This window comes from Chiloscyllium plagiosum, unplaced genomic scaffold (genome assembly GCF_037043375.1).
Source record: "Chiloscyllium plagiosum isolate Xiang-an unplaced genomic scaffold, Cpla_swu_hap1 HiC_scaffold_33, whole genome shotgun sequence".
NCBI lineage: Eukaryota > Metazoa > Chordata > Chondrichthyes > Orectolobiformes > Hemiscylliidae > Chiloscyllium > Chiloscyllium plagiosum.
The window spans coordinates 7,300,534-7,444,712 of NW_028270171.1; the positions used below are offsets into that span (position 1 = coordinate 7,300,534).

Genomic DNA, 144,179 nt, shown 5'->3' on the forward strand with positions numbered 1-144,179 from the left:
GTGCTACATCCTTGCTTCCACCACCTTACGTAAGCTGCATTCTTCCTTTTGACGAGAAGCTCCTCTGTTCTTGTCATTCAAGGCTCCTTAATCTTACCCCTTCTTGCCTGCCTCAGAGGAAGAATTTTGTGCATCACTCACAACAAATGCTCCTTAAATAGTCTCCATGTCTCTTGTGCCCTTTCTGTGGAACAATTGCTCCCAATCTGAACTTCCCAACTCCTGTCTCCTTTCCTTATGCTATCCAGTCTGGGAAGCTAGCAACCAAAGCAAAAATTCCCCAAAAGCATATTTTATTACAACAAATTTAAAGCTGCATTAACATCTGAAAAGATATTGCTTAAGCAGCAGTTTGGCAAAATATATCTGCAGTCATGCTTCACAACGTAAACAGCAGGGCTGAGTGGAGGTTCTGTTGCTCCCTTCTATCTGCAGAAATCTCCATTATAATCCACATCAATTAAGCAGGATAGCCAGAATCAAAACCAGTTCTGTAGCCTGCGTGCATACATGTGTTTTTCCTTCTGGTCTCACTGGATACACACAACCCTTTTTAAAAAAATTGTCGATGGGATGTGGGCATTGATGGTTGGGCCAGAATTTATTGCCCATTCTTAATGGCCCTTGAGGTGGTGGTGGTGAGCTGCCTTCTTTAACGACTGCAGTCCATCTGGTGCAGAGACACTCACGATGGGGAGGGAAATTCCAGGAGTTTGGCCCAGCAACAAAGGAATGGTATGTGGATTCAAAGGGAATTTGCAGGCACCAGTGCTCTCATGAATCTGCTGCTATTGACCTTCTAGGTAGTACAAGTTGTGGGTTTGGCAAGCACTGACAAAGGACTCTTAAGTTGTGGTTGTGCACACTGTAGATAGCCCATGTTGCTGCTCCCGAGAATCAGTGGTAAAAGCTGTGAATATCGAAGGTGGTGTCAATCAGGTAGGCTGGTTTGTGCTGGACTGTCAAGCTTCTTGGGTTTTATTACCCATTCATGGGATGAGGATGTCACTGGCTAGGCAGCATTTATTGCCCATCCCTAATTGCCCAGAGAGCGGTTAAGAGTCAACCACATTGCTGTGGGTCTGGAGTCACATGTAGGCCTGGCCAGGTAAGGATGGCAGATTCCTTCCCTAAAGGACATTAGTGAACCAGATGGGTTTTCCAGACAATTGACACTGGATTGATGGTAAACAGCTAATTCTTGATTCCAGACTCTTACTGAATTCAAATTCCACTACCTGCCATTGGACATAAGCCCCCAGAATATTCCTGGGTCTCTGGATTACAGTCCAGCGATAATATCACTCGGCATCACGTCCCCTTGTTGCCAGAGCTGCACTCATTCAGGAAGTAATGTGCACAGAAATGAAGATGGTTTGAGAAGATATGTAGCTCAGGTCGAGGTTCTGGAAGTAGGCTTGCTCGCTGAGCTGGAAGGTTCATTTCCAGACGTTTAGTCACCCTACTAGGTAACATCCTCAGGGGGCCTCCAGGTGAAGCACTGCTGATAATTCCTGCTTTCTATTTATATGTTCGGGTTTCTTTGGGTTGGTGATGACATTTCCTGTGGTGATGTCATTGCCTGTTCTTTTTCTCAGGGGGTGGTAGATGGGGTTTAACACATTATCAGCAGTGCTTCGCCAAGACACCCACTGAAAATGTTACCTAGTAAGGTGACGAAATGTCTGGAAATTAACCTTCCAGCTCAGTGAGCAAACCTATATCCAGAAATGAAGATATCTGGGTCCACCCCCTTGCCCGCTGTCTCTCTGGTAAGGTGCAATAATTTCATGGGATTTGGGCATTACTGGGTTGGCCAGCATTTATTGTCCATTCCTAGTTGCTCTTGAGAAGATGGCAGTGAGCTGCCTCCTTCAACATCTGCAGTCCATCTACCGTCAAGACAACAGAGTTTTCTTTAGGGATGGATTTTTGGTCCAGCAACAGTGAAGGAACAGAGATTAGTTAAAATTCACAATGGTGTGTGGCTTAGAGGGGAATTTGCAAGAAAACTAGAGATAATTAATAAATGCTGGCCCAGTCAGTGATGCCCATATCCCATCCACAAATAATTTTTAAAAATCTGCATGTAGCCAGTCAGACAAAGGTATAGTCATCATAGTCCCAGAGGAGCATAGTGACAGGTGAATGGAGTTGTCTAGCTCCAGTGTTCCCTCTGGACAGCACGGAGTGAACAGAGAACCAGCAGTTTCTCATTCTCCTTCATTGTCTGAGCCCCATTACATCTTTTGTTGGAGGACCAGAATCAGGTTCGCCTTTTTTCGCAGTCTCACTCCAACACCCAGGGGCAACCTTGGACCATACCACAAGACTGAAGAAAGGAAGGGGGAGAGAAAACAGGGGAGGAACGGGAGTGGGGATGGAGGGGAGGAGAGGGGGGAGGGGGATGTGGAGGGGGAACGTAGATTAGGAAATGTAGAGAGAGTCCACTCTGAATAAAGATGGATTTTCTTTTCATTTTTATTACTGAGTGACATAGTATTTCCCCTCAGAGAAATGAGTTTATTTCCTTTTCTGTTTTACTATGATCCAGTATGAATTTCAACATGAAATACAGACAATGTATATTACACATTATCGATTCTTTTAATACATACAGTTTACATATAGAAAAACACAACTCTGGCTCTGACCTCTGCTTGTAAAAGTCTCAGTAGACCAGAAACCAAGAAAACAAATAATCTTTGCACTGGTTGGACTTGAACCCAACACTGGGCACTTCTGAAGATCTAATCTTCCGATGACAGTTATTGCCCGGGGCCCAGATTGAAATTTCCAGCTTGGGGCACCCCAGCACATCACAGTCATTGAAGATAGCTGGGGCTGTCCTGTGTATTTAGTCTTGTAAAACGAAAATCACTTGAACAAGATCGGCACAAGCAACCAGCTTGCAAATCCTCTTGTCAACCATTCACCCAGTTACCGGTTCCTTCCCCACCCAAAGCCGCTAGTCTTCATCCAGCCGCCGCCTTTTAGCTTGCAGTGGGCTGCTGTCGAGACCATCAGCAGAACAAGCCGGCTCCCTTGTGTCAGTTTGGTCACAGTGTTTGATGCCCAGTTCCACCTCTTGCTCATCCACAGGGGACTGGGTGAAAGTTTTGCCGCTGAAGACATCCGCCAATCTCTCCTCAAAGAAAGAATGCAGCGTCTTCACAGACTCTGCCACTTCCTTGTCCTTCAAGAGAATGTGATTAGAAACAGTTTACATTAAAATCACTGCGACTGAACAATGAAAGAGGGCCAGATGAATATTAAAGAAAAAGTGCTTGACATCCCAGCAGAGGTGCTGACAACCGAAATGCATTCACAGAGTGAAAAAACACATCTTTAAATGTACTTGGTCATCTGTATGCTCCTCCTCCCCTGAATCTACTCCCACAAATTTGCCTGAAGAGGAGAGAATAATGCAGGAAACGGAAACGGAAAGTAGCCTTCAGAAACTGGGATTGGGGTCCTGAAAGCACATTTCTGACACAAAAAATGTAGAAGTGTTCTTTTGTTTACAAATGCCGCACTGCAATTCTACAGTGGTTGCCCATCGCAAATCTGGCACTTTGTGAAAACACAATGGACATGGCACGTCATAGTTTTAATAGATTGTTTTAAAGGAGTGGAGAGAGAGCTGGGAGCAGCAGAGGGTTTTAACCAGGGAAAAACTGTCACATTATGATGTTCATGAAAAGTATAAGCAAGTAAACTGGCAAAAAATAAAGCAACAGGGAATAACCAGCTATATTCTATTACCTGAACCAGTTTGCTGTATGTCTTAAACATTAATCGAACCTCCATCACAAATTCTTCAGGTCTGGAGTAATGGGGTGAGCTCATCTTCTCAAGTTTTCCTCTAATGGAAGACAGATTTACTTGCTGATTCTTCAACTGTAACAGATAGAAGAGTGAGGTCAGACTTGGGGAACGTACAGTGTAAAGGCTAGACTCACAGAAAGGACAGTGAAAGGTCGGGCTCGGAGAAAGGACAGTGCACTGAGCCCAGGGAGCATCAGTGGCCAGTTTCTCATTGGGATGTATCGCAGCAGAGTCACTCCTCCTCTCCCAGTGTACTGCAGTAAGGTTTACACAGGGTAGCGGTCAGTAGCAAAAACTTGACAAAGAGCAGGTGGGGATGTGAAGTAAGATCTGAGTGAATTTGCTGAAGGTTGGCTCATGTATGAAAAAGATGACTAAAATTGTGTGCAGACATAAAGAAAAGCAATTTCATTTACATAAAACACCTTTCAGAATATCAAGATGTCCCCAAAGTACCTTTTCGCTAATGATGCACTTCTAAGTTGCAGCCACTGTGATAACAGTTCTTTCAGTGCAAGGTCCCATAAAAAAGAGAAATATATTGCAGTGATACTGGATAAGGGGTGCACACAGCCACGGACATTAGGAGAATGTGCCTGACCTTCAAAGTAGCAACATGACTTCACTGTAACCCATCAGGACAGACCACATCTCAACTTAATGTCTCATTCTGAAAACAGAAACACCAATAGGGTAGCACTCCTCCGTGCTGACACTGGGACTGTGAGCCTGGAGCATCAAGTCAGGTCTCTGGAGCAGGGATTTAAACCACAGATTACAGGACTACTGACTGACACAGGATCTTTTATCTATTACAGATGACCTGGATATATATGATACCTTCATTTATAAACAAGTTGAATAAGAGAATGTCACAAAATGAAGACCTATTCTTCATATACGTACTTGCAAGAGACCAGTAGGATTCTGGACAGCATGACTCCTCTTATGAGAGAGAAGCAACAACAGCAAATGTTCACATTTCTGTAAAACAACAATGAGTCACACAAGGCTGGCAGCAGTCTTACACCTACACAATGTGTACAAACAATAAAACTAAAGAATTGCAAATGATGGAAAACAGAAACAAAAACAGACATTGCTGAGAAAACTCAGCAAGTCAGGCAGTACCACTGGAGAGAAACCTTAGTTGATGTTTCGGGACCAGTGACCCTATGTTCTGAAGGAGGATCACAAGACCCTAAATATTAACTCTGCTTTCCCTTCACATATGGTGCCAGCCTTTCTGAATTTTCCCAGTCATTTCTGTTTTTGTTTCTGTGTACAAAGAATAACTGGGAACTCTTTCTCACCGTGGTGGCTTTGCTTCTTGCATTTAAATGCTTTAAATTCCCAGGGTGTAACTTGGATAAGTACAAATCACATTGGGGTTGCAGTTGGAAAATTACCAAGCCATGTGCGCATCCGTTTTGTGCGATCTTTGACCAGTGAATGTTAGCAGCGCAGTCTCTACTGTCAGGTGTCAGCTTTACCTGGGTATGTGCACATCCCTTGCACTTTCCAGAAGGACCCTTTGCTTTTCTGGCATCCCTGATCCTCAACTAGGGTCCACCTGAGCAATGACTGGACCTATATATTTCACCCCGGTGAGCCCAGGGAGCATCAGTGGCCAGTTTCTCATTGGGATGTATCGCAGCAGAGTAAATCCTCCTCTCCCAGTGTACTGCAGTAAGGTTTACACAGGGTAGCGGTCAGTAGCAAAAAGCAAGGCTAATCCTCCCTGCTCTCGTCTGCGGCTACTCAGGGCTAATGGCTGTACCCTAACTGCTGCCTTTAGCTGAGAAGAGCTAAGTCAGCACCATAGTGACAACTCAGAATCATAAACGTCTGCGTGCATTGTAGCAACTCAAATTTAACTCTCATCTTAGAAAGTCACACAACACAACAGAAACCCTGTTCATACAGCCTCTGAACACCGACGCTCAGTTTTAGTACAAACCCTCTGATCGAGAGCACCAAGACACCCTGATGCAGAATCACTTTCAGCTTCCAATGCGGCGGCTGAACTTTCATTCTGGATTTCAGATGCTGCCAAATCTACACACAACGAACATGTCCATTCAACACTGCAGAAAGAGAGAGAGAGAGAAAGAAAACACAGGTCAATCACAATTGTTTATAACACGTAGGTAATACATGGCAATGCTCAAAATATATTTTAGAATAACAGGTGCATCGTAATGCACTGCATTGAGTAACACTTCTGAGAACTATAAAAAAGGTCTACAGGCAGTGATGAAGGTGCTTTTGCCAGGAGGTCTGCCATGCTATGCCACATTTGCCTGCCTTCTGCCATCCTTGCACATCTGCTGTCAGTCATCTGCAACCATTGCATGCCATCCACCATCCAGCTGCATCCATGTTGATGCCTCTTTCTGCTGCCTTCCACTTTGTGCACAGTTTTACAAGGACGATACCAATACTCTGAGGTTGCACCCAGCAGGAAAAACTGAACAGCAAATTGTGGAGAAACTCATTACCCAGACAGTGGTCAGAATGAGGAGCTCACTACCACAGAAAATAGATAGGAATAAAAACATTGATGCATTTAAGAGGGAGCTAGGCAAATGTGTTCGGAGGGAAGAAGCTTATGGGGCAAATAGGTTGAGATAAAAAGGGGAGGAAAAAGTAAGTTTGTGAGTACTATAGACACCAATTGGGACAATTTGTCTGTTTCAGAATTGTAAAATCCCACAGGACCATAGGGCTGCTCTCTCATTAGAGACAGCACGCGAGAGACAGAGAGATGACTGGTGATGGTTTAACCTGAGGGTCATCACGCTTCAGGTGAGAAAACAGGTTGAGAAAGTGGGCCCTTCATGGTGACCTCAGCCAGCATGTCAGTTGAACCTGTGCTGTTAGCATCACTCTGCAACGCCCAGCAAACCAACCTCTGTTCTGGATCTCTACGTGAAGCATCATTCTGCTGCTGTGATCGGAGTTGAGTTGAAACTGGCCTGTTCTAAGTCTGCAAAATCCAACCATAGCCCAAGGCTCATACAGCTTCCTTTGTTGCTTGGCCAAGGAACCTCATTAATAAAACAAGTGTGCCAGCTTCAGGTTGCAGCTCAGTAACACCGAGTACTGGATGACTGATTTGCCTCTGTACAAAGATCAACTGCAAGGTATGACTGCTACGCAGGACAATTCAACAGTCCACGAATGGGAATCGTTACAGTTGCAGAGATCAGCACTGCAACAGAGTGGATTCTCCAGGTCATGGTGTGTTCCAAGTTGGCAGGAGTTACAAGTTGGATCACTACAGGGAGAAAGAAAACCAGCCATAGCTTTCAGTCCAAAACTACTTCTCCAGGATTTTTCTGCAAAGTGCTCAAGTGCATCACTCCTTAGGATGACAACGGGCTAAAGAGAAAATGTGGCAGCCATGGAAGGTGACATTGTCTACACTGCTGCATCTAACTGGACTGACAAAGCAGCTTTCCAAATACAGTATGATTTTAACCTCACCCACATTGGCACTCACCTTGGCACACTGGACAAAGCAGGAACATGGCAATCAATGTGAAACACCTTCAGACAGCGACGACAACATGGTAGCTCGCCTCCTTTCCCACAAACGACACAGACGACCTCATCAGACTCTTCACCCTTCTCACTGACGCTGCACAGCGGGGATGCCTTGAGGTCTGGAATGCTCCCGGGTGACTTCTCACTGGGGGAAGGCGTGGGGCTGAGGGGGTGGTGCTGGTGGGAGCGCTTGGTTCCTACCTCTGTCCTCTCGCTGAACACAAATTCAATGTCTGTTTCTGATGCAGGAGAGGCTGAGTTCGGTGGGGTCAGTGTGCTCTCCAGAGTTGGTGTCTGCAGGTTAGAGACAGTTATTATTTCCTGTGCTGGGAGTTGTAGCTTAGAATAGGGAGGGAGTTGCTGAGAGGTGTTGGGCTTGGGGGTGGGTAATTTTAAAATTAGAGCAAAGACAAAGCGTTGTGAAGTCTGGATCACTCTCCCAAAAATCATGATGATTTTGGGTCGGAGGAGACTCAATTGGAAATTTCAAACCCAAGATAGAGATTTTTTTGTTAGACAAGAGTAATAACGGGAACAAAGCCAAGGTGGGTAAATGGACAATATCAGTCATAATCTAATCTAAAATGCAGATTTAACAGGATGTTCCTAATTATTAATCTTGCATGGAATCACAGAATTGCTAGAGCACAGAGGGAGGCCATTTCGCCCACTGTCTGCAGAGGCTTTCTGAAGAGAATACCCAGTACCATTCCATCTCACCTTTTCCCCAAAACCCGGTATATTCTTCTATTTCAGATAATAACCTAATTTCCTCTCAACTCAACCTGCTCCTGCTTCACTCTTAGACAGCTCATTCCAGAATCGAACCGCTCACTGCTAGGAAACGTTTCTTCTCATGTCACTATTGGTTCTTTTAACTTTTACTTTAAATCTGTGCTTTCTCATTTCTGACTTGTCCATTAATGGGAAAAGCTTTGTCCGATCTACTCTGCCAATACCCATGATTTTGAACAACTCTATCAATCCCCTTGGAAACTTCACATCAAGGAAAGCAGCCTCGAATACTCTAACTCATTCCTGAAAACATTATCATCAAATTTTTCCAAAGATTGCCTAGAACTGGATTCCACACTTCAGTCGAGACCAAACCAGTTGCCATTAGCCTTACTGTCTAGCAATTCCTTTTTCTGTTTCACTTCACATACTCTTCCCCTCAGGCATGACATGGTGGAGCACAGCATACAACTACTTCTGCTGATGGCACACAGCAAGGTAATACAGAAGTCAGCTCTTTCAGCCACACAGCACCACGAAGATACAAAACTGGAAGAAGTGGTTTATCCCACCAAAATATGTAAAGCATTGGGATTTATGTCCAAGAGCATTAGGCAGCTGTGAATTGGCTTAGATAGCGGAGTGTAGGCTGTGAACAGCAGGTGTTACTGCTGCATACCATTCTATCTTCCACTGGTATTCAGATGAGCACTTTGTAGTGGGTTAGCAATCAGAAATGAGAACCTACATGATTTTCCTCCTCGTTGGCCCAAATGATGGAGGTCAGTGCAGTACCCCGGCTAAGATACAAGTTGGCAACTGAAGTTGGCATCTTCCCAAGTTCATTACATATTATATTACAATCTCCGCTCTCTCCTTTCACAATAAAAGCAGGATATTCTGGAAACGTTCAGCAGGTTAGGCAGCGACAACAGCAGTACAGAAAGTAGGATAAGCTTCACATTTCAGGGTGCTTATTGCTAACTTCATCACCACTTTCGCAAAGTAACTAAACTTGGATAATAAATAATGGTGTGGCACCCACGCCACAAGAATGAATTCAAGAACTGAATGAATTCATCATCCACTGAGTAAAACATTCGATGCGTATTTTATTGAAGAGGAGAAAATCTCTTTTATAATCTCATTCACACACTTTAATTAGCAGAAATAATATGACATCCCAAAAGACTTAATTATACTCTCCAGGTTTCTTAAAAGTAGAATATCATAATTTGAGGATACTCTGTTTTGTAATGAGCAGAATTTATAATGAGTCTATTCACAATATGTTAATGAGTTACTTCTATTATTATTATAACTAAGAGAAACGAAACCGCTGTGCATATCCTTGGCATACTGGGAATACATGCTGCACAAGTACGCTTTAAGCCTCCAGTTTTCCACTCCCAGCAAGTGCCAAGGAACAGTGCAACAGCATCCCTCTTTAGGCTGCAAGGTCTATGAAGATTCAGTTTACACTTCTTAATTACAGGCTAGGTATTTTGTTCTTCACTGACCTGAATCAGCACCAGCAGGTTCAGATTTATGAATATGTCAACAGACTGTCTTCAATCAGATAACAGTTACTCTCCAAGGCCACCTCATGCATGGATTTATGAGAGTAAGGAACAGGGTCGCAGAGGTGAAGTATTCTTTGTGAATTTCAAGAGCGACAGCATTTGCTTTGCAACAAGAGACTTTGAAGTGATCTCAAAAATGGAAAGGAAGTGCTAGTTGATGCAAACAAACTGTTCGCTGTGGAGAAAGGTTCTCATAGAAGAGGCAATATCCACAGCTGAAAAAACACACACAGCACACAATCATAACAATTACAGACCACTCAGCCCATTAAATATGTGCTGGGTTCAAACTCTTCAAATCTATTCTGAAACAATTTCCTTTTATTGTTTTAAACCAAACCTTTTCAACAAAAGAACTGTCTGATACTGACATTTCTATTTGTGAACTTAAAATGAATTATCCACTAACTTGATTGAGTTAGTAAGTGGCAGAGTGATGACAGAATTGAATGCAGGAAGAAAATTGCTGAGATTTAATAGAGGTATTCAAAATAATTAAAGATTTTGACAACGTAGGCATAAGAAATCTGCTCCCACCGGTGGGAGTGTGAGTAACCAGATTCAAATCCAGTTGGCAAAACAGCATGAGGGGATACAAGGAGGCTTTTTAAAAAAATACTGCAAATTGTTGTATTCTGGAAAGCACTGCCTGAGGGAGCAGTGGAAGCAGTTTCAAAAGGCGTCTATAATCTGGAGTTTAGAAAAACAAGGTGATCGCTTTCAAATATACAAAATTTGTACAGGCTCAAAGGGGTGGATACAGAAAGGATACTTTCCCTGATTTTGGGGGGAGGCAGGATGGAGGAGACAGTCTCAGGATCAGGGCTGATCATTGTGGACTGAGATAAAGAGGAATTTGTTTGCCAAGAAGGTTGACAAATTTTTAAATCTCTCTATCCAAGATGACGGTGGAGCTCAGTGGATGAATTTGGTTAAGGCTGAGATCAATACATTTCTCCATTTTAAAAATACTTAGGCAATAGTGCAGGAAAGTGGTATCGAAATAAAACTTCAGCCAGAGTCGTTCAGCACGAAGATAGACCCTTTGGTCCAACTGGTCCGTGCCGAAGATAATCACAAACTAAACTAGTCCCAGCTGCCTGCTCCTGGCCCATATCCCTCCAAACTTTTCCTATTGGTGTACTTAATCAAGTATCTTTTAAATGCTGTCACTGTGCCCGCATTCATCACTTTCTCAGAATTTCGTTCTGCACACGAAGCAGCCTCTGCATTTCAAAAATTGCCTCTCATGTCTTTTTTAAATCTTTCTCCTCTCACCTTAAAAATATGCCCCCTACTCTTAAAATCACCCATCCGAGGGAAAAGGCACCTGCTATTAGCTCTCTCATGATTTGATCTCATTGAATAGCTGTGTGGGCTCAAAGGATTGAATGGCCTACTCCTATTTATGTTTGTATTAATGTAACCCATAATATTTTCAGATAAACACGTGGAATTCATTTATGGGAATGCAATTGTTGGATTACAAATTCTGCCAATTTTGAGTCAAAGAACAAGCCCATATATACCCTGAAGGATGGATTCAAAGGCAAACCATCTCCTTCGATGATGATCAGGCTGAATTCATCCTGGCCACTGCCAGGTAGCAATTTGAAGGTTGGAAGCTCTGTGTCAGTGGACAGATCAATCTGCAAGCGTTCTAACCGCACATATGGAACCTTCGCCCTCAGCTTGGATTCAACACTGGAGTTGGAACTATAATCAGAAAGAAAAGCATTCATCTTTATGCAATACCAGAAATCAAACAGTTAAAAAAGTCAGAAATTGAAGTTGCACTAGTTGAGGTGAAGTGAATGTACTGTAGCCAAATTTGCAGATGACACAAAAATATGGCAAGTTGTGAGAGGGATACAAACAGTTCACAGAGAGATATTAGGTCAAGTAAGTTGGCAAAAGTCGGGCAAATAAAGTATAATGTGGGAGAATGCAAAGCTGTTCATTTTTGAAGGGAGAACAAAATAACAGAATATATTTCAATGGAGACAAACTGCAGAAAGCTGCAACACAAAGGGACTTGGGGGGGGGGGGGGGGGGGGGGGGGGGCTTGCGTACAAAACACAAAGCTAGTACACAAGTGCAGCAGGTAATCATAGACTCCCTACAGTGTGGAAACAGGCCATTCAGCCCAACAAAACCACATCGACCAGGAAGGATAATGGAATGTTGGTCCTCATTTCAAGGGGGTGGAATGTAAGAGTAGGAAAGTCTTACTGCAACTGTACAAGGTACTGGTGAGACCACATCTGGAGTACTGTGAGCAATATTGGTCTATTTATTGAAGAGTCTATTTATTGAAGGAAAGATTACTTGATTGGAGGCAGTTCAGAGAAGATTCACCAAAATGATCCCTCGAATGAAGGGACTGTCTTATGAGCAAAACCTAAATAGTTTGGGACTCCACTCACTGGCTTTCAGAAGAATGAGAGGTGATGTTATTGAAACATACAGGATTCTTAAGTGCTCTACAGAGTAAATGCTGAGAGGATGTTTCCCCTCATGGAGGAGTCGAGGACCAGAGAGCATAGACTCAGAATAAAAGGGTGCTGTTCATTCACCCTGATTCTGGGGGATAATGAGTCTCAATGATACAGTTCTGCCCTCACCAAAGGGACTTATTGCAGTGGCCTGAGGTAATTTCCATTTTGATCTCACAGTCTCTAATTAATACTCCCACGTTAGATTTGACACATGAGAGTGTAGATCCTTCCAACCCAGAAAGTCTGACTGAAGCAATCAGACAGTTCCTCCTGTCAAATGGCTTTTCAGACTGATTGCATGATTTTAATGTCAGGTTGACTATGATCCCTAAGCAGTGACACAAACTTGAATACTTCTTCAACCTCTGATAGCGATCTGTAATGGTGAAAGCTGTGCAGTGCACTGTGAACCCAGTCTGAAGTGTTACTGCACATTGCTGTGAAATTGACCTTCAAACCAAGGAGCAGCATGAGTAGAGGGGCAGCATGTGGGCGGCACGGTGGCACAGTAGTTAGCACTGCTGCCTCACAGCGCCAGAGACCCGGGTTCATTTCCCGCCTCAGGCGACTGACTGTGTGGAGTTTGCACGTTCTCCCCGTGTCTGCGTGGGTTTCCTCCGGGTGCTCCAGTTCCTCCCACAGTCCAAAGATGTGCGGGTCAGGTGAATTGGCCATGCTAAATTGCCCGTAGTGTTAGGTAAGGGGTAAATGTAGGGGTATGCGTGGGTTGCGCTTCGGCGGGTCGGTGTGGACTTGTTGGGCCAAAGGGCCTGTTTCCACACTGTAAGTAATCTAATCTAATTTAAAGGAGTGAGAGGAGTGACACAGATTATTTTCCAGTGCCAGGAAAAGGTGCTTACTGGTCAGGAAAAGGGAATAATGCGGAAAGAGCAAGACATAGGTAGTTAGATACAGTACAATATGAAATTAACACCACACATAGCAGAAACTCCAAAGTTCAATTCCAGGGCTGGCGCTATGATAAATTAACAGGACTAATCTCCGGAAGCAACAAGGCTGTGCCAAGTGTATTTTCTTCAGATTTTGATGTATGCCTGCAGTCTGATCAAGAAAGCACATTATGCAAAGACCAGAGATGGCCAAGAGGACACTCAGCTGTGACAAAGACCCAACTAAAACTGAACCTGCACGTTCATGGCTGTGATGAAAGCTCAATTAATTCCAAACTTGCAGGTTCAAGGATAAAAAATAGCTGCTTGTCCCAAGTTTATCAGAAGATGAACAACAACTGTGGAAATCAAATCCTTGTGTGTGCAAAAAAAAAAGGGAAGCTTTTGCAGGGATTGACCAGTTGTGGGATGTGAGATGTGAGATGTGAGAGTGGAGATTGGAAGGAGATACAGGAAATGAAGAAAGTTAATTTCAGAGTTTCAGTCTCAAATTGGAATACTTTAAGTGCTCTTGAAAAATATAGTGTGTACTTCTATCCTTCCATTATTCTAGCCATATAAACTGGTTTATTAGGAAAACACACTGTGAAATACCAATTCTTACCTGTCACCGTTGCACTTCAAGGTACTTGGCAAAGGTACGCATCCAAACTCTGAACAGTTAAACACAAAATTAACTGGTCAAATAAATTGCACAAATAATAAATACAGAATGATTTTTGCATTACTGCTGAATATAACATGAAGTGGTATTCAGTAGCAATACTAAGTGCACTTAATTGTATCAAGCCAGAAAACACATTTTGAAAAGAGTTACTGGAATATTTAAGGGAGTAGTACAGGTCATTCTGTTATAACGTGACAATTGTGTTCCTTTGCAACCTCGTGATACAGAAAATCGCACTATAGAAAACTGCTATAGAAAATTGCACTATAGAAACTGCTCTATAGAAGATCATTGTAGATTATCCAAACAGGGTCCCTAATTCGTTAATCACTTTAGAACCAATTCGTGTTAACGAAATGCGTATTATGCCAGAACGACCTGTACCCGTAACGAGTTGGTGTGGAGATGACGGGTTTGCTCTTGTGCCTCTACGCAAGTTTGTATTTCCTAAACTTTGAAGATTAAGCATCCACAGAATCAGAGGATCGAAACAACAAAAACAGAGGCCATTCAGCCTGTCTTTATTGCACCAGCTGTCTGAAGGAGGAATTCATAGAATCCCTACAATGCAGATAGAGGCCAGTCACTCAAATCTGAAGAGTATCCCACTCAAACCCACCCTATCCTCGTAACCCTGCATTTACCATGACTAACCCAACTAACCTGCACATCTTTGGACTGTGGGAGGAAACTGGAGCACCCACCAGAAACTCACGCAGATACTGGGAGAACGTGCAAACTCCACATAGATAGTCAGCCAAGGCTGGAATTGAATCCAGGTCCCTGGCACTGTGAGGCAGCATTGCTAAACACTGTGCCATTGTGCCATCCCTTAGCGTCACTTAATTCACAAAGTGTTAATCCCCCTTCCTTTTCCCTAAAACCCTGCTCATTCTTCCTTTGCAGAGAATAGTCCCATTTCCCTCTTGAATGCTCCAGTTGAAACTATCTTTCTCACAGGCAGTGCATTCCAGACCCTAGCTATTCTATAGCTAAATGTTTCTCCTCTTGACACTATTGCTTTGTTGCAATCACCTTAAATTTGAGCCCTTTGCTCTCCTTCCAGCATGTGGAATAGTATTTCTTTACCTTTTGTTCAGATCCCTCATATGATTGTGAATACCTCCGTCAAATCACCTCTCAACCTCCTCCTAAATAAACAGTCCCAACTTCTCCAATTTATGTAACTGAATTTGCTCATCCAGAGAACCATTTGATTCAAGACTTCAAGAGATTAAGGAAGCACATAGTGTAGATAGAGAGAAACTACTGCCACTCAGTGGAATCAAAGACTAATTAGGAAACACTTGATTTTTATTTGCCAGCCAAAGTGTATATTGGGCAAAGGTAGGCTTATGGAGTTAGGTCACAGATTGACAGAACAGACACGAGGAGCTGAATAGCATCCTCCTCCTCTTATCTCACATTTCAGAATTGAAGTGAAGTGACAGCTTCAGAGGTGCTCCTGGTTTGCTGTACTCCGTTCCTGAAACTACTGAAATACAGCGCATTAATGAAGAATTTTAAAAAGCTTACATGGACCTCCTTCCAAAATCCCCAACAAGACGAACTTTCATTCATCAAATCTCGGGCAGAACTCTATCTCATCAGACTAGGATGTGATGCCTTCCTCTCAGGGATTTATTTTAAAGTGTGTTTTGGAGAAGGCCCAAGACACAGTGCACAAAATACCAACATTGAGAAGAACAGACAAAAGGTTACAGAAACAGATCTACAGTGATTTCGACAATGCCAAGCTTGGGTGCTGAATGCTTATTTTTGAGGAAGATATTGGGGGAGAATGAGGCGGCGAAGATGATCCACAGTTTGGGGTTACAAAGAAGTGGTGGATCGAGTAGGAAGTAGTGCAATGAGTCTTAAAAACATCAGAACTGATAAAGAACAAAAAAGGAGAAGGAAAAGAGGGAAGAAGTGACTAGAAAAGTTGATGAGGGTCGAGCTGTGGATGTGGTGTATATGGACTTCAGCAAGGCATTTGATAAGGTTCCCCATGGTAGGCTCATTCAGAAGGTCAGGAGGAATGGGATACAGGGGAACTTAGCTGTCTGGATACAGAATTGGCAGGCCAACAGAAGACAGCGAGTGGTAGTAGAAGGAAAATATTCTGCCTGGATGTCTGTGGTGAGTGGTGTCCCACAGGGCTCTGGCCTTGGGCCTCTACTGTTTGTAATTTTTATTAATGACTTGGATGAGGGGACTGAAGGATGGGTTAGCAAGTTTGCAGATGACACAAAGGTTGGAGGTGTCGTTGACAGTATAGAGGACTGTTGTAGGCTGCAGCAGGACATTGACAGGATGCAGAGATGGGCTGAGAGGTGGTAGATGGAGTTCAACCTGGATAAATGTGAGGTGATGCATTTTGGAAGGTCGAATTTGAAAGCTGAGTACAGGATTAAGGATAGGATTCTTGGCAGTGTGGAGGAACAGAGGGATCTTGGGGTGCAGGTACATAGATCCCTTAAAATGGCCACCCAAGTGGACTGGGTTGTTAAAAAAGCATATGGTGTTTTGGCTTTCATTAACAGGGGTATTGAGTTTAAGAGTCGTGAGATCTTGTTGCAGCTCTATAAAACTTTGGTTAGACCACACTTGGAATACTGCGTCCAGTTCTGGTCACCCTATTATAGGAAAGATGTGGATGCTTTAGAGAGGGTTCAGAGGTGGTTTACCAGGATGCTGCCTGGAATGGAGGGCTTATCTTATGAAGAGAGGTTGACTGAGCTCGGACATTTTTCACTGGAGAAGAGGAGGAGGAGAGGGGACCTAATTGAGGTGTACAAGATAATGAGAGGCATAGATAGAGTCGATAGCCAGAGACTATTTCCCAGGGCAGGAATGGCTAACACAAGGGGTCATAGTTTTAAGCTGGTTGGAGGAAAGTATAGAGGGGATGTCAGAGGCGGGTTCTTTACACAGAGAGTTATGAGAGCATGGAATGCGTTGCCAGCAGCAGTTGTGGATGCAAGGTCATTGGGGACATTTAAGAGACTACTGGACATGCATATGGTCACAGAAATTTGAGGGTGCATACATGAGGATCAGTGGTCGGCACAACATCGTGGGCTGAAGGCCCTGTTCTGTGCTGTACTGTTCTATGTTCTAAGTGGAAAGCCACCTCATGATTCAAATGAAGGGCAGAAAGGAGTCATAGAGATGTTCAGCATGGAAACAGACCCTTCAGTCCAATCTGTCCATCCATGCTGACCAGATATCGCAACCCAATCTAGTCCCACCTGCCAGCACCCGGCCCATATCCCTCCAAACCCTTCCTATTCATATACCCATCCAAATGCCGCTTAAATGTTGCAATTGTACCAGCCTCCACCACTTCCTCTGGCAGCTCATTCCATACATGTACCACCCTCTGCGTGAAAAAGTTGCCCCTTGTTCATTAGCTCATGAAATACAAGTGTTGTGCTATGAGGAGACAGCAAGTAAGAGTAAGATCAAATTAAGAGTAAGGTCAAAAGAGTACCATAAAATGATTACAATACAGAACATATCTGGCCCATCATATTTGTACTGGCCCTCTACACCAACAGACATTATTCCACGGAATTTAGAAGATTGAGAGGCAATCACATTGAAACAAGTAAAATTCTTGAAAGGCTCAATAGGATTGAGTGGAAGAGACTTTTTTTTTGGTGGAGTGTATAGCACCTGGGGTCCACAGTCTTAGGACAAGGGGTTACCCAATAAATGGAGGAGAAATTTCTTCATTCAGGAGAACTGTGAATCTTTGGAATTCTCTCCCAGAGAGCCATGGAGGGAGAGTTGTAGACCATGTTCTCAATAAGAATTGAGAAATATTTGGGCACAAAAAAAATCCAAGGATATGGGCTTGGAAGAGAAGTGGAAGATGATTAGCCACAGTTTGAATGAATGATAAAGCAGGCACTTGAAGGCACACATCTTAATCCTGCCTCTATTTCTTGTACTCCTTATGAAACACATAAGGGTCTGTATGATAGTATTTACTGTCCATTAGCTATAAAGCATTTGAGGTGCCCTGAAGGCAAGAATGGTGCTCTATAAATGTAAATTCTATGAAAATTAACAAGATTTGACACACACATCTTTCATCAGCTGAATGGTTGCATGATCTTGGATGCTTTTAGTCATGTTGTGCTCATTTCACAGAACATACACTTTAATTTCCTTGATTCTTTCACGAGTTGTGGACATCATTGGCAAGCCAGCAGTTGCTACCCTTCCTTAATGACCCTGAGCTTACTGACTTGCTTGGGCTACTTCAAAGGACAAGTCAAGAATCAACCACATTGCTGTGGGTCTTGAGTCATATATAGGCTGGGCTGATAAGGACAACAGATTTTCTTCCCTAACGGAACCAGATGGATTTTTTTTTTAATAACAATTGATGATTGTTCCAAAGCACCATCACTGAGACTACATTTTAATCCAAGATTTTATTAATTGAATTTAAATTCCACCAGATGATGGGATTTGCACCGATGTTTATCAATGCGTTATCTTGAGCCTCTGGATCACTAGTCTGACAACATTACCACTACATCACCACCTCTCGGAGTTCTTCACACTGAGGTCAATTACCTGAAGTTTCCTGAAGTTCTTCAATGCAATCTCTCTGCCCCTCGTGTTCCACACTGCTACTGGCATCTGACAGCTGTTAACAAGGAAGAAAATATAACGATAACATTTTCTCTACAGATATCTTCTGCCATCCTCTGAAGCATCACACTGTGATGCTGCTGCAAACAGTCATTTGCTAACTGATAGAATGCTGCTGCCTTGATTTGGAAGGAAGGTTTGAGGATGGGGAGGGGTGGTGTCTCATGCTGTCCACAAGGAGACTGAGGGAATGAACATGCACATCTGAAGAAGCATGCACAAATGTTTCAACTTCACACCACGACAGTACATTCTGACAAGATGCCTCTCAACAGAGATTGTGACAAAAAGTGCTAATGCTAGTTAGAGCGTGAGCTCCAAACAGCTGGTTCCCCTTCCAGTCATCACCACCAGTCAGGTGGGCCAGTAATGTTCTCCCAGATGGTAGGAACCACTGACTGTTAATTGGAATTCCAAACTGTGACAAGGAAACCTTATTTTACACCCTCCCAGGGGCAGGAAATCTTGCCTTCGACTACAAACATCCAGAAATCCTCTTTGCCCCAAACCTTGCTCTGAGCAGGAAAACAGAGCCCTCCATGATGAACAAGATTCCACCCTCATCTCCATCTCACAAGAGGTGAAAATCCCTCACACCTCTCCCCCCCACAGAAAGTCTCAAAACTCTTTTTACCCACCCCAAACCATGAGTAGAAAACAACTTGAGGTGAAAACCTCCCTGTTTCATCTTCCTTCTTTCCACCAACTGTTCCCTCATGTCTTCTCTAATGAGTGTAAATCATCTTCCTCAAGTTGAAAAGCTTCTTGTGTTTTGTCAATGAATGGCAAAGACCCTCATGCCCCACTCTATACTAAGTGAGTGGGAGACAACGCAGCCCCCTCAGTGGCCTGGACACCTTCTCCTAGAAAAAGGAGCCGCTGCCTTTAAACTTCTTTAAAATTCTTTAACTCATTAAGGAAAAATGGAAGAATTGTGGTTTGCTGGTGCAGTGATGCTGAAATACGTGTAGATGGCGCCATGATGCCCTTTCCACTCACAAAAATAAAAACATGGAGGGATGTGGTTGAATTGAAAATGGAATTAAGGGCCACTGGCTCCACAAAAGGAACAAAACATAAGGCCTGAACAACTTGCTTTCCGCTAACCTTGAAGGGAATACCCCTCCTTGGTTCTGGAAACCCACGAGGAGTGTGATACGCAGACTGCCCTTCAACAAATTCTTCTGCACCTGACTCAGGCCAGGACATGGCTCCATCGGAGGTCGGAATCAGAGAGTACATTAAGCTATCAGCTCTATCAACCTGTTGCGGCACCAGAGAGGGGCCTGGATAGGAATACTGCAACACAAGACAGCATCTGGTAATGAGATAAGCAAAAGGAAAGACACTACAGAAGAGGGATAACCTGAATTACACAGTGAATGCAGGAACAACCAAGATAAAATCATAACCAGACAATTCCATTACCCTTCCCAGAGATAACAAGAGTGACTGTACCCCTGTCGTTACCCGACTTCCCTCTGTTATGACTTCAATCATTGCTAATGCCATCTGACTTGGTTCCCATCACTACATACTACCTATTTTTTAATCTCTGAGATATGGACATTGCTGGCTGGACCAGCATTTATTGCCCATTGCTGAATGCCCTGGAGAAGGTGGTGGTGATCTGCCTTTTGGAACTGTTGCCGTGCTTCGGGTGTAGATGCTGTGCTTCGGGTGTAGATGATGTAATGCTTAAACTATGTCATGGTTTGATACAATTGGCTGGTTTGCTAGGCAATTCATAGGTCATTTAAGAGTCATTAGCAATTGCCTAGGTCTGGAGTCAGATGAAAGCGAAACCAGATAAGGATGAACGTCCACACAAACATATGAATTCGAAGCAGGAAGACATCACTCAATTGCTTGAGCTTGCTGTGCCATTCCACAAGATCATGCTTGACCTGATTATTCCACAATCCTGGTGATCCACAATAACCTTTCATCTTGTTGATCACCAGGAATCTACCTACCTCTGCCTTAAAAAGATTCAAAGGCTCTGCTATTGTTACCTTTTGAGAAACAGTATTCCAAAAACTGATCCTTGTGAACTTTTGCCTCATACCTCGATTAACTTGGAAACTTATTTTTAAACAGGGCAACAGATTTCCTTCCCTAAAGGACAATAAGTGAACCGATGGGCTTTTACGACAATTGATGACAGTGTAATGGTCAATATTAGACTACCTTTTAATTTCCAGATGCTCCTGGAGTTCAAATTTCACCATCCACCATGGCTACATTTGAAATCACACCCTGAGAGCCTTAGCCCATATTATTCTGGCAATATTACATGACAATAATGCATCCCCATTCAAACACTACCTGTATTTCCCAAATGGCATCAACAGGGTTTCTTCATCTAATGCTAATGAGCTCTGTTCTTCCCCAAACAACCTCGATGCCAGTTAGTTGGTACCTCAGATATCCAAAACCCATCCGAGAAACAAGTTGCTACCCTTTCCTGATGAAGGATCACTGGAATCAAAGCGTTAACTCTGCTTCTCTCTGTGGAAGCTGTCAGGCCTGCCGAGTTCCACCAGCCTTTTCTGTTTGTCCTACAAAGCTGAAACGGTTCATTTTCCAACTGAAAGATGACGAGCAGCTCTCCTAGCCCACCTGCCTGCCTTCTTGGTCAAACTTCAGAACAGCTGGGAAATGGAACTTTCCAAATCGTTTCATCCAAAACTATTCATAGAATCATAGATTCACACGTGTGAAAACAGGCCATTCGGACCATCGAGTCCACAACGACCCTTCGAATAGCCTCCCACCCAGATGTGCCCCCCTACCCTATCTCCATACCCCAGAACTTCCCATGGCTAATCCACCTAGCCTACAAAGCCCTGGACACTAAGGGTAATTGAGCATGGTCAACCCCATCTAACCTACAAATCTTTGGACTGTGGGAGGAAACCTACGCAGTCACGGAGAAAATGAGCAAACTTCACATAGATAGTTGCCCGAGGATGGAATTGAACCCTGGCGCTGAGGCATCAGTGCTAACTACTGTGCACCAAAGAAAATGGTATCCAAAGGAGCAAAGAAATGATTATATTTATCCCACAGGACTGACAACTGGCAAGATAAGGTACAAATAATAGACTTTTTCACAGTACAATATGATAAAGGTCAAGTAATCAAGATACTACTGCAAGCTGAGATTCAGCCAAGTTTATTAATCCCCTCTTTTTATAGTAAAAATGAAGAACGAGAATAATTTTATGTAATCCCTATCTTTGCTCTATTCTTTGATGCTTTTAACTTCTCTCCTTGTTTAACCCACACCCACTGGAGGTGGTTCAGTATTAGTATCAAGTGAGTATCATATGCTGTAGTTTTCTCTTGCCCCCGATGAGCCTTAAGTTGAGGAGGAATCAGACTGACCAAATGTGTGAATCTACAAACCCTACTAGAACATCTGGCCATGTCAGATGAAATGTGCCTTAGCCAACTTTGGCTCGGATAGACAGCTGAAGGTTGGAAATGACTGCATGATGTTGAAAGATGGGGGAGCACAGAGCATGTATATCACCTGCATGCCAACCCAACATTTCAACAAGTGACTGTGCACTGTGCGGCTAGGTTATTGGACAACAACCAAATGTACTAAATTGATGCGAGAATAAAGACTTTTACTGTCTGCTACAAAGTTGTGCCTCCAGACTGTGGGCAGGATGAAAATGCAATTATATATTACGTATAACTTAGAAAAACTCAGTCATTCCTTTTACGTAACCTTGGTTCCCAGATTCTACTTTTAAAGCAACACTGCTCACTAACAAAGGACATATCTCTTTCATACTAAAACCATAACGAGAACAGATATGGGAATTCCAGCTAAACAAGCTAGTGTCAGCACGTGCACCTATTTTTGTTTAAACTCTCACACTTTTGTTTCTAATTGACTCGGTAATTACCTGCTTCTGCATAAGATCGTGCGCATTGGCTGGACCGTCTCTGTGGGGCAGAATGACACAGGGATACGAGGTTGCCTGCTCCACCAACATCTTGAGTTGGTAAACCGGGCTGCTGCCAAAGTGAGGGTTTGATGTTGGAGACTGACGGCAATTCACACCAACCTGAGTCTAGAGAATAGAAAACCGAAGGTAAATGTTCAAATTGCAGATGGGACACAAGCTTAGTAAAGCTGTGAAATTTTAATTAGTTGGGGATGGATGAGGGCAGCAGGATGGAGCAGATGTGTATCTGGGAGAAAGTGAGGACTGCACATGCTGGAGATCAGAGTCGAAAGTATATTGCTGGAAAAGCACAGCAGGTCAGGCAGCATCCGAGGAGTAGGAGAATCGATGTATTGGGTATAAGCTCTTCATCAGGAATCGAGGGCCTTGATTCCTGATAAAGGGCTTATGTCTGAAACATCGATTCTCCTGCTCCTCGAATGCTGCCTGACCTGCTGTGCTTTGCCAGCAACACACTATCGACATAGATGTGTATCTGCACTGTTATGCCTCCTTCCTCACAACTAGTCTCACACATAACATCAGTCCATCCTGCCCCTTATGACATGAGCAATGGAAACCTGTGGCCAATTTTTAGAACACGGAGGGTGACAGGTCTCCCCAAGGTGGGGAATAAAATTCCATTGGGCTTTTTGAAAAAAAAACAAAAGATGAAACCTGGTCTGATTCTACAAAATGCTGTACTGTGCATGGCCTGAACATACCATGGACAGACGGAGGTGGGCAAACACATTAGAAATTGAACTATACAGTTCATGACCTGCTCAGCTGAGTCAGCAGCTAGGGTATGAGCCACAATGTGTTGAGAAAGAATGTCACACAGGGCAGCACTAGGTCTTTGATCTTTAAACAAAAGATCTTTTGTCAGCAGCCCTTTGGGATCATCTGGCTAGAACCGAACAATTGGAATGCACAGGATTGAAAATCAGTCCAATTCTGTGGTAACACATGTACAAGAGTCAAAAGGAGAGGTGGGGTAGAGTGGAGATGGTGCTTGTTGGCTCCCAAGGTCAGCAGCTGAATCATATAGTCAAAGAAGCTTGAAGTTTGATTCCTGCTTGCTGAGGAGTTGACAGATCTCAGCATGTGGCTGTGATGAATGAATAAATGGGACAGCCAGGCTCGATGTCAGCATGCTCCTGCTGTTGCATTATATTTTAGTGATCCATGCTGAAAGTTCATGATGCCATAGGGTAAAGTCTAGATCAGACATGATGGTATCAACCCAAGATTTAAAAGTCACGGGCCAATTTAAACACGGATAGTAAGGGCTGACAATAGACAATAGGTGCAGGAGTAGGCCATTCTGCCCTTCGAGCCTGCACCACCATTCAATATGATCATGGCTGATCATCCTTAATCAGTATCCTGTTCCTGCCTTATCTCCATAACCCTTGATTCCACTATCCTTGAGAGCTCTATCCAACTCTTTCTTAAATGAATTCAGAGACTGGGCCTCCAGTGCCCTCTGGGGCAGAGCATTCCACACACTCACCACTCTCTGGGTGAACAAGTTTCTCCTCATCTCTGTCCTAAATGGTCTACCCCATATTTTTAAGCTGTGTCCTCTGGTTTGGCATTCACCCATCAGCGGAAACATGTTTCCTGCCTCCAGAGTGTCCAATCCTTTAATAATCTTATATGTCTCAATCATATCCCCTCTCAGTCTTCTAAACTCAAGGGTATACAAGCCCAGTCGCTCCAGTCTTTCAGTGTAAGGTAACCCCGCCATTACAGGAATTGACCTCGTGAATCTACGCTGCACTCCCTCAATAGCCAGAATGTCTTTCCTCAAATTTGGAGACCAGAACTGCACACAGTACTCGAGGTGTGGTCTCACCAGGGCCCTGTACAGCTGCAGAAGAACCTCTTTGCTTCTATACTCAATCCCTCAAGCCTTCTTCACTACCTGTTGTACCTGCATGCTTACCTTCATTGACTGGTGTACAAGAACACCCAGATCTCTCTGTACTGCCCCTTTACCTAAATTGATTCCATTTAGGTAGTAATCTGCCTTCCTGTTCTTGCCACCAAAGTGGATAACCATACATTTATCCACATTAAACTGCATCTGCCATGCATCTGACCTCTCACCTAACCTGTCCAGGTCACCCTGTAATCTCCTAACATCCTCCTCACATTTCACCCTGCCACCCAGCTTTGTATCATCAGCAAATTTGCTAATGTTATTGCGAATGATTGTCTGAATTACTGGTGTATGGTCCTGAAGGAAGAGGATGAGTACACTCATTGCTGGCAGTGTGAATCATTAAACTGTCTAGCCTCAAATGTGAAGAACTAAGTACCCAAGAAAGGCAACTGCTGTCCCAAAATATGAAGCTGTGGCCTTTAGTACAGCAAGGCAAAAACTAGCAATAACTCACCCTGTTGTTAGAATACTGAATGGACTCTCAAACTCATAACATTCGCCTGTACCTGTGTTTTTGCTTTTGCCACTGTTTACCTATTATTTACTTATCTATGCTACTTAACTCTGTGATCTGCCTGTTTTGCTCGCAAGACAAAGCTTTTCACTGTGCCTCGGTACATGTGACAATAAATTCAATTCAATGCATTTTATCAGACACTGCAGTGGTTGCTCTCACAGGCCACTATTTCAGATTGCCTTGGTTTTGCTGGCCTGATGGGAGATATGCGCCATTGTGAGAATGCTGTATACTTGACTCTTACATCATCAATCTATGCACATACATAACTCGCATCTTTATTGCAATGTGTCTTACAATGGGGAGGATCAGAGGGTGAACCATCAGACTGTGAAATTATACAAATTCACAGCAACAGGAGCACAAAACTGCTGACACATTGCTCAACCAGCATGTCTGAAAGCTGCTGAAAATTTGCCATATTTGCCGCTTAAAGTAACATTTTTTCCCCTCATCTCCCCAAGGACATCAACTGCTCTCCAGTCCTACATGCAAGTAACAAACCTAAAACATGCTAACAGCAATCGTTCACACAAAGCATCAACTGATATGTCATCCTCATTTATGTCAATAAGCATCATCAACAACTGTTCAGAGGATATTCAAACTCAGTGGCCACTGTAGCCAAGTCTAAGTCTGCTTTCACCTGATAACACAAGATGCAGGTGCAAAACACATTCTAAGGCCAGCAAATTTGTATTCGTAAGAACTAAACCTGGGTTTGTAGGACTTGGTTAAACAGCTGTGAAGTTGCATTGTATCACTCTCTCAGAAATTTATAATTTACGCTTTGGGAAAGAGATTTGAGAAATTTGTCAAGTGCATTGTGCAGACCAGCAGCAGGCAATTCACACACAGCAAAATGAATGACCAATTCATTCATTTGGTCTGTGTTTGTGGGAGGAGCTAACACTTCTGAATCACAAGGATAATTAACTCCTCTTGAAAAGTGTCCCCCTAAATCATAAATGTACATCTGAGCAGATAGAAGTCCTCGTTAACATTGGACGGATGTAGGGTGCATTGACAAAGTGCTCCTTCAGTACCACCCCAGAATGTCTGCCTGAGTTACGTACAGGTCCGAGTGCTAGCCTTGAACCCATAACTTTTGGAAGAAGGGCAAAGAAGGTGGCATAATTACTGCAGAATGAAGGGTGTGAAGAGGAGGAAAAGATTTATCCTACGTCAAAAATTACAATTCCCTCTAATGCTGGTTTCTGAGTTTGATGTCAACTGTGATCAAAATCAGAACTCCTCCTAGTGACAACAGCAGGTATATTACAACTTCTTTGTTTTTATTTCCCAATGAGTCTCATTGCCAAAATTTCTAACCAGAGTTTCACGTTCAAAGCAGCTGAAATAAGATGTACACAAGGTTACCAATCAACAGGAAATCAAGACAAAAAGCAGAAACAATGATGCTCACTATTAATTTAATAACTAAGTGGGCTTTAATGTATCAACTACATTTTAATTTTTGTTTCTCCAAACTTGCCTTCTGACCGGAGAGAGATTCCTGAGGTATCTAACCAAAAGGTGAGGTTTATTACTGTCGAGGGATCCATTATTAAGCAGTGGATGTGATGGAGAGAAATTTGAGGTGATTAATTAAGAGACACACCATCAGAGCATATTGGTCAAGTGTAATGTTTCAGATAGAAAGTATCATCAAGACATTAAGTTAACCTAAAACTCAATAAATATTGCCGAGAAGGAAAACTCGTTGCCAAAGCTTATCATCTTGCAGTCATTAGAATACAGGAATATCAAATTTCATGTGAACACTACAACTTATCCTACAGGGGGATAACAATTACAGAATGGTAAATACAAAATTACAAAAGTCAACTCTGACTGTTACTTTCTCCATGGCAATACCTTGGCCAAAGTATAATAGGGTAGTATTGATTTCTGAAGAAGGGCCTGTGCCCGAAACGTCGAATCTCCTGTTCCCTGGATGCTGCCTGACCTGCTGTGCTGTTCCAGCAATAAAGTTTCAACTTTGATCTCCAGCATCTGCAGACCTCACTTTCTCCTAGTATTGATTTAACAATTCTGAGTGTGATGAGGGGGCTTAGCCATGATCAAACTGATTGGGAGAGCAGGCTCATAGGGCCTAATGGCCTGCTTCTGGTCCTAGTTTCCATGTGCTTATAGCCAAAACCAACAACCAATAAAAGATCACCAATTAAGCTCATAATTTGACTTATCTTCATTTGATGGAAGTGATACACAGAGACCCATTCCCTGCAAACAAAAACATATTCAAGCCTCATACCTTTTTTAGTTACTCAGGAGCTTAGGGAACCTACTGTATAAATTATTTTGATCATTGAAACTTGCATTTGTCCTCATGAGTACAAGACAAAAGGCTTCATCAGTCTGCCTCTCTTTCCAACAATATTAAGGTTCCATACTACCAAGCAACTGGTAATTTTAATTAATTTAACAACTCCAATCAACATATTTACTTGATAAACTTACACTTTGACTGACAGGACTGCTGGGGTGAACTTGCTGGGGTGCAGCATTTGAGAGAAATCGACGATTAAAAGTAGTGTTTGATTTGAGAGCTTGCTGCACTGGAGGAGAAGGACGGCTGACCGGTACGTTCAGTTGTGCGATGGATGTAGACACTTGCTGCACCGGTGGGGACTGTCTGCTACCAGGCATGCTGGCTCCAAAGGGCAGTGGCTGCCGCTGCATAGGTGAAGGTAGTCTGCTGATGGCAGTAGGTTGCTGGACAGGTAATTGTGGGTACAGAGTGGCAGATTGCTGCCCACTGTTCAGTGGCTTGGCAGCTCCCTGAGTATGTCCTTGAGGCTGGTGGACCTACATTGAAAGAATAAAACTTGCAGAAATGAAAAAGAAAACAAAACTGTGTATCCTAGAAATTATAGGCAATGCTGGCAAGAGGATTAAACAAAAACCATCAGAAATAAACCGTGAGCAAACCAAATGACACACATTCTCTCAATTCTGGAATTAGGAGTATGGGATTTCTATTATTGGAAAGCCTAGACACAATAGGTTATATCCTTAAAGAGATGAGACACAGTTGCTCATAATCATTAATTAATTCTAACAGAATAAATAAAGAGAAGCCAGTCCAGTTCCATCAGAAGGGTTGGTAAACAGAGGACACTGACATTAATAAATTGACAAAAGTACCTGAGGCAACATGAGGAAATCTGGTAGGCTGAACTGATTCCTTCTGAATTACATAATTAAATGGTTCAAAACATTGCTGGCTTTTTGGTGAGATTAACAGAAGAATGAAAAACCACAAAGGCTCACTCTGAAGATATACAGGGGAGTTGTTGTGGTGGTGATTGTGCTGGGGAGGGACGGAAACATATAACACAGGCTCAAGCGTAGGCCATTCGGCCCTTTGAGCCTGCACTACCACACGACCATGGCTGATCATGCAATCTCAGTATCCTACTCCTGCTTTCTCTCCATACCCCTTGATCCCTTTAGTCGCTAGGGTGGGTTCAGCTCAGAAAATAATTTCTAAATCATTAACTTACTTGTACTCCATTCATCTGTGGCAGTAATAGCATTTGAGCCATGAGCTGTTGCTGCTGCTGTTGCATTTGCACAATGTTCCCTTGTCGCACCAACTGTACTTGCATCTGCTGCAGGTATCTCCCATTTGGGTTTGGCACTGCGGCTGTTGGCCTTACCAGCTGCACAGCTTGCTGCATCCGTGTCTGTCCACTTACTGGGGGCCAGGATGGAGCTGAATGAGACTGCCGTATGAGAACCTGCTGCGTGCTATGTTGCGCAGGAGACTGGCGAGGAGGTTGGAGTTGATGGTAACTGGGTGGTGGTGGTCGATGGGAGGGCTGCATAGGCATGTGATTTCGCCAAGTGGTGCCTTGGGTCATAGTCATTCGATTATGCTGGGAGACGGTGGGATGCTGGGATACGGTGGGGTGCTGGGAGACGGGTGAGTGCTGGGAGACGGTGGGATGCTGGGAGGCGAGTGAGTGCTGGGAGACGGTGGGATGCTGGGAGACGGTGGGGTGCTGGGAGACGGTGGGGTGCTGGGAGACGGTGGGGTGCTGGGAGACGGTGGGGTGCTGGGAGACGGTGGGGTGCTGGGAGACGGGTGAGTGCTGGGAGACGGTGGGATGCTGGGAGACGGTGGGATGCTGGGAGGTGAGTGAGTGCTGGGAGATGGTGGGGTGCTGGGAGACGGTGGGGTGCTGGGAGACGGTGGGGTGCTGGGAGACGGTGGCGTGCTGGGAGACGAGTGAGTGCTGGGAGACGGTGGGATGCTGGGAGGTGAGTGAGTGCTGGGAGACGGTGGGGTGCTGGGAGACGGTGGTGTGCTGGGAGACGGTGGGATGCTGGGAGACGGTGGGGTGCTGGGAGACGAGTGAGTGCTGGGAGACGGTGGGGTGCTGGGAGGCGGCGTGGTGCTGGGAGGCGGCGTGGTGCTGGGAGACGGCGGGATGCTGGGAGACGGCGGGATGCTGGGAGACGGTGGGATGCTGGGAGACGGTGGGATGCTGGGAGACAGGCTGAGGGCAGTGGCCAGATGTTGAAGGATGCTGAACTGGAAGATGTGCCGATAGTGTTGGAGGAATTTCAATCACAACATTACCTGTAGAGAAACAAACTACTGATGAAAATGTTCATGATTATTAAGGGAACAGAAAGCACTGCAGATGCTGCAAGTCACACTCGATAAAATGTTGCGCTGGAAAAGCACAGCAGGTCAGACAGCATTGGAGGAGCAGGAAAGTCAATGTTTCTGAAAACCCTTCATCAGGTCAACATTCCTGCTTATCCGATGCTGACTGACCTGCTGTGCTTTACCAGCTCCACATTTTACCAACCATGATTATCAAGGGATTATTTTTGCAATGTCACAGTTACAAAAGTTACAGCTATCACAAGTTGTGTTAATGTAAGGTAAAACATTACAAGCACTTCACATGAACATTATTAGACAGTGATCCAAACAAGGACCATCGAGACAGGCAGCTCTTAGGAAGCACCTTAAAGAGTGCATAGAGGTAAAAAAAATCCTTAGTTAAGAGAATTCCAGAGCTTAGTGCCTATGTAGTTGAAGTAAAGAGGCATAGAAGTAAACTGTGGAGTGATTAAAATCAGGGATGCCCAATAAGTTCTTGGAAGATTCAAATTTAGAGGTGGTCACACAGATGTTTAGGAGGGGCTGGCATTTGTGATAAAGGCATGAAGACATTTGAAAACAAGGATGAAAATTTTAGCATACAGCCTGACAACCCATTTGAAGTTAATGTTAGTCAGCAAGCATAGGCTGATGAGAGAATGGGGCTTGGCAAAATTTAGGATTCAGATGACCCCAAGGATTTAGCACATGGGAGATGGATGCTAGTCAAAACCACTTGTGAAATCTGAATAAGTATTCAATGTTTGAATAGCTGCTTACCAAAGTTGGCTGCATTCTTAGTCCAGAACGCAGAGTCCCAGAGAAATGTAATGATGTCATTTTTCAACTCCTCTGTGTTCACTTTGGATTGTAACCCTCTTTGCAACTGAAAGAAGATCTGTAAAAGCAAAAGTAAAAAAAAATCTGTTGACTAAATAGGTTTCATATGTAGCAATCATTCAGAGCTTGGAGGTTAATCAAAAGTATGCTACTGATGCACAGAAAGATGACAGCTTCACCTTATACAATAGGCTGTGATATTTCTCAATCCATTGCTGCGCTAACATACACAGGAACACAACATACATGCAACAAAACAAACAATCAACAGACCAACTTCTTCCAGTTGTCTCAAAGTTGAAAGCAGTGGTGGGACAGTTTCTGCACTGTTGACAGCCAGTTGCAATGGCTGTAGGACTTTAATGAGCCACCCCTTACACTGCAATCTTGTTGTCAAGTCCTGGGTATCAGGAACATGGCCCACATCCTTAAATAAAAGCAAAATACTGTGGATGCTGAAGATCTGAAATAAAAATAATGTGCTGGAGTGACTCCGCGAGTCTACAGAGAAACAGAATTAATGTTAGCAAGTTTTGATCATCCAGAATTAATGTTTCAAATCCAATGTCTCATCTTCAGAATATCAAAGACGACTCAAATTGGACTCAATATGTTGACTCTGTTTCTCTGTCCACAGATGCTGCCAGATCTGCAGACTTTCTCCAGCAGTTTGTTTATTTTCTGAATCAACAAATCAGATTTACTAAGTTACAGAACTTAAGCAAGGTGAATACATGCTCAAGAACACATGCTTGTGCACAATGGCAGCAGTTAGGTTTCCTCAATTATTATTTTTATTTAATCTTTCATGTGACTTGAAAAGGATGTTAGTCAACTGGTTGTTTTTTACAACAATTGATGTTAGTTTAATGGATACCATTACTATTATTTTCAGTTTTGATTTATTAATTGAATTTAAATTCCACAAGCTGCCCTGGTGGGATTTAAATCCACATCCATGGGCTGGACCTCTGGATTACTAGTCCACTGACATTACCACAACACCCTCATCTACATTCAGCTCTTGACAGCAATCAGTCTCTTTAGCAGTGTTTCTCCAAATGGCATGATCTAATCAGTGTAGCATTTCAATCCTTGAGACGTCACATATGCAATGACAATGTCTATTTAGGACAGACATGTCCACAACGTCTGAAAAAGCGGTTTGCCCTCCCACACACATCTAATCCCTGAAGCGGTAATTAGGGCAGATAAGATAGTGGCTAAGCAGTAAGTGCAGGTTAATCATTTTTACATACCAGTTTCTTGCACAGCAACAGGGCTGTGCTGTTATCGGTGCTGATAGCCCAGGAAGCAAACTTTAAGACGTGATCCATTTGCCAGTACAGTTTGGACATGGACAAGTGTTGCTGACCCAGCTGTAGCTGCCTTTCTTCTGTCAACTTCTATCAGAGTGCAAAGCACAAGTTAGAAGTTTGTAAATACATCCACCACGAGTCCACAAAGAGTACAGCCAAAAGATTTGACCCCTGCTGATGCTAACCTGAAACAAGTTACTCTCTTTCCCAGTGGGGAAGCATCTTAGATAATGAAAATTATCACATGTACACCAAGGAAAGAATTAATGGCATAAACTTGGGTCTTGTAGCTTGGAGAGCTTGTAGACCTACGGAAGGCTACAACATTTAGCCCATTGTGAGCATCAGGTCTTCAGAAAACTCACACTGGACATTTTAAGATGACAAGCAGAATAAGACACACAAAATTCCAACTACTTTTTAAACAAGAGTGAACTTTTAGTTTTCCCCACAGCTTTAACATGGAAGGTACCCCTACTTTGAAAGTTCCAATTCCCATCATGGTTCAGTTCCCAACTTCCAATACCCATCACATCAGTGCCTAAAGCCCTTTCTTATTTATTAGGCCAGGCCAGAGGGAGTTACCCCTCTAGGATAATTGAGGTCAACTTGGGCTCTTTTCTGTGAGAGCCACTGGCAAGCATTCAGGAATGGGGAATTTTCCTGACAAGTTGGCATTAAGATCTAATGCAGTGCTCCAACAACAGCTTAGCTACATTGAGCTATATCAGCATGGGCTGGCATTCATTTCTGTACTTAAATAGAAGCTGCCACGCAATGAGCTTTTCTGACTTCAGCCCCTGTAGATGTAATGTTTGGAAGCAGCAGCATATACCACGATTGCTGCATTGTGTATGGTATAATATCCAGTGTAAGCACTATGGTTACCTCCAATCTCTGGATAAGCGTCTTGCCCCGTTTGTTAAGCTCTCGCATTATTTGAAGGATGGCCATCTTGATCTCAACCTGGACCTTCTTTTGCATGTCCTGGACATCTCTCAACCTGACAGAGGAAATCAAAACCACTGATTCAAACATAATTAAAATACCTAATAAATGTAACGTCATCCCAGAGTTCATTTCGGGAATACAAAAATCTAACTTTATACAGCATGATGGAAGGTCAGGGCAGGGGGGGCAAGAAAGATTGAGCAAAAGCAAATAAGCAAGTGAGACGGGACAGCATATCACTGATTCATCCTGATGTGCACAGATGAACTGTTTGGCAGAGACTCTCCAGTAGGAAATCAGGATTGGGAATCTCACTCTTTTTCATCCTGGCTCATGCAATTTGAATGACTGCCGTTCACAGCTGACATCAGCTAACATCTGAGATGGCAGCTGTAAATAAACTTCTGTGGTGCGCAAGTTATGAGGACCATTGCTCCTGCTTTCAGTGGTGGTGTTTAATGTTGATACTTCCCTTTTAAAGCAGGAGAACAAAGATGTGCAGTCTAGTTCCGACAACACGGTAAAAGAATTCTCAACAGGAGGCATACCTTGTGCGAACCTGCTTGGTGGTAACTTGCAGCTGAGTTTTCTTCTCTGTCAACCTCTTCACTAGGTTTTCCAACGTCAGTTTCTGATTCTTAATGGCTTCCTCGAGAAACTGGTACCTGTGACATAAATTTGATGTTAATTACAAATGCTCGCTGGAAGTAAGCAAATACCATTCTCCCTTCACATATTTTATAACTGTTCACATCACAGGTAAACTGTACGTTTATTGGTTGGTGATAGCAACTAATTTGACAATTGTAGGCTGTTTTCAGACTGAAGGTAAATAGAGAAAATATTTACAGGCTACAAAGTAAAAGACCAGGAGAAAAACTCAAATTAGGAACTAAAGTAAATAAGATAAAAGAGCAGGCCTGGCGATGTGTTGTAACTGCATGATGTGGAGGCTGGTGGACCCCATTGTGGTTGACAGTGACCACATCTGTAGCAAGTATTGGTTGTTTGAGGAACTCCAGCTCAGAGCTGATGAGCATCAGGGAGGGGAAGAGTTTCCGGAGGCAGTCTTAGATTAACTACCTTGAATGTAGTCAGTGGTCAGGGACAGAAGAATGTGACCACCACTGAGGTACGTAAAAGGATCCAGGAGGTAGTGGAGGCACAGCAGAAATTCATCCCAAGGAAGAAGAAACATATTAACGGGAGGACAAGGCAACCGTGGGTGACAAGGGAAGTCAGGGTGGCATAAAAGCAAAAGAAAAAGCATATGATGTGCTAAAGATTCTAGCAAAGCCAAAGGATTGTGAAGCCTTTAAAAACCAGCAAAGGACAACTACAAATTAAATAGGGTGGGGAGGCGGAGGGGGAGTGGGGAAGGATTCAGTATGAAAGAAAGCTAGGTAGTAACATGAGAAGATTGTAAGAGTTTCACCAGATATATAAAAGGTAAGAGAGGGGCAAGAATGGACATTGTACCACTAGAAAATCAGGTTGGAGAAATATTAATGGGGAACAAAGAAATGGCGGAGGAAGTGATTAGGTACTTTGCATCAATGGAAGTCACCAGTAGTCTACCAGAACTTCAAGAGAGTCAATGGGTAGGGGTGATTATCGTGGCCAACATTGAGGAGAAAATGCTGAAGGTCTGAAAGTGAATAGTTCACCCAGACTGGATGGACTACACCCCAGAAGGAGACAGTGGAACAGATTACAAAGTTATCTGTGGTGATCTGAAGTCAGGGAGGGTGCCAGAGGACTGAAAAATGGCTAATGTAACACCTCTGTGTAAGAAGGGAGAGAGGCAAAAGACAGGAAACTATAGGTCGGTTAGCCTGACCTCAGTTGTTGGTAAGAATTTAGAGTCCATGTTAAAATTGAGCTGAGTCAACACAGCTTCAACAGCCAAAGGTAATAGCAGACCAATTTGCTAGAATTCTTTGAAGCAAATTTGACAAAGGAGACCCAGTGGACATAATCTATTTGGATTTCCAAAAGACCTTTGACAAGAACCACACAAGAGGTTACTAAATAAGAGCCCCTGGAGATAAGGGCAAGGAACTGACATAGATAGAAGACTGGGAGAAAGCCAGAGTAAAGGGGTCTTTTTCAGGATGGCAGCCAGTGACTAGTGGAGATCCACAGGGGTCTGTGTTGGGACCACAAGTATTCATGTTATCCATTATCATTTTGAGGGTATCGTTGCTAGATTTGCAGATGATACAAAGTTAGACAGAAGGGCAGGCAGTGTTGAGGAAGCAGGAAGGCTACAGAAGGACTTGGTCAGGCTCGAAGAGCAGGCAAAGAAGTGCCAGATGGCATACATGGTGGGAAAATGTGAGGTTATGCACTTTGGAATGAAGAATAGAGGTATGAACTATTTTCCAAATGGGGAAAGGCTGCAGGGATCTGAAGCACAAAGGGACTTGGAAGTCCTAGTTCAGAATTCTCTTAAGGTTAACATGCAGGTTCACTTGGCAGGTAGGAAGACAAATGCAATCATTTCAAGAGGGCTAGAATACAAGAGCAGAGGGTGTGTAAAGCAGAAGTTAGACTATATTTGGAATACTGTGAGCAGTTTTGGGCCCTGTAACTAAAGAAGGCTGTGCTGGCATTGGACAGGTTCGATAGGTGGTTTACAAGAATGATCACGGGGATGAAGGGCTTGTCATATGAGGAGCAATTGACGACTATGGGTCTGGAGTTGAACTCAAGGGAGTTTAGTAGGATGAGGGGGTATCTCACTGAAACTTACAGAATACTGAGAGGCCTGGATAGAGTAGATGTGGAGATTATATTTCCACTAATAGGAGAGTCTAGGACATAAGGGCACAGCCTCTGAGTGATGGAACAACCCTTCAGGGCTGAGGGAAGAAAGAATTTCTTCAGCCAGAGGGAGGTGAATCTGTGGAACTCTGCTGCAGAAGACTGTGGAGGTAAAGTCATTGAGTACATTTAAGACAAAGATAGATGGGTTTTTTAATTAGTGAGGAGATCAAGGATTAGAGGGAGAAGGCAGGACGATGGGGTAGAAAAACATATCAGCCATGATCAAATAGTAGAGCAGACTCGATGGGTCAAATGGTTTATATCTTATGGCCTTATGGAAATTATGTTGATTTCTTTTCTGGTCAAAGCTCAGTCAATGAGTTTTGTATCACTGCTGTGTGGACCTTTGCCACTGAATGTCATTTCACAGATGCTTAGCTCTTGACACACTTTGTGTTAGGGGTCAAATTAGGAATATAACTTTTTTCTGATGAATGAGGAAAGAAATAAAAGAAAGGAAACAAGAGAAAACAGACGCATATTGCATAATTCACAACCTCAGGACATTCAGAGTGATGTATGGCCAATGATGCATCTTTGAGTTTGTAATATAGGGAAGCAGGGCAGTCAATTTACACACAGCTTGCTTCCCACAAACAGAACTGATAATAGCCAGATAACCTGTTTTAGTACAGCTTGTTAAGGACATGATCTATATTGGCACTTGGGTAAATTCTGTTCTTCTTCAAAATAGAGACAAGGGATCTTTAGGCTGAAACAGTGTCAGGACCTCATCCAAAAGAGAGCTAGTGAGACAGTACAGCATTCTCTCAGTACTACACAGAAGCATCAGCTCAGATTTTGTTGGCTGGTGTGGGCCTCTGAATCCTCTGTCGAGAGCCATGGCTGCTACAAACAGGGCCACAGTTGTTACACCTTCCTGTCTGGATGTTCAAAACCACAGAGTAGATTATTTGACAACACGATATGTAACTTGCACAGATTCTCAAAGTTCCTCTTTTTTTTATAATTCCATCATAGAATGTGGACATTTTCGGCAAGACCCCCAATTTGATGCCCTACACTAATTCACCATGAACTGAAGAAAGGAAGCAATCACATTGCTCTGGGTCTGGTGTCGCATGTAGACCAGACTGACAGGGATAAGCGATTTACTTTCCTAAAGTGCTTTAGTGAACCAGATGAAATAAAAATAAGTGCTGGCAAACACAGCAGATTTGGTAGTATCTGGGGAGAGGGCAACAGAATTAATGTTTCAAGCAGGATATGAAATGGATTTGTCCATCAAGTAAGTAATATCGTTTAGTTAATTTTTTTCCTCACAGGAAGAGGGGCTTGCATTTACGTCGCTCTTTGACTCAAAGTGTTTTATTACCATAGCAGCACTTTTTTGAAGTGCAATGTGGCATGGTGGCTCATAGGGCAGCACGGTGGCTCAGTGGTCACAGCACCAGGGTCCCAGGTTCAATCCAGCCTCGGGGGACTGTCTGTTTGGAGTTTTCCCATTCTCCCCATTCTGTGTGGGTTTGCTCCAGTTTCCTACCACAGTCCAAAGATGTGCAAGTTAGGTGAATTGGCCATGCTAAATTGCCCATAGTGTTTGGTGCATTAGTCAGAGGGAAATGGGTCTAGGTGGGTTACTCTTCGGAGGGTCGGTGAGGGCTGGTTGAGCCAAAGGGCCTGTTTCCACACTGTAGGGAATCAAATCTAATCTAATGTAGGAAATGCTGCAGCTCAAGTGCACACAGCAAATTCTTACCTACAGCAATACAATAATGACCAGATAAAAGGTTTGAGTGATGTTGGCTGAGGGATAAATATTGGCCATCACACCAGGGAGACATCTGTTGCTCTTTTTTGAAATAGTGTCATGGGATTTTTGATGGAACTCAGTATCATGTCTCATCTGAAGGACTGCACCTCTGACAATTCAGCCTCCTTCAGTACTGTAGCACAGCATCAGTGCAGATTCTAAAGCACAAAGCCTGGAAGCCTGAGCCTCTGAAGTATAAGTGGTACCAGTTGGCTATGGGTGACACTGCAGACTGTGGAAGACATGCTGCTTTTCTCTTGAAGAGGCATAATATGAACCTTCCCTAGAAATTAACTTAATCAATTGGAGCAAGATGGGTAACCATCTGGACACGGCCTAATTTCAACTATGTTTAGATTAGATTACTTACAGTGTGGAAACAGGCCCTTAGGCCCAACAAGTCCACACCGCCCCGCCGAAGCGCAAACCACCCATACCCCTACATTTACCCCTTACCCAACACTACGGGCAATTTAGCATGGCCAATTCACCTGACCTGCACATCTTTGGGCTGTGGGAGGAAACCGGAGCACCCGGAGGAAACCCACGCAGACACGGGGAGAACGTGCAAACTCCACACAGTCAGTCGCCTGAGGCGGGAATTGAACCCGGGTCTCTGGCGCTGTGAGGCAGCAGTGCTAACCACTGTGCCACCGTGCCGCCCATGTTTTAATCACAAGTACAGGTGCACAATCCTTTATCAGAAATGCTCAGGACCAGTTGGTTTTTGGAATTTGGAATTTTTAGTATTTCGAAATAAGTGACAGTTTGATGGTGAAACTTAAAAAAAAAACTTACCAAACAGCAGACTCACTGTGAGTACAATGGGCCCTGAGAGAGACTGGAGGCCTTCCAGTGCTGGGCCACACCCTTGGAGTAACATGCGAAGTTGTGTTAACTTTTTGCACACCAAACAACCTCGATAATGAGAAAAACATTCAAGAAAAACCTTCAGATTTCAGATAAAGGGGTGTCGATCTATATTAAGAACAATGATCACGAAATCTGCAACACAGCCTTTACCCACAAAGAGAAGGTAGATCCACAGAGCAAGAGGTGAAAGAATAGACGCAAACTGAAGAGAGTCCCCATACCTGTGATCTTTGTGTGTGAGCAGCTGACAGTCCCGACAGGTTAGAGTGTCACATGTCTCACAGAACAGCTTCAGGGTCTCCTGTCTGTGAATGGAGCAGAAGATCGGTCGCTCGCAGTTTGACCTGCCATCAACTAGATTGATGAAATCAAGAGACAATCAGAGCAGAAGGAAACATTGGTGATTGTTGAGTTCTATAAATAATTGCAAGTTCTTTCCTTGACTAAGCAGTTGCAATATTTAAAATCACTAATGGTGCAATACCCCATCACTTTTACCCACATGCAACAAGCAACTTTAATCAATTGGCTGGCTAGTTAACCCATAAATCAGTCATCAAACCAAAACACAATTATTTGAGATACGGAGAACACAAGTTTGGACTGAAATAGGTTTATGGTCACGTACTCACATGAGTACAGTGAAAAGTTTACAAATCGTCGCTTATGGAGCCATCTTAGGTACAAAGGTATCCAAGTACAGAAACTTAGGTACAAAGCAGAAAAATAAGGAAAACAAAGTTAAAAAGTTGAACATTCCAGTCCTTTTTACTAAAAATCAGAAGAACAAAGAAGAAAAGCTTTAGATACTAATAGAAATTGCCATAGTATTTTTGGACATGAGAGAAAAAAATGATATGAAGCAATGCCACCACTTGACCATGCTTGGAGAGATGGGACATGCTTAACTAAGAAACTGATTCAATATCAATTAGATGGCCCTCAGTATGCTACATACAGGTATTTCCTCTCAGCCAATTACCCCAGAATTTTGATAACCTTGTGGATGCCAAGTGACAGAAGATATGCGGTAATGACTCCTCCTTTTAAACATTTTGCTATCGTTTACCGTCTCAGCACTTAGTCATAGAGTCGTACAGCACAGAAACAGATCCTTCAGTCCAACCTGTTCCCCTTTGCTCAAGGGATTTAAGCAGGACACAGAAGCCTTCCCTGTGAAACACTACAACTGTAAAGATATCAGATATAGAAACAAAAAGCACACCTTTACTAGGGCACTTAACCATCAAGCACTGTATATTATCTTAAGCATATCTTTCTCTGAACTCTTTCTGATTACTGACAAATGCAACTGCTCTCATCACAGGACACGTGATTGTTGGCGATCAGTCAGAAATATGAGACAGCATAGTCCAACAGATGAGATAATAACATCCCAAACTGGTTATAAATTATAATCAGATTGGACACAAACCATCAACCAGATGGTTTCAAAATGATCTTGTGATAAAATCCAATTTTTATATCCGTATGTGCTGCCAACCTAGCAGGCTGCCAAGATAGTAACATTTAAGTACAAGGTGTTCCAATGCTTGATTTTCTTTTGTCTGCAGTAACAAGAGTGGGACTCTGTTGGAAAGTGTTGATAGACTAGCCTGATTAGTTCAGAGGTCAGTGAACAGCATTTCAACTGTCAGAATAAGTGGTAGTCGAAGAAAGGAAGTCACAGGCTTCATGTTAGTTGAAGGCTGTTCAAGTACAAGTCTCAGGCCTTAGGGTACTTGTCAATCAGATACTTAGAAGCAGAAGAAAGTCTATAATGAATACATTCTGCTATTACAATCTCCAAGCAGTGTGGGTTCAGAAAAAGACCTGCCATGTTGTAAAGGCAACAGAAGGGCAATGGCTCTGAAGAAAGCCCACAAGCAGTATTTGCTTGGTGCAATGAAAAATATTGGAATTTGGAGAAATCCAGGGAAAATTCCAGTTTATTGACAAGTAAAGAGCTGGTAAATGACTTTAAACTGTATCCATTAGTAATAGGAGTAAGCTGTGAGAATCTAGTCAAATGCAGCCCCAAACCAATAGATTGATCTAGCAGTCATTGAGACGTCAGTGACAGAGATGGCTTTTCAGCGAGTTTCAAAGCTAAATCATCAAAAGCAAAGAATTGGAATCTCATGCAAAGGAGACAAAGTTTAGTGAGATTGCGACAGCGTCACTAATATCAGGTGGACTTCACTGACAAATCCATGGGCTTGGCCTTGACTATATCTGTTATTTGATGTGTTCTGTGGAGTCTGTGATCATAGTTTGTCTGTTGATTCATAATTACTGTGCATTAATTATGGCTGTGAGATTGTAAGTTCGATATTTACCATAAATTGCTTTAGTTCTCTAATTCTGCATCAAAGTTTTTTCAAAACAGTGGAATTTTGATAGTACAGGAGTTGAGATAGATGTGCTGTATCAGCTCTACAGCAGACGAGAATGCACTCTGCATCTTTATTGTTCAGTATTTAAAAGCAGAAGTAAATTTGCAGTTCAGATGACAAAGTCAAAACAAGTCCCACTGAATCATTGTGGGGTCAAGGTAGTGAAAGAAGGCACAGTTTGATAGATAACTGGGCACTACCCAGAATAAAGAGGGTCATGTCAATGCTCATCTTATTCTTATTAACAATTAAGTGAATTTTAAAGATAACGTAAAGTACCAACTCAAAGGTGTTACGACACGGGGTAAACCTTCCTGCTTAATTTAAACCAGCAACACAGAAAAGATTTATACTGTGCAGTAATCTGTGAAAATCTGAGAGGCCAAGAACTATTTAAAGTAAAAATTAACAACTTTATTTCTTAAAGTATAACAGAGAATAATTAACTAACAACTATTTACAACTCCTTCCTCTAACTTATCTTTTATTTTCCCTTCTATAATACTAGTCTGATAAAAATCCAGATTAAGATTTAAAATAACAAAACTTCTCTCAAAACAGGCAGATTTCAGTTCCTCTCTATATTCCTGTCTTTTAGAGTCATAGAGTCATAGAGATGTACAGCATGGAAATAGACCCTTCAGTCCATGCCGACCAGATATCCCAATCCAATCTAGTCCCACCTGCCAGCACCCGGCCCAAATCCCTCCAAACCCTTCCTATTCATATACCCATCCAATGCCTCTTAAATGTTGCAACTGTACCAGCCTCCACCACATCCTCTGGCAGCTCATTCCATACACATACCACCCTCTGCGCGAAAAAGTTGCCCCTTACGTCTCTTTTATATCTTTCCCCTCTCACCCTAAACCTACGCCCTCTAGTTCTGGACTCCCCGACCCCAAGGAAAAGACTTCGTCTATTTATCCTATCCATGCCCCTCATAATTTTGTAAACCTCTATAAGGTCACCCCTCAATCTCCGACCCTCCAGGGAAAACAGCCCCAGCCTGTTCAGCCTCTCATTATAGCTCAAATCCTCCAACCCTGGCAACATCCTTGTAAATCTTTTCTGAACCCTTTCAAGTTTCACAACATCTTTCCGATAGGAAGGAGACCAGAATTGCACACAATATTCCACAAGTGGCCTCACCAATGTCCTGTACAGCCGCAACATGACCTCCCAACTCCTGTACTCCATACTCTAACCAATAAAGGAAAACATACCAAATGCCTTCTTCACTATCCTATCTACCTGCGACTCCACTTTCAAGGAGCTATGAACCTGCACTCCAAGGTCTCTTTTCTTCTTCTTGGGGATTCTGCTTCACAGGTTACTGATCGATAAAGGTACCTTTATGAGAGCTATTTTTCAGGCAGTCTTTACATGCTGGTGGCTTGGCAGTTCTTTTCCCAACTGTTCAATTTTGCCAGGCTTTATACCCCCAAAGCATCGGATTGTGTCACTGGCTTTTAAGATTGTCAATATACTCAATTCAAACTTGATTGGAACTTGGTATTTTTTGGGGGTATAATTTAAACTGATTGGCAAAATTTGAATTTGTTTTTATCTCATACCACCTTAGCCAGTGTTATCTGTTCTGAAGCAAATGTTACATTGTAAATTCTCCAGCACTTGGTATGCTGGTCAAGTCCTTCACTCTCTTAAAGGTACAGTACACTTCTATACCTTCATAACAAATGTCTCAACGGTTTCAAAAGGCAAGCAAGACAAAAGCCTGCCAAGTGAAACAAAAAGCTTTCTTGACAAGCTCAACTTTACATCACTAAAGGTTTTCATCCTAGCTTCTTGGGGACACAGTAAAATCTAAATGTTTGAGTACTTCCCCAAGTCTACACAGTAATGAGGACCATTCGCTGGTTGAGTACACAGGTGCCTGATTCGACAGACCGATCAATGGTTCATACCACCCAGCCTCTGAGGCTCAAACTAGCAATTTGAAACAAGAGGAAATCAAGGAAGTCACAAAAGAAACTAGAACACGACACCACTGTGCATGTTTGCCCAAAGGAACTAATGTCTGCATAAGGCCACTGATTTTTTTCCCATTCATGGGAGGTGAACTTCACCAGTCAGACTGATATTTGTTGCCCATCCCTAACTGCCATTGAACTGAGCGGTTTGTTAATCCATTTCAGACAACAGTTAAGAATCAAAATAATAAAAGAAATAGGAACGGAAGTATGCCGTTCAAGCATTCAAGCCTGCCCTGCCAGCTACACTGGTCTACTCATTTTTCTATGAAGCTATTCTATCACAGAATGTGGCCAGCAATTGCCCACCCGCACTGTCCTTGGGAAGATGGCAAATGAGTGATTGCTTTGAAACTGCAGTTCACATGGAGTAGATAGGTCCTCTATTTTTTGTCATTTTTACATAAATGATTTGGATGCGAGCATAAGAGATACAGTTAGTAAGTTTGCAGATGACACCAAAATTGGAGGTGTAGTGCACAGCGAAGAGTGTTACCTCAGATTACAACAGGATCTTGACCAGATGGGCCAATGGGCTGAGAAGTGGCAGATGGAGTTTAATTCAGATAAATGCGAGGTGCTGCATTTTGGAAAAGCAAATCTTAGCAGGACATATATACTTAATGGTAAGGTTCGAGGCAGTGTTTCTGAACAAAGAGACCTTGGAGTGCAGGTTCGTAGCTCCTTGAAAGTGGAGTCGCAGATAGATAGGATAGTGAAGAAGGTGTTTGTTATGCTTTCTTTTATTGGTCAGAGTACAGGAGTTGGGAGGTCATGTTGCGGCTGTACAGGACATTGGTTAGGCCACTGTTGGAATATTGCGTGCAATTCTGGTCTTGTGAAACTTGAAAGGGTTCAGAAAAGATTTACAAGGATGTTGCCAGGGTTGGAGAATTTGAGCTACAGGGAGAGGCTGAACAGGCTGGGGCTATTTTCACTGATGCATTGGAGGCTGAGGGGTGACCTTATAGAGATTTACAAAATTATGAGTGGCATGGATAGGGTAAATAGGCAAAGTCTTTTCCCTGGGGTCGGGGAGTCCAGAACTAGAGGGCATAGGTTTAGGGTGAGAGGGGAAAGATATAAAAGAGACCTAAGGGGCAACGTTTTCACGCAGAGGGTGGTACGGGTATGGAATGAGCTGCCAGAAGAAGTGGTGGAGGCTGGTACAATCGCAACATTTAAGAGGCATTTGGATGAGTGTATAAATAGGAAGGGTTTGGAGGGATATGGGCCGGGTGCTGGCAGGTGGGACTAGATTGGGTTGGGATATCTGGTCGGCATGGACGGGTTGGACCGAAGGGTCTGTTTCCATGCTGTACATCTCTATGACTCTCTGACTCTATGTAAACAACGGTACTGTTTGGAAGGGAGTGCTAGCATTCAGTGACCAGTGACAGTGAAGAAATAACTAAATAGTTCTAAGTCAGAATGGTGTGCGATTTGGAGGGGACCTTGCAGGTAGTGGCAAGCCCATGAGTCTGTTAAAACAGAATAAAACATAGAATCTTTTAGGTATTGGAACAGGCCATTTGGCCCATCGTGTCCACACCAACCTTCTGAAGAGTATCCCACCTAGACCTATCCCTCTAATCCTGCAGTTCCCATGGCTAATCCACCTTTGGGTAATTTAGCATGGCCAATCCAACTAACCTCACATCTTTGAACCACAGGAGGAAACCAGAACTCCCTGAAGAAACTCATGCTGACACAGGGACAGTGTGTAAACTCCACACAGCCAGTCACCCGTGGGTGGAATCGAACTCAGGTCCCTCTGATGCTGTGATACAGCAGTGTTAACCACTGAGCCATGGTGCCACCCCAAGTGAGTCAACATTCCACCCACAGTGTTCCATTTACCTTTTCGGTTACAGGAATAACAGGGTTGGAAGATGTTGTTGAAGAAACTTTGGTGAGTCACTAAAGTGCACCTTGCCAATGATACATTCTGCTACCACTGTATTGGTGTTGGAAAGAGAGAACGAAGCCGGTGGATGGAGTGGCAATCAAGCAGGCTGTTTTATCCTGAATGGCATGAAGCTTCTTGACACATACAGGACAAGATACAAACACTCCATCTGGTCTCAAAGTAGTTCATGCATTAATTTGGCAAAAATTTAGAACTGGTTATTCTTGAAATACATGTTGGGAACATTCTCTGCCCTTAGCAAATTGTGTTCCTTTGGATATGACCCAACTTGTGATTCACATATTCTCTGATGCAATCACTTCCCTCCTCCCTTCAAAGGATTCAACATTTGGCATCAAACAATCACTACTCCTTTTGTCTGGTTTAAGATACAGCAGAAATTTGATGTGCTTATTACCTAATAAGCTAGTTTCAGATTTATTAAATGAAATAGGAAAAATAATCTTGGAATCAGAGAGCTGTACAGCACGGAAACAGACTCTTCGGCCCAACTTGCCCATGTCGACCAGATAGCCTGAACTGATCTACTCCCATTTGTCAGCATTTGGCCCATATCCCTTCCTATTCTTGTACACATCCAGATGCCTTTTAAATTGTACTTCTTCTGGCAGGTCATTCCATACACCCACCATCATTAGTGTGAAAAAATTGCCCCTCAGATCCCTTTTAAATCTCTCCTTTCTCATTTAAACCTGTTAAACCCCTCTAGTTTGGGACACAACTATACTGGGAAAAAACCTTGGCAGTTTACCCTATACATACCCCTCATGATTTTATAAATCTCTATAAGGTTACCCCTCAACCTTCAACATTCTAGGGAGAAAAGGCCAAGCCCATTCAGCCTCCCTATCAGTCAAACCTTCCAATACTGTCGTCAATCTTGTAAATCTTTTCTGAACCCTTTCATGTTTAAGAAAATCTTTTCTACCACAGGGAGTTCAGACTGTAGTCTCACCAAAGTCTTGTACAGCGGCAATACAACTCCCCAATTCCAATACTCGACACACTAACCAATAAAGGCAAGGGTACCAAGTGTTTTCTTCATCACTTTCAAGGGACAATGCACCTGCACCTATTGGTCTCTTTATTAAGCAACACTTCACAGGGCCCTACCATTAATTATCGAAGTTCTGCCCTGATTTGCCTTACTAATATACAACACCTCCCATTTATCTAAATTAAACTACATCTGTCACTCCTCATCCTGTTGGCCCATCTGATCAAGGTCCAGTTGTACTCTGAGGTAACCTCCTTCACTATCCACTACACCACCAATTTTGGTGTTATCTACAAGCTTACGAAATACACCTCTTATATTCAAATCATAATCATTGTATAAATGATGAAAAGCAATGGAACCATCACTGATCCTTGCAGTACACCACTGATCACAGGCCTCCAGTCTGAAAAGCAACCCTCCATCACCACCCGCTGTCTCCTACCTTCAAGCCAATTTTGCCCATTTACCTGAATGTATTTGTGGGTTTTTCTATCTTCCTGAAACTGTCATCCCCGGTTCCTGTAAATTGCTCACCAACTCTCACTGTTGTCTAACTGATCCATGCAATCTAGTAGGATTTGCATCCAAACACACTCAGTGGTTAGCACTGCTGATCCGCTGGTACCTGGGCTCAATTCCACCTTCGGTGGACAGTCTGCGTGCGTCTCCTCTGGGTGCTCCGGTTTCCTCCCGAAGTCCAAAGAGGTACAGGTTAGGTGGACATGCTAAATTGCCCAAGATATCTAGGGATATGGAGTGTAGGTGGGTTAGCTACAAGAAATACAGAATTTCAGGGATAGGGTTAGGGGATCTGAGTTGGAGGGTCTCTCCCTATAGGTCAGTGTAGACTTGATGGGCTAAGTGGCCTGCTTCCACACTGTAGGGATTCTATGATAATCTCCATGAACATTGAAATCCTCCCTGATCTCCCAGGAAAAGCACACTCTACTAAAAGCCTACTATCCCCTTAAAATAAATCTACAGACCCAGAATATACTCCAAAAACAATAAACTGCACACATTATCAAAAACCCAGTGTTAACAGTCTTACTGCTCAAAAATACTACTCTAAGATAACTTAATACCTATCTTTTATATTAAAAATGTATTCAAGAGGTAGATATCAGTAAATAATAAAAATAAACCCTCACTCTACTATCATAGATTTACAAAACAAAATGATAAGTTTCATAAGTGTTAAAAACAAACACTTTGCTGATCAAGCTCTTAAAACATCATTGGTCACTCCTAGCTACAGTATGTAGTTCTGATAAGCATGGCTCCCACAATCAGCTGTGAAACTGCACTGTTTGCTTTTCTCTGACCAATCTCTGGGCTCCCTTTCACAACTTCAGGATGGCCCACAGTGTTAATATGACTAATGACATTATTTTAAAGTGTAGTCGAAGCTGTGATATAAAAAATGTGGCAGGTAACTGGTGCACAGTAAGCTCTTATAGACAACAATGTGATAATGATTGGACTATACATTCATTTTAAAACTTCTCTGCTTTTCGTCCCAACAGTGTTATGGGATCTTTTACATCTATCTAATGGGGATGGATGAGGATTCAGTTTAACATAACATTCAAAAGATGGTAACACCAGCAATGCAACATACCTATCAGCATTACACAGCTTAGATTTGTACTCAAATTTCTGGAATGGGCTTTAAATGAGTATTTTAAAACAAAGGCAACTGATATACAGGGTATACACAAGCTAAAGTAACTCTTCTCAATGGTTGATACCTCACATCCAAGTTGCAAGCAGTGCAATCCTTGATAATAAATAACCCAACATTAAAGCAAATCAAGCAGTTCCATATTGAGTATCGCTGAAAAATAGACATGTTTTGTTAAAGCTTTCATTTTGTAAACATCAGGACAAGTTACAAGAAATACCAAATGTGTACAGTACGAATGAAGAATCTTGACTGGGGGTTAGCTAGCAGGCTCAGGCAGGTAAAGCCGTTGCCATGAAGAATGCACCAATTAATGATGACCGACAACCTTTGTTTAAATGTTAAACCAGGTAGATTCACAGGTTGGGAAAAAGCACAACCCTGAAAAATGAAGCACAAAATGAGTGCCCTGTACTTTGTTGAAATAGACACAGTGTGTATACTTTTCCTATCTGCAACTAGCCATGTTTTTTCTTCCTCATCTGCAAGGAACAGGTAATACGATTACACAGCATGGTGTGATGTAGTTCAGAACACTTTCTCCCCAGGTACAATCCATGGTTCGTACATATTCAAGAATTCCACGATTCAATGCTTTCCACACGTGAAATAACTAGTTTCTACATTTCGTAGGTACATAGCTAGTCTTAATTGTCAACTTTCTAACAGCACTGAAAGAAGATGGTGCACCAGGTAGCACAGTTCATCTTCTGCAACAGTGATAAAATTCGCATTGAAATATTTTTAACATTTATTTTCAAAGGTAGGCATTATTAACAAGACTAGGATTCACAGCCCTTGAAGCGGTGGTGATGAGCCACCTTCTTAGAACCACTGCAAACCAGACGGTGAAAACACTTTCATGATGCCAGTTTATTCTAGAATATTAGCCCAGATACAATGAAGAAATGGTTAATACAGTACAACCTTGATTATCCGAACATCAATTATTCAAACAAAACCTCAAGGTCCTGTAAAAATTGCATTAGGCAACTCAGTATTCAGTTATCAGATAAACAGAATTATGGTGTGCATTGCCGGAAAATCAAGAAATGTTCGACCAACTGCATTCAAGTTACTGCTTGTTTATGATAGATCACTTGTTGGTTAAACAGCATTATGGCATGCATTGCTGGATAACCAGCACTGATAAATTACCACCTATTTACAATCAGATCGATTATCCGAATGACCAATTATCCGAACAAAACACTCCCCGCCCATCTTGTTCAAATAATCAAGGTTCTACTGTACATGCCTAAATAAGGATGGTTTCTGACTTGGAGGTGGTGTGCCAATGCATCTGTTATCTTTGCACACTAGGCACTGAAGTGAACATTTGGGAGGACTGTTGGTGATGTCTTGGTGAGTCGCCACAGTTTATCCATATTACACGACTAAAAAAATGGACATCACTGGGATTTGTACTTTAGGACTGATGGTCTTGAATAGCCAATTTTACTTCAGTATTTTAAACTTTTGATGAAGCATTTCATGAACAACTGAAGAATTCTGAGATGCAGAGTGATCTAGGTGCTCTACTGTCTGAATCAAAAAAGATTAGTTTGCAAGTATAGCAAGCAATTAAAGCAGCTAATAGAAAGTTACACTTTATCATGAATTGAACACAAAAGTAGGGATGTTATACTTTGGTTAAACAGAGCACTAGTGAGATTACATCTCAAATACCGTGTGCTTTTTTTAAGGGAGAATACACATTTATTTGAGGTGGTTCAGTAGAGCTGCACTAGATTACGAACAAAGATTGGACATGCTGGGCTTGCTCTCACTAGTGTTTAGAACAGCAAGGAGTGGTTTGATTGAAGTTTTGATGATTGTTGAAAATCTTTATCTGGAAATCAGTGCAGACACGACATCTGCCCTTTGTACCCTCAAACCAAAGAAAGTAGATATCACCTCAGATTCTTGGTCTCAATCACTAACATTATCCTTTTTGGAAAGTGGATGAATAGGATTGGAGTTAGCTGTGAAGACCTGCACAACTGGATAAACTGCCAAGATTCTCAGTCCATGCTCACATCTAAAAAAAAGATAAGGTCCACAAAGGCTGCAAGTCAAAATCTTCAAAAGGGCATTAAAACTTTTGACCAATAACTCCAAACACTGGCTTATGTCTCACACTCCTGTAAAGATATACCTGTGCAAGCATGCACATACGTATGAACAAAATTTTTAGAAGTCTGTACCTGTGAGCCCTGGATTCTTCTTGCTCATAGTGTGGTCCTTTGTGAATTTCACTCTCTGGTGAGCCTCAACACAGGCATCGCAGAGCCATTCAGCACACTCGACACAAAAGCTAGAGGACACAGCATTATCTTCACAGCTGGTACATACCTTGGGTAAAAAGGGGAATCAACAAGGGAAACGTCAGTTCACATTGAGACAACTTATCCTACTGGCAAACTTCCTTAATCTTACTAAAGAACATGCTTTTTGCAAAGAGGGCTTTCAATGTTCAGCATTGTGATATGCTTAGAAGACTTAATGTTGTAACAAATGCTGTAACTATTACATGATTTAGCATCTCCATGGTTATTTTAATGAAAAGAACCACCTCAACACAAGCAGAACATTTGTTACAAAGATACCATCTACCTAATATTTCTTGGAGGATTTCAGTTCTGAATCAAGTAAAAATTGATTCAATAGCTGGAGTGGTTTCTTTAAAAGATGCCATTGAAAATTCACTGTGGGTACTGAAGATTGCAGACAATCCCCAATTTATAAACACCAATTTACGAGAAAGACCCCATATTATTCATTTTAAAGAACCAACATACAAACATTTTCTCATCCCTAGGACAACTAATTTATGTTGTACTGTATTGTGCGTTGTTCCAATTCACGTACGGATGGACATATACAGCTTCTTAAGATGGAACCTACTTGTAATCCAGGGATTGCCATATTTTTAAAATGGCTTTATAGAAATCACATGACTGGTTAGAATTGCTTGCTTTACTATAGCCAGTGCTGGGGCGGGTTTTGAACAGTGACTGGCTTGGAGACGTTCTTGTTTTTATCAGTTGGAAGACAGCCTAAGACCAAGCTGCCCAGCTGATCTCTATCATTTCTGAAAATAAAACCCTCTTGCTGATCTCAAGGTGAAAACTATTTACATTTTCAAAAGATGATTGAAGGAATCTCTCTAGGTTATATTTCCTGAGCAAGCTACATGTGCAAGATTTCAGAAACAACTGTGGGCGATTGGTGAGTTCATCACAAGTGTCAGAACACACTGTCAGGGCTTCCAAAATCATTAATCACCAATCCCTTTAGGGCCAGCAAGCTGATGTTTGGGCCAGCAATTCAAGTGGTAACAGTTATGTGGCCCTTTTATATTATGACTGGCCAACTGCCCAATTCTGGAGGCATGAATTCTGTCCGGAAAAGCCCAACAGGAAGGTTGGGTGCTTGATAAACTTTAGATTAAACAGCTTCCTCCTCCACCTGCTGCTCTCACAGGATTCTGATCCCCCTACCACACAGATATCCTGCTCAATCCCACAGGACCAAAGCCCCTCAGTGGACTACCCCATCCCGTCACAAATCTCCAGCTATGTCAACTTGCCAGCACCAAAACAGTGCCACATGGGAGAAAGTTTAGGAAGCACAGTTTATACATTTTGCTGTCACCTTCAAGAATAAACCATCTGCCATTTTGTTTTAAAACAGAAAGTCAAGCTAATTCATTTTCAGAGATTATTGTCTGTGTTTCCAAAGAATGTCTGCGTGCACATTTTCTTTGAGGTCAGTTACTGCAATCTACATTTACACTTCTATATTACTGACCTATGTGTGAAGCAATTATTGCATCTTCATCCAATAAGTTTCAATAATAAACCAATTACTTATTGTAGTTAAGAAACTTGCTTGATGCAATCGCCTAATTTTAGAACCTGATATAGGTAAGGTATTTCATTGGTCATCTTGGTATTATAAAAAAGTATTTTTGTTCAGTTTTGTAACCAACAGTACACTGGGACTAGAACAACAGTGCATTCCTCCTGACTCAGGTGTAACACACTGCAGATGATGAATGCTTTCTGCAGTGTTCTGATGAAGCTCAACCTCAGCTCAAGGAATAGTGCCTCATCATTTAATAACGTACTTTACAGCTTTTGAACAAACGATATGATGAAAGGTATGAGATTGCATACACACTTATTTCCCAGAATGTGGATCTTAAACAAGTGCGCATATGAGTTTTGTCTATTTAATGGGAAGGGTTTAATTAACTAGGTCAGTCTTTTCAGAACTATGACTTTAAATCAGTATGTATCAGACAGCAGGTGACCAAAAGTCTCTTGCGGGGTTTTTGAATTTTTGTTTATATTTTGCGGTTTAATGACAAGAGGAGGAAATGATATGAAGCCATTAACTTGGCAGAAGTTAGATTGTTTTTTAAGATTACATTACAGTGTGGAAACAGGCCCTTCGGCCCAACAAGTCCACACCGACCCGCCGAAGTGCAACCCACCCATACCCCTACATTTACCCCTTACCTAACACTACGGGCAACTTAGCATGGCCAATTCACCTAACCTGCACATCTTTGGATTGTGGGAGGAAACCAGAGCACCCGGAGGAAACCCACGCAGACACGGGGAGAATGTGCAAACTCCACACAGACAGTCGCCTGAGGCAGGAATTGAACCCGGGTCTCAGGCGCTGTGAGGCAGCAGTGCTAACCACTGTGCCACCCACTAGTTAGGAGTAATTTTTTTTAATAATTTGTTAAAAACTAAATTTAGTTTAAAAGGAGACCTTGTTAAGAATAGCTTCCCCGAGAAAAAATTGTTCAGACTAGGTAAAGGAACAAATTGCGTCAGGGTAAAGGTTTCAGTTTGTGAAAGCTTTGAGACCAGGATTGCTCAGTTGGAACACTGCAGATTATTAAAGGACCAAGAAATCTGAGCTCTCAACTAATATTAGGCATGGGAGAAGGCCTCTCAGGATTGAATTGAGATGCAGTCAAATCAAAAATATGGATTTGATAAAACAAAAGTAAAACTATCTGGATTTTGATTAACTTTTTTTTCTTTATTCATGCATGGAATGAGGGCATACTGTGATGTTTGGAAGTAAATGGGATTTTCTTTTGCCAGGTGTTCAAAACCTTTCAAAGTGAGATACATTTAGATAGTGGAGGGTTCTGGTTATGCAGTGTATCAACCAATGGATACCTGAGTAGGCAGATTACAAGGTAACGCGCTGGATTTTCTTCCATTAATTCCTTCTTTGCTATTGCTTTGTCTTATCATTAAGAGATTGGGACCCAAACTGTGATGCATGTTGATGGATGAGTTGTTGTTATTCTGAACAAATGGCAGCATTCTTCTCACTGTTGTTAAACAGTCCCCACCATACTTAGTAAAAGCTGAACTAACACAGCCAGATCAACTAGACAATGGTGGTCTTTTGATAGATGAGATCGTGCAGGCATGCAAACTGCTCAATGTACTCCAGAGACCACCTCCAATAGATATGAGCAGTGAACAGTTTAGCTAAACGAGAGTTTCATTTTGACAACATTCAAAGACAGGCTGGGCTTCTTGAATGCAGAATTGAAGGGATCAAGAGTGTTTGCAAATCAGGTGCAGAGTGGGAAAGGCACTGCAGTGATCCATGAGTTGTAATTCATGCATATCCATCATGGTTAATTTAGCATTGGCACAGAGGAGCCAAGGTTGGAGTTTTCTAACTTGACAGCATTTAACACTTGTATTGGAGAATAGTTACTATTGAAGTGTAGTCACGAGTCGAATGCATTCAACTTGACAGTCAGTTTCAGCACAGTGATTTGCTGTGAGAACAATGTGAACACCAGTTGGAGTGATATTGGTTTTTGAAAAAATGTGCAAGGATCAGTGGTGGGTCCACTGTTATCTGTCATTATGTAAACAATTTGGATGAGAATATAAGGTGTGGTTAGTAAGTTTATGGATGATACCAAAATTGGTGGTACAGTGGACAGTGAAGGATGTTATCTCAGTACAATGGATCTGGACCAACGAATGGGCTGAGGAATGGCAGATGGAGTTTAATTCAAATAAATGAGAGGTGTTGCATTTTGCTTGGACAAACCAGGGCAGGACTTTTCACAGTTAATGGTAGGGCCCTTAAATGGTAGTGGTCAAACTGAGAGACCTAGGTGTGCAAGTTCATAGTGCCTTGAAAGTGGTATCACAAGTAGACAAGGGTGGTCAAGTCAGCATTTGGCATGCTTGCTTGCGTCGATCAGTTCATGGAGTACAGGAGTTGGGATGTCAGGCTGTGACTTAACAGGACATTGGTGAGGCCACATTTGGAGTACTGCATACAGTTCTGGTCATCCTGCTATAGGAAGGCTGTAATTAAACTGGAAAGGATACAAAAGAGATTTACAAGAATGCTACGGCAACTGGAAGGTTGAGCTTTAAGAGGAGGCTAGATAGGTTGGGGCTTTTTTTCCCTGGAACATAGGAGGTTGAAGGGTGACCTTTTAGAGGCTTTTTTTAAATAGAATTAAAAATCACACAACACCAGGTTATAGTCCAATAGGTTTAATTGGAAGCACTAGCTTTCGGAGTGCCGCTCCTTCATCATGTGGCCCTTCGTCAGGAATCCAGACAGTAGCCCTTTGCCCCAACAAATCCACACCGACCCTCTGAAGAGTATCCCACCCAGACCCGTTCCCATACATTTAACATCTGATTAATGCACCAAACCTGCACATCCCTGAACACTATGGACAATGTTGTTGTGGTTCTGTTCGCCGAGCTGGAAATTTTTGTTGCAAACGTTTCATCCCCTGTCTCGGTGACATCCTCAGTGCTTGGGAGCCTCCTGTGAAGCGCTTCTGTGGTGTTTCCTCCGGCATTTATAGTGGCCTGTCCCTGCCACTTCCGGTTGTCAGTTTCAGCTGTCCGCTGTAGTGGCCGGTATATTGGGTCCAGGTCGATGTGTTTGTTGATGGAATTTGTGGATGAGTGCTATGCTTCTAGGAATTCCCTGGCTGTTCTTTGTTTGGCTTGCCCTATAATGGTAGTGTTGTCCCAGTCAAATTCATGTTGCTTGTCGTCTGCGTGTGTGGCTACTAAGGATAGCTGGTCATGGCGTTTCGTGGCTAGTTGATGTTCATGGATGCGGATCGTTAGCTGTCTTCGTGTTTGTCCTATATAGTGTTTTGTGCAGTCCTTGCATGGGATTTTGTACACTACATTAGTTTTGCTCATGCTGGGTATCGGGTCCTTCGTTCTGGTGAGTTGTTGTCTGAGGGTGGCTGTTGGTTTGTGTGCTGTTATAAGTCCTAGTGGTCGCAGTAATCTGGCTGTCAGTTCTGAAATGCTCCTGATGTATGGGACCATATAGACAAACAGGAAGACAGCTTACGATCCGCATCCATGAACATCAACTAGCCACGAAACACCACGACCAGCTATCCTTAGTAGCCACACACGCAGACAACAAGCAATATGAATTTGACTGGGACAACACTACCATTATAGGGCAAGCCAAACAAAGAACAGCCAGGGAATTCCTAGAAGCATGGCACTCATCCACTAATTCCATATACCGGCCACTACAGTGGACAGCTGAAACTGACAACCGGAAGCGGCAGGGACAGGCCACTCTCAATGCCAGAGGAAACACCACAGAAGCACTTCACAGGAGGCTCCCAAGCACTGAGGATGTCACCGAGACAGGGGACGAAACGTTTGCAACAAAAATTTCCAGCTCGGCGAACAGAACCACAACAACGAGCACCCGAGCTACAAATCTTCACCCAAACTTTGAACTATGGACAATTTAGCGCAGCCAAATCACCTAACCTGCACATCTTTGGATTGTGGGAAAAAACCAAAGCACGGTGGCACAGTGATTAGCACTGCTGCCTCACAGCGCCAGAGACCTGGGTTCAATTCCTGCCTCAGGCGACTGACTGTGTGGAGTTTGCACGTTCTCCCCGTGTCTGGGTGGATTTCCTCCGGGTGCTCCGGTTTCCTCCCACACTCCAAAAGATGTGCAGGTCAGGTGAATTGGCTGTGCTAAATTGCCCGTAGTGTTAGGTAAGGGGTAAATGTAGGGGTATGGGTGGGTTGCGCTTTGGCGGGTCGGTGTGGACTTGTTGGGCCGAAGGGCCTGTTTCCACACTGTAAGTAATCTAATCTAATCTAATCACCCAGAAGAAACCCATGCAGACACGAGGAGAATGTGCACCACACGCTGGAATTGAACTGGGATCCCTGTGAGGCAGCAGTGCTAACCACTGAGGGGCATAGATAGGGTGAACAGCCAAGGTCTTTTCTCCAGGATAGGGGAGGCCAAAACTAGAGGGCACAGGTTTAAGATAAGAGGGGAAAGATTTAAAATGGACCTGAGGGGCAATTTTTCATACTGAGGGTGGTTCGTACATGAAACGCACTGCCGGATAAGTGTTAGAGGTGGGTACAACCACAGCATTTTTTAAAAATTTGGATAGGTACATGGATAGGAAAAGCTTAGAGGAATATAGGTCAAACACAGGCAAATGAGACTAGTTTAGTTTAGGAAGCCTGGTCAGCATGGACAAGTTGGATCAAAGGGCTTATTTCCATACTCTTATCACTTTTGCGTTTGGGAAATTGGGAGTAATTTCACACCTCTTTGTCAGGAGTGTATCAGGAGATCTTTTACAGCCACCTGAGCTAGCAAGCTGGATCACACTTAATGTATCATGCAAAAGAGAGTACTTCCAACAGCGCAGCACTCTCTCGATACTGCACCACACTGTTAGCACAGACCTTTGTGCTCAAGTCCCAAAGTGAACTTCAAATGGTAACCATAAACGGCAATAAAATCAGACACCTAGAAAACAATACCCTCACTGTTGAAATGATGAAAGTCTAGAAGCATGTCCCATTTTGACCACATATGTCAACACCTGGATCAGTGTCAGGATATGAAAAAAAAAAATCCTATACTAGACTGGAAACTCTTAGGACAAGGATAGCCAGCTTTCCATCAAGTATGTCCACATGAACCAGTTGCAACACATTGCTTGCTTCTGCTAGAACAGAAGAACCTGAAGGCATGGGTAGAGGGGCACGCATCAAAATTAGAGTTGGAGTAGAATATGCATAAAGATCAGTGAAAAATAAAATGTTCCAGATATGGTAGATCTAATGGAAGAGCCTAACTGTAAAAAGAAGTCCTAATCATTAGGTAATTTTTTCACATGACCAGCCAGTTACTGTGTCACAGGGAGCTTTCCCCATTAAGTTGAATTTACTCAAACTCCACATGTCATTGGTTTTAAATGACATGGGAAGAGGCACGTAGCTCTTTGATTCAGTACTGAATCAGGTCTGTAATGGCTCTTGTGGCACAATGGTAGCATCCCTACCTCTGAAACAGGAGGCCCAGGTTCAAACCCCATGCTCCAGAGATATGTAATAATATCCTTGAATAGATCAATTAGAAAGTATCTGGAAACAGGTCCATCACAACCTTCAAAAAATTTTCAGTGAATTTGACTGTTCCCATCATCAATACTTAATTAAACATTGTTGCTCTGGGGTTTACCAAACTAAGCAGCACTTTGGATTTCCATAGCGCCCTTCTCAAACTCCGTTGAGTTATTTTTTATATTTATTCACGAGATGTGGCCTCCCAGGCTAGTTTACTGCCCACCCCCAATTGCCCAGTGGGCAACTAAGATTTAACTACATTGGTCTGAAGTCATGTAAGCCAAGGTAAGGGTGGTGGATTTTCTTTGCTAAAATTAGATAGATTTTTACAATCAACATGGCTGCCATCAGTCTTACTTTCAATTTTGATTTTTTAATTTAAATTTCACCATATGCCATACAAGGATTCAAACCCATGTCCCCACAATGTTAGTTATAAGTCCTGTGACAGTACCAGTGCACCAATGCTTTCCCTCAACCTGCCTGGTGCACACAAACCATATCTCCAGAGTGTTAGCCTGACCATTCTAGATTGGTACTCCAATGAAATTATTACTACAACTGTGCTTCCTCAAAGAGGTTCCAAAGTGTTTTAAGGACAATCAAGGATTTTGAAGGCACAGACATTGTTGCAACAGAGGAGCCCATCTCTGCAGTTCATGGGCTCTTGCTGTGCAATGAGATATGGTCAGATCACTTGTTTTTCTCCTTTAAATAGTCCTCAGTTTAGTATCTCACCCAAGAAACAGCATAAAATATATTTTTTAAAACACGCATTAGTGGAATAGCAAGATCTAACTATGAAGTTTGCATTAAATGTAGTGGAACCTTTAGGTGATGAGGGTAGATAATCAGCTGATCACTATGCTTCACAGTCGTCTCAGTTGCTGAATTATTGAACTGGGTTCAAATAAATTTGAAAAAACAGATCCTATTACAACACTGACAAATCTGTTCTTATTCTATTCATATCAGTGCTGCAACAGCCTTGTTTACAGACAAGTCTTTCTCAACCAAAAGACAGCAGTACAATTTGTGACACACCCACCTGGTTATAGGTTGGCATGACCATTATTTTGTGTGCCAATGCAGATTAATGGCAAAAAGCCAGGGAACAAATCATTTCCTACTTTTTGATGTGGTTTAACTGGATTGTTTTGACTCTACTTTTTACGCTGAAGGGAAACGTGAAATTATAGATTCCCTGTTGTGCAGATAGAGGCTATTTGGCCCATTCAGTCTGCATCAGCAGTCTGAAAAGCATCCCACCTAGACAAACCCACATTTATCATGGCTAGTCTAACTTCCCTACACATCCTTGGACACTACGCGCAATTGAGCATAGCCAATCTACCTAACTGCACATCTTTGGACTACGGGAGGAAACCACAGCACCCAGAGGAAACTTGAGCAGACACAGGGAGAATGTGTAAATTCCACACAGGCAGTCACCAGAGACTGGAATTGAACTAGGGTCCCTGCTAACCACTGTGCTGCAAGTTAAAGCTTAAGCATGTGTTTAGTGCCAAGTGTCACAAAGAGGGTTCATTTCCTTGTTTGAAAATTCTTGAAGTTAGTAGCAGGAATTTGGGTGATTTCCTAATCAGTTTGGGCCATCTATGTACTAGTGAGCCGCTGGAGAGGCCAAAAACATTTGAAACATTCAACTGGTGTACAGCCTCTCTTTAAAGTCAAGTTGTATTGACTTTACCAGAGGAGCTACAGTTCACTTCAAGCAGCACTCTGGTCAGAAGACAAGCAGCAAGTGCATTGGGAATTTACAGCACTTAAATAAATACTAAGATGAACAATGAAACCCCCAGCTCAGAATTCATAATCCCAATCGGCCCACAACTATAGTACTCAATTCAGCTTGTCTGGCTTGGCTACAACTTCAGTGATCTGCCTGACATTGCAGGTTGTGCAGTTTATCTCTTGCCTCACCCAATACTCAAACATGACAGCAATTAAGGGGTCTTAGCTCAATCCACAGGCCTGGAGTCAGCACTTCCAAAATGGAAAATAACCCCTAACTTACTCAGATGTATTCTGAAAAATAAAAGTCTCGAAAATCAGAGCAAAGAAGGAAACCACTTAAACCATCACCCAGGTGATGTACAAACTTTGATATATTTTGCCCTGTTACATGGGCATTTCAAAAAGAACAACACACAGACGTTTCAAATGGAGTTTTATTAAAGATAATCTTAATCTCCTGAGTTCACCATCAGTTGGGCAGCATCTGCAGAATAGTTACATTTGTTTTTATGTTTGACAAACAGTTGAGGTTAAGATATAAATACTTATTCCTAAATTTTAAGAAAACAACCAATAAAAAATATTTTAAATCGAACTTGACCTAAACAAAGTCACATTCCTGAACTGTCTACCAAAGAGTTTGCTGCTTAAGGTCAATGTTAAGCATCAGTTTCAGATCTGATTAAGGTAATCAATTTGTATTAAATACCATTTAAAAAAAAAGCCAAAACTTGCATTTACATAGCACGTTTAACAAAGTATTTCACAGGAAGTTTGCGAAGCCACCTCAGAAGCAGTTGACCTGTACGTACAAGTGCATACAGGGAAAGGAGCTCAAATTCGATGTTCTGCAATCTGACGACATGGACACACAGAATGCACACCATTTTTTGACCTAGTGTCACTTTCACATGCTCTGCATACTCCAGTCGAGAGTGTGGTGCTGGAAAAGCACAGCAGCTCAGGCAGCAGAGGAGCAGGAGAATCGATGTTTCAGGCAAAAGCCCTTAATCATTCTCCAGCTCCTCGGATGCTGCCTTGCCTGCTGTGCTTTTCCAGCACCACATCTCTCAACTCTGATCTCCAGCATCTGCAGTCCTCACTTTCACTTCTGGATACTCCAGTGCTGATCTCCAATTGCTCTTGCCCGGTCCTGATCTGTCATCAATAGAATAAATCTCCCTTAGAGTGGCTCATGATAAATTGTATTTTTTAAAACTCATCTTCACTTTTTTTTGCCTTTGGCCCTGATGGTCTTTCCTTTTTTGGTTAGTTCCTATTTCTTTTCCTTTGGTTGTATTTTCTCTTCTCTTCATTTTTCTCATGCACTTGGATTCATTTGCATGTATTTTGGCAGGAATGGGGGGGGGGGGGGGGGGAAGTTATAAAAAAAGAGTATACTGGGCACCAGTAGCATTTGCTTGGGCGGAAACAGACCTGATATTCCTTCAATTCATCCAGCTGTCACCTGAAGTTTCCGCATCACAAATAAAAGGGGTTTTCCCCTAAAATGGGGAAGCAACTGATCATATGTCAAAAGCAGCTCAAATTGAATCGGATTTCTGAAATGCAGAAGTAGGATTATTACTTCTTTAGTTAGACTAAAGGACAGTAAATAACAGGGGCTCCCCCAAAATAATGGGGAAATTCTTTTGGAGGTCCTTGGCCTGCAATTTAAAGGCAATGCACAACAAGCTTACAAGTGGGATTTTGAAATGCGACAGTATCAAGACTGGAGTCAGGTAGATACACCATAGTAACTAAAAGGATATGGGGGAGCAATTGTAGTGAGCTGATGGGGAAGAAATAAAACAGAAGCACTGAAATAAATCAGGGATGTATATTTTTGGAGAAGGCAAGGAAGAAAAAGGGTCTCCTACTTATGGGAAACATATGCATGGAGAAAACAAAATTGTGGTGCTGCTATAAAACAACTGTCACTAGGTAAAAGCAATGCAGCCACAGGATGACCAGTGACAGCCAAGCTGTCCAATCTACTTTCCAAATGTTCACACTTTACATTTCAAAACTGCAAGTGCAGGTTATGCCATAAACAGGACCAAGAGACATTACACATTCAGAATAAACTGACATAGGGATGACATTTGAGAAGAGTATTAGAACTTAAAAGTCAATTGACAAAACAATTGAAGAAAGATAGCTTGAGTGTTAATGATTTATTCAAATAGGTGCAACCAGCTTTGGCACGTGCAGACTTTTACTAAATTGAAGGTCTTTCTGTGTAGGACTTACAAGGTTAATGTGAAGCTAGTCATTAGGTTTCTAAAAAGTACAGATCTTTGAAAAGATTCCCACAACTGTAAAAGTGATCTCAAATCATTTTCAGCTCATTGGCCATACAGTCATGGGAGAGGAGATCGAGTGAAATAAAAGCCATATTACGGCAGGGAGATACTTTTCAGAGAAGGGTTGCTGAAACTGCCCAGAGAATAGCAAGTGTAGAAGGAAATAAATAATGCTTCCGTGTTGTATTGTTTTATTTGGTGAACTCAGTTTATTTAAAATGTTTAACTGAAACCACTCACTGCAATGAATTATTTGGCATTATAAAAGAGAGCTTTCATAATGCATGCTGAATTTAAAATTGGGACTCAGGCTTATGACGTTTTTAAATGTACTAGACTAGGTATCAAGCTGGCAAGGTCTGGAATAATTTGATATAAATAATACTACTCAGAGGATGTTAACCCCATCTTAATTATGTTCACCTTTCTATCACGAAGAAGCAACAATTGCAAAGTCTGATCAGTCAACTGGATTTTTTTGTGCACTCATTAAATTGGATGCCAGCTTTGAGGTGTTAGGAGTTATATGCTATAAATGAAACATCCTGAAATTGAGAATGTTAATGGCAAGCAAAACTAAAATAAAACCCAGTTTTAAATTCTTATCAGTAGGTGACCAAAAGAATATTGAGACAGTTTGTTTTTAAGTGATGTTTCACATAGAAATAGTATAAAATTAAGTAAAACAGGAAATGTTATTTAACTCAAGAAGCTAAGAAAGTAAGTTAAAGTACTCTAGCTGTTAAAACACTGACTCTTTGTGGGGGCACTGCATGGTGAATTCTATTTGCCAAATATTGTGAAAGATTCTATACAAGGAGCTAACTGAAGATAATATACCCATTGAATGCATGTAGATAATCAGTCATTTAGGGATAATGTTACTCTTTGAAAAGTGCTGGCTTGAAACAAATGAAGAAAAAAAAATCTCTAAAATGAAATGGATGGATGTATTAATCAATTGTTTCACAAAAAATGGTTTGTTCAAGGAAATTGTTAGGGCTTTTAGCGGAGGGCAATCTCGCAATGATATGCTTTGTATAGACTATGGGGAAGTGCTTTTAAAATTGGATTACAAGTCTAGTGGTGCAAATTAACTGTTTCACTTAAAGAGGAAGGGACTCCATTACTTGTATTCTGGTATGTTTAATCAAATATGGATGGTGAGCCTTGAGTGGGGCTTCACTTGAGAACATATAAAACACTTGTGCTTGTAATGGCTCACTCTGCAAGAAATTGTAAGACTGAGTAAAGGTGAGCGTTCAAGAATGGAACAACTGATGTCAGATTAAACAGTCTGCAATTCCTGATTTTCTCTCTTTTCTTGAATAGCAGTTCTATAATTATTCACTTCCTCTCCATTTGGACTGTTCTAAAATCCATTGACGTTTAGAAAATCATAACCAGTGCTTTCAATATCTCCCATAACCGCCATGGCCAGGTAAAACCAGCCAAGTCAAGTTTGCTTTCTGTACTGTCAATGAATCAGTTGCAGGGACACATCAGGGCATAAAGCTGAAGGATTGGAAAGAAATTTTAGAATCTACCACTTGTGTTTTCTTCCACAGGATGCTTATTTAGCTCAATTTCAGTTTGCATCAGAAATAATAGCAACCATCCTACTTAGATAACATCAGCCAAAAAGCTGTGTAAGAACAAACTGCGCATTACAGGCTAACAGAAACTGCCTTTGGAAGTTTTCATAAAGTCGTACACTCTACCTGACTAACTTTCCTGTTCGAGCTGCTGTCCAATTCGCCAGTGTCCCTCAAAAAGTAATTCTCAATGATGTCCTTTATGTAACATTGCTGCCTGCATACTGGACAGCAAATGAGCCCTGAGAAAGAAAGACACATAATTCAGCAATTTTAAAAACAGGATTGCAAAATACAATAATTTAAAAACAAACTTTTTCCTAATCATTTCCGGTCAGCATCACAAGGACATGTGCTATGGTCAAAGAAACAGACAGTTCAAATGAGACATTACACAGATCTATCAACGGTTTCAATATGCTTTCAATATAAGTGAGTTCAGTTTAAAACTTTCACAGCAGTTAACTTGTCAAAGAGTCAAACTATTGATACAAAACCTCAGTCTCAAACATTTTTGACCTGTTCATGAAAAGTCTTCATGGCCTCTAAAAATGGTAGCATTTTTGGATAGAATTAATACATCTTAATAAATACTTTCCACACAGATTCCCAAATGCATATCCAGAAATAAACCATAATAAAGTCTCCAAGAATAACATCAGAAAAGTTAAAATTAGAGTAAGCAGACTTCAATTTTTTTTGTCTGTGTCTTAAAATGGAATTATGCAATTACTGAGTAACTTTGTGTTAGCAAAGATTTCAGCTTATTCACAGATGAGACTTTGGCACACCCATCCTACAAATGCTCCCCGCTGCCCCAAACTCTTCATGTATCAGTATCTGGCATGAGCGAGATGACAAAGATTTCCATTGCAGGTGATCAAAGAGGTTTCTTTGTTGGGAGTTTCTGTGATCTCTCAAGATCAGGAATACCTTGGGGATTACATGTAGAAATCTGCATTTATATCGTCCATGACATGGGCTATTGGTGTACCAAAGAAGATCTCAGATTAATGCATTTCTATTCCAAATATTGGATATCTATAGGAACCTAGGACTTAGGAGTAGTAAAAGCCTTTTGGCCCTTCAAATCTGTTCCATTATTCAAAAAGTCACAGCTGATCTGATTATGATACCAGCTGCTTTTTCCTGTCTGCACACCATAATGTTCAACTCTCTTCTCTTTCAAAAATCTAATTCAATTTAACCTTGAACAAAATTAAAGATTAACCTTCACTAACTTCATTGGAACAGAATATTACACTTTAACAACCCTCAGGGGAAAAAAACCTGTCAGAGATGTACAGCACAGAAACAGACCATTTGGTCCAACTTGTTCATGCTGACCAGATATCCGAACTTTAATAGAGTTCCATTTGCCAGCACTTGGCCCATATCCCTCTAAACCCTTCCTATTCATGTACCCATCCAGATGCCTTTTAAATGTTGTAATTGTATCAGCCTCCACCACTTCCTCTGGCAGTTTATTCCATGCACGCATCACTTTCTGTGTGAAAAAGTTACCCCTAGATCTCTTTTATATCTTTCCCCTCTCACCCTGAACCTATGTCCTCTAGTTCTGGACTCTTGAAAGGGAGATCTCATTATTTTTTAAAACTTTGTCTTAGTTTTAATCTTCCTTGACAAAAGGAAACATCTTCTTGATCTCATCTGGTACATGAGAGAATGTTTCAATAAGATCACCTCTTAATCTTATTGAATTGGCTACTGGAGGAAACAACCACACTCTTTGATGAAGAGCACATGAAAAGAAGCAGCGTGGAGGCCAATTAAAAATACCAAAAACTCTCAATTTCAGGTAGCAGCTCCAACACCTCTTGCTTCACCAGAATATTAATACATCCCTTTAATGCTGAAAGTGAGTTGTCAATTTAATCAACTTGATGAATCATCAGGTTTGCTGACATTGGTCTCCCATTTATACCATGAAATACAAAAATCCTATACCCTCACAACTTCAGGATGGGACAATGGATTTCCTATTCAGTCCTCAACACATATTCTGATGGTGGTTGTTGTTGACGTCAATGATGAAGCATCAAAGTTCCAAGATTCTGTCTATGAAGCTGGAGTCCCTGAAAATCTTAATGTGGATGCATATGTTGTCAAGGTTGAAGCTTTCGATGGAGATTCAGGTTTGGCATTCTAAATCTGGCATTCTAGTTTTAATCCTTTTCTTGTTTAGCTGGAGGGCAAATAAATCAAAATGAAAATAACAAATCGTTTTAGGGCAATATGGGAAAGTAAACGGTAATAAGTATTAAACAGTAACTATATAGGGATTATGGTCTTTTTTCAATTTCATGGACTATCATTTATGTTTGATTACTTTGATTAAATTACTTGTTATTCTAATAGGGGAGATAGTGATGTAATGATAACGTCATTGGACCAGTGATCTGGAACCCCTGGCTGATGTTCTAGGAACATGGGTTTGAAGCCCACCAGAAGGAAAATGCCGTTTTTGAATTCAATAAAAATCTGAAATTAGCGAAGGCCATCAACCACTGTCAATTGCTGTAAAAACCTATCTGGATAAACTATGTTGTTTAGGGAAGGAAATCTGTCATTCTTACTGATCTTCCAGTGATTCCAGACCCACAACACTGGTCAATTTGTTAAATGTACTATGTGCAATAAGGGTTGATCAATAAAAGAAGTTATCATATTCCTGCTGGATCCTAGGGCTGCTTACTCAGAAGAGAGAGACAACTGGTAGTGATTTAACCTGAGGGTCACCATGCCTTGGACAGTGGAAGAGGTCAAGAAGGAGAGTCTTTCATAGTAACCTCAGCCAGTGTAGGAATTGGACGCATGCTAGTAGCGTCACTCTGCATTGCAACCCAGCTTTCCGGCCAACTGAGCTAACCAATCCCCAAAGTAAAGTCACCACAGTCGTACTGGACTACAGAGCTGCTCTCTTGTTAGAGAGGGATGACTGGTGGTCATTTACCCAGAGGGTCATATCATCTTAGGTGAGAGGAAAGGTTGAGAAAGAGGGTCCTTCATGGTAACCTCAGCCATTGCAGGAATTGAACCCATGACTGTCCTCCAAGGCAAATTTCAGGATATGCAACAATGCAGAGCCACCAAGCAGATGCTGATAGCCAAGTTTGGTACCAAGAGGAGGATGTTGAAACTTTATTACTGGAACAGCACAGCAGGTCAGGCAGCATCCAGGGAACAGGAGATTCGACGTTTCGGGCACAGGCCCTTCCTCAGGAATGAGCAGAGTGTGTTCAGCAGGAGAAGATAAAAGGTAGGGAGGAGGGACTTGGATGTATTTCCAACGCCCCTCCTCCAAGTCCCTCCTCCCTACCTTTTATCTTCTCCTGCTGAACACTCTCTGCTCATTCCTGAAGAAGGGCCTGTGCCCGAAACGTCGAATCTCCTGTTCCCTGGATGCTGCCTGACCTGCTGTGCTGTTCCAGCAATAAAGTTTCAACTTTGATCTCCAGCATCTGCAGACCTCACTTTCTCCACCAAGAGGAGGATCTCAACTGGGATCTTGGGTTCATGTCACACTACAGGTGACCCCAATACAAATACACTCATATACACACACACACACGCACACATACACGGACCTTCTCTCATACACACACGCACACCGTCTCATAGGTATAAGCTCTGTCACACTCGCGCACACGCACACACACTCTCTTCCTCACTCACACACACACACACACACACACACACACACACACACACAAATCTGTGGGGCGAATTTACATTTGCAGATTTGTATTTGCACATACATTCTATTTTGTTCAAAAAGCACACAATCTGTATACAGTCCATGTGACATTTTATAAATTGCTACTTTGGAAATAGAACCAGTCTGACTCAAGGTTGGGATACAGACAGACTCTAACCTAATCTTTAATGCATTGTCTGAGCTGAGATGTCACCTCTCTCATTTTTTATACTGATAAAACTTTAAGTTGTCTTGGGACTGTGACTTGAAAGAAATTCTGGGATTTACAAATGAATCAATCGAATCCTGCCTTCCGATTCTAAGTGATTAAAGACTTAACAGCAATCTAGGTTTGTTCAATACATCACATCAGTTGTATGATACTTTGATCTTTTACTATAAATCCTGCGTCTTATGATCCTGCCCAACTAACTACATGATGAAGGAGCAGCACTCCGAAAGCTTGTACTTTCAAATAAACCTGTTCGACTATAACATGGTGTTGTATGAGTTTTAACCTTTGAATGCATTTTCAACCAAAACAAACAGGAGAGACATGTTTACTTTGCAAATTGGGTTCTGATACAAGCTGGAGATAAAAAATTCTGACAGTCTCAAACCCAACCCCAATCAGTTTTTCTCAGGAGGCATACTGGTCACAAACACTTTAAGCAGGTATCATGACTTGATTTTAAAGAATTTTACTTGTAACCCTTAAAGGCTGGGTTTCCAGTGACTTAGGAATCAGAAGGCACCACAAGGTGCATCCATGAGGTAACTGTATTATGAACCAGAAGCAACAGGAATTTTCCCCTTGCTCCCAAATTTAACTTCACAGGCTCAATTATCAGATTTTTGATCTTTGAGTTCTCTGCTCCGCAATGATATCTCTGCTTTTAGCTGGGGTTACCATCTGTCCACCATTAAGTTTGCTCTCTTTACAGCCCAAATAATTGAAGTGGAATTTACGGGCATATGGGAGGCATTTGGTGAAGAAAAGCAGGATTCCCACTGCCTGATGCCTGCCTGATTAAAAGGCTTGACTTGTTGTAAGAACATAAGAACATGAGAAATGAGAATAGAAGTCAATCATTTGTCCCTATGGCCCAGCTCTGCTGTTCATTGTGATCATGGCTGACTTCCATTTTCCTGCCTGTTGCCTAAATCCTTTGATTCCCTGAAAAATCAAAATCTATCTATTCCAGTCTTAAATAGGTTTAAAAATGGGGCATCCATAATTCGCTGGGGTAGATAATATAAAGAATTAAAATTCCGGGAGAAGACATTTTTCCTGTTCAATTTTGAATGATAGACCCCTTATCCTCAGGTCCTGCCCCATGTTTCTCCATTCATCAGGCAGGGGTAGCAATCTGTCAGTGTTTGTCATGTCAGGCCCCTTTTTTATGGAATCATCTCTCATAACTGAAGAAGGAGTGATATAAAAGAGACCTAAGGGGCAACTGTTTCACGCAGAGGATGGTACGTGTATGGAATGAGCTGCAAGAGAATGTGGTGGAGGCTGGTACAATCGCAACATTTAAGAGGCATTTGGATGGGCATATGAATAGCAAGGGTTTGGAGGGATATGGGCTGGGTGCTGGCAGGTGGGACTAGATTGGGTTGAGATATCTGGTCGGCATGGACAGGTTGGACCGAAGGGTCTGTGTCCATGCTGTACATCTCTATGACTCTAAGTAAATCTTATGATTGAGTGTGTCCTGTGTACTGCGCAATTCTCTCAAAAGTGAATAAACTATCTTGCACGGATAAATTTGTGCAATTCACTGAAAGCCATCCAAGCTAGCTCCAGAGGCATTAGTTGCAGTCCATTCCAAATGCTCCTTCCTACAAGAAAAATCTCCCTTCTGGTGGATTTCACTTCAAGGTGGGATATTACCCCATTTGCGGTGCAGTGGCTTTGACAGAGCTCTCTCCACTGAAGTTTGATTTTGGGTAATCCAAGATGGAAGACGGGAAAAAATTGTGGCTGTCAGAGCTGCTTCTTTTTTGAGGTACCTTCAGTGTTGGACCAGATTTCCTCAAATTCTCGGAGCAATAATTACTGTTTTGTAAAATGTTGCATTGTTTTGAAAATTTGGGGAAATAAACATTGAAACAACAGCACTTTAAAAAGGAGGAAGAGTGACAGTATGGGCGGTGATGCAAAAGGAAAAAGAAATCTACACTGCTGTCTGGTTTCAAGTACCTATGGACATCTAAGAAAAATAAACAAACAGCGAAAAATCACAGCTGACCTTGGAGAAACCTGTGTGTGGGAGCTCACAGCAAGGGAGCAGCTAAGGGTTCAAGTCTATCCTTACTGTTTTACTTTTGTAAATCTACAATAGTGAATAGAGTGGATTTTTTGTTCAATTAAATGTTGTTAATGCGCTTTCACGTGAAGCGATGGAGGCTGGTACAACTACAATTACCACATTTAAAAGGCATCTGAATGGGTTTTTGAATAAGAAAGGTTTAGATCGATTTGGGTCAAATGGGACTAGATTTATTTAGGATATCTGGTCAGCACAGACAAGTTGGACCGAAGTGTCTATTTCTGTGCTGCGTATTTCTATAATCTATTTGCCATACAATATTCCATTACGTCCACACTTCTGGCAGAAATCATCTTATGAAGTGGTAATTTAAGTCCTCTGCTCAATGGTAATACCAGACAGCATCACTTTTACATCTCCAAGCTCCAGTCAAAACTGTAGAGCAATTCCAATGATCCAACAAATTCCAATTCTGTTTCCAATATTAAATAACAACATTTGCACAACTACAATATGACATCAAATGAAGCCTGGAATTATGTTTGTATGTTCTAGTTCAATTATCCATGCCCTATAACAATTCTTCACTTGAAGGTCACTTTTTGTCTTTATGTGCTTTGCAAATGCCACAGAACATCAGCATTAGATTAGATTCCCTACAGTATGGAAACAGGCCCTTCGGCCCAACATGTCCACACCAGCCCTCTGAAGAGTAACCCACCCAGACCCATTCCCCTACAATTACCCCTGACTAACACTACGGCCAATTTAGCATGGCCAGTTCACCTGACCTGTACGTCTTTGGATTGTGGGAGGAAACTAGAGCACCGGGAGGAAACCCACGCAGACACAGGGAGAATGTACAAACTCCACACAGACAGTGGCCAGAGGCTGGAATTGAACCCAATACCCTGACACTGTGAGGCAGCAGTGCTAGCCACTGAGCCACCTTTAACTTTTTAGTAACAACTAACATCAAAACATTTAAACTTGAGTCTGAAACATTTACCAAGTGGTTTGGGACATTTTACCACATTAAAGATGCTACAGAAATCTCAAAACCCAAAACATTTCTATCATTACTGCAACTTGCAAATCAGATTGAGCCAGCACTGTGGACTAAAGATGACAGAGACTCTTTCAGGCTTGATTTCAAAAAGGATAATGGCCAGAACTGATGTAAACCTGTACTACACGGATCTTCCAACGGACAACAGGAAATCCTAGATGTTCAAGTTTACTGCAGTATTCTCCAAGTACAACTTTTCTTTAAGTTGCAGGAAAGACATGCTGGTTAGTAAGGGTACCAGCTGGCACTTGTTATTTTATTCAAATTAGCTTCACTGCAGTCTGCTTCGCTTCTCCCTACCATGTCATAGAGCGATCAAAGGTTGCCTCAAATCGGATAACACCGATTAAATTCTGCAACATGCACCAAACATTTCAGTCAAGAGACCAGGATAAATGGAAAACAGAAAACAGCTTAAACTGAACCAACACATCTGTTGGCTAATTCTAATATAGACACTGTGCAATTCAAACTTTGCAAAAATAAATGCACTTCTGTGGAGCACTGCATTTCCTAAAACAGTCCACCCACTCTGTACACAACTCCATGTACTCAATACTCAAGCTAAGTGATTATAGAGAATCTAAAATGAATGAGCAGTTAATATAACTGGACAGCAAATGCAATGTCAATTTTCTTCCAAAGAATATTAAAAATGCAGTTAATTCCAAGAAAGAGTACAAGAGTTCCAATGCATACACTAATGCTCACTGTGCTACTGCTATCTGAAACATGGAACGCACAAAAAATGATGGGGAGCAGAGTGTCATTGTTTTATCCAGCAACAGCTGGTGATTTGTCCATTCTTTAAACCACAAAAGGATATTTACACTGAAGTAAAGAAACTTAAAAGCTTTTCCATGTTATATATGTGCACACTATCACTGAATTCAAATGTCTCATGTTCAGCGTTAGGGCAAGGGAATGGCAGTGACTTGAAAAAGATATATTTCAGATTGTAGAAAGTAGCAGATAACGGTGTAGCAACAAGTCCCATATTTATTGTTGTGAGGTAGTTTTTGCTTGTCAACCATACCACTTACCTTGGAAGATCCATAGTCAATAAGTATGCTCAAATAAGTTTTAAAATGCTCTTTTTCTGACAAGTTGGCCAATGTAACAGCAAGTGTAGCACTTGCTGTATGTGCCTTCTAGAGTGGAGCAAAGTCCTACAAGTAGCAACACAACAATGCTAGCTGTTGGCTGAGGAGATAAATATTGGCCAGAACTTAGAGGGAAGTTCACTGCTCTCTGAAATATCACTCAAGGGTCTTTTTATTTCCATTTAACTAGGACAGATGGAATCTTGGTTTACCATTTTATCTAAACAACAAGAGCACTACCTCAATGGGATAACATGCTCAGGTATCTAGAGTAGTCTATAACAATCTAGTTCAAACTTTTAGGACTCAATAATATAAATACGCATCACAGAAATGCAAACAGCTTAAACAGAGTGCCTCTAGATGACAGGGATTAAAAGATAAATGCATTTAAATACTAAACGTTTTTCCATATACTGTATAGTGTTTATTAATGCTTTTAAATCAGTGTGGCTATCAAATGTTCCTATGCAGAAGACACTAACTAAACTGATAAAGGTCAAGTACCCACCCAATTTTTTTTTAAATTAGAAATTTCAGTTATTCCATGCTGGAAATATAGAATAATAGATACACAAGCACAGAAACAAAATTGCAAGTTTTCAAAATATCACTGGCAATGAGTATTGCCCCGAGATACAAAACTAACTAAACCAACCCAGATTCCCCACACATTTCCATTTGAAAAAAATGCTGTTTAAAACCCTCATCAAAGCTAACGCTCCATGCTCATGTGTTCTGATTGAATAGGGCTCCTATCTGGTCTAAGGGATTTCCTTGTGTATATTTAAGGCCGAGATAGATTCTTGATCATGAGGGGATTCAAGGGTTACAAGTAAAGGGCAGGCAAGTGGATGTGAGAAATGTCAGATCAGCCACGATCCTGAATGGCTGCACAGGCTTGAGGAGCCCAATCCCGTTCCTATTTCTTGTGGACTTCTATAAATAGTTCACATAATTCATATCCAATACATTTTTCAACAGAACTGGAGTTAAAAGGCAAAGATATACTCACTGATATCAATCAGAATAATTAACAGATGTGCTAATATACCAATACAGTCTGAACATAGAAGCTGCTAAATCTTAGTTAATGAAAACTAGTTGGGTTTTCATGTTATTGCTGATGACCAGAAATATTATTCCTGTTACTGTGCCTGCTTTCAGCATCTTTGGCTGTTTTCTTGATGAATCTGCCTTGATCATAAAGTAGGAACTGGGGTTGTCCACTCATGACCATAGTATTCAGCTCTAATCACAGCTCCTCAATGAAACAATCTGTACAGGGATGCAGCAAGACCACTCAATGTTAAGACATGATTTTTCTTTTAATTCACTTGTGGGTCCTGGGCTAGTCCATAGCTGGCCTTTAGGTGATGTTGGTGAACTGCTTTCTCAAACATCAACTGTCCATGTGGTGTGGGTATATTCACAGTGCTAGGAGGGAGAGAGTTCCAGGATTTTGTCCCAGTGACACAGAAGGAACATTGGAATATTTATAAGCCAAGATGGAGAGTGGCTTGGAGGGCATCTTGCAGGGGGTGGTGTTTCTATGTATCTGCTGCCATTGTCCTTCTAAACGGAAGTATTTGTGGGTTCAAGCCCATGAATAGTAAGTAACCTTCATAACCATTTCATCTTACGATATCAGCTCTTGCCTTTCGACTTCCCAAATCCTACCCTTTAATTAAAAGGCACAAGTCATGAAAGTGATGGAATATCCCCCACATGAACAAACGCAGCTCTACCAAAACTGAAGAAACTCAACACCATTAGAACCAATGAATTCACTTAATTTAATGTAATCAACTCATCAAAACATTCTCGACATACACCAGGGTATCATACCTGCACTACGTATCATTTATAGACGCATCATCAACTTGCCAAGGCTTCTTAGACAACACCCCTTGAACCTGTGCTCTCGTGCTTAGACGAGGGTGGTCAGCAAGAGCATGGGAGCCCAATTATTTCAGACTCACACAGCTTCCTGACCTGGAAATATAACACTGCTCCTACATTACTGCGGAGTCAAAATTTTGCTACACACTCTGCAACAGCACTTTCACTATTAAGATTGCAGCAATTCAGGAAAGCAGCTAATTAATGAATGCAATGAGGACTAGGCTCTTCACCACAGTTATGAAATCCCTCTTCACAACCAACCCCAATCAGGATGGTCTGAGGTCTTCCCACTTCAGCCTTGAAAGAGAAGCCTGAACAGTGCCCAGGCTGCCACCATCCTCCTTTGCCTGGTTCCTTCTCATTTTGAAGCTTCTCCTTTAACTTGTATCACTTTGCTGACTTATATAAAGGATGTGGCTACAGGTACCCACATGGATCCCAGTTATGCCTGTTGCTTTGCAGTGGAACATTCCTACTTTGTCTGTAATTCTCTCTGTTACATCACTGATAGTGTTGCTTTCAACTCTTGTTTAGTAAGCTTCATATTGACAGGTAGGAGAGATCACATTCAGAGTGACAGACAGCTTGAGTGAGTGTACAGTCAGAGGCAGCACGGGGAAAAGGCACTTTATGCTTGCTTTTGTTTTTAAGCTGATAGTTCGTAAGGATTTTTTTTATAAACAGGATAAATTGAAGCCCAGGATCACGGGCCCAGTACAAAAGAATGATATTGCAGGTATTCATTAGTTTGAGATAGCTACTAATTCAACTATTATAGGTTACTTTCAGATTTAGAATTAACAGGCTACCAACTAAAAGAACAGTATGAAATTTTTAAGAAGCAAATTAAGAACTAAACAAATAAAATAGATATGCTGGCCCAGGTGGTGTGTTGTAATGACATAATATGGAAGCTGTTGGACCCTATTGTGGTTCATAATGAACACATCTGTAGCATATGTCAGCTCCTTGAAGAACTCCAGCTCAGAGGTGATGAGCTAGAGGCAGAGCTTTGAATACTATGAGACACAGTGTGGAGGGAGAGGAGTTTCCTGGACACTGTTTCAGGAGGCAGTCACAGCCCTTAGATTAATGACCTCGAATTCAGTCAGTAGTCAGGGAGAGGAGGGTGGGATTACCAGTGAGGTAGATAGAGGGATCCTATAGGTAGTCCTGAAGGAGTCCCAGTCCCTGAGCATGTATAACAGGTTTGAGGTTATTTCACCCTGTGTGGATGAAAGCGGGGACTGTATGGAGGATTAACAAATTAACCATAGTACTGTGGTACAGGAAACCATTCAAGAGATGGAACAAACTAAAATATGTATCTGTAACCCGGGATAGTTAAAAGTTAAAAATCGTAACGCCAGGTTATAGTCCAACAGGTTTATTTGGAAGTATCAACCCATTCTAAAAGATGAAAGATTTTACAGTAATCTAGGCTGTTCAATATATCATTTCAATTGAATGACACTGTAACCTTTCGCTTTAAATTCTGTGTCTTATAATCCTGCGCCACAGCTACCTGAAGATGGAACAGCTCTCCGAAAGCTAGTGCAGGTACACAATCCTTTATCAGAAACCTTTGGGCCAGCTAGACTTTGGAATTTTCAAATTTGGGAATAAGTGACAGTTTAACGGTGAAATAAAAGAAACTTACCAAACCGCAGACACACCTATGACTACCACGAGCCCAGAGACAGAACTGACGCCTGCCAGTGGTGGCAGGCCACCAGGTCACGAGTGACATGGGTTGACTGTGGAGTTGGATTAACTGTTTGCATACCAAACAACATTACAGAGAAAAAAATCTTCATGAAGAAACCTCTGATTTCGGATAAAAGATTGTGTACCTGTATGTCCAAATAAATCTGTTGGACTATAACCTGGAATTGTGTGACTGTTAATTTTGTCCACCCCAGTCCAACACAGATAGTATAGTCAGGAAAATAGCAACTATTCTCTTTAGCCAGGATTGAGGGTCCCGAAGGCTGTGTTGCCTGCCTGGTGCCCTGATTCAGGGTCTTTCACCTAGGCTGCAGACAAACTTGGACCTATTCATCATCAATGTCTCCTCTACTACCATTAGCACACCCTTTGCCTTTTGCCCTGGGCACCCTCATCATCTGTCCCACTTGCACCACTCAATATGCACCAATTTTGTCAATAGCATAGAAACCATTTTTCCAGCCCCCTTCTGTTCTGAATGAGATTCATATTGGGCTCAAACTGTTAACTGTTTCTCTTTCCAAATATGCTGCCAAACTTGCTGAGTTTCTCCAGTATTTTGTATTTATTTCAAACCACAAGGATGCACAGTACTTTGTTTTTAACATTCACCCACTGAATGTTTGATAGCCCTGATGGTGCATACAATTGTCTCCATTGGCAGTAGCCCTGTAAAATATTTTAAAAATCACAATAACCGGGCATAAATCAGAGTGCAGTTTTTCCCCAGCTCATACATACATGAAAATGCAACTTTACAGTTTGGAGACTAATGTGATTTGTAAGCTAGAACCGCACTGCCGAGGAGGTTAGATCACATTGGAATAAAAGCTGCCTTGATAGGCCAACTGATGCCAGAAATCCAGAGGAGTACAGAAGGAATTGCATTTAGCTCAAAATAAGGAGCCGACTGGGAATGCAGCTTTATACGGAGCTCTGCTACATTCTGTATTATGTTAATTCACACAGCTGCAATTCAATTACCTAACATATGCTGTCTCAACTGATCAACCGCTAAAATCAACAGGATGATCTGTGTCAATTAGTTACATGAGTTGGAAATAAATCTCATGCGTCAATGCACCAGATAAAGCTAACAGTATGAGCTACGTGTTTTCACAGGTCTTCAAGGTTTAAGGTTCTGACATCCAAGCAAATGAACACAGCAGGAATTAAACTCTGCATTTCTTCTGTTCTTTCTTGACATTGAAAAGTGTTCACTATTAAATAGAATCAACGTGGAAGGATATCACGTTCAGGAAGAAATGAACAGAAATTTGAAAATCAGCAGATTATTCTACCCCTCTTCTCTGTATTTGGACAGGAACAGTTTGTAACCAAACGTAGCAAGACTTCTTTGTTTACACAAAAAGCTTTTAGGTTGACTTCAGCTGGAATGAAAACAGGAACAGCTTTGTTTTTAATTTCTTAAGTAGGAAAAGAAAGGTTCCAACTCCTGACCAATATCATCCACTGGAACCTGTGGGAAACGCTGGGTGAGCATTGGCATCCCATCAGCATCGACGGCTGGTCAGCCCATCAATCAATGTGAATAGAAGCGACTTTGGCAAGCCACTTAATCTGTGGGTCTTGTGCAAGCAGAAAACCCTCTGGTTTAGGAGAGGAGGAAGAGATGGAAAACTGGCAGGGTTTGGGGTGTTAATACAAGCACTAACATATCAAAGTCAGGCAATGGGATAATCCTTAAAACTGTACAAATGGACAAGTCTAAAACTGGAAAGCTAGCTACACATTGCTATTAATTGCTTCGAAAAGGCACACAGGCAATGGTAATTAAAACCAAGGTTATTGCATCTGCCTAACTGCACACTTCATTACACGTACACACCTGCTACCTGTGATTAGAAAATTCAATGCAGGAAGAGGGAAGAGAAAAGTGGTTCAAAGACATTTCTGGGTTAATGAACATTATATTCTTTTACCACAGAATGCAATACATGAATATTTAGAACACTTTGTATGTAACATAGTAACATGCACATAAATAATTTGCAGAATGAGGGAATTATCTTATTAGGAAAAGTTGGAAGCTGTGCAGTTTGTATTCATTGGCATTTAGAAGAACAAGGAGCAATCTTATTGAAACATACAAGATCATGAAGGGACTCGACAGTGTGAATGCTGAAAGGACATTACCTTTCACGGGAGAAATCTGAACTAAGGGACACAGTTTAAACAAAAATGGGATTTTCAATTCAAGAACGTCATGAGGATTTCTTTTCCTGATGGTCTCTTTCCTGAGTGTGGTGGAGTCAGTGTCACTGATTACTTTAAGGCAGATAGATTGACTTCTTGTTGGTCAAGAATAAGAGTATCAGACATAGAAACAAAGTGGAATGAGGCCACAATGAGATCAGACATTATCGAATAAAGCAGGCTCAAAGGGGGCCAAGTGGCCTACCCCTGTTCCAGATTCCTATTTTCCCCGAATGCTCGACAATGTGGTAGCCAGTAGACACATCTGAATAAAACAAATTGGAGGAGCAAATCAATGCTCGCTTAAAAAGGCAGGTTTTAGGAAAGATTTTGATGAAGGAAGGCGATCTGCAGAGGCAACGCTGTTTAGTTAAAGTTCCAGATCACGGAACTTAAGTTAAAGGCAAGGACACTGACGAGGCACAAGGTGGAAGAGCTGTTGTCCAAAAGGCCAGAGTCAGGAACAATGGGGTTAAGGAGAGGTGGAGGACAGAGACAGGGACAGATTTAAATCCAGGAAAAGGATATAAACTGCAAATAATAAAACATGAAGTACTGGAAATACTCAGCAAGTCCAGCAGCATGTGTAAACCGAGAAAGAATTAACGGTTGAAGTCGAATATGACTCTTCAGATTTCTGGGATCATACTTGTGCTGTTAAACCCGGCTCTCTCTCCTCAGATGCTGTCAAACCTGTTTTTTTTAAACAACTGCAAATATCGAGGGGAACGATGCAAACCAACAGTCCAGTGGTGTATGGAGTAGTCTACAGATATTATATGGCCACAGTTTGAATGACCTGAACCTAGTGGAGCACGGAAGAGTGACTCAGTATCAGAACAGTTCAGCGTGAAGAGATGACTAAGTGGATGGTGCACACAGATAACCAATGACAGTGAGCAGTCACGTTGCACAACCTTTTTCAGCAATATTGAACAAATAATAGTATACCACATAACATCCCATAAACAGGAATTTTATAAACTGAGAAAGCTTCCGGAATGCTGTCAAGTATACAATAGCGAGGTCACCAAGGCTCAGACATATGCTTTAAAAACTGATTTTATTTTATATACACACGTGCATCAATATGCTATGCTAGGTCCAGAGTTTAAAATAATTCAACTTTAATCAATTATATTAAAAGAGCTCATAAAACCTCTGGCACACATGATATTGTGGTCCCAGCGTGCTGAGCCAAAATATCTCAGTTGGGAGAGCATTAAATTGAAGATCTGCAGATCCTTGGTTCAATTCTGCATTTTGTAGGGTTCCTGTGGCATAATAGTAGTCTCTCTACTCTTGGACTAGGAGGCCTGGGTTCAATTCTCACCTGTCATGGAGATCTGACATGACTTCCAAACAGGTTAAAACCCTACACTAAGGCCACACAGCTGTCATCAAAGCAGTTGATAGAAATGCTTGTGTCTAGACTCTGTGCAGTAGCAACAAACTCAAACTCTACGTTGCTGTGCAAGACACTTTTTTCACACTAAGAATCAGTGCTATCTTTGCAATAGCTCGGGTGTGTTTAAGCATTCAACTGTTTCAGTAACAATTGTAAATAATGCCTATTACAACAACCAGCAGCCACAATCCTCTGGCACTAAGGCAAATGCTTATATCCTTCCAAAGACATACAAGGAGTGGACAGCATCCAGCGACAAAAGGCAGGCTGCAGAAACAGAACCACATAATGGTCAAGTTGCCAAATATTTTATTACGGTATCTTAAAAAGTCGTACTGTCATGCATGCTTGGATAGGAAAACTTTTAAACAAATAAAACAGCATCAAACCAGTGACCAAGATAAGAAAATCAACATTTTAAAAGTCTGAGATAAGCATGCCCAACTCCAAACCAGCAATTTAACCTAATTTAACATTGTAAATTTCTGAACACTTGGCAACATTTTTGACACATCCTGACTCTAATTCTACATCATCTCCTTTGTCTGCTTTCACCTCCTATCTACCCTGGCCCACAAAGTCCCAAGTTCTAATTTTGCTGGCATAAAGTACCGTAGTGCTACTGGACCATATGGCTGCTCTCTCATTGGAGAGTGACAACTAGTAGTGGGTTAACCCAAGAATCACTATGCCTCATGCAAAGGAAGAGGTCAAGGAGAGTCCTTCAAGGTAACCTCAGCTGGTGTGGGAACTGAACTCACTGTTGTTGGTGTATTCTGAATGGCAAACCAGCGAACGGAGATAACTGTGCTGCTTCTCCTCCTCCTCCTCCTTCCCCCCACCCCCCGCCACACCCAGTTATAGCATACGCATGGCTCAATTTCCAAATAAATTGAAATGCCTGTCCTAGGCTTCAAATCTTGTCAGTTTTACCCTGAATTATCTTGGCTACATCCTGCAATCTGTCCTTCTCTTCAGATCTCCAAGTCACCTTTGGTGCGACAATTGAATTAATTATTGGTACATTGACTCCAACTCTATTTCCTGCTCGAGAACACGCGGAACACTTTTCACTGCATCTCAGTATAGGTGACACCAATAAATCAAGTTAAATCTTAAATCAAGTTAAATCATCGCTCTGAGCCCATTTCCAGCTTGAAATTCTACTTAAATGAATCTGACAAATTCTCCTATCTTAGCTCACCATCCATCCTTCCTTTGTTGCGTTTCTGATCCTTGGGATGTTTTCGACATTAAACGGATTGCGTAAAAGCAAATAATAGACAAGTCCACCCCATCTGGGAGATGCTTACAGCATTTATCAATGATGAGCAAAACAATGACAGTCGCTCCAAGAAATAAATCTCAAAGAACTTTTGTCTGGAATGGTTCTGTCACAAATCAATTATTCCAAGATCAATGCAATAAAACTGTACAAGACAGGGTCTTTTCCCTGGGGTAGGGGAGTCCAGAACTAAAAGGCATAAGTTTAGGGTGAGAGGGGAAAGATTTAAAAGGGACCTAAAGAGCAACTTTTTCCACAGAGGATGGTGCATGTATGGAATGAGCTGCCAGATGGTCTGGTGGAGGTTGGTACAATTACAACATTTAAAAGGCATCAGGGTACATGAATAGGTAGAGTTTAAAGGGATATGGGCCAAGTGCTGGCAAATCGGACTAGATTAATTTAGGCTATCTGGTCAGCATGGACGAGTTGGACTGAATGGTCTGTTTCCGTGCTGTACACCTCTACAACTCTATGACTACTACAACAATGCCTCGCAGGAGGAGATGCATCCTAACAATGCTGGGAACTAAGTATTCCCTCTGATGAGGAAAAGAAGTTAAATGGAGATCTTGTAGGGTTTTTTTTCCAGACTTCTCAGCAGCTTGGACTAAAAGAATTACAGGTGCATATCACAGAATTGTTAACGTTCTGATTGAGATTACAAATTTAGTCTGTGGCTCAGGAAACAAGACCCTAATGTTTCTGGAATTGTAGCATTATCCCTAAATTGCTTTAATCTATAAATATTTGTAACATGCTCTATGCTCATTCTCTTCTCATATCCTCCAGCTATATATAAATACATCCTGCAATATTGTCATTAGAGAATTCTTCGTTCTTCATTACCCACATCATTCACCTTATTAATTATTGGGCTCCACGTGCATCTTTTACAACCCTGCACATCTGAAGAACTGTATTTTTCAAACTTAAAGAACAAATGTACCAAGAAATGTACATTTTCTAATGAGGAAAATAATTTTGAGAGTCCACTGATGTTTCTTTTTTAAAAAATAGTGATTATGACTACAGTTATGAAGTTATACTAATTATAAAGTAACTAATCAATATCACACAAGCAGAGCAAGAGGTCCACCTGTCATCATGTCTAAGAATGAAAAACAAAATAGCAAAGAGTTTGATTTCTGTTTCAATCTAACAAGTCCAATAGCCATAAGGTGCCTTCAGTTGCGCCTCTAGCAAATATCTTTCATTTAATGACCCCTCTTTTCTTGTATCAGCGAGATAGTTTGACAGCTCTTCCCACATGCAAATACCCTCACAGCCTTACATAGCTCCTTGGTTGTGTTAAATGTGACAGTCTCTTTTTCTGATCATTTATGCAAATTGAATCAAGAGTCCCAAGATGGGTTCTCGAGGATTGTTACTTAGTATATGACCCCATTACAGGATTATTTAGCTTACTTTTTTTATATCAACCTGTTTATATATGTTAACATACACGTACATACGTAGGTGAGGCTTGTCAATGACTTGGCAAAGATTAATGGGCTTGCAACTGTCTAAGCTTATCTTGTGACTTTTGATTTTAGAAAATAAACATGTTGACTCGTTTCAAGTCCAGTGTTTTCATCAGTTCTACATAAATATCATATGTACCTGAGGAATTTTATTTCAGTCTATCTTGGATCTAAATCAAATACATTAAAAATCATTAAATATACTTGTAGTGCCTGCCATGACAAAGTAGCATGTTGCTAATATATTCTTTGGTAAATACACCTAGGGAGTAATCATGTTAGTGTACTGACCATGTTCAGTAAAACTGCACTTTCAACTCTGGTTACATTTTTATGGAATTGATTTTTTCCCTCCAATAATCCTATCACAACTTTGGAAATCTGAAAGTGGTTTTACATTTAACTAGATATGCAACTACATTTACATGAAGTGCACCTATCCAGGAACATGCGTAGTAACTTTAGAAGATGCCTTGCACTACCAGGAAGTTAACCTAAGAAATAATACGATGCTCATAACCTCCTCGAGCCCAATCTGCTGTTCATATTGACCTTCTATTTCAACTTCACTTTCCTGCCAGATCCATACATCTGTTCACTCCCTTAAAAGAGTTCAAAAGAAATCAAACTTGAACAAACTCATTGATTCAGCTTTCATAGCCCCCTGGGGTAAAGAGAACCAAAAATTGACAACTCTGAGTAAAGAAACGTCTCCTTTTAGTCCCAAATGGCCAATACCCAATTCTGAAACTATGACCCCCTTAAGTTCTTGACTTTGCAACCAGGAGAAGCATCCAGCTGATCTTGAATAGTATACATTTTAATGAGATCACCTTCCTTTCTTCCAACCTCCAGATGGACAGGCCCATTTTACCCACTCAATCTCTTTTCTTCAGGCAACCCTCCCATCTTTGTAATTAATGTAGTGAATTTTCACTGCATTCCATTGAAGACAAGTCTGCACAGCCTGAAATAAGATGAAACTTTATTGCTGGAACAGCACAGCAGGTCAGGCAGCATCCAGGGAACAGGAGATTCGACGTTTCGGGCACAGGCCCTTCTTCAGGAATGAGCAGAGAGTGTTCAGCAGGAGAAGATAAAAGGTAGGGAGGAGGGACTTGGAGGAGGGGAGTTGGAAATGTGATAGGTGGAAAGAGGTCAAGGTGAGGGTGATAGGTCGGAGTAGGGTGGAGGCGGAGAGGTCAAGAAGAAGACTTGGGGAGACAGGCCGCCTACTTGCGGAGCGATTCAGGGAGCACCTCTGGGCCACCCGGACGAACCAACCCAACCAACCTGTGGCACAGCATTTCAACTCCCCCTCCCACTCCACCGAGGATATGCAGGTCATTGGACTCATCCACCGCCAAACCACAACAACCCGACGGTCGGAGGAGGAGCGTCTTATCTTCCGACTGGGAACCCTCCAACCGCAGGGGATGAACTTGGACTTCACCAGTTTCTTCATCCCCCCCTCCCCCCACCTTGTCTCAGCCGGATCCTTCCAGCCCGGCACCGCCTTCCTGACCTGCAGTCTTCTTCTTGACCTCTCCGCCTCCACCCTACTCCGACCTATCACCCTCACCTTGACCTCTTTCCACCTATCACATTTCCAACTCCCCTCCTCCAAGTCCCTCCTCCCTACCTTTTATCTTCTCCTGCTGAACACTCTCTGCTCATTCCTGAAGAAGGGCCTGTGCCCGAAACGTCGAATCTCCTGTTCCCTGGATGCTGCCTGACCTGCTGTGCTGTTCCAGCAATAAAGTTTCAACTTTGATCTCCAGCATCTGCAGACCTCACTTTCTCCCTGAAATAAGATGACCAAAACTGCAAGCAGTCCTACATGGATGTATTCACCAAAACCCCACATAATTTCAATATGCCTTCCTTACTCCTTAATGAAAGCAAATAGGAAGAGTAGGCAATGTGGGCCCTTGAGCTTGCCATTCAATAGGTTCGTGGTTGATCTGGTATTTTTCACATTAATTTTCCTGCATTTTCCCTCATAACCCTCGATTCTCCTCATGATCAAGAATCTCAGCCTTACACACACACACACACACACACACACACACACACACACACACACACACACACTCTGGCCCAACAGCTCTGTGGCAAAGACTTCCAAAGACTCAAATCTCAAGAAATTCCTCCTGATCTCAGTCTTAACTTGGTACCTTTTTATTCTGAGGGTATGCCCTCTGGTCCTAGATTGCCCCATAAGGGGAAAGGGCTCATGCCCGAAACGTCGATTCTCCTGCTCCTTGGATGCTGCCTGACCTGCTGCACTTTTCCAGCAACACATTTTCAGCTCTGATCTCCAGTATCTGCAGTCCTCACTTTCTCCCATAAGGGGAAACACCATTTCAGCATTTAGCCCATCAAGCTATTTAAGAACCCCATATGTTTCACTGAGATCACCTTTCAATCTTCTACATTCCAGTCAATGGAGTCCCAACCTGTTTAGCTTTTACTCAAAACAATCCATCCATATCAGGGATCATCCTAGTGAATCTTCTAGGAACCGTCTCTGATAAAATTATATCTTTCCTTAAATAAGGGGACCAAAACTGCTTACGGTACTCCAGATATGGCCTCACCCACACTTTTTTTTCCAATCATATCAAAACTATCCTACTCTTAAACGCCAATCCCCTTGGAAACAAAGAGCCAACATTCCATTAGACTTTTTGTTCATCTACTGCACGTGTGTTAGTTTTGTGTTTAATGTACAAGTAACCCCCCCAACTCTCTTTTTGTTGCAGCTTTGCTGTTTTCCTCCATTTAAATAATATTGTTTTGTTCCCTTCAAAAATTAATAACTTTGTATTTTCCAATATTATGCTCCAATTGCCAATTTACTTAACCTATCAATACCTCTCTGAGCTATCTGCATCACCCTCGCAATCTGCCTTTCCATTTAATTTTGTATTGTCTGCAATTTTGACAATACATTTGCTTGCTTCCTCCACTGATTACAGGTTTTCAACATGAAAAAGAACACTTTAACCCCCTGGCTGTTTTCTGTTCATTAGCCAATTCTCTGTCCACAGCAATATAGTAACTCCAACAGCTCTTACAACTTCGCCTTTTGAGAGGTAACTTGTCAACTGCCTTTGGAAATCCAAACAGCACAGCAACCGGTTCCCCTCCATTAACTCTAGTTTAGACTTCTTCAAAAACCCTAACAAATTATTCAATCACAATTTACCTTTCATGAAACCATACTGACATTGATTAATTTGATCATGATTTTCCAAATGTGCTGTTACTTCTTATAATTGATTCTAAGAGCTTTCCAACAGTAAGCCTACAGTTTCATGCTTTTTGCCTCCCTTCCTTTATGAATACAGGTGCCATGTTGGCAATTTTTCAATCCTTCTCTTACACAACACTCTGTAATAAAGCCCAAGGGTTTCTACTGAAGACTGCTTTTGTAGGTAGTCACACAATAGATTATGTCCACTACCATATAGATTGCTTGAGCTCGTCCCACCATACAGAATGTGTATGATTTACATGTGCCTCACCCATTCTCAATGAAGCCTCATTGTTGAAAGCTACAACTGAAGAATTAACACTTCATCAATGCGCAAAAAAAAATACTTGGTTCAGATCAATTTTACAAGCAGCTAACCTCAGATATGCAGAACACAGAACTGGTAACTAAATATTGCTTAAACATAGGGAAATCCAAAACTATACAACATTTCCAACATCTCGTAGTTACTTTTAACTTGAATACCAAATACAATATCCATGCTAAACTGACATCTCTGCCAAATGAATAGAAAGCAATTTTCCCAAATAGATAACAAGCTCAAGACCATAAATGAAAGCTCTCCACTTTCTTGCCACTGGAGAGCTGACCATAATTTTTCATTTCTCTCAGAGTTAAAATGGCTCTGCTGCTATTCACTGTATTAGTTCTGTCTCAAGTGCGGCTGCAGAAATCACAATGTGACTAAAATGCTCACCATGAAATTTAAGAATAACAAGGATGAGGAATCCACCATTGAAAAAATGTAATTAATACAAATCAATGCAGTTGATGGGAAAATGAGATAAGCATGAAGTATTAAAAGGATATTTGAATGGCATTAGTTATAAGTGTTGTCATTGGAGAGATGGCCTCAGTGCTATAAACTCTAATGTTTCTCTTCAGCAGACTACAAATGCAGCCAATAGTTTTTGAATACTCCAATCTATCGTGCTCAGGGGCACAGTTATCTCACTTGGCCGGATGGCTGGTTTGCAATGCAGAGTAACAGACAGTGTGAATTCAAATCCTGAACCAGAAGTTACCATGATGGACTCTCCTTCCCAACCTCTCCGCTCACCTGAGAGGTGACACTCAGGTTAAACCACCACCAGCTGTCTCTCTCGAACAAGAGAGCAGGCCCGCAATCAGTAGAACTATGACGACTTTGCTAATGAGTTCTGCCAAAAAATGGATCAAGTTAGCGACAAGTGAAGAATTAACACTCATCAAGGCACAAAAAAAAATTGGTTCAGATCAATTTTATAAGCAGTTAACTTTGGATATTGAGAACAGAGAACTGGGAATTGTAAATATTACACCCTGATTAAGAAGGGGAAAGTTTAAAACTGGCAACTACAGACCAGTCAATCTAACAGTACCAGTTAAACATAAAATGAATTGGCATTCAGAAAAGTATGGGCTAATAAATTAAAACCAGCACGGATTTGTTAAATGCAAATTGCTGACTGAGTTATTTATTGAAGTAATCAAGTGAATTTGAGGATACTGTGGTTCCCATTGTGTGTATAAATTATCAAAATACATTGAATAAAATACAACATTAGAACAGAATTAAGGGGCAGTTGAAATACGAACTTAAACGACAGATGTGCCAACACCTTTATTTTCAATAAAAGTACACAACGTAGACAAGAATGAATTGGTTGTTTCTGAAAAACATTTTTGTAGGTACAGAGGAATTTCTATTATCCAAACAAAGGCAGGGAATGCATTCTTTGATAGTCAAATGTTCAGATAACACAGTTTAGGAGAAAGTGAGGACTGCAGATGCTGGAGATCAGAGTAGAGAGTGTGGCACTGGAAAAGCACAGCAGGTCAGGCAGCATTAGAGCAGCAGGAGACTTAACGCTTTGGGCATAAGCCCTTCATCAGGAATGAGGCTTGCGGGCCGGGTGGCCGAGAAATAAATGGGAGTGGGGATGGGATAGCTGAAAATGCGATAGGTAGATGAAGGTGGGTAAGAAGGTTGGACAGGAGGGTGGAGTGGATAGATTGGAAGGCAATGGACAGATCAAGAGGATGGTATCAAGTTGGAGACTTGGGACTGGGATAAGGTAGGGGGAGGGGAAATGAGGAAACTGGTGAAATCCACATTGATCCCGTGTGGTTGCAAGGTCCCAAGGCGGAATATGAGGTGTTCTTCCCACAGGTGTCAGGTGGTAAAGTTTTGGCGATGGAGGAAGCCCAGGACCTGCATGTCCTTGGCAGAGTGGGAGGGGGAGTTGAAGTGTTCAGCCACAGGGCGGTGCGGGTGTCCCAGAGATGTTCTCTGAAACAATCCGCAAGTTGGCGTCCTGTTTCCTTGACATAGTTGGGACCACATTGGGTGCAATGGATACAGTAGATGACATTGGTGGAGGTACAGGTAAATTTCTGTCTGATGTGGAAGGACCCTTGGAACCTTGAATGGAGAGGTGTGGGTGCAGGTTTTGCACTTCCTGCGGTGGCAGGGGAAGGTGTTGAGAGTGGGGTGTGGGATGTTGGGGAGGGGGCGGCATGGATCTGACGAAGGAGTCACGAAGGGAATGGTCTCTCCAGAATGCTGATAGGGGTGGGGAGGGAAATACATCTCTGGTGGTGGGGTTCATTTGTAGGTGGCAGAGGATGATGTGATATGTGCAAAAGTTGGTGGGGTGGAAGGTGAGGACCGGGGGGTTCTGTCCTTGCTGCATTGGGAGGGGTGGGGTTCAAGGGCGATCTTGGAAGAAGAAAGCCACCTGGGATTTTCTAAGGTGGAATTGGTCATCCTGGGAACAGATGCGGTGGAGGCAAAGGAATTAGGAATAAGGGATGGTATTTTTACAGGAGGTAGGGTGGGAGGAGGTGTAGTCTAGGTAGCTGTGGGAGTCAGTGGCTTGTAGTAGATATCCATGGTTAGTCAGTTGCCAGAGATGGAGATGGAGATGTCCAGAAAGGGGAGGCAAGCATCTGAGATGATCCAGATGAATTTGAGGTCAGGGTAAAAGGTGTTGGTGAAGTTGATGAACTGCTCAACCTCCTCATAGGGCATACAAAGTAGTGCCAATGCAGTCATCAATGTAACGGAGGAATAGATGGGGGGGTGCTGGTGTAGCTGCAGAAGATGGAGTGTTCCACGTACCCGACAAAGAGGCAGGCAGAGCTGGGTCCCATGTGGATACCCATGGCTACCCGCTTTCCTGTCCTCACCCTTAACAACTTCTCCTCCCACTTCCTCCAAATCAAACAGGGCACCTGCACACGGACAACACAACAAGGACAGAGCCCCCCCCCCCCCCCCCCCCCCCCCTCACCTTTCACCCCTAAAATCTCTGTATACATTGCATCATCCTCCATCACTTCCACCTCCTATAAATGGACCCCAACATCAGAGACATATTTCCTTCCCCACTGCTATCAGCGTTCTTGAGATTATTTGCTCTGCGACTCCCTCCTCAGATCCACCACCTTTCACCCCCCACACTCCTAACACCTTCCCCTGCCACGCAAGAAGTGCAAAACCTGTGCCCACACCTCCCCCTTAAAATCTATCCAAGGTCCTAAAGGATTCTTCCACAGCCAATAGAAATTTACCTATACCTCTACCAATGTCACCTACTGTATCCGTCGCACCCGATGTTGTCTCCTCTACATCAAGGAGACAGGACGCCAACTTGTGGATCGTTTCAGAAAACATCTCTGGGACACCAGCACCAATCAACCCCTCCGTCCCATTGCTGAACACTTCAACTCCCCTCCCACTCCACCAGGAGGGCGGGTCCTGGGCGGCCTCCATCGCCAAACTCTTACCACTCGACGCCTGGAGGAAGAACGCCTCATCTTCCGCCTTGGGACCCTGCAACCACACAGGATCAATGTGGATTTTACCAGTTTCCTCATTTCCCCTTCCCACATTACCCCAGTCCCAAGTTTCCAATTCAGCACCGCCCTCTTGACCTGTCCATCACCTTTCCCATCTATCCACTCCACCCTCCTCTCCAACCTATCATCTTCTCCCCCACCTTCATCTACCTATCACATTCTCAGCTCCCTACTCCCCAACCCCACTCCTTCCCATTTATCCCTCAGCCCACTGGCCCACAAGCCTCATTCCTGAAGAAGGGCTTATGCCCAAAACGTCGATTCTCCTGCTTCTCGGATGCTGCCTGACTAGAATAACACAGCCTAGCCAAATCTCAGGATGTTGCGATCTTGTTTGAATAATCCGAAATTCTGATAATCGAGGTTCCTCTTATAGCTCTGCAAGTAGTCACACTGTAGATTCTGCCCACTACCAGATAGATTGCTTGAGCTCCTCTACCATAAGAGAAGGTTCATGATTTTCATGTGCTCCACTCATACCCAAGGAAGCCTCATTGCTGAGAGCAGTACAACTTAAACACAGGGATATCCAAGACTATATAGCACTTCCAATAGCTAGTCATTACTGTTAACTTTTGGAGAGCAGCTTCTATTTGTTTATCCCAGAGTACTAAGTTCACTGTCCTTTCGGTGTAGAGGGCATAATTTCAAAGCTCATGAAAAAAAGGAAGTGAGCAGCAGAATTCAGGAAGGCAGGTTGTTAAAAGTGAGCAGACATATGCAGATAAAATTTAATCCCGAGAAGTATGGAAGTGACACATTTAGTTGGGAAAGAGCATAGACATTACAGAAAACATTGTACAATTTTAAAGCATACACAGAAACAAGGAAGCCAGGGAGAATAAGCACACAAATGTTTGAAGGAAGGTATTATGAGAATGTTGCAAAACATTCTTTTATTAATATAGGAATAACAAGAAAAGTTATGTTAAACTTTAATAAAACACAGACATGGCCTCAGATGGAGCATTGTTTCCAAATCTGGACATCACACTTTAGGAAGGATGTCAAAGCCTTAAGAGGATGAGAATAAATTTGCAACAGTACTGGAGCTGAAGGGTTTTAAAATTGTAGAGAGACGGGAGAATTTGGAGTTGTTCTCTGTATAAGAGGAGAAGAGGTGGGACAGGAGATTTGACGGAGGTATTCAAATCATCTTTTGATTGACTTAATTAAAATTTGGAATTAAGAGCCTAAGGGTGGCCATGAAACCATTGTCAATGGTCGGGAAAACCCATCTGGTTCACTCATGTTCTTTGGGAAAGGAAATTGCCACCCTTACCTGGTCTGGCCTACACATGACTTCAGACTGACAACAAAGTGGCTGCCTCTTAATTGCCCTCTTGGCAACCAGGGATAGCCTAGCCAGCAATGCTCACACCCCATGAATCATTTTCTTTAAATTAAAGAGAAAGTAGGAGAATGGCAGAAGATATAGAAAAATAGAAATTAGGAACAGTAGGCCATGCAGACCTGCTCCACTTTCAATATGATCATGGCTGATCTTAACTCTGACATATCCCTGCTTTCTCTACATTCACCTTAATGCCATTAACATCTAAAACCTTACCAATCTTGTTCTTGAATATACTCAGTGAACAGCTTCCACTGTCTTCTCTGGCTATGAATTCCACAGTTGACCACACAATGAAAATTGTTTTCTAACCTCAGTCCTAAATGTCCTACCCTGTATCCTGAGACTGAACATCCTGGGTTAGACCCCAAATCAAAGGGAATGCCTCCCTGTCTCACATACAACAAATCAATGTAGACATGTTAGAATTTTAGTTGTTTCAATCAGATCCCATCCCATTCTTCCAAACTAGTGCTGATGCCCAGTTGAAGCAATCTCTCTTCATACAACAGTTATGCCAATCCTGGTATCCTCCTACTGAACTTGCATTGTACTCTATAGTGAGTATATTGGCTCTTAGGGAGGGAAACCAAAACTACAAACGATACTCCAGGTGTGATTTCACCAAGGCCCTCTATAAATATAATAAGACAACCCTAATCCTGATCTCAAATCCACTTGCAATGAAAACCAACATATAATTTGGCTTCTTAATTGCTTGCTGCTTCTGCCTGTTAACCTTCATTGACTGGTGTACAAGGATGCCCAGATTCTTTTGTACATCCACAATTCCCAATATGTCACCATTTAGATAATATTGTATAGTACCTGCTTTTCAGAAAGTATAATTTCATATTTATTCACATTGCACTGCATCTGCCATATATTTATCCACATTATCAACTTGTGTAGATCTCCCTGAAGCTTCCTTTCATCCTTCGCTCAACTTCACTTAGTTTTGTATTGGAATATAGATTTAAAACACTGTAAAAGAATTAAAATGAGACTTTAAAAAACATAACAAACTATGATTTAGAATTCATTACCTTATGAGATGGTGAGGCAGACTCAGCGGCAACATTCAAGAGAAATTCATAAACACATCCAGGAAGAAAAGTTAGTTATCAGACTACTGGAACAAGAAGGCCAGCGGGATTAATCAGACATTTAGAGTATTTTGGGCCCCATATCTCAGGAAGATGTACTGGCCCTGGAGTGGGTCCAGAGGTGGTTCACGAGAATGATCCCAAGAATTAAAGGCTTAACAGATGAGGAATGTTGGCAGCTTTGGGTCGAAACTCAATGGAATTTAGAAGGATTGCGGGGGGCGGGGGATATCAAATAGAAATTTAAGGAATATTGAATGGCCTAGGCAGTGTGGATGTTGGGAAAGTATTGGTAGGAGAGAAGAGGGCACAGCCTTAGGAGTAAAGGGAAGACCTTTTAGAACGGAGATAAGGAGAAGCTTCTTCAGCCAGAGGGTGTGGAATCTATGGAATTCACTGCCACAGAAGTCTGTAGAGGCCAAGCCATTGAATATATTTAAGATGGAGATAGATAAGCTCTTGATTGTCAAGGGGATCAAGGGTATGGGGAGAAGGTGGGAGAATGGGGTTGAGAACCTTATCAGCCACGATTGAATGGTGGAGCAGACTCGATGGGCCGAATGGCCTAATTTCTGCTCTTATGCTTTATGCATAGCTGTACAGAAAGAGGCACGATTGGCCAAATAACCCTCTTCTGCATTTATTCTATAAGGTTTTGAATCAGCAATAAACATCTACTGCATAAAAAAATGTACCAGAGATCAAATAAAGCGTTTAATTTACTGTTCCATTCCACGTTATTCAGTAGCTCTTAGTACTAACCAACAAGTCTGCCAGTGTATTTGTTCTAAACCCTTGCCTTGACCTTTGCATCCTGCATCAATGTTCTAGTGATGTGCACTCAGTCTTCAGCCAATTTATAAGTAAATAATTCCACAAATGTTTCAGAACAATCTCGCATGTGCTTTAAGATGCTAGGATCCTCTAAATGTGTTCTCTACAGCAGGTTATTCAAATTATTTCCAATGAGCCATGTTTGTTCCCTGCACATAGACAATTCAGCACAATAAACTCACTCCTGCAAAGTATTTATTATTTACTGGTTTGTCTGTTTAAATTGAGAGTGCCTGGAGGTTTCAGAAGTATTGCTGCTTCAACCTTGTAGAGGTCTATAAAATCATGAGGGACATGGATAGGGTAAATAGACATGGTCTTTTCCCTGGGGTGGGGGAGTCCAGAACCAGAGGGCATAAGTTTAGAGTGAGAGGGGAAAGATATAAGAGAGACCAAAGTAGCAACAATTTCACTCGGGGGTGGTGCGTGTGTGAAATGGGCTGCCAGAGGAAGTGGAGGAGATTGGTACAATTGCAACATTTATAAAAGGTATCTGGATGGGTATATGAATTGGAAGGTTTGGGAGGGATATGGGTCGAGTGCTGGCAAGTAGGACTAGATTGGGTTGGGATATCTGGTCAGTATGGACGAGTTGGACTGAAGGGTCTGTTTTCGTGCTGTACATCTCTATGACTATGACTATGACTATTCAAGAATAAATGCAAAATCTCCCAACAGCGAGATCAGACAGTCAAAGTGCTGATAAATTAATGGGAATGTGAAATTAAGCATGAAATTAGGTACCCAAAGGATCTCTGTTCAAATCCAACAGGGGAAAGTTTGGATATTTGCATCCATCGTGGGACTGTAAGCCAACTCTCCACTCATTTTTAAACAGCTATTTATGCACTACTATAACTAACAGGCATTGCCTTTTTCACCAAATATTATCCTTCCTGAAATCACCAATTACTTGTCATAGTGCCAATTGCACCCTCAGTTTTTGATTCAAAAATGCCATTAGCTCTATTGTCATTATCACAGAGCCATACTGCACAGAAGAGGCCTTCAGCCTATCATGTCTATGCCAACCTAACCACACTAATCCTACTTTCTTGGCCCATAGCTTAGAATGTTATGATATTTCAAGTGCTCATCCACCTGCTTTTTAAAATGTTATGAGGCTTCCCATCTCTACAACCCACAGCTACACTCCAGATCCCCACCACTTTCTAAGATATGTTTTTCCCCTCAAATCCCCTCTTAACCTCCTATCCTCCAATTTAAAATCATAATAACCTTTCAACTAAGGCAAACAGCTGCGTTATGTCAATACCCCTCAACCTTACACACTCATGCAGGTCACCTCACAGTCTTCATTGCTCTAAAGAAAGCAACCTGAGCCTATGCAGCCCCTTTTCATAATTAAAATGCTCCAATTCACACATCCTGATGAATCTTGTCCACACCCCTTTCAGGGCAATCACATCCTATTGTGTGACAGTACGCTAATTCATTACAAGCTCAATATTGGCATCATCAGACACAGAGGAGAAAGTGAGGGCTGGAGATCAGAGCTGAAAATGTGTGCTGGAAAAGCGCACCAGGTCAGGCAGCATCCAAGGAACAGGAGAATCGACGTTTCGGGCATAAGCCCTGAAGAAGGGCTTATGCCCGAAACGTCGATTCTCCTGTTCCTTGGATGCCGCCTGACCTGCTGCGCTTTTCCAGCAACACATTTTCAGCCATCAAACACCAACTATTACAAACGGCTAAACAGCACAATGATTAATTACAAATTTTGTTTTATAAACAACTTATATTTCAATCTACAAAGATTCACCATTTAAATGTCGCACAACCAAAAATCACCACTACGGTGTTAGATTTCACCATTACCCGAGTAGACACTTTGTTCTCTCAGAACCAGTCTAGAATTACTCTCAGTTCCTGATGGTTCATTTTTTCACTCTCTTATGCCAGAACTCGCTTTTACTGTAAGGGCTACATGTGGTTTTCTTCCCTCTAGCTGCAACTTGGTTCATCCTTTAAATCCTTGCAAGTTCAAGCTTTTTAATCAGAGCACAAGCATCCACCTCTATTCTGTATGGTGAATAATTGCATTTTCTGTCACCTGCACATTGAGTGTACTACAGACAATGGAGAGGCAGTGATTTTAGAAGAAGCCTGCAACTCAATCTCAAAATGGCTTTCTCTGCACACTTCCCATAGCAATGTGGAACCTTGTATCCAACAGAAACACTGATTCGCTATCTGTGATCCCTCCTTTCATTCTGGAAATAAATGAGTTCGCAGCACTATCATTTATAACTCAATCTTATAACTTGGGAGACATACGGTCTATTTATGTTACAGTTTTAAAAGCCACAACACCAGGTTATAGTGCAACAGGTTTATTGAAGTATTAGCTTCCAAATAAACCTATTGGATTATAACCTGGTGTTGCGTAATTTTTTAAACTTTGTCAACCCCAGTCTAACACCGGCACTTCCACATCAATGTTACAGTACACTCAGATACTGCTGCTATTGATTCCAAGCATAAAATTCTTGTACCTTCTCAGTAAAATAATCTAAATGTTCGCTGGATCTATAAACAACCAAACCACCTCGGGTTTACCATCAGGCAGACTCATAACACATCACATGACCCACTCCCTTCACTTACACTAAATTTAACAGTACAGTCCCAAAATCTTATAAACCTCAACTGTAACAGTAGATATTGAGCCTGGCCTTCACAACTTAACTGATAAATGAACTGAATAATTAAAAGGAAAACTTCAGCCAAGGACAAAGGGGTAAGAACTGCTACGACTTGCAATTGTGTGTAAATGTACCCCACACAATGCTATAATGCAAAAATCTCGCCCACCTCTTAATTTGCTTCAAGTCCAAAAACGAAAGGTCATAAACACATTCTAATTCATCACAACACTGGACATGCTTGTTAACCAAGGTATAAAGATATGAACTCTTGGACCTGATTCCCAAACGGTGTGGAATTGGTTACTTCTCATGAAAGTAGCAGAAGGGGGTGATACAACCTCTGTTTCTGAAACAGACAGCTGCGAGAACCAAAATCCACAGAGTTGCTGATTCTGTCTGCTGTTGGAAATTCAATGTGGGTCAATACCAAGGTTCCCTGAGGCTGCAATACTCCCAACAAAAGACCAGGCTGCCAGCATTCACTATCTAGGGATATGAATAAAACATTCGCTACTAGGCCAAATATGTGGAACGCAACTGCACAACAGTTCAGATGAAAAGAATAAAACTGGTTTAAAAAGGAAATGTTGGATATTGTTAAATTCAAGCACGTGGCAGGAGTTAAAAAGATGAATCTCATCCACTACTGTCAGCTTAACAATCATAAGCATCAGTTCTTCAAGACCATAGTTCTGGTTTAATTTGTTCTTGTGCAAGCAAAATTGGTTGCCTTGGTTACAGGACACACACTGAAGATTAAAATGCCATTTTTGAGCAACTTAATGCATCATTGATGCGAGAAGGCACGCTGAAGATTTGAAGAAGCTTTGAACCTTTTTCCAGCAGATGGTTTTCAAATTTTCTCAACACCTTTAATCTCATTAGGAAATTTCTAAACATTGAAGTACATCAGTTTCAATTGAAAAAAAAAACAAAATGAAAAATCAAAATGCAGGTGCCAATTCTGAGTTTTTCTTGTGAGAGGGTTGGGGGGAAAGAGAGCAGTACTTCATTTCCTATAAGCCCAAGACAAAAATAATAAAACATGCCATCACTAATACACAAAGTCACCAAGGTTTAAAGAGGAGTTAGAAAGGTGGCAGGAGAGAAAAACAAATCCATTCTAAAATTCTTAGAGCCCAAGTTGTGAGAGTGGGACCTGAGCCCACACAGTTTAGCTATTGTGTTGCTGCCCCAGCAGTAGCAAAATTGGAGAATTCTTCAGTTCTATTTAAATTTTTTTTCTATTAGGCACAAATCTTAGAGATCTAGTGAAACGGTGTGGGGCAAGAAAGAAATAATGTGCGAGACAAAGAGTGGAAACCTTCTAAGTTCTGCTATTACAAATCCATTATTTTTCCTCACGGCTAAGCAAACCCATGGAATACGGTTTAATTGTGTATATCTAGTACCACTGACTTTTCAAGCTGAATAATGCACAGAGAACCTTTCATCTCCTAATATATGAACTTATTATTTAAGTGTGAATTAAACAAGAAATTAAAGTTTGGTTTCACTGCCTTTGGACGAAAAGGGCAATTTCAGTGTAGCCAGATCAGTTATTCCATAGGAGTTCCCTGGATTGGTCTTATTCTGTGACATTTCAGATCAGTATTTGTCCTTTTTAAAAGATCACCAGCCAATGAAGGTCTCAGGTATTAAAATAAAAATACAGAAGTTGAACACTGATAGTTCCATGATGATAATGGTAAGTGTAGACTATGTCCTGGATTCGAAGATTAAGGCAAGGGGACTAGGAAGAAATTTTAGTTATAAGATTTCAACAATTGTATTCACAAATCACAAGCAGGAGAGGCTTTTACCAACCAGTAGTAGGTAAAAGACTCTCAACCCTGCACACCATTTCACGAGAGGAGGTTGATCTTTGATCTCAATTTTGTTCCTGTCTGATCCCTATATCCCTTAATTCCCTTAAACTTCAAAAAACTATTGTTTTTAGCCTTGAATAAAAAAGCAACTGGGTTATTGGTACACCCATTTTCTCTGTTAACTAGTTCATTTAATAGCCTAGGGTGTAGCCCATCAGGTCCAGAGAACTTAGTCCTTTAGTCCCATCACGTTGTCTAGTACTTTCACTCTAGTGATAGATATTCTATTTATTTACTCCACGCCTTTTGATTCTATTATTTAATATTTTTGAAATGTTATTAATGTTTTCGACTGAGAAAATAAATAAATGCAAAATATTATTCAACTCCTCTGCTATTCCCTGGTTCCCCATTATTTCTCCAGCCTCACTTTCTAAGGAGCCTATTTTCACTTTGACACTTCTCTTCCTTTTTAAATATTTAAAGAAACTCTTGCTTTCTTGTCTTGATATTACTTGCTGGATTACCCTCGAAGTTTTTTGTAAAAATCTCTTGTTTTTTTAAACTTTCCCAATCCTCCAGCTTATCAGTAATCCTTACCACATGGTATTAAATTGAAAGAAAAAAACTTCATGCAATCCTTAACTTCTTTGATTAACAATAGTTGGTTTATCCCCTTTCTAGAATTATTCTTCTTCACTGGGATACATATTTGCTCAGAATCATGAGCTATTTTCTTAAATGTCTGCTATTGTTCATCAACCTTTTGTCCTGGTAGATTCCTTTCCCAGTCCACTCCATCTAATTCTGCCCTCATTCTTTTGTAATCCCCAAAAGTTTAGTAGAGTTGCTTCGGATACTCACCTCTCACTCTCAAACAGAATATTAAATTGTGTCACAATATCATCCCTGTTTTCTCAGTGATCTTTTACTCAAATTATTTATTAAACCTACCTCATTATGTATTGCCAGACCCAAAATATCCCTGGATGGACCAATAGCATATTGCCCTGGAAATCTGTCCCAAATACACTATGAATTCTCTCTCAGAGCTAGCTCTGCCAACTTGATTTTCCAATCTAGAAGATTAAAGACACCCATGATTAATGTCACGTCTTTTTTACATTCCCTCATTATCTAATTTATTCTGTCCTTCAGTACAGCTACTGTTCAGGGCATGTAAACTACTTCCACCAATGTAGTCTTCCCTTCATTATTTCTTACTCCACCCATATGGATTTTACATTTGCTGATTCAAGATATTTCTTGCTATCATAAACCAAAGACCAAACACAATCAAAGTCCTTATGAAGCTTAATTTATTGACAAAATTAATAAAGGGGAAAGAAAATCTATGCTCCCAACACTTGGTACTCTAAGACAGACCTTTTCAGGTAGATGAATTATTCCATAATAACCAATAATGCCAGACTGGCCCTTCTGTAATTGACCTTGCGTTGTCAAACTCTTTTCAGAAAAAAATTACAGCACTGTGAAATACAAAGTTCCCAGTTCATATACTCCTGAGCACCAGGTCCAAGATTAAAATAAGCTGGCTATTACCTATTATAACAACTTGTACAACACCGCAACTTCAACAAAGCAGTTCTCAGTCAGATATTATACCAGCTTGTCCTTGTTAGTAAGAGCCAGGCATTACATTCACGTTTGCAAGTTCTCTGGGAACAGCCATCTGTAGATGATAAATCCAGTCCAAAGGATACTGGCAAACCACTCAAATGCATCCAAGTCTCCCAATTACATTACGATCTTGTAAATCTATTAGATGTAACAACAACTCAATATACCATATCGAGCAATGGGAATTGAACTATATAGCACAACATCGTGGGCCGAAGGGCCTGTTCTGTGCTGTATTGTTCTATGTTCTATAGATAGCGATTTTGACCAAAGGTTTGTAAAAGCAACAAAGTAAAAACTGAGATAGTGGCACATTCAAAATTTAAGAAGTTACACCACACATACTATACCCCACCCACACTGTTAGCAATATGCAATAGTGGACATGTTCATATTCTGTATGCCGTATGTAACCAGTGCAGAAAATAACCAATTGGTCAAAACTGCAGTATGTGGGGGTCACAATCACTACACCCACAATCATTTCTACATTGATTTAATGTATGCTTTGTAACAGCTTCAATCTTAATATGCATTTTAAACTAAGTTAATTCGAAGACAAACATTCTTGAAGGCCACAGTTTTATCCTTGGGAAATTTAGGAGTGTATATTAATTATACCATTTAGATTAAACTATGAATATCAGATGCAAATTACACATAATTGCACAAGCAAATGAGGTTAAAATTATATTTTCTGCTTTGCTCTACAAAACTTGAAACATTAGTTATGCTAATTAGATTTATTTACATATGTTCCATACTCAGCTTTAGTTATTCAGGGTGTTTTATTCTAATTAACCTCAGTTGAATCCCCAGTATCGTATCAAACATGAGTGTTTCAATATAATTTGTCATAATGTGGTCATTTCATTATAAAAAGGGTGGAAAATGTCTCTTAAAAGTATGAAGATTCATCTTACTTTAAGCAAGGACGAGGCAGGTGGGGAGCTCAAATACACTCTAAAACTTAGATTACATTAGCAAGTTAGTCTAATTAGCAGAGCCACTCCTAACTGCAGAATTGCTTTGCTTTCTGAAAAGCTAGAAATTAATTTATACATTGTATGGCAAGCTATATTCTAATTAGTCCAATTTATTTATGCAAATGAGATTCAATCATAAGTCATGAGTAAATACTAATAGCATTGTAGTTTAGGTTTCAAAAGACCTGTGCTCAGATTTTTTTTGGAAGAAAACGGTTAAACTAATTATAAAGACACCCAACTGGGCTGTACCTTCATAACCTCAACACTTAAGCCACTCACAATTGTTTTACAAGAAAGTACACAACAATAGAAGCGTCAAACATCGTGTGAGACAATACTTGTGTATATACAATAACACCCAGTCCGGATAATTTCACAGTGATCAGGACCAGGAGTCCTGACTGTTCCTCCTCGGCTACAACTTAAAAGAGACCCATAGGATAACTGTAGTATGCAAAGTGAATCAGGTAATTTAACCACTGACAGAGGCTAGAAGTCCCCAAATTGTACTGACATCTTCCACTTGGTGTTTCTATTTCTCTTTCAAATCAAACAGTTTGAATCTTTTAGTTGGATTGTAAGTAAACAAAAAATAAATACCTCAAGACTGAAACAGTGTAAAAAGCCAGAGTAAAAAATAATGTTGACAAATAGACTGAAGTGAGTCCCTGAACTAGTGCAGTAATCCAAAACTCAGGATTTGATGATCCAGTGACTCAAGTCAGAACAAAACAACTGTGATTTAAATTCAAGAAATTAAATAAATCTGTAATTAAAAGTAATCTCCACAACAGTGATTACAAAATTACCATCCTCATAAAACCCTGATTCACCAATATAGTGAGGCCCCTTTCAGTCATGGCTGACCATGGGTTGCATCCTTGTTGTTCTACCTTGCGGCTTCCCTGAAGCAATGCCGCTCTTGACTGTACAGACCAATGTTGGAGTGACAGTCCCGGTCGCAGAGATCACATCTGTATGTGGTTGTTGATTTGCTGCATTCCTTCCTTTGTGCCCGCTTGTCTGCTGCAATGCTCATCAGCTTCTTTTCCCGTTTTAAGGTGTTGGTTCAGGGTGTTTATCCATCTCGGGCGAGGAGCTGCAAGCCTTTCCCAGGGTTCCGTAACGATATCAAGCGACTTCATGTCCCTCATGCAGATGTCCTTGTAGCGCAGCTGGGGATACCCAGTGGGTCTCTTCCTGGGTGCAAGCTCTCCATAAATTATATCCTTTGGAATACAGCTATCCTCCAAGCAGTGGGTGTGGCCCAGCCAGCGCAGTCTCCGCTGCCTGAGCAGAGTGTACATGCTGGGAATGCCAGCTCGAGATAGTGTCATTGGACACTATCTTGCCAGGATGTGCCTAGGATACAGCGGATACTCATGTGGATGGTGTACAGTCTTCGCTCCTGTCTGGTAGATGTAGTCCATGTTTCACTGCCGTACAGCAGTGTGCTAATGATGCAGGCGTTGTAGACTGACATTTTTGTCTTCACTGTCAGATTGGGATTTGTTCACACTCAAATCGTGAGGCGAGCAAGAGTTGAGGCTGCTTTTCTGATCCTCTTGTAGATCTCTGTGTCCAAGGAGAGGTTGTCAGTAATGGTAGAGCCAAGGTACATGAACTGATGGACAACACGGAGTCTGTAGTCATCGATGGTGCCCTGTCCCAGGACGCTGGGCTCCTTCATACTGATAGCCCCAAATCCTTGTAAGCGAGACAGAGGCAGTCTATCAGTAACTGGAACTCCTGCTGGGTGTGTGTTGCAACTGCAACTTCATCGGCAAACAGCATGCCCCTGATAAATACCGCGCGTACTTTTGGCTTGGCTCTGAGGCGGGGCAGGTTGAAGAGCCTGCTGTCTGATCTAGTGCGTAGGTAAATCCCCTCCATTGCGGTGCCAAAGGCATGTTTCAGGAGGACAGCAAAAAATATCCCGAAGAGTGTGGGAGCGAGGATGCAGCCTTGTTTGACGCTGCTGTGGATGTCGAAGGGCTCAGAAGAGCTGCCGTTGAACTGCACTGTCCCCTTCATGTTCCTGTGGAAGGATTTCATCATGCTCAGCAGTTTTGGTGGTCAGCTGATCTTCAGGAGAACCTTAAAAAGGCAGTTTTTGCTGACCAGGTCACATATAACTGAAATCCTTTAGGGAACAAAATGTGCTCCTCCCCTTCCCCCCCCAAATGCATTCAACAACATTCCCAATAGAGTGTCCCATCTCTATTTCCCAATTTATACTGAGTTTGCTGATCTCACTTAGCACCCATTTGCAAGTGAGAACTAATTCAATGTACTCTCACACCTCCAACAGTTTCTGCAAAGCAGACATGCTTGGACATGGGACGAAGACAGGATAAGACTCAACTTTAGTCAAGGACTCCTCAATCAGACTTTCATGTGAAGGAGGGAAATTTGGGTTAGACACTGGAGGGCAGCTGAAGGAAACAATAGGATAAAACTGGAAGAAAGAATAAGCTGTGAAATTCCAAACTAAATGCTTAGAAACTACCTAAAACAAAGGATGCCTTCCCATTATTCTTTTTCTGTCAGATTTTCATTATATGGAGAGGTTTCGGGAATACTTTCAATTGCATTTATTCAAAATGCAAATTTATTCATTACAGAGTTTGATTGCAATTTTTCATATGCAAATACCTAGGGCAAAAAAGCAAATCACAACAACTTGTTTTGAAACAGGATTTGAATAATATTAAAATGGTCATTTGGTGATACAGCATTTAATATTGCCAAGTGAGTTGTTGCTAAAGCTTTTCACATTGCAGTCAGCAGGACAAATGCAAGAATACCAAATTTCATACAACTAAAGTAATCCTAAAGGAGAAGGCATTCTTCAGTTGGCAAGTCAAAACCAAATGGCTGAAATGGTGCCACAGAGAAAGCAACAGGACACTGCAGGTTCCTCACATTTGAGGGTAATTCCAAAAATAAATTAAAAATCACACGACACCAGGTCATAGTCCAACAGGTTTATATGGAACTACAAGCTATTGTAACGTTGCTCCTTCATCAGGTAGGATCATAGGACACAAAATTTACAGCAAAAGATCATAGTGTCATACACTATTGCAATATATTGAATAAACCTAGATTGCTGTTAATTCTTTCATCTTTTAAAATGGTTTGCAGGTTTCCATTCATTAATATGTAATTCCTGGAACTTCTTTCAAGTCACATTACCGAGATAACTTAAGGTTTTGTACAAAAAAAAAGTGACATCTCAGCTCAGATAATGCATTAAAGTTGTGAGGTCAGAATATTTATTTCAATCTTGAGTCAAACTGGTTCTACTTCCAAGGTAGGAATTTATAAAACGTCCCATGGATTATCAAAAATATTGACTGCCAACAGATTTGTGCACTTTTTCAGCAAAATAGAATGTATCAGCAAGTACAATTCTGCAAGGTGAATTTACATTTGCAGAATTGTATTTGCCGAGAGAACCAGTCTGACTCAAGATTGGAATAAATACTCTGACCTCACAACTTTAATGTATTGCCTGAGCTGAGATGTCACTTTTTTTGCATAAAACCTCAAGTTATCTCGGGAATGTGACTTGAAAGAAATTCAGGGATTTACAAATTAATGAGTCAAAACCTGCAACCCACTCTAAAAGATGAAAGACTTAACAGCAATCTAGATTTGTTCAATATATCGCATCAGCGTATGACACTATGATCTTTTACTATAAATTCGGAGTCCTATGTCCTATTCCACTAGTTACCTGATGAAGAAGCAGTACTCAGAAAGCTGGTACTTCCATTGGGCTATAACCTAGTGTTGTGTGTCCAACACAAGTACCTCCACACCAAAAAAACAAGGCAAGGCTGGAACATTTTCTATTTGTAGAGAACAGATTCCTGCATATGAAAATTACATGAATATGAACCACAGTACAAACCTGACTGAATCTTAAATTGGTTATTGGTAGCTATTAGCATTCGATTGTTCAGCAGAAGCTGCCCAATTGCAAAAATCACATTTAATGGATTCCTAGAGATGTACAGCATGGAAACAGACTCTTCAGTCCAACTCATCCATGCTAACCAGATATCCCAACCTAATCTAGTCCAATTTGCCACCACTTGGCCTATATCTCTCCAAACCCTTCCTAATCATACACCCATCCAGATGTCTCTTAAATGCTGTAATTGTAACAACCTCCACTAACTCCTCTTGCTGCTTATTCCATACACTCACCTAACTCTGCATGAAAATGTTGCCCCTTAGGTCCCTTTTAAATTTTTCCCTTCTCACCCTAAGCCTATGCCATCTAGTTCTGGACTCCCCACCCCAGGAAAAAGACTTTTGTCTTTTTACCCTATCCATGACCCTCATATTTTACCTCTACAAGGTTCCCCCTCAGTCTCCTGACACTCCAGGGAAAACAGCCCAAGCCTACTCAGCCTCTCCCTATAGCTCAAATTCTCCAACCCTGGCAACGTGCTTTTAAATCTCTTCTGAAACCTTTCAAGTTTCACAACATCCTTCCGATAGAAGGGAGACCAGAATTGCAAGCAATATTCCAAAAGTAGTCTCATCAATGTCCTGTACAGCTGCAACATGACTTCCCAACTCCTGTACTCAATGCTCTGTCCAATAAAGGAAAGCATACCAAATGTCTTCTTCACTATCCTATCTACCTGACATGCCACTTTCAAGGAGCTATGAACTGGCACTTCAAGGTCTCTTTGTTCAGCAACACCCCCCCAAAGACCTTACCATTAAGTGTACAAGTTCTGCCCTGATTTGCCTTTCCAAAATGCAGCACCTCGCATTTATCAGAATTAAACTCCATCTGTCACTCCTCAGCCCACTGGCCTATCTGATCAAGATCCTGTAGTAATCTGAGATAACCTACTTCGCTGTCCATTACACCTCCAATTTTGGTGTCATCTGCAAACTTACTGACTATACCTCCTGTGTTCACATCCAAATCATTTATTTGAATGATGAAAAGCAGTGAACACAGCACTGATCCTTGTGGCACTCCACTGGTCACAGGCTTCCAGTCTGAAAAGCAACCAATCACCCTCTTCTAGCTTGGAGCCAGTTCTGTATCCAAATGGCTAGTTCTCCCTGTATTCCATGAGATCTAACCTTACTAGCCAGTCTACCATGAGGAACCTTGTCAAACGCCATACCGAAGTCCATATAGATCATGTCCACTGCTCTGCCCTCATCAATCCTCTTTGCTACTTTTTCAAAAAACTCAATCAAATTATGAGACATGATTTCCCAGCACAAAGCCACATTGACTATCCCTGAGTCCTTGCCTTTCCAAATACATTTAAATCCTGCTCCTCAGGATTCCCTTCAACTACTTGCCCACCACGGATGTCGGGCTCACCAGTCTATAGTTCCCTGGCTTGTCCTGACCACTTTTCTTAAATAGTAGCACACCGTTAGCCAACCTCCAGTCTTCTGGTACCTGTGACTATCAATAATACAAATATCTCAACAAGGGGCCCAGCAATCAATTCCTTAGCTTTCCACAGAGTTCTACAGTACATCTGATCAGGTCCTGGGGATTTGTCCACCTTTATGCATTTCAAGACATCCAGCACCACCTCCTCGAGTAGTATGGACATTTTTCAAGATATCAGCATCTATTTTCCTACATTCTTTATCTTCCATGTTCTTCTTCACAGTAAACACTGATGCAAAATACTCGTTTAGTATCTCCCCCCATCTCCTTTGGAGGAGCTGTCTTGCTGATCTTTGAGGGGCCATATTCCCTCCCTAGTTACCCTTTTGTCCTTACTGTATTTATAAAATGCCTTTGGATTCTCCTTAACATTATTTGCCAAAGCTATCTTATGCCCTTTTGATTTCCCTCTTAAGCACATGCCTCCTGCCTTTATACTCTTCTCAGAATCCAAAAGCATGGAGAGAGGACCTATGGCCCAAACTGATTCAGAATGTCCATCCAATTTAACTCCATTTCCCAGCACTATGTCCATATTCTTCTAAACCTTTCCGATCAATGTAAGAGTAAACATTTTGTTTTGGGTCCTCCAAGCTTAGGCTGGTTGTGTATTATGCATGCTCTGTCCACCACAAACTACAAGAATACACAGAAACAAAAACAAATTACTGGAAAAGCTTGACAGGTCTGGTAACATCCGTGAAGAGATATCAGAGTTACGTTTCAGGTCCGTTGTGAGGCAGTGTTTCCAGATCCGAAACGTTAACTCTGATCTCTCTTTGCAGCTACTACCAGAACTGTTGAGCTTTACCAACAATTTTGGATTTCCAAAATCTGCAGTTCTTTTAATGTAAAAATATGCAGTTTTGAATTGATCAGCCAATGGCCTATGAAACTATTATCACACTGGAACAATGCAAAACAGCATTCTGCCTACTAAAATAGAGGATCGTTCTCCAAATGGGTTTCATGTAAGATCTCATCCCTTATTAAAGTACACCGTCATGGTTAAATGCCAATGGACCATTTTGTTTGCTGTAAAAAAACCCACATGAATTCTGAAACCGCCATAAATTCCTCAGTGCTTTTAAACATCAGAATTAATACCATCTTCTTCAAGACCCAACAGAGGGAGATAAATTTCTCTCAGCATTGTGCTGAATGTATAATTTTACAACAAGGGCTTTGTGCCAAGTAACATTACTGAAAGACATGGAAATATGATGTACTGGTGGCAGCCATAGACTTATACAGCATGGAAACAGACCCTTCCGCCAACTCTTCTGCCACAGCCAGATATCCTAAACTGATCCAGTCCCATTTGCCAGCATTTGGCCCATATCCCTCTAAACCCTTCCTAATCACATAAACATTTAAAAGGCATCTGGATGGGTAAGTGTACCAGCCTCCACCATTTCCTCTGGCAACTCATTCCATCCATGAACCACCCTCTGCATGAAAAAGGGTGCCCCTCAGGTTTCTTAAATCTTTCCCTCCCACCTTAAAACAACGGATATTATAAAACTGGAGAGGGCTCAGAAATTATTTACCAGGATGTTGCCAGGAATAGAGAGTTTGAGTCATTAAAATAGGCTGAGACTTTTTTCACTGGTGCATTGGAAGTTGAGAGTGATCTTGTAGAGGTTTACAAAATAAAAGAGGCCATAGATAAGATGAATAACAAACATCTTTTCCGTGGGGTGGGGAAGTTCAAAACTAAGGGAAATATTTTTATAGTGAGAGGAGAAAGCTTTTTTATAAGGAAGCATTGGATGCAGGTATGGTTAAAACATGAATAGGAACGTTTTGGAGTGATACGGGCCAAACATAGGCAAGTGGGACTAGTTTAGTTTGGGAACATGGTCGGCGTGGACTAGTTGGACTGAAGGGTGCGTTTCCATGGTGTATGACCATGCCGTCTTGTTATAGACCTTAAGTTATCTTAGGACTGTGACTTGTAAACCCCAGGATTTCTTTTATGTTAATCAATCGAAACCTGCATCCCCATTCTAAGTGATTAAAGACTTAACAGCAATCTCGGTTTGTTCAATACATCAAATCAGTTATACAACACTATGACCTTTTACTATAAATTCTGTGTCCTATGATCCTGCCCCATTAGCTACCTGACGAAGGAGAAACGCTCCCAAAGCTTGTACAGTACTTCCAAATAAACCTGTTAGACTATAACCTGGTTTTGTGAGATACTGGCATCTCCATTTCAGAATGTCTTTCACCTCTGGTTGTTTTGGCCATTATCTTGCGCCTTCTGCTTATTGACCCATATGTCAACAGAAACAGTTTCTCCTTATTTACCTAATCAAAATCCTTCCTAATTTTGAACACCTCTATCAACAACCAGCACTCCTTAACCTACTCTGCTCTGAAAGCCACCTTCTCCAGTCTCTCTACATAATCTGGCCTGGCATTCTATTGATTCCTCCACACTGCTTCTAAAGCTATGACATCTGTCTTGATGTGCAGAATTAACAATACTCCTGCTAAAGTGTAAGTATAGTTTTTAAAAGATTTCACATAACTTGTTTTGTACGTATAAAAATATTAACTGTCATTAAGGAAACTGAGTCATTAGCACTAAAGTAAATTTTTGATAACATATTTAAATAAGCTATTACCACTAACTACGGACCTTTAACTATTTTCTACAACCTTTACCACACTGCATTTGATTCTGCGATCTCTAATCTCGCTCACTCTTTAATCTACCCTTTTTTCTCCTACCCACATTTTTCCACAGAAAAAAAACAATTGCTTTTCCATCTTTCTCTCTCCAGTCATGAAGAGCTTCAGACTTAAAATGTGCACTCTTTCTCTCCACAAATGCTGTCAGACCAAAGTTTCTGATGTTATTTATTTTAAACTTACCTGCCTGTTCCTAAACAGGGTAATCAATCAAAGGGGTCACTACTTCAGCAATAAAAGGTAATAAGGTAAATATCAAAGTTTGTGAGAAGATTTGTAGCCGAGAACAGCCAGGTAATTCCTAGAGGCATGGCATTCATCCACAGATTCAATCAATAAGCACATCGACCTGGACCCAATATACCGGCCACTGCAGTGGACAGCTGGAACTGACAACCGGAAGCGGCAGATACAAATCACTATAAGTGCCAGAGGAAACAGCACAGAAGCGCTTCACAGGTGGCTCCCAAGCACTGAGGATGTCACCTAGACAGGGGACGAAGCGTCTGCAACACAAATTCCCAGCTCACCGAACAGAACCACAACAAGGTAAACATCACTTACAGACTCTGTTATAATGACTAAGGTGTATTAAATAACTATCACAAATAAAACCCTTAATCATTGTCTTGCACAGAACTTGCATTTATATTGCATTTTTAACACTTGAAAGCATTTCAAGGTATTTCACATGAGCTAGTGGCCAACTTGTACTCACGCGCACACACGGAACAGAGTTCAAGCTTAGTGTTCCATAATCTAATTGGTGACAGATGTTTATGACATTTAGTGCCTTCTGACCAAGCGTCATTTTCACATGTCTGGATATTCCAGAACTGATCTCCCATTCCCTGATTTCATGTCAGATTGTGTACATATTCCAATCAGCAAAATTGCAACCTTGCAGCAGCAATTATTCTTAAGTTGGGGAGAGATACTTCAAGGCTAGAATGTCCAAGACTGCTAAACCAGCTATCAGGTACCACACAGATACAGAGATTGTGTGTTTATACCCAGTAACGTCTCCAGATTAAAATTAACTCTGGCATTACTTTGCATGTTATCCTTGAATCTCCAAGAGCAGCATTAGTTGCTCTCAGCTGCCTGTGTCCCAAGTTCTGGAATTCCATTATGCTCCTCCTTATGACACTTAAAACTTATCCCAATCCAAAAATTTGTTTAGCTGTCCTCTCAGATGGTTTTGTCTCAATTTATTTTGAAATAAATTCCTATGTACTGCCTTGAACATATCACTATTTTAATGCATACTGTTCTGCAATAATATTAGACTGCATTCAATGGTCAAATGTGTTGGCTTATTTAATATTACACTACCAATACACTGCACAAAGAATTCTACTTAAGCCAGTAAATTTCTTGCTTCGATAGTGAAACGGTTATTAGCATCTGACTATCAATAAGTCGACCTGCAACATACTCAAGTTCTCACAACTCACTTCCATTTTATGACAAATGACGGATAATTCTCAAACCTGATCAACCAGAGGTATGACCTGGCAGCACAGATGCAAAACCATAAGTTTTCTCCAACTTCCAGAGCAGCATACACAAAGCATCACTGCTTTCTATATTACACTAAATCAAATCACAACCAGCAAAAGATAAATAGTACGTGCTCAGATTCATTCAGGAATGTGAATACAGCAATTTAATATCCATTCAGCAAATATGAAATTCAACAATTTGGTCTAAGTGCTGCTAGGTCATTCCTCACAGCTGTAGTCTGCAGCTCACTTACTCTATACTGGTGCTTTTTAACTGGGTGCAGCCAACTGCATTTCACACCCCTCTATAATTATCACACTCAATCACCCCCTCAAAGCAATCCTTCCCGACGACATTAGTAACTGCTTCTCTTTGCAAGTGCTGTTGTCCAGTCTGCAATGATTTACTTCATTTCCATCTCCAAAAACCCATACCCCAGATTCAATCATCAAATCACTACATCCACTCTTTGCTCCCACAGCTTACACTCAGTATCACCTGTCCATTCCTCCTAACCGATATCCCTCCTGGACTACCAGCTCACTTTCCACCAAATATCTTACCCAATATCACTGCCCCATCACTCAGGACCTCAATCTTGCAGCCCCAATTTTCTACTTCTCCCCCCGAAATATCCGAACTCAACCCGCCCCCCCCAACAAATCCCATCTCACACCCCCAGCCATTAGGCTTTCCACTGCCTTTTCGTACCTTCTCGCCTCATCATACGTTATCTGCAGGTCCCTGTCCACCTCCTCAAGCCCGACTTCTCTCCTGCCCCTTCTCCTCCCTGCACTCTTAACCTTCACCAGCTCCTTGTCCCTGCACCACATCGTCAACCATTTCCCCTCCCCTCCCCTCCTCCTGTCCCCTCCCCTCCCCTCCTCCTGTCCCCTCCCCTCCCCTCCTCCTGTCCCCTCCCCTCCCCTCCTCCTGTCCTCTCCCCTCCCCTCCCCTCCTCCTGTCCTCTCCCCTCCCCTCCCCTCCTCCTGTCCCGTCCCCTCCCCTCCCCTCCTCCTGTCCCGTCCCCTCCCCTCCCCTCCTCCTGTCCCGTCCCCTCCCCTCCCCTCCTCCTGTCCCGTCCCCTCCCCTCCCCTCCTCCTGTCCCGTCCCGTCCCCTCCTCCTGTCCCCTCCTGTCCCCTCCCCTCCCCCAGTCCCCTCCCCTCCCCTCCCCCTGTCCCCTCCCCTCCCCTCCTCCTGTCCCCTCCCCTCCCCTCCTCCTGTCCCCTCCTCCTGTCCCCTCCCGTCTCCCTCCCCTCCCCTCCCCTCCCCTCCTCCCGTCCCCTCCCCTCCCCTCCTCCCGTCCCCTCCCCTCCCCTCCTCCCGTCCCCTCCCCTCCCCTCCCCTCCTCCCGTCCCCTCCCCTCCCCTCCTCCTGTCCCCTCCCCTCCCCTCCTCCTGTCCCCTCCCCTCCCCTCCTCCTGTCCCCTCCCCTCCCCTCCTCCTGTCCCCTCCCCTCCCCTCCTCCTGTCCCCTCCCCTCCCCTCCTCCTGTCCCCTCCCCTCCTCCTGTCCCCTCCCCTCCCCTCCTCCTGTCCCCTCCCCTCCCCCCCTCCTGTCCCCTCCCCTCCTCCCGTCCCCTCCCCTCCCCTCCTCCCGTCCCCTCCCCTCCCCTCCTCCCGTCCCCTCCCCTCCCCTCCTCCCGTCCCCTCCCCTCCCCTCCTCCCGTCCCCTCCCCTCCCCTCCTCCTGTCCCCTCCCCTCCCCTCCCCTCCTCCTGTCCCCTCCCCTCCCCTCCCCTCCTCCTGTCCCCTCCCCTCCCCTCCTCCTGTCCCCTCCCCTCCCCTCCTCCTGTCCCCTCCCCTCCCCTCCTCCTGTCCCCTCCCCTCCCCTCCTCCTGTCCCCTCCCCTCCCCTCCTCCTGTCCCCTCCCCTCCCCTCCTCCTGTCCCCTCCCCTCCCCTCCCCCTGTCCCCTCCCCTCCCCCTGTCCCCTCCCCTCCCCTCCCCTCCTCCTGTCCCCTCCCATCCCCTCCCCTCCTCCTGTCCCCTCCCATCCCCTCCCCTCCTCCTGTCCCCTCCCCTCCCCTCCCCTCCTCCTGTCCCCTCCCCTCCCCTCCTCCTGTCCCCTCCCCTCCCCTCCTCCTGTCCCCTCCCCTCCCCTCCTCCTGTCCCCTCCCCTCCCCTCCTCCTGTCCCCTCCCCTCCCCTCCTCCTGTCCCCTCCCCTCCCCTCCTCCTGTCCCCTCCCCTCCCCTCCTCCTGTCCCCTCCCCTCCCCTCCTCCTGTCCCCTCCCCTCCCCTCCTCCTGTCCCCTCCCCTCCCCTCCTCCTGTCCCCTCCCCTCCCCTCCTCCTGTCCCCTCCCCTCCCCTCCTCCTGTCCCCTCCCCTCCCCTCCTCCTGTCCCCTCCCCTCCCCTCCTCCTGTCCCCTCCCCTCCCCTCCTCCTGTCCCCTCCCCTCCCCTCCTCCTGTCCCCTCCCCTCCCCTCCTCCTGTCCCCTCCCCTCCCCCTGTCCCCTCCCCTCCCCTCCTCTCCCCCTGTCCCCTCCCCTCCCCCTGTCCCCTCCCCTCCCCTCCTCTCCCCCTGTCCCCTCCCCTCCCCTCCTCCTGTCCTCTCCCCTCCCCCCCCTCCCCTCCCCTCCTCCTGTCCCCTCCCCTCCTCCTGTCCCCTCCCCTCCTCCTGTCCCCTCCCCTCCCCTCCTCCTGTCCTCTCCCCTCCCCTCCTCCTGTCCTCTCCCCTCCTCCTGTCCCCTCCCCTCCCCTCCTCCTGTCCTGTCCTGTCCTCTCCCCTCCCCTCCTCCTGTCCTCTCCCCTCCCCTCCCCTCCTCCTGTCCTGTCCTCTCCCCTCCCCTCCCCTCCTCCTGTCCTGTCCTCTCCCCTCCCCTCCCCTCCTCCTGTCCTGTCCTCTCCCCTCCCCTCCTCCTGTCCTGTCCTCTCCCCTCCCCTCCCCTCCTCCTGTCCTGTCCTCTCCCCTCCCCTCCCCTCCTCCTGTCCTGTCCTCTCCCCTCCCCTCCCCTCCTCCTGTCCTGTCCTCTCCCCTCCCCTCCCCTCCTCCTGTCCTGTCCTCTCCCCTCCCCTCCTCCTGTCCTGTCCTCTCCCCTCCCCTCCTCCTGTCCTGTCCTGTCCTCTCCCCTCCCCTCCTCCTGTCCTGTCCTCTCCCCTCCCCTCCCCTCCTCCTGTCCTGTCCTCTCCCCTCCCCTCCCCTCCTCCTGTCCTGTCCTCTCCCCTCCCCTCCTCCTGTCCTGTCCTCTCCCCTCCCCTCCCCTCCTCCTGTCCTGTCCTCTCCCCTCCCCTCCCCTCCTCCTGTCCTGTCCTCTCCCCTCCCCTCCTCCTGTCCTGTCCTCTCCCCTCCCCTCCCCTCCTCCTGTCCTGTCCTCTCCCCTCCCCTCCCCTCCTCCTGTCCTGTCCTCTCCCCTCCCCTCCCCTCCTCCTGTCCTGTCCTCTCCTCTCCCCTCCCCTCCCCCTGTCCTGTCCTGTCCTCTCCCCTCCCCTCCTCCTGTCCTGTCCTCTCCCCTCCCCTCCCCTCCTCCTGTCCTGTCCTCTCCCCTCCCCTCCCCTCCTCCTGTCCTGTCCTCTCCCCTCCCCTCCCCTCCTCCTGTCCTGTCCTCTCCCCTCCCCTCCCCTCCTCCTGTCCTGTCCTGTCCTCTCCCCTCCCCTCCTCCTGTCCTGTCCTCTCCCCTCCCCTCCCCTCCTCCTGTCCTGTCCTCTCCCCTCCCCTCCCCTCCTCCTGTCCTGTCCTCTCCCCTCCCCTCCCCTCCTCCTGTCCTGTCCTCTCCCCTCCCCTCCTCCTGTCCTGTCCTCTCCCCTCCCCTCCTCCTGTCCTGTCCTCTCCCCTCCCCTCCTCCTGTCCTGTCCTCTCCCCTCCCCTCCTCCTGTCCTGTCCTCTCCCCTCCCCTCCCCTCCTCCTGTCCTGTCCTCTCCCCTCCCCTCCCCTCCTCCTGTCCTGTCCTCTCCCCTCCCCTCCTCCTGTCCTGTCCTCTCCCCTCCCCTCCCCTCCTCCTGTCCTGTCCTCTCCCCTCCCCTCCTCCTGTCCTGTCCTCTCCCCTCCCCTCCCCCTGTCCTGTCCTCTCCCCTCCCCTCCCCTCCTCCTGTCCTGTCCTCTCCCCTCCCCTCCCCTCCTCCTGTCCTGTCCTCTCCCCTCCCCTCCCCTCCCCCTGTCCTGTCCTCTCCCCTCCCCTCCCCCTGTCCTGTCCTCTCCCCTCCCCTCCTCCTGTCCTGTCCTCTCCCCTCCCCTCCTCCTGTCCTGTCCTCTCCCCTCCCCTCCCCTCCTCCTGTCCTGTCCTCTCCCCTCCCCTCCTCCTTTCCTGTCCTCTCCCCTCCCCTCCCCTCCTCCTGTCCTGTCCTCTCCCCTCCCCTCCCCTCCTCCTGTCCTGTCCTCTCCCCTCCCCTCCCCTCCTCCTGTCCTGTCCTCTCCCCTCCCCTCCCCTCCTCCTGTCCTGTCCTCTCCCCTCCCCTCCCCCTGTCCTGTCCTCTCCCCTCCCCTCCCCTCCTCCTGTCCTGTCCTCTCCCCTCCCCTCCTCCTGTCCTGTCCTCTCCCCTCCCCTCCCCCTGTCCTGTCCTCTCCCCTCCCCTCCCCTCCTCTCCCCTCCCCTCCCCTCCTCTCCCCTCCCCTCCTCCTGTCCTGTCCTCCCCCCTCCCCTCCTCCTGTCCTGTCCTCCCCCCTCCCCTCCTCCTGTCCTGTCCTCTCCCCTCCCCTCCTCCTGTCCTGTCCTCTCCCCTCCCCTCCTCCTGTCCTCTCCCCTCCCCTCCCCCTGTCCTGTCCTCTCCCCTCCCCTCCTCCTGTCCTGTCCTCTCCCCTCCCCTCCTCCTGTCCTGTCCTCTCCCCTCCCCTCCTCCTGTCCTGTCCTCTCCCCTCCCCTCCCCTCCTCCTGTCCTGTCCTCTCCCCTCCCCTCCTCCTTTCCTGTCCTCTCCCCTCCCCTCCCCTCCTCCTGTCCTGTCCTCTCCCCTCCCCTCCCCTCCTCCTGTCCTGTCCTCTCCCCTCCCCTCCCCCTGTCCTGTCCTCTCCCCTCCCCTCCCCTCCTCCTGTCCTGTCCTCTCCCCTCCCCTCCTCCTGTCCTGTCCTCTCCCCTCCCCTCCCCCTGTCCTGTCCTCTCCCCTCCCCTCCCCTCCTCTCCCCTCCCCTCCCCTCCTCTCCCCTCCCCTCCTCCTGTCCTGTCCTCCCCCCTCCCCTCCTCCTGTCCTGTCCTCCCCCCTCCCCTCCTCCTGTCCTGTCCTCTCCCCTCCCCTCCTCCTGTCCTGTCCTCTCCCCTCCCCTCCTCCTGTCCTCTCCCCTCCCCTCCCCTCCTCCTGTCCTGTCCTGTCCTCTCCCCTCCCCTCCTCCTGTCCTGTCCTCTCCCCTCCCCTCCCCTCCTCCTGTCCTGTCCTCTCCCCTCCCCTCCCCTCCTCCTGTCCTGTCCTCTCCCCTCCCCTCCCCTCCTCCTGTCCTCTCCCCTCCCCTCCTCCTGTCCTGTCCTGTCCTCTCCCCTCCCCTCCTCCTGTCCTGTCCTCTCCCCTCCCCTCCTCCTGTCCTGTCCTCTCCCCTCCCCTCCTCCTGTCCTGTCCTCTCCCCTCCCCTCCCCTCCTCCTGTCCTGTCCTCTCCCCTCCCCTCCTCCTGTCCTGTCCTCTCCCCTCCCCTCCCCCTGTCCTGTCCTCTCCCCTCCCCTCCCCTCCTCCTGTCCTGTCCTCTCCCCTCCCCTCCTCCTGTCCTGTCCTCTCCCCTCCCCTCCCCCTGTCCTGTCCTCTCCCCTCCCCTCCCCTCCCCCTGTCCTGTCCTCTCCCCTCCCCTCCTCCTGTCCTGTCCTCTCCCCTCCCCTCCTCCTGTCCTGTCCTCTCCCCTCCCCTCCCCTCCTCCTGTCCTGTCCTCTCCCCTCCCCTCCTCCTTTCCTGTCCTCTCCCCTCCCCTCCCCTCCTCCTGTCCTGTCCTCTCCCCTCCCCTCCCCTCCTCCTGTCCTGTCCTCTCCCCTCCCCTCCCCTCCTCCTGTCCTGTCCTCTCCCCTCCCCTCCCCTCCTCCTGTCCTGTCCTCTCCCCTCCCCTCCCCCTGTCCTGTCCTCTCCCCTCCCCTCCCCCTGTCCTGTCCTCTCCCCTCCCCTCCCCTCCTCCTGTCCTGTCCTCTCCCCTCCCCTCCCCCTGTCCTGTCCTCTCCCCTCCCCTCCTCTCCCCTCCCCTCCCCTCCTCTCCCCTCCCCTCCTCCTGTCCTGTCCTCCCCCCTCCCCTCCTCCTGTCCTGTCCTCCCCCCTCCCCTCCTCCTGTCCTGTCCTCTCCCCTCCCCTCCTCCTGTCCTGTCCTCTCCCCTCCCCTCCTCCTGTCCTGTCCTCTCCCCTCCCCTCCTCCTGTCCTGTCCTCTCCCCTCCCCTCCTCCTGTCCTGTCCTCTCCCCTCCCCTCCTCCTGTCCTGTCCTCTCCCCTCCCCTCCTCCTGTCCTGTCCTCTCCCCTCCCCTCCTCCTGTCCTGTCCTCTCCCCTCCCCTCCTCCTGTCCTGTCCTCTCCCTCCCCTCCTCCTGTCCTGTCCTCTCCCCTCCCCTCCTCCTGTCCTGTCCTCTCCCCTCCCCTCCTCCTGTCCTGTCCTCTCCCCTCCCCTCCTCCTGTCCTGTCCTCTCCCCTCCCCTCCTCCTGTCCTGTCCTCTCCCCTCCCCTCCTCCTGTCCTGTCCTCTCCCCTCCCCTCCTCCTGTCCTGTCCTCTCCCCTCCCCTCCTCCTGTCCTGTCCTCTCCCCTCCCCTCCTCCTGTCCTGTCCTCTCCCCTCCCCTCCTCCTGTCCTGTCCTCTCCCCTCCCCTCCTCCTGTCCTGTCCTCTCCCCTCCCCTCCTCCTGTCCTGTCCTCTCCCCTCCCCTCCTCCTGTCCTGTCCTCTCCCCTCCCCTCCTCCTGTCCTGTCCTCTCCCCTCCCCTCCTCCTGTCCTGTCCTCTCCTCTCCCTCCTCCTGTCCTGTCCTCTCCCCTCCCCTCCTCCTGTCCTGTCCTCTCCCCTCCCCTCCTCCTGTCCTGTCCTGTCCCCTCCCCTCCTCCTGTCCTGTCCTCTCCCCTCCCCTCCCCTCCTCCTGTCCTGTCCTCTCCCCTCCTCCTGTCCTGTCCTCTCCCCTCCCCTCCCCTCCTCCTGTCCTCTCCCCTCCCCTCCCCTCCTCCTGTCCTGTCCTCTCCCCTCCTCCTGTCCTGTCCTCTCCCCTCCCCTCCCCTCCTCCTGTCCTCTCCCCTCCCCTCCCCTCCTCCTCCCGTCCTCCTCCCCCCCTCCTCCTGTCCTGTCCTCTCCCCTCCTCCTGTCCTGTCCTCTCCCCTCCCCTCCCCTCCTCCTGTCCTCTCCCCTCCCCTCCCCTCCTCCTCCCGTCCTCCTCCCCCCCTCCTCCTGTCCTCTCCCCTCCCTCTGAACCCTCACACCGCCCCAGCCCTCACCACTCCCTCTTTCTCACCTGCCCCCTCTCCATGTGATCCCTCCCCACAACATGCCACCCCCTGCGGGCCGTACCTTCCCCCGGGGAGTAAGAATTGGCTCCGATGCAGCCCTTACACAGCGAGTGCAGGCAGGGCAATAGACGGGGCTGCCGCTCCCTCAGGGCCTCACGGCAAACTCCGCACCGCTCCAGCTGGCTCAGCTCGGCAGCCACTGCGTCAGGCGCCTCGGCCTCAGCAGCGGGCCCCGAGTCGTCAGGAGGTCGCCCGGCCTCGGCGGGCAGCAGCGCGGCTGGGCTGTCCATGACTGTGGCGCGGTCGCGGTGTCAGCGGCAACGACTCGGCGGCGACCCATTGTATTCGGCGGCCATTGCCCCCGCGGTGAGCGCGACCCCGAGATCTCGCGATAACTCAGCTTTGGGACTGGGGCTCCGGGAGAGGGGGGGGGGACGCATGACGTCATCAGGTTCGTGCGGCAGTTTGCGGAGTGAGCGTGTGAGGGCGGGGCTGGAACGACGTCGGCGCTCAAGGTGTCCCGTTACGTCATGGAGGCGGATCGACAGGGCGTGACTACAATGGAATTAAAGGGCGGGCCTCAGCACGTGAGGACCTGGGCGGGGCCTGCATGACGTTTCCCTCACACCGGGGGTGTGCGTGATGACGCGAGGGCGCACGTTGATGTCTGCCTTCCCCATTGACAATGACTTGAGTTGTCAATCAGACCCACTTCAGGCATGGCTCAGGGAAAAGGAGGCAGCTTTCTCAGGCCCACCCCCCTGCCCATCCTCCCAACCTCCCCCTCCCCTGAGAATCCATTAATTTGCTTTCATTGCGATTGCTCCTGATTTTGATTCCACCTTAGGGCAGCATTTGCTGAACAATCCCGACTGTGCTGAACATCTGCTGGAGGCACCGGTTTGAGCTGATGCCCGTGGGGCAGTAGGCGCTGATGTGGCGAAGGTAAAAACAATGACTGCAGATGCTGGAAGCCAGATTCTGGATCAGTGGTGCTGGAAGAGCACAGCAATTCAGGCAGCATCCAAGGACAGGCAAAATCGACGTTTCGGGCAAAAGCCCTTCATCAGGAATAAAGGCAGAGAGCCTGAAGTGTGGAGAGATAAGCTAGAGGAGGGTGGGGGTGGGGAGAGAGTGGCATAGAGTACAATAGGTCAGTGGGGAAGGAGATGAAGGTGATAGGTCAGGGAGGAGAGGGTGGAGTGGATAGGTGGAAAAGGAGCTGGGCAGGTCGGACAAGTCCGGACAGGTCAGGGGATCGAGTTGCTGGAGGTTAGAAGCTAGGATGAGGTGGGGGAAAGGGGAAATGAGGAAACTGTTGAAATCCACATTGATGCCCTGGGGTTGAAGTGTTCCGAGGCGGAAGATGAGGCGTTCTTCCTCCAGGCGTCTGGTGGTGAGGGAGCGGCGGTGGAGGAGGCCCAGCACCTCCATATCCTCGGCAGAGTGGGAGGGGGAGTTGAAATGTTGAGCCACTGGGCGATTTGGTTGATTGGTGCGGGTGTCTCGGAGATGTTCCCTAAAGCGCTCTGCTAGGAGGTGCCCAGTCTCCCCAATGTAGAGGAGACCGCATCGGGAGCAACGGATACAATAGATGATATTAGTGGATGTGCAGGTAAAACTTTCATGGATGTGGAAAGCTCCTTTGGGGCCTTGGATAGAGGTGAGGGAGGAGGTGTGGGCGCAGGTTTTACAGTTCCTGCGGTGGCAGGGGAAAGTGCCAGGATGGGAGGGTGGGTCGTAGGGGGGCGTGGACCTGACCAGGTAGTCACGGAGGGAACGGTCTTTGCGGAAGGCGGAGAGGGGTGGGGCGGGAAATATATCCCTGGTGGTGGGGTCTGTTTGGAGGTGGCGGAAATGTCGGCGGATGATTTTGTTTATGCGAAGGTTGGTAGGGTGTAAGGTGAAGCCTTCTGCCCATCGAGCAGTGTGAAGCCAGGAATAAAATGGCAATGAAGGATAAACTCACCTGGCACTACTTGGCCATATTCTCCCTTTCCAGATAACAACCCCATTCCCTTTTGAATGCCTCGACTGAAGCTGTGTCCACCCACTCTCTGGCGGCAGAAATAACAAATGCGTTCATGATAATTTACCAAAAATCTGAAATCATTCTGACAGATTGAAAAACAGCAAATGTGACAGCATTGTTTAAAAAAGGAGGTAGACAAAATGGATAACTGTAGTGTGGGCAATGCCTGAATCTGTAATCAGTAAAGAAATAGTGAGACAGAGTCACAGAGATGTACAGCATGGAAACGGACCCTTTGGTCCAACCCGTCCATACCAACCAGATATCCCAACCCAATCTAGTCCCACCTGCCAGCACCTGGCCCATATCCCTCCAAACCCTCCCTATTCATATACCCATCCAGATGCCTTTTAAATGTTGCAATTGTACCAGCCTCCACCACTTCCTCTGGCAGCTCATTCCATACACGTATCACCCTCTGCGTGAAAACGTTGCCCCTTAGGTCTCTTTTATATCTTTCCCCTCTCACCCTAAACCTATACCCTCTAGCTCAACCCCAGGGAAAAGACTTTGTCTATTTATCCGATCCATGCCCCTCATAATTTTGTAAATCTCTATAAGGTCACCCTTCAGCCTTCGACGCTCAAGGGAAAACAGCTCCAGCCTGTTCAGCCTTCCTGTAGCTCAGATTCTCCAACCCTGGCAACATCCTTGTAAATCTTTTCTGAACCCTTTCAAGTTTCACAGCATCTTTCCAACAGGAAGGAGACCAGAATTGCACGCAATATTCCAACAGTGGCCTAATCAATGTCTTGTACAGCCGCAACATGACCTCCCAACTCCTGTACTCAATACTCTGACCAATAAAGGAAAGCATACCAAATGCCTTCTTCACTATCCTATCTACCTGCAACTCCACTTTCAAGGAGCTATGAACCTGCACACCACTTCAGAAATTGTCCCACAGGTTCATGAAAGGCAGATCACATTTAACTAATTTACTGGAAATCTCGGAGGACATTATGGGTGTGGTGGACGACGGGGAATTGGTGGATGTGGAGTATTTGGATTTCCAGAAGGCATTCGACAATGTGCCGCACAAAAGGCTGCTGCATTAGATAAAGATGCATGCGGTTATGGGTAATGTATTAGCATGGATAGAAGATATATGAACAGGAACGGTTCAGAGAGGTATGGGCCAGGTGCTGGCAAATGGGACTAGATTAGTTCAGGATATCTAGTTGGCATGGACAAGTTGGACCGAAGGGTCTGTTTCCATGCTATACATCTCTATGACTCTAAGATTGGTTAACTAACAGAAAGCAAAGAATGGGGATAAATAGATGTTTCTTTCTGATTGGCGTCAGTGGCAAGTGGTGTGCCTCAGTGATCAATATTGGGACTGCAATTGTTTGCTATTTACATAGATGATTAAGAGTTGGGGACCAAGTGTAGTGTGTCAAAGTTCGCAGATGACACGAAGATGTGTGGTAAAGCAATGTGTGCAGAGGACACAAAGTCTGCAGGGAGATGTAGATAGGTTGAGTGGGCAAAGGTATGGACGATGAAGTGTAAATGTGAGGTATTCCATTTTGTTAGGAATAACCAATAACGCCAACTATTAGTTCAATGGTGAAAAATTGCAGCATGCTGCTGTTCAGAGGAACTTGGGTGTTATGCATAAATCACAAAAAGTTATTTTGCAGGTGCAGCAGATAATTAAGAAGACAAATGGAAAATTGTCCTTCATTCTTAGAGGGATGGAGTTTAAAAATAAGATAATGCTGGAGCTGTATAGAGTGCTGGTGAAGCCACAAGTGGAGTACTGTGTACAGTTTTGATCTTCTTTCTTAAGAAAGGATGTACGGAACTGGAGGGCATTCAGGGGGAGATTCACTAGGTTAATCCCAAAGCTGAGAGGGTCAGCTTAGGAGAGATTGAGTAGGCTGGGACTATACTCATAGGAATTTAGAAAAATGGGAGTGGGGGAATCTTATAGAAACATATAATACTATGAAGGGAGTAGATAAAATAGAAGCAAGGAGGTTGTTTCCACTGGTGGGTGAAACTGGAACTAGGGAGCATAGCTTCAAAATAAGGGGGAGCAAATTTAGGACTGAGTTGAGGAACTTCTTCAACCAAAGGGTTATGAATCTATGGAATTCCCTGTCCAGTGAAGCAGTTGAGACTACCTTGTTGAATGTTTTTAAGGCAAAGATAGATTTTTGAACAGTAAAGGAATTTCGGGTTTTGGTGAGTGGGTGGGTGAGTGGAGCTGAGTTCATGAAATGTTTAGCCATGATCTTACTGAATGGTGGAGCAGGCTCGACAGCCAGGTGGCCTACTCCTCCTGCTTATGTTCTGATGAGTACATTCTAAATCCTACAACCACTTGCTGTGTGAACACGCTTTTCTCATGTCTTGTTCCTGTTGCCAATTAGTCTAAATCTGTACATTGTAATTGTACTTGCATCCACCACTTCCTCAGGAAGGTCATTCCACATGCAAAACATCATGTAAAAAATTTGCCTCGTCTTTTTTTTTTAAATCTTTCTTCTCGCATCTTAAAAATGTGCCCTCAAACTTAAAATTCTCCATCTTATCGAAAAGACAACTACCCTCAACTCTATCTAAATCTCTTGTTATTGAGTTTTGAGAAGATTTGTCGCTCAGGTTGAGGTTCTGAATGTAGGTTTGCTCACTGAGCTAGAAGGATCATTTACAGACTTTTCGTCACCATGCCAGGTAACATCTTCAGTGAGTCTTCAGACGAAGCACTGCTAACGTTTCCTCCTTTCTATTTGTGTTTGGGTTTCCTTGGGTTGGTTACATCATGTCCTGTGGTGATGTCATTTCTTATAGTGATATCATTTCCTGTTCCTTTTCTCAGGGGGTGGTAAATGGTGTCCAAATCAATGTCTTTGTTAATAGAGTTCTGGTTGGAATGCCATGCTTTGAGGAATTCTCGTGCGTGTCTCTGTTTGGCTTGTCCTAAGATGGATACGCATTCCCAATCGAAGTGGTGTTCTTCCTTATCTGTATGTAAAGATACTAGTAAGAGAAGGTCATGTCGTTTTGTGGCTAGTTAACGTTCATGTGTCCTGATGGCTAGTTTTCTGCCTGTTTGTCCAATGTAGTATTTGTTACAGTCCTTGCATGGTATTTTGTAAATGACATTAGTTTTGCTTGTTCTCTGTATAGGGTTTTTCAAGTTCATTAGCTGTTGTTTTAGTGCGTTGGTGGGTTTGTGGGCTTACTGGATGCCAAGGGGTCCGAGTAGTCTGGCAGTCATTTCAGAGATGTCTTTGACATAGGGGAGAGTGGCTAGGGTTTCTGGACATGTTTTGTCTGCTTTTTTGGGTTTGTTGCTACGATAACGGCAGACTGTGTTCATTGGGTACCCATTCTTTTTGGATACACGGGTATAGGTGATTTCCGCTGCTTTGCATAGTTGCTCTGTGCTGCAGTGTGTGTTGGCTCATTGAAATAATGTTCTGATGCAGCTTCGTTTGTGGGTGTTGGGATGATTGCTTCTGCAGTTCAGTATGTGGTCCGTATGTGTTGTTTTCCTGTAGACGCTGGGTTGAAGTTCCCATCGGATGTTCGCGCTACTGTGATATCTAGAAATGGCAGTTTGTTGTTGTTTTCCTCCTCTTTAGTAAATTTTATGCCAGTAAGAGTATTAATTGTTGTTTCATTTGTTTCATTTAGTGATGACAAAGGTGTCATCCATGTGCTGCCAGAGGAAGTGGTGGAGGCTGATACAACTGCAGCATTTAAAAAGCATCTGTATGGGTATATGAATAGGAAGGGTTGAGAGAGATATGGGCCAAGTGCTGGCAAATGGGACTAGATTAGGTTAGCATTTCTGGTTGGTATGGACGAGTTGGAATGAAGGGTCTGTTTCCATGCTGTACATCTCTATGACTCCATGGCAGCTGGATAAAGTGGTTAAGATGACATATGGTCTACTTGCCTTTATTAGTCAAGGCATAGATTTTAAGAGCAGGAAGATTATCCTGGGACTTCATGAAATATTGTTAGGAGACAGTATTCTGTGCGGTTCTGGAATCCACATTATAGGAGGGATGTGATAGCACTGGAGAGGATGCAGAGGAGATTTACTTGGATGTTGCTTTGGGGGCTGGACAGGTCTGGTTATGAAGAGAGATTGGACAGACTGGGGACTTGGTTGAATTATATAAAATTATGACAGGGGCATAGATCAGGTAGACAGGAAGAATCTTTAACCCTTGCTGGAGGGATCAGTGACTGGGAGCAGGAGGTTTAGAGGGAATGTGAGGAAAACCTTTTCCACTAAGAGGCTGGTGGGAATTTGGAACTCACTGCTTGGTGGGAGAACAGAAACTATTGTAACATTGAAGAAGTATTTAACCATGCATTGCCAAGGCATAAAAAGCTACAGGCCAAGTGTTAGAAAATGGGATGATGATAGTTAGATGGTTACTCTTGATTAATGCAGATGTAATGGGCAAAAGAGCAGTTTTCTGTGTAGAGCTCTATGATTCTATGACATACATCTACCAGCACTGAGGAAACCAATCAAAAGTCCTGCAAAATATTTATACACAACTAGGGGCCACATCAGTCCATGTGCTTATGCCCCCTGCTCTGGTTCAGTCCATCCCATCAGTTGGGGCTGCCTTAGTGGTCCCAGAGGACCATAAGGCTGCTGTCTTATTAGACAGAGAGATGACTGGTGGTAGTTTAGAACATAGAACATTACAGCGCAGTACAGGCCCTTTGGCCCTTGATGTTGCACCAACCTGTGAAACCAATCTGAAGCCCATCTAACCAACACTATTCCATTCTCGTCCATATGCCAATGCAATGACCATTTAAATGCCCTTAAAGTTGGCGAGTCGACTACTATTGCAGGCAGTGCATTCCATCCGTACTACTCTGAGTAAAGAAACTACCTCTGACATCTGTCCTATTTCTATCATCCCTCAATTTAAAGCTATGTCTCCTTGTGCTAGCCATCACCATCCAGGGAAAATGGCTCTCACTGTCCACCGTATCTAACCCTCCCATTATCTTATATGTCTCAATGAAGTCACCTCTCAACCTTCTTCTCTCTAACAAAAACAGCCTCAAGTCCCTCAGCCTTTTCTCATAAGACCTTCCCTCCATACCAGGCAAAAGTGAGGACTGCAGATGCTGGAAATCAGAGTCTAGATTAGAGTGGTGTTGGAAACGTACAGGTCAGGCAGCATCTGAGGAGCAGGAAAAGCCCTTCCTGATGAAGGGCTTTTGCCCAAAACGTTGATTTTCCTGCTCCTCAGATACTGCCTGATCTGCAGTGCTTTTCCAGCACTACACTTCCCTCCATACCAAGCAACATCCAAGTAAATCTCCTCTGCACCCTTTCCCAAAGCTTCCACATTCTTCCTATAAAGTGGTGACCAGAACTGCACGCAATTGTCCAAGTGCAGCCACAGCAAATTTTATACAGCTGCAGCAAGACCTCATGGTTCTGAAACTCAATCCCTCTACCAATGAAAGCTAACACACCTTATGCCTTCTTAACAATCCTATCAATCTGGGTGGCAACTTTCAAGGCTCTATGCACATGGACACAGAGAGCTTTCTGCTCATCTACACTACCAAGAACCTTACTATTAGCCTAATACTCTGCATTCCTGTTAACCCCTTCCAAAGTGAATCACATCATACTTTTCCACATTAAACTCCATTTGCTACCTCTCAGTCCAGCTCTGCAGTTTATCTATGTTCCTCTGTAATATCGTTTGGCACTATCTAAATCTACCGACCTTGGTGTCAATAGCAAATTTACTAATCCATCCTTCTATTCCCTCATCCAGGTCATTTATAAAAATGACAAACAGCCGTGGACCCAACACAGATCCTTGCAGTACACCACAAGTAACTGAACTTCAGGATGAATATTTTTCATCAACCATCACCCTGTCTTCTTTCAGGTAGCCAATTTCTGATCCAAATTGCTATATCACCCTCAATCCCATGCCTCCATATTTTGTGCAATAGCCTACTGTGGGGAACCTTATCAAACGCATTACTGAAATCCATGTACACCACATCAACCGCTTTACCCTCATCCACCTATTTGGTCACCTTCTCAAAGAACACAATCAGGTTTGTGAGGCACGACTTACCCTTCACAAAACCGTATTGACTATCCTAATCAACTTATTCCTTTCTAGAGGAATATAAATCCTATCTCTTATAACCCTTTCCAACAGTTTACCCAGAACCAAAGTAGGGCTCACTAGTCTATAATTACCAGGGCTATCCCTCCTCCTCTCCTTGGACAAGAGAGCAACATTTGCTATCCTCCAGTCTTCTGGCACTATTGCTGTAGCCAATCACAACATAAAGATCAAAGCCAAAGGCTCAGCAGTCCCCTCCTGGCTCTTCTTAGCTCTCTGTAGTCTTTCCTGGCTAACTTGTAACTCTCAAGTGCCCTAACGGAGCCTTCACATCTCATCCTAACATAAGCCTTCTTCGTGTGTGCGTGCGTGTGTCTGTGTGTGTGGTTAGGTTGAGAAGGTGGGACCTTCATACTGACTGCTGGGAGTATAGGAATCAAACCCACATTATTAGCATCAATCTGCATTGCAAGTCTACCCTGCCCCAATTAATATTTCTCTCAGATCCCACATGACTGAAGGTAAGAGGGGAAAATGTTTTCAGAGGGTGGTGCGAGTTTGGTATGAACTGCCACAGGAAGTGGTGGAGGATGGTACAACTACAGTGGAACCTCATTTGTCCAAATACCAATTATCCGAAAATCGGATTATCCAAAGAATATCTCGAGGTCCTGACAGAAACATTACAAAGACATGTGTCCAATACTGATTGCATCTTTTGCTTACAGTGACTAAAAGTGCTGCTGAGAACAGTCCTGGATTGATGGGAGTGCAGGCACCGTTTCTAAATGACTGGTCTCCCACCCCCTCTCTCTTTCTCTCCCCCCTGGGATTCTACACTTTCCCTGGAATTCTACACAGGTGTGTACCCTGAACCCTCCTTCCCCAGATAATCTCTTTAACATTGTCCTGTACAGGGCAAAAGTGGAACCTGTCAAAAAGTTGCAGTAAGACGTTTTGTGTGCGCGCTATTTGGAGACTCACCCCAAAAGGCAGCAGCAGTAGCAGTCTTCTTGCTGGTGTTCAGTCCAGCTGACCTGGAGAGGCGGGGGGGCAGATGGGCTGGGGGTGGTGTTGGACGAGGTGGGCGGTGTTGTTAGACGGAGGTTGGGGAGGGGATGGGCAGTGGGCGATGTTGGACGGAGCTGGTCGGACGGGCGGGGGGATGGTGTTGGACGGGGTTTGGGACGGACGGTGGGCGATGTTGGATGGGTTTGGGGGGGCAGTGTTAGATGGGGTTTGGGGGGGGCGAACGGTGGACGATGTTGGACAGGTTTGGAGGTGGGCGGGGGGGCGGTGTTGGATGTGGTTGGGGGGGCATTGTTGGACAGGTTTGGAGATGAGCGGGGGTGGTATTGGACAGGGTGGGGGTGCAGTGTTGTATGGGGTTGGGGTGGGGAAGTTGTTGTATGGGGTTGGGGAGGGGCACTGTTGGACAGGGTTGGGAGTGGGTGGGCAGTGTTGGACGGGTTTGAGGGTGGTCGGGGGGCAGTATTGGACAGGGTTTTGGGGGGGGGGGGGAGAAAAAGAGGCCTCTTGCACGGTGTGATGTAGTCTCCTGAATGGGGAGTAGACTTAATAGAAAGCTCAGACTCCCAGAGGAAAAGGCATTGAATGGATTAACCGAATAATCAATTATCTGAACGAAATAGTGCCCACCCATCTTGTTCAGATAATCAAGGTTCCTCTGTACAATATTTAAAAGGCATCTGGATGGTTATACGAATAAGGAGGGATATGGGCCAAATGCTGGCAAATGGGACTAGATTAATTTAGGATATCTGGACAGCATAGACGAGTTGGACTAAAGGATCTGTTTCCATGCTGTACATCTCTATGAATGGCTTATTGAATTCCCTTTTGAAAGCTTGCAACAAAATGTACCATCACCATTGACAACGAAAGTGAAAACTGCTGGAGAAACTCAGCAGGTCTGGCATCAGCTGTGAGGAGAAATCTGAGTTAACATTTTGACCCTCCAGTTCTGGACTAAAAACGTTAACTGTTTTCCTCTCCACAGATGCTGCCAGACCTGCTGAGTTTCTCCAGCTACCGTTTTAGATTTACAACTCTGTGTTTTCTTACCCTCAGCATACATGTAGGCAACTTGTTGCTGATCACAGAAGGTACTGCAGAAGTAGGCCTTGAACGCACAACCTTCACACTCAGAGACATCAGTACAACTGACTGAGCTAATTACTTATTAGTGGTAGTAAACAATCTCACAAGCACTATTTCAAAAACAAGCAGAGGATTCATCATGGCAGAGGATAACATTTATCTCTCAGTTACATCACAAAAAAACACAAATTATCTGGTCATAATTATATCTCCCTTTGTGGGAGATGACTTAGTACCAATAGGCTGCCACACTTGTGCACAACATTGACACTTCAAAACAGCAAAACTAGATGCATTAAAAAGTACTTTTTTAGCTGTGAAAAAACTCAGCACCATTCCATGGGTAAACAAGGCACCATACAAATGCAGTGTGTATTAAGCTAGAAGCATTTCCAAGTTAACTTAGAGTCATAGAGATGTACAGCATGGAAACAGACCCTTCGGTCCAACCCGTCCATGCCGACCAGATATCCCAACCAAATCTATCCCACCTGCCAGCACCCGGCCCATATCCCTCCAAACCCTTCCTATTCATATACCCATCCAAATACCTCTTAAATGTTGCAATTGTACCAGCCTCCACCACATCCTCTGGCAGCTCATTCCATACACGTACCACCCTCTGTGTGAAAAAGGTGCTGCTTAGGTCTCTTTTATATCTTTCCCCTCTCACACTAAACCTATGTCCTCTAGTTCTGGACTCCTCGACCCCAGGGAAAAGACTGTGTCTATTTAACCTATCTATGCCCCTCATAATTTTGTAAGCCTCTATAAGGTCACCCGTTAGCCTCCACACTCCAGGGAAAACAGCCCCAGCCTGTTCAACCTCTCCCTGTAGCTCAGATCCTCCAACCCTGGCAACATCCTTGTAAATCTTTTCTGAACCCTTTCAAGTTTCATAACATCTTTCCGATAGGAAGGAGATCAGAATTGCATGCAATATTCCAACAGTGGCCTAACCAATGTCCTGTACAGCCGCAACATGACCTCCCAACTCCTGTACTCAATACTCTGACCAATTAAGGAAAGCATACCAAATGCCTTCTTCATTATCCTATCTACCTGCGACTCCACTTTCAAGGAGCTATGAACCTGCACTCCAAGGTCTCTTTGTTCAGCAACAATCCCTAGGACCTTACCATTAAGTGTATAAGGCCTGCTAAGATTTGCTTTCCCAAAATGCAGCACCTCGCATTTATTTGAATTAAACTCCATCTGCCACTTCTCAGCCCATTGGCCCATCTGAGGTAACCCTCTTCGCTGTCCACTACACCTCTAATTTTGGTGTCATCTGCAAATTTACTAACTGTACCTCTTATGCTCACATCCAAATCAATTATGTAAATGACAAAAAGTAGAGGGCCCAGCACCGATCCTTGTGGCACTCCACTGGTCACAGCCCTCCAGTCTGAAAAACAACCCTCCACCACCACCCTCTGTCTTCTTTGAGCCACTTCTGTATCCAAATGGCTAGTTCTCCCTATATTCCATGAGAGTAACCTTGCTAATTGGTCTCCCATGGGGAACCTTGTCGAATGCCTTACTGAGGTCCATATAGATCACATCTACTGCTCTGCCCTCAATCTTCTTTGTTACTTCTTCAAAAAACACAATCAAGTTTGTGAGACATGATTTCCCACGCACAAAGCCATGTTGACTATCCCGAATCAGTCCTTGCCTTTCTAAATACATGTACATCCTGTCCCTCAGGATTCCCTCTAACAACTTGCCCACCGCCCAGGTCAGGCTCACTGGTCTATAGTTCCTTGGCTTGTCTTTACCACCCTTAAGCAGTGGCACCATGTTTGCCAACCTCCAGTCTTCCGGCACCTCACCTGTGACTATCGATGATACAAATACTGATTCCTTTTTAAGTGCAATATACCTTCAAATGATCTCAGCTGTCTGGTAGCTGATTTAATGAGTGCCCCCAAGGACTGGGAGTCATGTGGAAATAATGGGGATACTGACCACATTCACAACCCACACACTGAGCATCAGCAGACAATTCAGGAAAACATCGAAGCCACAAATCCAGGCTAGAGGCTGGGTTGCTGCAAGCTGAGCCACGATTCACAGATCCTGGCACTCCCTGCTTTAAATTCCCAGCAATTGTTAACGTGCATAAGTAGGTCATTCAGCCCATTGATCTTGCTCCAGTTCCCTCCCTTAGTGCTAATCTCCTGTCCTTTCTCCCCATATCCCTGCACATCATTTCTATCCAAATAACCATCCAACATCGTCTTAAATACCTCACTTGAACCTGCCTCTGCCTCATTTCTCAGGCAGTGCATTCTATATCCTGTGTTAAGAAACTTTTTCTTTGCTTCACCCTTGCTTTATTTGCACATCACTTGAGATCCACGCACTGTCATAGTGTCATAGAGATGTACAGCATGGAAACAGACACTTCGGTCCAACTTATCCACGCCTACCAGATATCCCAACCCAATCTTGTCCCACTTGCCACACCAGGCCCATATCCCTCCAAACCCTTCTATTTATCCAGATGCCTTTTAAATGTTGCAATTGTACTAGCCTCCACTACTTCCTCTGACATTCTTTTATCTTTGCAAGTGGGAACAGCTTCTCTCTGTGGCTCTGTCCAGCCCACTCATGATTGTCCAGGACCCTGGCCTCCATAAGACTGACCGACTTCCAGACTTTGTCAGAAGAAGTTGCCCCACAACTGTGCCAGAAAATCAAAGGCAAAAGACCTCCTGGAATATATCCAACCAAGTTGGCAACCTTACAGGGTGTGATGATCAATATTACACAGCATCTGGTATATTTCTGAAACAAATAATCAGCTGTAAGTGACATTTGACATTAAACATACAAATCACACAGGTCACTCCACATGGCATTAAACATGCAGGTCACTCAATGTGACATTTATCACACCAGTCACTGTGACATTAAACACACAGGTCACTCTAAATTTGGTATGGTCATTAACTTGACACTAAAAAGGGAAACATTAATGTTTGGCATAATTCATGCTGTATTTAATAAATAAAAAAGAATGCGACCCTAATAAAATAATGCTTTCATAACTCAATAAGACCATATGACATAGTAGGCCATTCAGCCCATCGAGTCAGCTCCAGCATTCGACAGGATTGTGGCTGATTTGATAATCCTCAACTCCACTTTCCTGTCTTTTCCCCTTCCTGAGCCCCACAGCAGGATGGGAGGGAGAAAACAATAAGGCGGGTACAAATTCTACACTGTGAAATTGGGAATGCACACAGGGAACTGAGGAGGATAGGAAGGGAAGAAACTTTAAACTGTTTAGCAAGTTAGGAGCAGGGTCTGAGCAAAATGCTCAAGAAGGAGAAAGGAGTGGAGGAAGACAGAGGGACAAAAGCCCTCATAGGTCAGCTGGAGAGAAGAATGTTTCCCCCGTCACTTTAACGGGATTAAAACATTCTGTGCCAACTCCCTGTTTATCCTCTAGTATCAGTACAGCATCCCTAATTGTCATGGTTGTATATTTTCTTTACCTAACTAAAATATCACAGTATTAATGGTTTAATTGGCTTTACGTTTTGAAAGCTGTGAGAAACAGCAGTCTTTAATTGAGGTTATTATGTCATTGGTGAATTTGAAAATGTGACTTTTAGATTGTTTAATGGAACAGTTAGGATCATTGTCAACAAGAGTTATACTGGGAATTGTGGGAATATGCAACAGTAATTGTGCATGTGTCTTTGATTGACTTTCAAAAGAGATTATGAAAGGAACAACTGAGTTGGAAATGATCCATAGTAAGTTAGCCTACGGTGACCATTTGTGTGTTTTACAGTTGAAGAAAGAAAGTAGAAAGCTGCAGGAATTAGTAAAAGAGCTGCAGGATAAAAATGCTTACCTATTGGAAAGCACTATACCTCATACTAGGAAAAGGCTGCACATAGAGCCAACACTGTGACTGGTAAAAGTGGATGTTCATGTTGAAATGGACTTAGAAAAAAATCAAAACATGCCCAATAGAAATCTGTGCTGGGGCTATTATCTTGCAAGACCTTGAGAATATTGTTGACAGTGCTTCCCCAATGTTTCATCCATGTGTAGTGAGACACAGCTACTGTGTAATGTCACCCATGAGCCAGAAGGACAAAGGAATAGGACCCTTAGGCACAGTTAGAGACAGGATCAACAAATCTCTTATCCCCAGTAAAGTTAAAGAAATTCTTTGAAAACTGGATTGTATTCACAGAGAATTACCGTGGCAGTTACAAGGAGAACATCCGTTACATTTGACTGAGATCAGTGCTCAAGCGAGTAGCCCAAAAGCATCAGTGTTTCAAAACTTCCAAATCCTTACAAACTTTAAAATGTTTTTTTAAGCTGCAGAAAAGATGTGTGAAACAATGGTTTAGTCATTTATGTCAATGATTTGGATGTGAACATAGAAGATATGGTTAGTAAGTTTGCAGATGACACCAAAATTGGAGGTGTGGTGGACAGCGAAGAAGGTTACCTCAGATTACAACAGGATCTTGATCAGATGGGTCAATGGACCAAAGAGTGGCAGATAGAATTTAATTTAGATAAATGTCAGGTATTGCATTTTGCAAGGGCAAATCAGGGCAGGACTTATACACTTAAATGGTAATGTCCTGTGGAGAGTTGCTGAACAAAGACCTTGGACTGCAGGTTCATAGTTCCTTGAAATTGGAGTTGCAGGTGGACAAAGGTAGTAAAGGCAGCAAATGGCTTACACAAGATGGCTGAAGAGAAATGATCAGCGATGAGGAGCAATTTCCTCAGAGGGTAGTTATGCTGTGCAATTCTTTTTCTCAGAGGGCTGGTTTCTTAAGTAGACTGAAAGCGGAGATAGATTTTTAATCAGCAAGGGAATCAAGTTTTATGGGGAAAGTACAAGGAAGTGGAATTGAATCTGATCTGACTTCTTCAAAACTATTCGTGGCTTCATTTCTGAAGGGGTTCGCACAGTGGCTCAGTGCTAAGCGCTGCTGCCTCACAGTGCCACACACCCAGGTTCATTTCTAGCCTCGGGCATCTGTTCTCCCTGTGCCTACTTGGGTTTCCTCAGGATGTTCCAGTTTCCTCCCACATTCGAAAGATGTGCAGGGTAGATGGATTGGCCATAGTGTCCAGAAATGTGTAGATTAGCCACGGGAAATGAAAGGATAGGGTTGGGGGGTGGAAGGGAAAGAGTCTGGGTGGGATGCTCTCCAGAGAGTGGGTGTGGACTTGACAAGCCAAATGGTCTGTTTCTACACTGTAGGGGATCTATAATAGGAATCATATGAGACTTGAAATGTTAACTTTATTTCTGACTCACCAGACGTGCTGAGTTTCTCCAGCACTTTGTTTTTATGACTCCTCCCCTTCCTGTGCTCAACGGGACCCCCAGCTGTCCAGATGCCCATGAAATAGTTAGCTGAGAAAGAGCAGCAATTTTAAAGCCAGGTCAGTCCTGCCATAGGGTCACAGTGCTGTGTGGATGGAAACCAAATTTAAATCCAGACCTATGGAAATATCGTTTCTGTGAAAAACCCAGCTATTAAAATGATCTCCATTGACCTTTCACCTGGAGTCCTCCATAGACCGAGTTCATCTAAAACTGCCCATATTTCAATCCAGTCCTGTTCACTCTGAGTCCTTCAGTGGCACCCAGTCCAGAGACACTGCTGTTCCAAAAACCCTTCTTTTCAGATCCCAGGCAATGGGAGGAGAAGGTGGTAAGAAGGACGGAGCGTAGAGGGGATAGAGAAATTATTCAGGAGAAGTTGGGGATGGGGGAGAAGTGTCAGGAAAGGATGGGAGTGGGAAGGATGTGAAAAAGATGGAGAAATGTTTGGAGAGAGGATTCGGGGGTGGGGGTGGGAGAAGGGTGAAAAGGGGATAGTGGTCAGAAGGGTTCAGAGAGGATGGAGGTGGGGAACGGATGGGGGAGAAGTGTAGGGAGAAGATGGGGGAAGGTGAAGAGAAATAGAATCGAAATGTATTGTCACATGCACTTGCACACGAAAAATAGTGAAACTGTTTAAAAGGTACCTCACCATGACACCTGCATCAATGACAGAAATCATACAAAATAATAAAAAGAACAAAATTAAGACAGTTCATCACAGTTAAATAACGGCTCCTTGGGGAAAACTGGATAAGGGATGATGGAATACCTTGAAGACACAGCCGGGAGGAGACTTCACGCCAGGCCACTAGATACTAGGCCAGAAGCCTCCTCCAAAGAAAACTGCCATACCGGACTGATACTGCTACTCCTGCACAAGACCACCAGCTAGGCCCTGGAACACCTGGACACCAAAACCAAAGAAGACCGCCACACAGGTACAAAGCCTCCATCCCAGGACAAGACTGCCAGACTGCTACACCGGCCCCAAACCATTGCACCAGGGGACCGTCGCACTGGGAGACCGCCTTAACGGGCCCAGACCACCACAGTGGGCCCAGACCATCTTTCTCCTCTTTCAGGCACCTAGGCCAAGTTACGAACTTGGAGCCTCAGCCTAGCCTGCAAGTCCAGGACAGGGGAGCCAGCCCTGTTCCTCAGTCACCGGGTGACCCTGGTCTAGGATGAAGCCATGTCTGGCTCGTTGTGGCATTGCTTTCTTTTTGTTTAGGCATCCAGCAAATAAAAGAGAAAGAACAAAGAAAAACAGCAAAAGTAAAAAGCAGCAAGAGAAAAGAAAGAAAGCCGATGGGAGGGGACGAGCGCAAAGCTCAGCTCCCCTAGTCTGCTGCCCTCTTGAACAATAAGACTACAATAGAATAGAGAGGATGGGGTGGGAACATTGAAGGTGGAGGGAGACGATGACCAGTATTCCAATATAATCCGTTCTTTTATTGAAGATTTCAGCATCTACTAAGGTTTGAGTGGTGGAGGTTGACTCTGACCGACCACCTGTGCACATTGCTTCGTCAGGCCCTGCGGTGAGAAAGAGAGACACTACTGTAAAACGTTGACCACACTTCCCTCTCTTCTACAGTTCAACAGCGCAGACAGACTCAGTGCTACTGGGGGAGAGGGGCATGCAGAAAAGAACCAGAAAGAAGTGGCACTCCCACTTTTTGGCAAAGATGTCTTGCCAAGATGTGGGCACAAAAAAAATCACAGGGGCCTAGTTGAAGAACAATGTGGAGACTTGGCCGACATTTGTGTATAGACCATTCAAGTACAGATCAGGTTTGAACTGAGTGAAGAGCAGAATGGCTCAAGCGGCTGAATGGCCTCCTCTGTTTCCTCTGAAGTAGGAATCCTTCCCAAACATTCCCTTTATACTGTCCAGAGAGTTGGAAACTACTAAATTGCATGTTCTTCTTTCACTTTGTGAAAGACTTCAGGTCATGGCTGTTGGCTAAAGTACAGCTGGTACTCACCTGTATCTTGGCCATCTGCTTGGCCAGTTTCTCCCTCAGCTCTAGGAGGATCACTGCCTTGCGAACTCTGATTAAGCGCTCGGCACCTTCCTCGATGCCCGTGTAGCTGTGCAAGACGTGAGGAGACTCAATGCTGTATAGCTGTCACCCCGAAAAGAGACAAAAAAGAAAGGCAACTCTTGTTTTTTTTCTGGAACTTTTTATTTTGGCTGGAAGAACAAAAAAATGTATTGTCAACATGATGAGAGATTGCAGAGGGATCGGGGTGTTCCAGTGTGTGAATCACAAAGGGAGAGTAAGTAGCTACAGCAATTAATTGGAAAAAAATAAAATTTTATTAGCTTTATCATGAGGGGAATTGATTACAAAATTAGGAAGGTTACGCATCAGTTACACAGGGCACTGGTGAGATGGTAACTGGAGTACTGGGTACAGTACTGGGCAGCCTATGTAGGAAAGATACAAGTTCGTTGGCAGTTGAGAGTGTTTACAACGCCAATACCTGGAGTGAGTGGGTTATCTTACAAGGAAAGATTGGACAGGATAGACCTATATCCTCTAGAGTTTTGAAGAATAAATGGCAACTCAATCGAAACAAAGTCCTGAATGAGTGTGGAGAGGATGTTTCTTCTTATGGAGAATCAAAAATTAGGGGTCATTGTTTCACAATTAGAGTTCACCCTTTTACGACAGAGTGGAGGAGAATTTTTTTCTCTCAGAGGATCAGGAGGCTTCAAAACTCTCATCTTGAAGAATATTATTAAGGCTGAGGTAGATAGATTATTGTTAACCAAGGAGGTGAAAAGTTATCAGAGGTTGTGGGAGTTGAAGTGACAGTCCAGCTATCGTCTTCATAAATGGTGGAGCAGGTTCAATGGGCGAAATGGCATTTTTCCTGCTTCATGTTTGTATGTTTCGTACAACCACAATTTGTGCCTTTAACTGAATAAAATGTTTTCAAAGTAATTTATAGGAATGAGTTCCGAACAAAATTTGACACTGAGGCATTATCAGAACAGATGACCAAAACTCGAGGGCATAGATTTAAATGAGAAGGGAAAGATATAAAAAGGATCTAAGGGGTAACCTTTTCACACAGAGGGTGATGCGTGTATGAAAGGAAGTAGTGAAGTGGAGTACAATCTCAACATTTAAAAAGACATCTGGATGGGTGTATGAATAGGGAGGGTTAAGAGGGATATGGGCAAATTGTGGCAAATGGCACCAGGTCAGATTGGGAAGTCTGGTCAGTGCAGATGAGTGCTGTATGACTCTAATGACCAGAGACTTGGTCAAACTGGTAGGTTTGAAGGAACGTTTTGAAACAGACAGTGAGGCAAATTCTGGAATCTACCCCAGCACGAACAGGGATCAAACCGCATGCAATTGGCACCAATCTGATTCAAGCTGGTCTTTCAGCCCATCTCGGGGGTCAGAGTTGCTATGGCATTGTACACTTTTACATACATGTTGTTGTCAGGAGCATTGTTCCTCTGAGCTGTATGTGTGGCAATACAACTGCTTCGAGGTTCTTTATACACCAATGCCTTGATTTCTGGTTTCAAACGCATTGATCTATGAGGTCCACACACCGAGACAGAAATCAAGAGGGATTATTAGATAGTGAGGGTAAAGGCTGCTATATCCTGTCCCTCTCACACCTCATTAAAAATCTCTCCCATTCTTACCATCCCCACTGGGGGCATTTGCAGCTCATTGTCTTTGGTACTTGCCCTGGACGATCAAGTCCTGGAGGTGGACTTAAGCCCAAAGCTTCTGGATCAGAGTGTAGGGACAGTCCCATTGCACCAGACGTCCGCACATCAAATGTCACTAATAGAATTCATCCCTGGATGACAGCCTAGAGCTAACAGCACTGCAAAAGCACGTTCACCGCATGGGTTGCCCTGGTTCTAGAAAACCATTCACTGCTATTTCCTCAAGGAGATTGTTCCTGGGATATGGATTGCAGGCAATGAATTAATCACAGACAACAGGATTACTATAGAGCAGAAGCAGCCCAATCAGCCCATCCTGCCTACACCGGTGCCAATCTCCTGCCTTTTCCCTGTATCCTGCACATTGAATGTGGGAAAATAACCAATTCATTACAATTGAAGTTCCTTGAAAATTATACAGTTATAGTGTCCAGGCTAGACAAATGCAGGGTTATGGGGATAGAGTGGTATGTTCTTCAAAGGGTTGGTGCAGACTCAATAGGCTGAATGGCCTCTTTCCGCACTGTAGGGGTTCTACGATTCAATAAACAGGTTGACCCGTGATTCATCAAAGAGCCAGTGATCTGAATGGCCTCCTCCTGTGCTGTGAAAAAAGTGATTCTGTGAATCCAGTCCCTTGTCAGCGAACATTGCGATGTGCCAGTGTCTCACCATTGCCCAGCTTTAGGCACACATATTACGCTGCCCTGCCCTCTGCTTACCATCATTTCCGTCTCTGTCATCTGCTTAATGTTGAGGCAGTCGTCCTCGAGCTGCTGCTTCCATTCAAAGTCTTCGACCAACTGAAAACCGGAAAGCAAGCAAGAAATCAGATCTACATCCCAGACCACAGATTCCGGAGAATTGACCCCGATCATCTTAACGGTTAAAAAGGTGTTGTACTGGCTAACTACACTAATAGACCAAGTGGCTGCATTCCCTTGGAAGGAGGGTCTGGAAAATGATGGACAAAAGGACCAAGGGTCAGAAGAAATTAGTTTTAGAAATCTCAACCCTGAAGGATGCTCGGTCACCGAGTGTATTCGAGATTTGGATTAATAGATAGTTGGGCATGAAATGGAGTTCAAAGATTAGTTGTGACTGTATTATCATAGAATCCTTACAGTGTGGAAGCAGGCCATTCAGCCCATTGAATCCACACCGACCCTCTTAAGGGCATTCCCTCCAAACCCATCCGTGTAACCCTGCATTTCCCATGGCCAATCCACCCAGCCTGCACGTCCCTGGACACTTTAGCATGACCAATCCACCTAACCTGCATATCTTTGGATTGTAGGAGGAAACCACCACAGACACGAGGAGAACGTGCAAACTTCACACAGACAGTCACTGGAGGGTGGATCAAACCCAGGTCCCTGACATTGTGAGGCAGCAGTGTTGACCACTGTTCAATCCCATTAAATGGTGGAGTGTTATTGAGTGGCCAGATGCAATTTTTTTTTATATGTCAAGTGTTTGGCAATGAGCAAATGGTTCATCAAACCCATTCCATTTTCATTAGCAAGCTATAGCTCAGACCTCTGTCCATCCTCAACATCCACCTCAACTCCTACCATCCACTCACCCAGCAATCACCTGGGTACAGAAAGAAACCATTTGGCCCTTCCTCTTTGCACTGTCCCCTCCCCCCACAAAAACGACCGAGGCAACCTAATCCCACTTTCTATCTCTTGATCTATAGCCTGTGTCTCCTGGGAGACAGGAACTAAAACACAAGTGACAGCACAAACATGCCTTCCCCATTGTGTTTACTTCATCTGAACTGATCAATGTGGCTTCAATTCTTTTCTGCTTCATTTTATTTTTAATCTAGCCTCTATTTAAATATATCTATTAATCTCTGAGGAGTGAGAAACTCTTCATAAAGAATCTAACCATCGCCCCTTGACATTCAATGGCATCACCATCACTGAATTCCCCCACTATCATCATCTGGAAACTGAACTGAGCTAACATATAAATACATTGGCTGCAAGGGCAGGTCAGCGCTAGGAATCCTACAACAAGGTGGAAGCAACTCACCTCCTGTCTCCCCAAAGCCTGTTCCCTATCTACAGGAGTGTGATAGAATACTCCCCACTTGCCTGGGTGAGTGCAGCTCCTACAACACTCAAGAAGCTCAAAACCATCCAGGTCAAAGCAAACTGCTTGATTGGTAATGTGGCTGGGGCCTGCAATCGCTAAGGTCTACAATTTTATATGTTTGCATTTTATTTCCATTTCAATTGCTCTTCCGTATTGAATTTCTAGAAGTGAGTTTGTGGACATCGATTTAAAATTAAGTGTGATTGTGCTTTGATGAAGTCAAGTAATTAATCAATTATGTAAACAATCAGCAGTAACGCTACTAACTGTGGCTTTGTTTCTTCCCAAGGATTGCTTTACTTAAACTTTCATGTTATCCAAATCAAGGCATGTTCAAAGCTGGAACAGAGGGATTTGAAAGTCCTTGTCCATGAATTAGAAAAGTTAGTATCCAAGTTCAAGATGGTTATTAGAGAAGGCAAATGGAATTTGAAAGATGTTGTTAAACTTGAAAGGGTGCAGAGAGGATTTACAAAGGATGTTACCAGGGTGGAAGGGTTTGAGCTACAGGGAGAGGCTGAATAGACTGGGGTGATTTTCCCTGGAGGAAGAGGCATGATCTTACAGAGGTTTATAAAATCATGATTAAGGTGTGTACTTGCAATGCAAAGGCATGCAAGGCTATGTGAAAGTGGGATTTGAATAGCCAAGTGGTTGTTTTTGACTGGGGAGAAAGTGAGGTCTGCAGATGCTGGAGGTCAGAGCTGAAAATGTGTTGCTTGAACAGCGCAGCAGGTCAGGCAGCATCCAGGGAACAGGAGAATCGACGTTTCGGGCATAAGCCCTTCTTCAGGAATGAGGAAAGTGTGTCCAGCAGGCTAAGATAAAAGGTGAGGAGGAGGGACTTGGGGGAGGGGCGTTGGAAATGCGATAGGTGGAAGGAGGTCAACGTGAGGGTGATAGGTCAGACTGGGGTGGGGGCGGAGAGGTCAGGAAGAAGATTGCAGGTTAGGAAGGCGGTGCTGAGTTCGATGGATTTGACTGAGACAAGGTGGGGGGAGGGGAAATGAGGAAACTGGTGAAATCTGAGTTCATCCCTTGTGGTTGGAGGGTTCCTAGGCGGAAGATGAGGCGCTCTTCCTCCAACCGTCGTGTTGTTGTGGTCTGGCGATGGAGGAGTCCAAAGACCTGCATGTCCTTGGTGGAGTGGGAGGGGGAGTTGAAGTGTTGAGCCACAGGGTAGTTGGGTTGGTTGGTCCGGGTGTCCCAGAGGTGTTCTCTGAAACGCTCCGCAAGTAGGTGGCCTGTCTCCCCAATATAGAGGAGGCCACATCGGGTGCAGAGGATGCAATAGATGATGTGTGTGGAGGTGCAGGAGAATTTGTGGCGGATATGGAAGTTTCCTTTGGTGCCTTGGAGGGAGGTGAGGGAGGAGGTGTGGGCGCAAGTCTTGCACCTCCTGCGGTTGCAGGGGAAGGTGCCGGGAGTGGAGGTTGGGTTGGTGGGGGGTGTGGATCTGACGAGGGAGTCACGGAGGGAGTGGTCTTTACGGAACGCTGATAGGGGAGGGGAGGGAAATATATCCTTGGTGGTGGGGTCCGTTTGGAGGTGGCGGAAATGACGGCGGATGATACGCTGTACATGGAGATTGGTGGGGTGGTAGGTGAGGACCAGTGGGGTTCTGTCCTGGTCACGGTTGGAGGGGCAGGGCTCAAGGGCGGAGGAGCGGGAAGTGGAAGAGATGCGGTGGAGGGCATCGTCGACCACGTCGGGGGGGAAATTGCGGTCCTTGAAAAAGGAGGCCATCTGGGTTGTACGTTTTTGGAACTGGTCCTCCTGGGAGCAGATGCGGCGGAGTCGAAGGAATTGGGAGAATGGGATGGCGTTTTTACAGGGGGCAGGGTGGGAGGAGGTGTAGTCCAGGTAGCTGTGGGAGTCGGTCGGTTTGTAGTAGATGTCCGTGTTGATTCGGTTTTTGACTGGTGCAGACAAGATGGGCTAAAGGGCTGACATAACTGCACAGAGGCCTGTAATCCTGTGGCTAAGTCACCCTTTTATTTACTTGTGCACGGTATACTGACTGTGGCCAACCAGCTCGGAGAAGGTCCCCTGAACTGAAGAGATCCTAAATCCGGTGTCTTTTTTTTTAAAAAATTCAACATTATACAAATTGACAAACACACTAAACAGTTAAGTCAAAATAAACACTGCAAAGAAACGGTGTCCCAAAAACAAATACCTCAAGTCCCCCCATAACCAACAGGAAAAGCAATACTCAGAACAAAGTAAACCACATTGCAATCCTCCAAATAAACAAAACACAGCAAACAGGTGAAAAAGGAAACCCACCCGCTAGCACCTCCAGCGAAGCTAACTCTTCCCGGAGTTACACAAAACGAAATGTACATATGGTCACACAATTCAGTCACAACCTACATGAGATACAGTGCAAGTACAATAGACACGTAAGGGGACAGTGCAAACCACAACGGGCAGAAAACGCCCCCTCCTCTCCCTCTCCTTCCGCCCCCTCTTGACACAAGGGCCACTTCCAGGGTTCGCCATCCAACCCAGAATCTGCTTCCCCAAACTGGAACCTACCTCCGACAGCACCGTTCGCTCCCGACAGCGGGTCCTCCTCCTGTCGACAGGGTGCACACAAAGGCTCAGCTCCCCCATGAGATCTGCTCCACTCACACTGTCACAATACGCCCCCGGGGGCCTGGCTCCCATACAATGAACCAGCATTCTCAATGAGGGTCAGTCCACGTACAGTAATCAAGATTCGGAGGTGCCGGTGTTGGACTGGGGTGTACGAAGTTAAAAATCACACAACACCAGGTTATAGTCCAACAGGTTTAATTGGAAGCTAGTGTGCTCCCAATTAAACCTGTTGGACTATAACCCGGTGTTGTGTGATTTTTAACTTTGTACAGTAAACAAGGCCGGGCAGGTAAGAAGTTCAGTCCAAATAGCTGACCATGGAACAAAGAATAAGCCCCACTGGTAAATTGCCCCTTCCACTCCCACACCTTCAGCAAAATCGCTGGTTACAACCGGCCAATCGAAAAGCCAGTTTCCCAAGGAAAAGGAATTAACCCCGCAGTGCCACAGGCTGTAGCCAACCCAGTTTAAAGTCAATCCCTCAAAAAGGGGGAAAAAAACTACATTAAAAGGAAGAAGGCACCACCAAACAGCTCAAGAGCCAGTTCCCCACAAACAAACAAGACCAAATAACAAAAAAAACCCCACAGTAACACTGGGTGTGACAAGCCAGCTCAGAATCAGTCCCTGAACTGAGGAGATTTTCTTATTTTATCCCCGCACTACCACCTAACTGTGGTAGTGCTTATTATTCCCAGCCTCCATGTTGTGCGTGTGCAGGCATGAGACACAGTGAAAGACAACAGGTGTACAAATCTTCATTCAATTCCCACCACCAGGAAGAAAGGAACAGCCCAGTGGCCAGTGATAAGCAGTGCCCTTCACATCAAATGCTGCGTGATCAAAAAAAAGTGAAGGAGAGGGCAGGGATTAAATCAAAATAGAGTTGGAGGGAGAAATGATGCACTTCACTCCCTGTGGTGCCCACCTCTCCCTGAACAGCTCCAGGGTTTTATTTAAGATTAGATTCTCTATGGTGTGGAAACAGGCCCTTCGGCCCAACAAGCCTACACCGCCCCTCCAAAGAGAAACCCTCCCAAACCCATTCCCCTATCCGATATTTACCCCTGACTAACACACCTAACACTGTGGGCAATTTAGCATGGCCAATTCACCTGACCTGCACATCTTTGGATTGTGGAAGGAAAATGAAGCACCCAGAGGAAATCCGTACAAACTCCACACAGACAGGCAGGCAGGCAGGAATCAAACCCAGGACCCTGGTGCTGTGAGGCAGCAGTGCTAACCACTGAGCTACCATGCTGTCCTATTGGTAAACACTGATCCTCTGTTTCTTTTTTCTTTTTTTTCTTTTTTTTTGCATTGTTTCTCTTTTTTTTATTTAACCCCCACACTACCGCCTAACTGCGGTAGTGCTTATTTTATCCCCAGCACTCACGGTGTGTGTGCACAGGTGTGAAACAGTGAGAGACACAAGGTGCACAAATCTTTATTGACCTGTTGATCCTCTGTTTCTTTTTTTTTGTTAAGCATTAATAAAAAGTTTTATATTGTAAGCATTTCAAAGATCAACAAAAACACAAAGCTGCAATTTTTAGGCAATTACAGTGTGGCAATCTCAGATTCTAGCACAATGTTTGATACACCAAGAACCTTACAACAACTCAAAAGCAAATTAACTGCCCCTTCCCCAAAGCCAGTTGGTGATGTGTGTCAACATGAAGTTGCTCTCACCATGCCATTTTGTATTCTCTTCACTGTACCGACCAAGGCAAGCATCAAACAAAACACCACTAAGGACAGAGACTTTGGATCACCCAAAGACACTGTTATAGTGTGTTAACTATACAAAACAAAAATAAACTGTACAGTTTAAAATCAAATTCTCATATACATAGCCTTATATATTTTAAAAAGAAGCAGTGTGTACAGGGCAAGGGTAAATGCTCTATAGCTGAGAAATGTTGCTGGAAGAAAGTTGAATAAAATTCAGTCGTCATCTTCCTCCTCCTCCTCTTCCTCCTCATCCTCATCCTCTTCTTCCTCATCGATCCTCTGTTTCTATTGGTCAGCCATTGCCTCCTGATTGGCCAAGGTTAACAATGCCAATCAAGAATCTTGTAGCCAATGAGGTTCACCTGATCTCCAATCATTACAGTGTCCTTCGACCAACACCCTGGAGTTGTTCAGGGAGAGGTGGGCGCCGCAGGGAGTGGAGTGCATCATTTCTCCCTCCAATTCTATTTTGATTTAGTCCCTACCCTCCCCCTCACTGTTTTGATCACACAGCACTGCCCTTTGATGTGAAGGGCAGTGTTTGTCACTGGCCACTCGGGTGTTTTCCTATCTTCCTGGTGGTGGAAATTGAATAAAGATTCGTGCACTTTGTGTCTTTCACTGTGTCTCACACCTGCACACACACACCATGGGTGCTGGGGATAAAATAAGCACTACCGCACTTAGGTGGTAGTGTGGGGGTAAAAAAAAGAAGAAAAAAAAAGAAGAAAAAAATAAAAAGAAAAAAAGGGAAAAAAAAATTACAGTGTCCTTTGAGCAACAGACCACTCTGACTCTACTTCACACAATAGCATGTAGAATGATGCAAATAAAACAATTTGGAGAGAAGCCTTTCTGAGTCAGACTGCAGTCACTCTTAGTTAAAGGCAAACTATGGTTACCAAAAGAGAAATCCATAAAGTGGAATCAAACCACAAACTAAATATGTCTTGGACCACTGTAGCTATCTCACTATGACCTGAGTGTTGTACATTCCAAGGTCTAGGACGATGTGCTGAAGAACACACTAAAGCTTAGATACTCCTGGTCACGGGCAGACAGGATAGCTTACCTGTTTGTGTCCCAAACGCTCTTGGTCAGATCCACCGACGTCAAGCCAGTGTTCTTCTCTGACCACTGCCTCCTGCTGGCCGACTGTCACCTACAGGACGAGCAGTGGGCTGGTAAGGGAACGTGGAAGCTGAACACAAAGCTGTTGACCCCGGGAAACAGTGAGGAGCTTAAGAGGGACTACGCAGGTTGGAGAACCGTGAAGCCCCTCTTTAGTCCCCAGCGGACTGGTGGGAAACAGTAAAAGGGAACATCAAGAGGTTCTTCATCCTCAAAGGTGTTCAGGAGGTGAGAGAGAGGTGGGGAAAACTGTCCCAGCTCCAGGAAAGTATGCAGAACCTGCTCCTGCTTCAGACGATGGGGGTGGATGTCACGGAGGACCTCAAGGAGGTGAAGGGCCAGCAAGCCTCGCTCTTTGCCTCGGAGACCTCCAAGATAATCTTCCGGTCCAGGGTCCGCGCCGTGGAGCAGGCGAGACGTGCTCACGTTTCTTCTTCCAGAAGGTGCACAAAGAGAACTCTGTGCTCAGCAGCTTGAAGGAATAAGATGGCTCGCTAACGTCATCTCAGGCTGACGTCATGAGGATCAGTAAATCCTTCTATGCCAGTCTGTACGACGCGAAGCCGACCGACAGCACGGCCTCCCAGTCGTTCCTGTCCTCTATCACGGAGGTCTTAGACGACAGGACACGGGAGAGGCTGGACCAGCCGCTATCTCTGGATGAGCTGACCAAGGCCCTCGAGTCCTTCGAAAAGAATAAAACTCCCGGAAGCGACGGCTTACCGGTCGAGCTCTATTCCGCTCTGTGGGACTTGATTGGCCAGGACTTGCTGGAGGTGTATGTCAGTATGCTTCCGGCAGGTACCATGTGTGAATCCCTGAGGAAAGGCATCATCACCCTCATCTACAAGCGGAAGGGGGAGAGGGAGGAACTCAAAAATTGGAGACCAATCTCACTGTTGAATGCGGATTACAAAATTCTGTCAAAGGTTATCACCAACTGGGTCAGGTCTGCTCTAGGGTCGGTGATTCACCCTGATCAAACCTGTGCTGCACCGGGCAGGAAGATCGCTGAGAGTCTTGCACTCCTCAGGGATACGATCGCCTACGTGCAGGACAGAGGGTTGGATACCTGCCTGATCAGCCTGGACCAGGAGAAAGCCTTTGACAGGATATCACATAGGTATATGAGAGATGTTCTCTCCAAAATGGGCTCTGGGGAGGGAATCTGCAGTTGGATCAGACTGCTCTACACCAACATTGTCAGTGCAGTCTCAATCAATGAGTGGGAATCAGATAGCTTCCCAGTCAGATCTGGAGTCAGGCAGGGCTACCCTCTCTCTCCTGCCTTGTTTGTGTGCTGCATAGAGCCATTTGCCGAGTCCATCAGGAAGGATGCGAGCCTGAGAGGGGTGACTATTCCTGGCAGCGGGGGCCTGCAGGTTAAGGCCTCCCTGTACATGGATGACGTCGCCGTTTTCTGCTCGGATCCGCTGTCCGTGCGCAGACTCAAGCGCATATGTGACCAGTTCGAACGGGCCTCGGGGGCCAAGGTAAACCGAGGTAAGAGCCAGGCCATGCTCTTCGGGAACTGGGCTGACCAATCCTCGATCCCCTTCACCGTCAGGACCGACCACCTGAAGGTGCTGGGTATTTGGTTCGGGGGGGCTGGGGCGTGCGCCAAGTCTTGGGAGGAGCGTATCAGCAAAGTGAGGCAGAAACTGGGCAGATGGAAGCTACGGTCGCTCTCCATCGCGGGAAAAAACCTGGTCATCAGGTGTGAGGCACTGTCATTGCTATTATACGTAGCACAGGTCTGGCCTATTCCCAGAACCTGTGCCACTGCAGTCACCCGGGCCATCTTCCAGTTTATATGGAGGTCAAAGATGGACCGGGTCCGAAGGGACTCGCTGTTCAAAGATCTGGGCAACGGGGGAAAAAACACACCCAATGCCACCCTCACCCTGATGGCCACCTTTGTGTGTGGCTGCATCAAGCTGTGCATGGATCCCCGGTACGCAAACACTAAGTGTCACTACATACTGAGGTTCTACCTGTCCCCGGTGTTGCGAAGGATGAGCCTGGCCTCGCTGCTGCGGAACGCTCCAAGTAGTTGGACCGTTCCGTATCACCAGTCCTTCGTGGAGAAATTTATGAAGAAAAACACCTTTGACCACAAGTCCATCAGGAAGTGGTCAGCACGTAGTGTCCTTGAGACCCTTCGGGAAAAGGAGAGGGCGGATCCTATCGAGCGGTTCCCTGAGTAGACTGTCAAAGCCATTTGGCAGAATGCCTCATCGCCAGAACTTTCCAACAAGCACCAAGACATGGCTTGGCTGGTGGTGAGAAGGGCTCTGTCTGTGAGATCCTTTATGCACGCCCGGACTCTCAGCCGCACCGCACGC

At 44.0% G+C, this 144,179-nt stretch overlaps 2 protein-coding genes across 4 annotated transcripts; both read right to left on the reverse strand.

Moving 5' to 3' along the window:
* Positions 1-2,463: 2,463 nt before the first annotated feature.
* Positions 2,464-115,305, reverse strand: LOC122542166 (transcription intermediary factor 1-alpha-like). Of its 3 annotated transcripts, XM_043679586.2 has the most exons (20): positions 114,984-115,305; positions 62,348-62,463; positions 49,318-49,465; positions 38,328-38,460; positions 33,179-33,295; positions 32,568-32,682; positions 31,620-31,766; positions 30,301-30,418; positions 28,406-29,487; positions 27,360-27,707; positions 22,366-22,533; positions 19,550-19,741; positions 18,365-18,437; positions 13,709-13,757; positions 11,225-11,411; positions 7,334-7,671; positions 5,789-5,915; positions 4,735-4,812; positions 3,766-3,900; positions 2,464-3,196 (listed from the first exon to the last, which is right to left on the reverse strand). In XM_043679586.2, the coding sequence occupies exons 1-20, from the start codon at positions 115,210-115,212 to the stop codon at positions 2,969-2,971; spliced, it is 4,128 nt and encodes a 1,375-aa protein (XP_043535521.2). In that variant the 5' UTR covers positions 115,213-115,305; the 3' UTR covers positions 2,464-2,968. The 3 variants fall into 3 exon arrangements, with proteins under 3 accessions (XP_043535521.2, XP_043535522.2, XP_043535523.2); XM_043679587.2 differs by lacking the exon at positions 19,550-19,741 and having other exon boundaries at positions 114,984-115,304; XM_043679588.2 differs by lacking the exons at positions 19,550-19,741; positions 22,366-22,533 and having other exon boundaries at positions 114,984-115,304.
* Positions 115,306-131,974: 16,669 nt separating this feature from the next.
* On the reverse strand, positions 131,975-139,177 carry LOC148141205 (uncharacterized). The gene is made up of 4 exons (XM_087978250.1): positions 138,904-139,177; positions 134,979-135,059; positions 132,539-132,679; positions 131,975-132,086 (listed from the first exon to the last, which is right to left on the reverse strand). Exons 1-4 carry the CDS (start codon positions 139,048-139,050, stop codon positions 132,024-132,026), a joined length of 432 nt encoding a protein of 143 aa, XP_087834376.1. The 5' UTR covers positions 139,051-139,177; the 3' UTR covers positions 131,975-132,023.
* Between the last annotated feature and the right edge of the window lie 5,002 nt (positions 139,178-144,179).

Excerpts from the sequence above, each read along its gene's own strand:
- LOC148141205 (XM_087978250.1), bottom strand. The coding sequence starts at position 139,050 with ATGCTGGTTCATTGTATGGGAGCCAGGCCCCCGGGGGCGTATTGTGAC. Across the intron at positions 132,680-134,978 it reads TGACAGAGACGGAAATGATG|CTATACAGCATTGAGTCTCC; the intron begins GTAAGCAGAGGG and ends TCGGGGTGACAG. Across the intron at positions 132,087-132,538 it reads AGCAGATGGCCAAGATACAG|GGCCTGACGAAGCAATGTGC; the intron begins GTGAGTACCAGC and ends TTCTCACCGCAG.
- LOC122542166 (XM_043679586.2), bottom strand. The coding sequence starts at position 115,212 with ATGGACAGCCCAGCCGCGCTGCTGCCCGCCGAGGCCGGGCGACCTCCT. Across the intron at positions 18,438-19,549 it reads GGAGGGGTATTCCCTTCAAG|CTGTCAGATGCCAGTAGCAG; the intron begins GTTAGCGGAAAG and ends CCTTGTTAACAG. Across the intron at positions 5,916-7,333 it reads GCTTTGTCCAGTGTGCCAAG|TGTTGAATGGACATGTTCGT; the intron begins GTGAGTGCCAAT and ends CTCTTTCTGCAG.